The following is a 118,967-nucleotide window of genomic DNA, read 5'->3' on the forward strand; positions in this document are numbered from 1 at the left end:
TTTCATACATATGTGCAGCAAAAGACAAGTGTCAGAACCTTCAGAGAAGCATCGTTAATAATAACCCCAAACTGGAAACAACCCAAATGGCCGTCAATAGTAGAATGGATACATAAATTGTGGCATATTCATAACATAGAGTTTTATAAGACAGAAGAATTAATAAATTACAGCTACATGCAAAAACATAGATTTTTTAAATTAAAAAATATATGTTTATTTTTCATTAACTAATTTACTTATTTGGCTGCATTGGGTCTTAGTTGCAGCACGCGGGATCTTTTTTGCAGCACACGGGCTTCTCTCTAGTTGTGGTGCATGGGCTCCAGAGTGCGTGGGCTCAGGAGTTGTGGCACTCGGGCTCTCTAGTTGTGGCGTGCGGGCTCTAGAGTGCGCGGGTTTAGTTACCCCGCAGCATGTGAGATCTTAGTTCCCTGACCAGTGATCGAACCCGTGTCCCCTGCATTGGAAGGAGGATTCTTAACCACTGGACCACCAGGGAAGTCCCTGGATTATTTTTATTTTTATTTTTGAAAACTTTATTTTATTTTTTAAAAAAATATATATTTATTTTATTTATTTTTGGCTGCATTGGGTCTTCGTTGCTGCACATGGCCTTCCTCTAGTTGCAGTGAGTGGGGGCTACTCTCCATTGTGGTGCACGGGCTTCTCATTGCTGGGAAGCACGGGCTCTAGGCACGCAGGCTTCAGTAACTGTGGCTCACAGGCTCAGTAGTTGTGGCTCACGGGCTCTAGAGTGTAGGCTCAGTATTTGTGGTGCACGGGCTTAGCTGCTCTGCGGCATGTGGGATCTTCCTGGACCAGGGCTCGAACCCATGTCCCCTGCATTGGCAGGCGGATTCTTAGCCACTGCACCACCAGGGAAGTCCCTGGGTGAATTTTAGAAATGCAATGTTGAGAAGAAGTAAGACACGACAGAGTACATACTATATGATTCCATTTACAGGAAAACAAAAATAGGCAAAACCAGTCTATTTTAGTAGAAGTTAAGATAGCAAAGGGAAGTTGGGAAACATAGTGCCTAGGAGGTGGTTTAAGGAGGTTCTGGGGGTCCTGGTGATGTTACATTTCCTGATCTGGGTAGTGATTTCGTCAACACTCATAAGTCGTACAGTAGGGACTTCCCTGGTGGCGCAGTGGTTAAGAATCCGCCCGCCAATGCAGGGGACAGGGGTTCAAGCCCTGGTCCAGGAAGATCCCACATGCCGCAGGGCAACTAAACCTGTGCGCCACGACTACTGAGCCTGCGCTCTAGAGCCCGCGAGCCACAGCTACTGAAGCCCGCCTGCCTAGAGCCCGTGCTCTGCAACAAGAGACACCACTGCAGTGAGAAGCCCACGCACTGCCAACGAAGAGCAGCCCCCGCTCGCCACAGTTAAGAGAAAGCCCGCACGCAGCAACGAAGACCCAACACAGCCAAAAATAAATAAATAATAAATAAATTTATATAAAAATAAGTTGTACACTAATAACTTATGTACTTTCCGTATTACACGTATGTATATATTATACTTCAGTAAAAAGCTTACAAAATGAGGATAAAATTGAACAATTCGAGATAGAGAAAGTTAATTACTCACAGATCTTTGTTGAAAGACCTATTCAATGATGCCCTTCACTTATCACGAAATTGAATTCAGCACATAGGAGTGGAAAGTAAGACACGTTGCTCAGCTAGGAAACAGGAAAACATGTTGATAAACCTATTTGAAAAAAAATGAGGGGACTCAGAAGACCCAGTAGAACTAAAGTATGATGGAATAATAACATGGAAGATAGGAGAGGAGAAATTGGACAGAAGTCATCTAAATTTCTCATATTTCTAAGAAAGATAAAGACAATGATGAATTTTAAACTCTGTATAGTCAAGTTAAGAATTTAATTTCTAAACGAGCAGAAGTAGAATGTATAATTTCTAAACCAGTGAAGGGCGTAAGGGAGAATAAAGAAGTCTGCATTGATCCAGTAGAAAACTTCCCTGGTGGTCCAGTGGTTAAGAATCTGCCTTCCAATGCAGGGGACACAGGTTTGATCCCTGATCGGGGAACTAAGATCCCACATGAAGCAGGGCAACTAAGCCTGTGTGGCACCTACTGAGCCTGCGCGCCTCAATGAAAGATTCCACATGCCGCTACGAAGATCCTGCATGCTGCAACCAAGACCCAATGCAGCCAAATAAAAAATAAATAAATAAATATTTTTTTTAAAAAGGCAAGCTAATGAGACCTGGCAACCAAATGCTATGCCTGAGCCTTGATTCTAGATCCCGGACCCCCTTCCCTTAACTTTTTTTTTTTAATTCCTGGCTTTCTTTCTTTTTTTTTTTTTTAATTTTATTCATTTTTGGCTGCGTTGAGTCTTCGTTGCTGTGCGCGGGCCTCGTCTACTTGCAGCGAGCCCTCCACAACTAGAGAAAGCCCGGGCTGCTCATTGCAGTGGATTCTTGTTGTGAAGCATGGGCTCTAGGGCACGCGGGCTTCAGTAGTTGTGGTACATGGGCTCAGTAGTTGTGGCTCGCGGGCTCTAGAGCGCAGGCTCAGTAGTTGTGCCGCACGGGCTTAGTTGCCCCACAGCATGTGATATTTTCCCGGACCAGGGCTCGAACCCATGTCCCCTGCATTGGCAGGTGGATACTTAACCACTGCGCCACCATGGAAATCCCCCCTTCCCAAATTTAAAGGAATTATTGGGACATCTTGGGACAATTTAATACAGACTATACATTATATAGCATTATTGTATAAATGTTAGATTTCTTGTGTGGGATAATGTGGCCCCCATTTTTGTTGAGCTCCTAGTGCTTTCCTCTAGGATAATTCTCCAACTTTTTGGCTTTAGGACCACTCTACACTCTGAGAAGTTGTTGAGGACTCCAAAGAGCTCTTGTTTATATAGGTTATACAAAACCCTATTTACTGAATTAAAAGTTAAGACAGAAAATTTGAAACATGTTTATATATTAATTTAAAAATAACTACATTTTCCAAAATAAAAGAGTTAATGAGAAGAGTTGCTTTGTTTACAAGTTTGCAACTCTCTTCATATCTGACTTACCAGAAGTAGCTGGATTCTCACATCCACTTCAGCATTTAGTCTGCTGTTGTATATTGTTTTGGTTGAGGAATACAAAGAAAATCCAGCCTCAAATTGATGTGTAGCTGGAAAAAGAAAAATGAGGAATATTTTAATAGCTCTTTTAGATGTTAGAACTATTCTCTTTTCCCCCCCATTATCAAAGACCATTTAATTTTTAAAGATCAACAATACCAAAAGCATAAAGTGGAGTAGAAGAAAGTAGTTTTTTATAAGTACAATTTAATTAAAGCTGTTTACAGCTATTCTCTCCCACAGGACTTAAGCATGAATTTTAAAAGAATAAGAGATGAGGACTTCCCTGGTGGCGCAATGGTTGAGAATCCGCCTGCCAACACAGGGAACACGGGTTCGAGCCCAGGTCTGAGAAGAGCTCACATACCGCAGAGCAACGAAGCCCATGAACCACAACTGTTGAGCCTGCGCTCTAGAGCCCATGAGCCACAACTACTGAAGACCATGTGCCTAGAGCCCGTGCGCCACAACAAGAGAAGCCACCGCATTAAACCCTTGCACCGCAACGAAGAGTAGCCCCCTCTCGCTGCAACTAGAGAAAGTCCGCATGCAGCAACGAAGACCCAATGCAGCCAAAATAATAATAATAATAATAAGTAGATCATTTCATTAAAAAAAAAAGAATAAGAAATGAGAATATGTATAACTGATTAAATTTGTTATAAAGCAAAAAAATAAAATAAAATAAAATTTAAAAAAAAAAAAAAAAAGAAGAGGAAAAAAAAAAAAAAAAAAAAAAAAAAAAAGAAATGAGAATAACAAGTACAGAGTTAGATGAGCCAGCAGGAGTCTGTGGAACTTGAGATTTCATTGCAACAGGAAGGGGACCAGAGTGGCTTTTTTTTTTTAATTAAGGTGTTTATTATTATTATTATTATTATTATTTGGCTGCGCCGCAGCATGTGGGATCTTAGTTCCCCGACCAGGGATCAAACTCAGGCCCTCGGCAGTAAGAGCATGGAGTCCTAACCACTGGACCGCCAGGAAATTCCCAAGGCATTTACTTTAGTTTGAACGGAAAGTGGCAAGTGGCATAAGCAACCGAGAATGTGCCCCTAATAGACAGCTCTCCCCTCCCTGCACTCCTTAGTCCAAGGTATAATTTTGGGAGGAAAAAGCATCCTGTATCTAGTTAGTTATGTTATCTACAATTACACCTCTAGTCTGTTTTCCTACACCAACCGATTCAGCAGGACTGAATGTCCTACAGTTTAACTCAATTCTGACACTATCTACCTGGAGATAGTGTTAGATCTCACAGATTAAGGGCTTAGTCCCACAACACTGATGCCTATCACAAATCTGGGACAATTGTACTTCTGACTCAGTGGCTAAAAATTGGGGATTTACATGACCCCTTTCTCGGGTCCCATAATTTGCTAGAACAGCTCACAAAACTCAGGAAATGTTGGTTTACATTTACCAATTTACTATAAAAGATACATAAAGACCACAGATAAACAGCCAGATAAGGAGGTACATAGAGTGAGGTCCAGAAGGGTCCTGAGCACAGGCGCTCTGTCCCAGTGGAACTGAGATGCTCACAGAGGATTACCTATGAATAGCAGAAGGACACTCCTATCGCTCAGGAGATTCCAAGGGTTTTAGGAGCTCTATGCCAGAAACTGGGGACAAAGACCAAAATATACTTCTCTGCCACAACTTTCTTCTAAGGCAGGCGTGGCATTGACTGATATCTGGTTTAAAGTCTAAAAATCGTGTCCAGATAAAGCACACAGCCGATAAGACTCTCATTCCGGTTAAAATTGAACACGTGTCTGAACCACTGATCTTGACTGAGTTAGAGCAAATGACTGTGATTTGTCCACATTTCCCCAGTTGTTTCCACGTAAAAATCAGTTTTATAGCGACTTTTATTAAAAAATATTCTTTTTAAAAATAGCTATGACTTATTTTATCATAAGGCTTTTCTTTTTAAAAATTTTTATTTTATTTATTTTTATTTTTGGCTGCATTGGGTCTTCATTGCTGCGTGCGGGCTTTCTCTAGTGGTGAGCGGGGGCTACTCTTCATTGCGGTGTGAGGGCTTCTCCTTGCGGTGGCTTCTCTTGCTGCAGAGCACGGGCTCTAAGTGCACAGCTTCAGTAGTTGTGGCATGTGGCCTCAGTAGTTGTGGCTCACAGGATCTAGAGCGCAGGCTCAGTAGTTGTGGTGCAGGGGCTTCGTTGCTCCATGGCATGTGGGATCTTCCCAGAGCAGGGCTCGAACCCGTGTCCCCTGCACTGGCAGGCGAATTCTTAACCACTGCGCCACCAGGGAAGTCCACCATTAAAAAATATTCTGATCAAATAATCTTGCAAAGAAGATAAACTTCAAGCCTTTAAGCTTCAAGCCTATAATATAAAAGCAAAGAGTAAATGATTTTCTGCTCAGTTATCATGTTTAGGATCTTTACAAGGAGTGTGCTAGGCCCCAGGGAGCACCCCTTGCTGTTCATGCCCAAAATTTCACATCCTGTCCTTCAGCGTGGAAATGGTCAGCCGACTGGTTGTATGCAGTCCACACTGTTTCTCCCACAAGCATCCACACAGCTGTCACATCGTTCTTTTCATCCAGTGTGAAGCAGTGATAAACTCCTGCAGAATGAGTTATCATGTTTCCTTTCTCCATGAAAATCTGAAGTCCTCTTTATCTCTTTCATCAAAGTATCCACTGCCATCCAAGATGTAGCAAATTTTACATCCTAGTATGAATGCTCCCAGCAAAACATCTTAACCTTTTCTTCATAATTTGGAAATTTATTTTTGCATATGTTTATTATGCCCATCCAAGAGTAGTCTAATTCTGGATCATTCTCATACTTGTCAGCTTCCAGTAAAGGACTCCAAGCTGGTGCAGCTGCTCCAGGAGGAATGGGCAGCTGGGCTCCAGGCCAGGGGGCCACCTCAGGTCATCTTGGGACTCCTCCATGTACCAGACCTGCACCACGGTCTGGGCCTGGGATGGGGGCGGTGTGGTGCATCACCCGGGGCTCCCTGATCTGCATGGGCTGAGCTGGTCGAGGCCCCAGTGGCCTTTTTCTAGGGGGACATCCCAGCTTGGGCCACTGCCCAACCCCCGTTTCCCGGTCACTGAGACTGGGCGAGGCCTGACTCACGGTATTCACTTACGATAACAAAATGTACAAGTGATACTTTCTCAAAGGTTAATTGCAATATGGAATCTGAAACAACACCAATATGCCTCTCCTACTCTGTTACATTCAAACCCCTCACATTCAAATCCATTCTGGAATAGGTCTCTTACCCATGCATAACTTTTTAACACCATGCATTGGTCATTTAGAAAATACTGGCTGAGTTATGCAGATCTTCCAAAAGTTGACACATTTCATTACACAATATGAAAAAAAATCACATTTGGTAGACCATTAATCTCATTAGAAACATCATGAAGAACTGGGAAGCTGGGACTTGGTGGTCCAGTGGTTAAGACTCCATGCTCCCAATGCAGGGGGCCGGGGTTTGATCTGTCAGGGAACTAGATCCCACATGCATGCCGCAACTAAGAGTCCACATGCCGCAACTAAAGATGCCGCATACGCCAATGAAAATCCCGTGGTGCCACAACCCAGCACAGCCAAATAAATACATAAATAAATATTAAAAAAAAAAGAATTGAGAAGCTCTCAAACTCAGGGTATATACAAGGTTTCCAAAATTTTAGTTTTCCCTTGAAAGCTCCAATATAAAAAATCATTGGTAACAGATACTATAAGCTACTTCCTTGAAGTGACTGGCTCATTTCATTCATTTTTGAGAAAATATCTGCCAAATATTTGAGTCCGAATGGCTTCTGTATTGGTTGTTCTTTTCAGTTGAAATGTTGTTCTGTGAAGAAAGCAGCTGCTTCAACCCACAGCTCAAATAAAGCACTCCCGTTCTTTCTCAGTGCTTTTCCAGGAGACAACCATCTTACCAGGGTCAGCACAAGTGCTTTGTATGTACTTCCATTTTTATAATATAGGATATTAGAAAGATGTATACCCAAGAGTTACGATTTAATCAAATTATTAATTTTTACTGATTTAGTACATCGTATTAATAGACTTTAAAAAAAAAGAAAGTGCATGATGGTGAGCAATAAAATCACTACTAGTATAGTTTGGTGCCTCTGCCATGATTCAGGGTAAGGTATAAGCGGTTTTCCCCATCATTGCTTTTGCACCATTTGGGCAAATGTTAACACAGTGAGAAAGGCAAGTGACTTAGTATTACGAAAATTATTTAGATCTCGTGGTGCCCCTCCTCCCCCAGGGTCCGCGGACCAACTCTGATAACCGTCAGTTGCTCTAGGTCGCAGCATCTTGTCCTAACCTCCACCTAACTTTACATTCATTAAGTTCTGATCTTTCGTCCTTCTGAGTCCGCAGAACCAGGCCAGCGGCCTCCTCTCGAGCACCTGGGGCGGCTGCTTCCAGCCGGAGCCAGAGCTGCGGGGCGTGGCCAGCGCGGCACCGCAGCTGGTACCCGAGGGGCCCTCACCCCTCTTTCCCTTACCTCACTTCCTCTTCCCCTCCCCCAGCCCCTTTAACCCTTCGTTTTCCCCAAGGACAGAAAGAACGCGAGAGGAAAAGCCTCAATTTAAAAGCAGCCACCAGGGCTTCCCTGGTGGCGCAGTGGTTGAGAATCCGCCTGCCGTTGGAACGGACGCGGGTTCGTGCCCCGGCCCTGGGGGGCTCCCACATGCCGCGGAGCAGCTGGGCCCGTTGAACCAGGGCTGCTGGGCTGCTGGGCCTGGGCGTACGGAGCCTATGCTCCGCAGCGGGAGAGGCCGCAGCGGTGAGGGGCCCACATTCCGCAAGAAAAAAAAAATAAAAATAAAAGAAGCCACCAGAGTGAATGGTCCTGGGACAGGGGACACTCTGCACAGCATATAAACGACTGTGACAGTCTGTTTTAAAAAAAAAAAAAAATCTATCTATATATTGATTGTTTTCTGGTAACAAAAGTAATAGATGCTTTTGTTATATAATGTTCAACCCCCACAGAATTGCATAAAGTAGAAATTGAGAGTCTCCCACTATACCCCACTTCCATACCCTCTTAGGTTTCTGTGCCTTTAATTTTTCATATATATGTATGTATGTATGTTAAGATATTTCTCTGCAACTTTCTATTTTCACTTAATATATCACAATGCATTTTTCTTTTTCTTTTTTATTTGAGTCTTAACCATGCAGAGTCTTAACCACTGGACTGCCAGGGAAGTCCCCCAATGCATTTTTCTATATCAGCAAATATTTACCTCATTCTTAATGACAATGGACATTTAGGTCATTCCCAATTTTTCCCTATTACAAACAGTGCTGCAGTGAACACCTTGCACTTATGTGTCTGTACAATTTGGTAAGTATTTCTATGCTGTCAGTCTCTCAGAGTGGAATTTCCAGATGAAGAGTTATGTGCACTTTATAATAGGATGGATGCTACTAAATTGCCCTCCAAAGAGATTGTACTAACCAACACTCCATCCAGCCACAGCGACGATATTTTGAAATGATCTGTTCATATCTCTATCTTCCGGATACCCTCACTGGACTCTGGTCCTCTCACGAATAGAATGTGCCCTCTTGTCCATCTGTGGGTCACACCTGTCATGTCATAGGAGCTCAGTAAACTGGTGTGGAGTGGATGTGAATGAACAGATAATATTAACACTATGGGCAGGCTTCTCCTATGTGTGCCAGGCACCATTCAAAGCAACTTATCTGCATGAATTTATTTAATCCTAATAACTGCTAGGAGTAGGGATTTTTATTATCTCCATTTGCAATTGAAGAAACTGAGGCTCAGAGAAGTTAAGTGACTTGCCCAGGCATGAGACAATCATGACAAAAGACTTCCACATGACTTTCCTGGCGGCCCAGAGGTTAAGACTCCGCCCTTCCACTGTAGGGGGTGCGGGTTCCATCCCTGGTCCGGGAACTAAGATCCCTCATGCCAGTGCGGCCAAAAAACTTAAAAAAAAAAAAAAGACTTTCACAAACAGGGAGAAAGCTTTATACTCTGGGAATCTGTTACCAAGATGGTAATGTTGCCTCTAGTTCTTTTTAATCCCTTTCAATCATTTCCCCTTCCTCCAACTTTGGATCTCTAGTTTTATTAGGAATCTTGAGGATTAATTAACTTATACAACCTAAGAGAAAATTTCACAAAATTTAATAAAGTTTTATTTATTTATTTGGCCATGCATGTAGGATCTTGGTTCCCTGACCAGGGATCGAACCCGTGCCCCCTGCAGTGGAAGTGCGGAGTCCTAACCACTGGACCACCAGGGAATTCCCTAAATAGTATTTTAAAATCTTCCAAATTTGTTTCTGGACCCCACCTGTTACTGTCCACAGATTTATTTTAACAAAGTTAAAATCAGAGTAGTAGGACTTCCCTGGTGGCGCAGTGGTTAAGAATCTGCCTGCCAATGCAGGGGACACGGATTCGAGCCCTGGTCCATGAAAAACCCACATGCTGCAGAGCAACTAAATCCATGCACCACAACTACTAAGGCTGCTCTCTAGAGCCACAACTACTGAGCCCACGTGCCACAACTACTGAAGCCCACGCGCCTAGAGCCCGTGCTCCGCAACAAGAGAAGCCACCGCGATGAGAGGCCCGCGCACCGCAAAGATGAGTAGTCCCCGCTCGCCACAACTAGAGAAAGCCAGCGCACAGCAACGAAGACCCAAGGCAGCCAAAAATAAATAAATAAAATAAATAAATTTATAAAAAAAAAATCAGAGTAGTAGTTTGTATTCTTTTATTGGGGGGGTCTGTTTACCTTTCATGATGATTCAAGTGTAAATGAATGCTATACCCCCCCTTTATCCCCACCCCCACTGCAGGCTTGAGAAGGTGAACTTGTACTTGGCCTTCAAGGATGAGCTGGGTCTGGCAATGTGGAGTGGGAAGAACCCACTTGATGGAAGGAAAGGACAGTGCAACTGCTCAGAGTCAAGGACTACTCAGGGGAATGGCTAAATTTAAGGTTCTTGTGGAGAGGGAATAGTAACTGTGGGGGGTAGGTGAAGGCCATGAAATGTTATAAGCTATTCAGATTTTATTGTATCAGGCAGTGGAGAGCTACTTCACTATCTGAGCTGTGGAGTGACTGCTCAGGGCTGTGCTTCAGGGTGACAGCGCTGGAAGTGTCCGGGAGGGCTGATGGGAGGGGGAGGGAGCATAGACTGACTATTGGCAGGGAAATCAGTTTAGAGATGACCATAAATAGCTCTGCTATCAACGCCTCCCCCTCAACCTTCCTCCCTCCCATCTTCTGATTTCTAATAATGGCATCACCATTCTCCCAGCCCCAGGGATGGAAGTCTGAGTCACTGTGACTCCTCCCCCGTCCAGCTAGCTGCAGTTCCTGCAGATGCCATCTCTGCACCGCCTCTGCACTCTTGCACCTTCTTGAGGGTCCTGCCAGGACCCTGTGTCAAGTCTCTCTGGTTCAAGAACCCTGGTCTCCCTTCCCCAGGCCTGATTCTCTACTGTCTGACATCCCCTCACTGTTGTGCCAGATGTTACCAGATGTTACTCCCTGCCTACAAACATAGCACGAAACTAATGTCCTGGTGTGTCCACCTGGGTGAAGTGCAAGGCCCTCACTCTACTCGTGTCAACATGGTCAGCCTCCTTCCACATCTTAAAGATCTGTGAGAACACACTTGATGGATGTTCCTGCCCTGAGCTCATCAGGGTCTCCCCCATCAGAGGTGATTTTCTCTTTGCCAGATGCCTAATGTGTCATCTAAACTCCTCCTGGGACACTTTTCCCTTGTGCCTGGTTTGTGGTGATTTGTGGTTCCCAGAGGGTAGAGACTGAGTGATATGCATTTCTGTGCCTCCATGGGGAACTTGCACATGACCTAGACTCAATAACTAATTGAGGTTTGATTTAAAATATGTAAGGGGACTTCCCTGGCAGGCCAGTGGTTAAGACTCCGTGCTTCCAATGCAGGGGGCGTGGGTTCAATCCCTGGTCAGGGAACTAAGATCCCACATTCTGTGCGTGGCCAAAAATTATAAATAAATAAATAACTAAAATCTGTAAGGGTGAGAGTTTCCAAATCTGCTGACCCCAAAGGAGGATATAAGCACCTTTCCTTTAAATATCACCTTTCTCTGAGGTGGCTTACAGGGCCAGCAGTTATCATCACAAAAAATTCCAAAGAAGTACAATAAACAGGGGCTCTGGGTCCTATTCTTTCTCCTTAAAAGAATGATGGACTATTAGCCAGGTATATGAGTATGAACTAGAGTTCTGCTACTTCCTAGCTGTGTGACTTTGAGCAAGTGTCCTAACCTCTCTGAGCCAATGGAGCTGACACCAGCTGCCTCACCAAATAGATACTGCATGAGGAAGGCTGGCATGGAGCTGGAGCCCTGGGAGGTGGGCAGTGAGAGCAGTTTAATCGGAAGATTTTGCCTTGACTGTCCTGGGCTGCTGTTGTGCTTGCAAAGGACCCATGTGCTCTCACCCTGATCCCTCTGCAGGTGAAGGCCAGACTCTGGAACACACTGAGGCTCTAGTATTGCCTCTTGCCAGGCTTCTGACACCTTGGTCCACCATACAGAGAAACAAGTGAGCCCCTGGGGGTGGAGAGCAATTTCTTTATGACCATTTCAGAAGTGGCAGTATAGGTAGTTGTCATACATAACAGAATCTGATTGTTTGGGCCAAAAGGAGCCTGGGGGAGCAGTCATCCTCCCAGTTTATAGGTATAGACACTGAGGCCCTGGTACCTGATAACACTAGGATGGCATGAAAGCCAAATACCAGAGGCTTCCATGGTCTCTGCTTGTGTTTCGTTTTTTTTAATGTTTTGTTTTTTGGCTGTGTTAGGTCTTCGTTGCTGCATGCAGACTTTCTCTAGTTGCAGCAAGCGGGGACTACTCTTCTTTGTGGTGTGTGGGCTTCTCATTGTGGTGGCTTCTCTTGTTGTGGAGCATGGGCTCTAGGTGCACGAGCTTCAGTAGTTGTGGCGTGTGGGCTCAGTAGTTGTGGCTTGAAGGCTCTAGAGCACAGGCTTAGTAGTTGTGACACACGGGCTTAGTTGCTCCGCAGCATGTGGGATCTTCCCAGACCAGGGATCAAACCTGCGTCCCCTGCATTGGCAGGTGGATTCTTAACCACTGCGCCACCAGGGAAGTCCCTCTGCTTGTGTTTTGAGCAAGAGAATTGGAACAGAATGAAAGGGATAATGGGTCATTCTAGAACATGCTGGCTCAAGGTTAGGCCTTTGAATGAAGCCTCAGACTTTGGGGGTGGCCCCAGAACAATCTCCCCTTGGGCCCAGTCTACTAGATCTCTGGGCCAAAGTAGTAGCTTTGCCTGGCTGAGACAGGGAGAAGGAAGCTTTGAAGTCAGTAGTTCAAGGTCACTTTCCTGGCCCAGCTCCATCTGCAATGTTGACTCTGAGGCAATGAAGGGGAGAGCTGGGAACACAGGGCAGAAAGAGGTGGCTAGCATTCGAGTGGGTTGGTGTAGCTGGGAAAGTGGGGGGCTGGGGTCAGATTTTTCTAAATAAAACCCAGCCCCAACTGGTGTCTCATTTCAAGAAGATGAGTGAAGAGAGAGAGAGAGACTTTGGTTGTTTATGGCAGAACCAGTCAGTATTGTCTTTTGTATGAAAGCAGGCAAAAAATGGAACCGTTTGCCTGAGTACTGTCTGACAAGCATCGTTGGTTGTCGTTGAGCACAGGGTGTGTCCCAAGTCTTTAACATACGTTATTTCACCCAAGTCTCCTGGCAGCCCTGTTGCTGTTAACTAGTTCCCATCTCGGAAAGGAGGAAACAGACTCTGGCTACGCTTAATGACTTCGGGGACTAGCAGCTTGACCTTCTGGTGAGAAGCAGAGGGATATAACTCTTTTTTTTTTTTTTTTTTTTTTTTTGCGGTACGCGGGCCTCTCACTGTTGTGGCCTCTCCCGTTGCAGAGCACAGGCTCCGGACGCGCAGGCTCAGCGGCCATGGCTCACGGGCCTAGCCGCTCCGCGGTATGTGGGATCTTCCCGGACCGGGGCACGAACCCGTGTCCCCTGCATCGGCAGGAGGACTCTCAACCACTGCGCCACCAGGGAAGCCCGGGATTTCAACTCTTGACTCGGGTCAGTCTACCTAACGCGTGGAGGGGATACTCCTATATGAGAGCGAATGTGAGGAGACCCGAGGTGACCACGATCTTAGTTCAAGAACGCGGAACGCGCACTGCTTAATGCGCCTTGGAGTTTCAGCCCAGCCAACGCGAAGGACGCAGGAGTTTGTTCAGATTTGCCTTTTGGAGCTTGAGCTGATGTGTCACCAATTGACACTCTGGTTTAAATAGGGCATCCTGGAGAGAGGGTTTTTCCTCGCTAACGGCTCCCCTAATCCTCCAGTTCCCACCCCCAGCTCCCGGGTCCCGGTGGGTCTCACCCCTCTCTCGCTTCAGTAGCGCTGATCTTTCCGCCGTGCCCAGGGAAGCGCGCACCGGGCGCGGGGGCGGGGTCCGGGCTGCTGCAGGGCCCAAGGAGGAGTCCGGCCCCTCCCGGCCCCGCCTCCTCCCGGCGAGGCCCAATAGGGTGGCGGGCCCCGGCAGTCCCGCCCCGGCCCTGCCCGCTCAGCCCGCGCTTGGCAGGCCTCGTAGCCCGCCGCCAGGCAGCCGGGAGCAGTGGCCGGCGCTAGGATCTCGCCTATCCCGGTTCGTTCGCTCGCTCGCCAGCCAGTCCGACCCCCCACCCGCTCGGAATGGCTGGTTACCTGCGGGTTGTACGCTTGCTCTGTAGAGCCTCCGGTTCCGGGCCGGCCTGGGCGCCGGCAGCCGTGACAGCCCCCAGCTTGCAAGAGCAGCCGCGGCGCCACTGTGAGTGCCACGAGGAGGGTCCGGGCGGGGTGCGCGCCTGGCACCGCGACGTGGCGTCCTTCCGGGCGGGGACTAGCGAGCGCGACCCGGGACGCTCGCGAGCCGGGGACGGCGGGTTAGGGCACACAAAGAGCCGGCGGACGGGGACGTGCTCCCCTGACCCACCTTCCAGGCCGTGCCAGTCGCGGGGGGCGGGGGAAGGACTTGAAGGAAGGTGGCAACTGGTGGCCCGGGCGATGCCGGTCCTGCTGCCCCGCGCCCCCAGATTTTCCTGCAGGGGGTGCGGGGGGTATCCCGGGCTCGGAGGGTATTCTGCCCGCCCTGCGACCCTGGAGGGAGACAAAGCAACCGAGTGGGTGCTGGAGCGCCTGGCCCGCTCCACGCGAGTGAGGGAGGGTCCCGGCGCGGTCCCTGCTCAGACAAAGGAGGGGAAGGAGGAGGTATCCACTTCCCCTGCCTTCTCACCCGGGCGCGCAGTGATCCCTCCTCGCTGTCAGGCCCTCGTCAGCTATTTTTGGAGCCTTTTACGCGACAGATGGAGGAGTCTCCTTTTTATTTTCGCTTTGGACGCCCCCATTCTCCTTGTCGACGCATTTGAAGCTCCATCCTGGGGCCTCTCCTTGGCTTGACCTGCCTCTTCTCGCCAGCCCGCTCCTGAGCTGCTCCTTGGCCCTGCCCCGCTCACCCGACAGGGGAGACCCGGCAGCCGCGCCAAAATGTCACTTTCCCAAATTGTTCGTCACAGCTTCTGTGATACCCTTAGTTTCCTGCTTAGGAGAGAAGACAATAGTCTTAATAAGCAGGGCATAATAAGCAAGAGGTACCCTGAACTTCCATTACCAAGGCAGGCTGCCAGGTCTGGCATTGGTCGGCCCCCTGGCTCTCCATCGCCAGCTACAAGAGACAGGGAATGTATGTCCCTTGACTCTGTCGAATGCCTGTTGCCACGGAAACCCCTATCCTGACCTGGCCAGCAGCTCCCTGGAGTGAGGAGGAGGGGGTGGGGCCCAGGCAAGCTGGTCTTACTGCTAGAGTAGGTAATCTTTAACCTAGTGTGGAAGCAGCTGACCAGAGCTGAGAAGAGCCCCAGCACCCCACCTCCCCTTTCAAGGAGAAAGGGGCATTTCTGTTTTTCACATGGGATTTATCTCTAAGGAGTCGGCCCTGCAACTCGAGGTTCTAAGTGTCCCCAGGCCCCAAAAAAGTTTCCCATATAGTACCACCTTCAGCAAAATATGGTGGAAGTTAGATACATTCTCCAATTCTCCTTTTTTTTTTTTTTTTTTTCTGCACTGATGGTAAAAAAAGAAACAAAAAAACCCACACAAACAAGAAAAGCCCCTTTGAGGCCTGAATTTTGATAACACATGAAAAGAGCAATCAGTTTCAGGTCCTTCCAGAAGCCCCCAAGTGGGGTTGGTTATTAACGAGGAGAAGGCCTGGTGTTTGAGCTGGACATGAGACTGTACAATTGTGACCTCTGCTAACTTGTTACTTGGCAACACTGCTGGAGACAGAATACTTGGCATTCCCCTTGATGACAAGGAAAGAATATGCTTTGGCTAAAATAACTCTTGTGTTTTTGCTGCCAGGTAATTCCCACATGTGTCTCCTTCTAGTTTTGCAACTCATAGGCCTCCAGCGACTGCTGGTGGTGGTTCTGATTAAGTTAGTTTGGGGCAGTGAGGGAGACAGCTCCGTGGGAGAATTATCTATCCTTCCTTGGCTCAACTCCTAGTCTGGGAACTTCTTCATTTCCTCACCCTGTCCCTTAACTTTTCACATCTTGGTGATTTGCCTGCACTCTTAGATTCCAGAGGAAATTATTTAGTGATTGTTCAGTTTTGCAGACCCACCAGTAGAGTTGTGTGTTCTCCACTGAGCCTTGTTTCATCCACATCAGATAGGACCACAGCTATCCCATCAGAGCTATTTTTGGGTGGTCGTGTTTAGGCCCAGTAGGTTTTGAGGAAAAGCCTCTAGAAAGGCTTGGGGCCTGCCTCCAGATCCTTTATGTGAGGCTGAGGCCTCTTTCACTGATTCCAGGATGGGGTGCTGGACACTGCTGTCTGATTACTGGAAGCCAGCCTCTGTGGCCTGCCCTGGAGTTTACACTTCTGTAAATCATGTTTAAAATGCCAGCGGATTGCAAATATTTACACATGATAAACTGTGAGCTACTCCAGGACAGGGAGCCCATTGACTGGCAGAGATGCCACCCATGTACATTTGTGATGGTCTGGTGCAGTTTTGTGGTGAGGACTCACTGGCCTCTGTGTGGTAATGCATCCCAGGATGGGGGAGGGGAGGGAGTACTTTTCATCCAAAGAGGAGGTTATGGCAGAGCAGTCCTTACCACAGATTGAATTGACCATAACTTGACATTCATTCATGGATTCAACAAATATTGTGCTTCTACTCTGTGCCAGGCACTGTGCCAGGGACACTGGGGACAGAGCTGGGAATAAGAGACAAAGATTTCTGCTCTATGGAACTTAAATTCTAATGTGGGGATGGACAGTAGACAAGAGCTAAGGAGAACAAATAAGCAAGGAAGGTGTGGGTGAAAGTTTGGGTAGGGCTGCCAGAAAAAACCCCACTGAATGAAGTACTGAGGGAGTGAAGGAAGCAGGCCATTTAGTGTTTAGGGGAAGAGAGGACTGCGGGTGCCAAGGTCATGATGCAAGAGGGCACCTTTGCTTGTTGGAGAAGCAGAAAGTAAGGCTGGCTCAGAGTGCACGAAGGCGAGTGATGGGACATGAGGTCAGGCAGTGGAGGTCATGGGGGGCTTGTAGGCCATTTTTGAGAATTTTGGCCTTCTCTGAGTGAAAGAGGCGGCTTTGCAGGGTTTTGAGAGGAGTGTTGTGACCTGATTTACGTTTTAACAGGAGCATTCTGGCTTCAGGGACCTGGTAGGAGGCCGTAGTCAGAATCTGGCAAGAGAGTATGGTGGCTTTGACCTTGGTGGCGGTACTGGCGTGGGTGGATTCTGGATGAATTTTGACGGAAGAGCCAGTAGGGTTTTTTTGATGGTTTTGATGTGGGTGTAAGAGAAAGGCAGGAGTGAAGGATGACACCAAAGAAAATACTAGAGCCTCTTCCAGAACTGCTGCCCTGCCTTCTTGAGCCCTTTGGAATTGGGGGCTTCCCCCCACATTCTTCTGGGCCATGCTGGCTGAGCAGCCTCTCTTCTGCTGACAGCAGCATGGGTAGGAATGTGATGAAAGCAGTTCAGTTAAGTAGACAGCGGGTGGAGGGGTGGCTGTCTTGGGAGGGACCTCTAGCCTGGAGGCTAGGTCTACTTACTTGAGGAGCAAGTAGATACTGAAACCGGGCTGGTTTTGTTTTTGTTTTTTAATGTTTATATATTTGGTGGTGCCGGGTCTTAGTTGCGGCAGGCGGGCTCCTTAGTTCCGGTTCCAGGGCTCCTTAGTTGCGGCATGTAGGCTCCTTAGTTGTGGCATGCAAACTCTTAGTCACAGCATGCGTGTGGGATCTAGTTCCCTGACCAGGGATCAAACCTGGGTCCCCTGCATTGGGAGCGTGGAGTCTTATCCACTGCATCACCAGGGAAGTCCCTGGGGATGGGTTTTGAAATCCTTACTTGGTGTTTGGTACTAGGAGTTGGCCTAATGGACCTCTTGTGACTGATGTAATTTCATCCCACACCCTGGCCAAGAGGACAGTGTTTGTGCAGCCTGTCATCTGAAGAGATCATGGTGGCTGTCCCTAGGAGGCCTTCAGGGAGGCCCAGCCACTGTTCTTTGAATTTCAGGTTACCTGTCACCTCTTGTCTCCCAGAGAGGGGCAGACGGTGTGGATGTCTCCACCATAGTGGCTAAACAACAGACAAGGTCTCAAACTCCGATGCCTTGGGGCACTCTGGAGGGCACGTGGCAGGCCTGGAATGGAGCGAGGGGCTGCCCTCATACCAGCCCATCCTTCATCCTTGCCAGGAGTAAGCATGGGCTCAGTGGGACGAAGCGATTCATTCTTCAAGAGGGACTGGATTTTTATGTAAAATCTTCTCTGTTTTTTTTTTTTTTTTTCTTTTGGTGGGGGAACTGGTTTAAATTAAACATTAAAGAATTTTAAAATTTCTTATTTTTTATTGTGGTAAAAAATGCATAACAAAAATTTCCATCTTAATCATTTTTATGTGTGCAGTTCAGCAGTGTAAAATACATTCACATTGTTGTTCAACGATCTCCGCAGCTTTTTCATCTTGCGGAACTGAAACTCTGTACCCATTAAATAGCTACCCTTCCTCCTCTCCCCCCCAGCCCCTGGAAACCACCATTCTTCTTTCTGTTTCTATAATTTTGACCACTCTAGGTACCTCATATAAGTGGAATCAGACAGTATTTATTTTTTTGTGACTGGCTTGTTTCACTTAGCAGAATGCCCTCACGGTTCTTCCATGTTGTAGAGTGTGTCAGCATTCCTTCCTTTTTAAGGCTGAATAAGATCCCATTGTCTGTATATAGCACATTAAAAAAAAAAAATTCAAGTTAAAATCTATTGACCTTCTGAGTAAAGTATAGGAATTGTGAAAAGCTTAGGTGATATAGTTATTAAATCCTTACATATTTAATACTGTTTCTAATTTATCATGAGTTATTTCCCAAAAATGTTAATCACAGCTGGATTGAAAAAGTATTTGGGTAATACATAAAGTGTCCGTAGGAGCAAGCACCCTAAGGTTTTATCATATGCTGATAGAGAATTGTTTTAGATGTTACAGCTTATGAGGTCCACAGTTTGACTGAATGGGTTAAGTAAGTCTCTGTTGCTGTTTAACTGCATTGTAATTACCAAAAGTAATAATGCATGTAATTAAAAATAACAGAGAAGCTTTTTTAATTAAAAGATCTTCTGCTCCAAAAAACAAACAAACAAAGTATTTGGGAAAGGTGGTGATGTTGTTTATATAAGTATACCACATTATAAGTCTACTGGTGATCCAAAGGGAATTTGTCTTTGTGGAGTTTGAAACAAAAGAACAAGTGGCAAAAGCTATTGAGGTAGGTCCAGATCCATCACTTAAACATGGAAGCACTTCCTTTTTTAGTTTCAAAGCAAGTACATCCATGTTGAAGTGGTGGGCAGCCCAGTTTTGGAAAAAAAACTTGGAATCATGAATATAGTTTAACTTTTTGGAGGAAAGTTTTTCTTAAACTTCCTGGGTTAGTTCCCAGAGTCCTATTCTCCTCTTGAAGGTTCATATCACATTTTGTTTATCCATTCATCTGTTGGTGGACACTTGGGTTGCTTCCACCTCTTGGCTATTGTGAATAATTGTTATGAACATGGATATACAAATATATTTTTGAGACCCTGCTTTTAATTATTTTTTAATTTTTTTGAGGAACCATCATACTGTTTTCCATAGTGGCTGCACCATTTTACATTCTCACCAGCAATGCACAAGGGTTCCAGTTTCTTTACATCCTCACCAACATTTGTTACTTTATGTTTTTTGGTCTTTTGTTTTTGGGGTTTTTTTTTGTGTGTGTGTGTGTGGTACGCGGGCCTCTCACTGTTGTGGCCTCTCCCGTTGCGGAGCTCTGGACGCGCAGGCTCAGCGGCCATGGCTTACGGGCCCAGCCCCTCCGCGGCATGTGGGATCTTCCCGGACTGGGGCACGAACCTGCGTCCCCTGCATTGGCAGGCGGACTCTCAACCACTGCACAACCAGGGAAGCCCTTTGGGTTTTTTTGATAGTAGCTATCCTAATGGGTGTGAAGTGGTATCTCCTTGCGGTTTTGATTTGCATTTCCCTAATGATTAGTGACGTTGAACATCTTTTTATGAGCATATTGACCATTTTTGGAGAAATATCTATTTAAGTCCTTTGCCCATTTATTAATTAGGTTATTTGTTTTTTTGTTGTTATTGAAATTGCCTGATTTTTAAGCCTTGGTCACCAATCAACATTAAAAAAAAAACCTACGACCTGGGCCAAACAAAATGAGCCTCTGCTGCTATGACTCACATCACTGCCCCCAGTCCCCAGCTCCTCTGGGAAGTTGCTTTGAGGGAGGCTGCACACCTGACTTTGATAACAGCGCTCCTTGCTCTCTCCATTACTGATAGGTTTTCCCTTCCATACTCACTCTTTGAGGACAGGCATTGTTGTGTTTAGGTGTTTCAGGAAGGGGTGCTTACCCTTAGCACCTGGTTGTAAATAAGTGGGTCCTGTGGTCTCTGAGGGTTTGACACCTGCATACACAGCTGGGAAGGCTGCCTGCTATGATCTTGATATTGAGCTTCCCCATCGAGGAGTGTGGTTTCCAAAGACACCAGCTGCTGTGCCTGAAGCCTAAAGCTTGAGCAGAGCCCAGGCTGAGGCTGAACCCTTTAGGACTGGCCCCAAATGGATCTCTACTTAGGGAACTTGATTACTGCAGGCTTGGTACCTTAAACAAAAAAATTGATCGGCTCTCATCACATTAACTCATAGAAGATGCTCCTAAAAACTAAGCTAGCTCGCAACAGCCCAACAGACTTTCTGCAGGTCCTAAAGCTCTTTCCACTCAAGCTTTAGACCAGAAATGCTGAAGGAATTTAGTAGCTTGGGTCCAAAGTCCCCACTGCATCTTGGGAGGAGCTGAAGCAGTGTCAGCCATGTCCACCATGTTTTCTGGGGAATGAAATATTTTGAGTCTGTGTTTGCTTTCTGCTTCTCTACATATGGCCCACAAGGGCATCCAGAGGCTGCACTTGAGCCAGGGCCCTGGGACACAGGTGAGGCCTATCCTGACCCTGACACACGCCATGCTTCCTGGGTCTCATTTTTCTTCCCTTTTAGATCAAGAAAAAAAAAATCTGTTTGCACATCTTCAGAAAGTGAGTCATTCTGCTGCACATAATTCACCTTTTTCTTAGCGGGTCGGGATGTCATCATGAGTCATGGCAGTGGTGTGTTTCATAGGACAGTGATGTGTTTGGGGTCTTTTGGGCTTTGGTCCCTTTTGTTTTCATGAGCCTAGGTAGCCATGCTTCTTCATTTTTCTAGGCCTGCTTTTCACAGGCTTCTGTCCCTTGCTGTCAGCCTAGCAGATGTCACTTGGGGTTTTCATCCTGTCCCCTCTTCTGATTTGCTGTGTCTCATCTTCGGTGAGGTGAAAGACCCATAGCTACATCTGTAAGGATTGTGTGTAACATAAGACTAAATGGGCCCTAAGTAAGGGCTGAGGAGGGCCCCTTTGGGGACAGGGTCCTGCTTTTATCTGGGGTTCAGCAGACGGTGACACTTCCTGGGGTGACTGAGGCAGGGTTGTAGGTTTCACATAGATCTTGTTGCCGTGCTCTGCAGCTGCTGTTTCTTCCAAGGCTGTGGCCAGAGGCACATGCTGGTGCTTGGGTACCCCTGATGCAGGTTAAGGGTCAATAAGCCTCACCCACTGCAGCCTGCACTGATAAATTGGACGGGCCATTTTTTTTTTTTTTTCTTTGCGGTACGCGGGCCTCTCACTGTTGTGGCCTTTCCCGTTGCGGAGCACAGGCTCCGGATGCGCAGGCTCAGCGGCCATGGCTCACGGGCCCAGCCGCTCCGCGGCACGTGGGATCCTCCCAGACCGGGGCACGAACCCGCATCCCCTGCATCGGCAGGCGGACTCTCAACCCCTGTGCCACCAGGGAAGCCCAAGGACGGGCCATTTTCTTTCTTTTTTGGGGGGCCGTGCCCCACAGCATGTGGGATCTTAGTTCCCTGACCGGGGGTCGAGCACGCACCTCCTGCATTGGAAGCACGGAGTCATAACCACTGGACCTCCAGGGAAGTCCCGTGGACGATTTTCTTGAGTTTTGTTTGGAGTTCACTTCTCAGACTGTTGGTTTTTCTCATGAGTCAGACTTTGCTTGAAGAGCCTCCACCAGCTCCTGTTTCCTCCTCCACCATCTCCCTGGGCCTGGATCAGTCACTCGTCCAGTCCTTTGATGCATCTCTGGAAGGACTGGCGGACCTGAGCCTGCATGGATCAGGGCTTCTGCATTCCATTCCCAGGTGCCCATCAAGGAAGGTGTGGATCTTCCTGGATCTGCTGTTTTCAAGCTGTGTGAGCTTTGGCAGTGAGCTGACAACCTCTCTGAGCCTTAATTTCCTCACATTTAAAGTGGAGATAATGATACAGTAAGTCCCTTACATATGAATGAGTTCCGTTCAGAGAGCGCGTTCCTAAGTCCGATTTTTCATAAGTCCAACAGAGTTAGCCTAGGTACCCAACTAACAAAATCGGCTCTCTAGTTCTGTAATGTAATAGGTTTATAATACTTATCACACAAATAATACATAAAAAACAAACACACAAAAAATAAAGAAAACATTTTTAATCTTGCAGTACAGTACCTTGAAAAGTACGGTAGTACAGTACAACAGCTGACGTCCAGGGGCCGGCATCGAGTGAACAGGCAAGAAGAGTTACTGACTGGAGGAGGGAGAGGAGGTGGGAGATGGTAGAGCTGAAGGATCATCAGCGACAGGAGACGGAGGGCGAGCTGCAGTTTCACTCATTCACATCCTGGGCTTGAAATAAAGATACGGCACTACTGCACTCTATACAGTACCGTACAGTAAAGTACACAAAAGCACACCCACTTGTAGAGGGTGTGAGCATGTGACAATGTACACCAGACACATGAGCTAACTTACGTGATTGGACATGCAAATGCACGTTCGCATCTTTGTAAGTTCACAACTTGAAGGTTCGTATGTAGGGGACTTACTGTACTCCCCTTGGGAGTGGTTCAGAGGATTAAATGTGAAGGGTATTGTACACCCTCAGGCCCATGGGAGGTGATCTATACAGTTTCCCTGCTCGCTTCATGTTAGTCAGGCTCTCAGGCTGCAAGCAACAGTTAGAGGAAGTTTTTGGAAGGACACGGGGTAGCCCATAGAATTGCAGGGATTGGACAAGAGGGAATTCCGGGCTGCCCTGGGGAACTGGGTGGCAGCAGCCGAAGGCAACCTCTGCCCGGCTTGCTGCTTGACAAGGTGACCCCAGCTCGCTCTCATGCTCTGTGTTGGTCTCTTCTGCTGTCAGGTTCCAGGGGAAAGGATCTGACTGGCCAGGCTGGCATCTGGCTAGTCCCAGCTGGCCAGACTCAGTGGGGGATCCAGCTCCCCTGGGTGGTCTCGGAGCTGCTCCTGCAGGAGGGGGAGTGAATGCTGGGCAGCTGGGCCCTGGCTGACACTCCTCCCTCCATAGTGAAGGGTGGGTCTGGCCGGAGAGGAGAGGGGCTCCCCCACCAGCCTCCCCAGGGGTGTGATGTGCTATGTGTGTCTGGTCCTAGATGCCGACAAGAGGATCAAGGTGGCGAAGCCAGTGGTGGAGATGGACGGCGATGAGATGACCCGTATTATCTGGCAGTTCATCAAGGAGAAGGTAGTTCCCTCCCGAAGCGGGCGGCCTTTCACATGGCCGGCCGGGCTCTAGTGTTCGGTCCCCACTTCGGGTCCCCAGGGTTCACCCGTCACCCTGGTGGGCAGGAGCAGTCCTGTTTTTCCCCTTCCGTCCACCCTGCTGTCATGTCCAAGCCACTCATGGCTCTTATGACGTCAGGCAGGGGACTGTCCTCAGCCATCTGTGTCACGTGCTTGTGCCAAAGCCAGCATGTTTTTAAAAATTTGTGCAGATTCAAGCCTGACCCTGTATCATGTCGTTTTTTTGTTTTTTCAAACAAACTCGTGTTTCAGCATGAGTTGACTATCCTTCGGGAGTTTCTTCTTTTCTTTTTTTCAATTTATTTTTTACTGGAGTATAGTTGAATGTGTCATCTTGATCTCCTACATTCCTATGTGCTTCCTTGAGGGAGTGAGAGAAGAACAGGGCCGGAATGTGGGGGGACCACATCATTAACCTTTCCTTAGCGGTTCAAGGATGTCATCGCGAGTCATGGCGTGGGGTCTGTTGGAGGACAGTGATATGTTTGAGCCACCATGGCAGACGGTTCCCAGGGTGGCTGCTTGGCTTCTCCGAGTTGCTGTGGGCTGGGTCTGCCTGGGAGAGCACATTGTCCATGTGCCTGTCCTCAAGAAGAAGGTTGAGAATCACCACTTCTGAGTGGGGAAGAAGAGGGAACCCGCTGTATAGAGAACCCTAGATGCACTTGGAGTTGGGGTTTGGCTGAATTGATGGGCTACTGCAGGGGGGGTGTGGTCCACGCTAGGGGATGAGCCCTCCGAGAGGCTGCAGCCTGGTCTGCCGGCCTCTCTCCAGAGCCCGGCCTCTTGCCAGCTTTGGCCAGCCCACCGCTGGCCTTTCCTCTTCCACGCCCTGATGGGGTGTCCCCTGCCACCGTCCCCACATGCCCCTGAGTCACAGTCATCTGGGCTGATGCCAGGCCCCGGCCGTCTGTCTCTAGCTCATCCTGCCCCATGTGGACGTCCAGCTCAAGTATTTTGACCTGGGGCTCCCAAACCGTGACCAGACCAATGATCAGGTCACCATCGACTCCGCGCTGGCCACCCAGAAGTACAGTGTGGCTGTCAAGTGTGCCACCATCACCCCTGACGAGGCCCGTGTGGAAGGTGCGAGGGGCACGGGGGCGGGCGGCTGGGACAGTGGGGGCTGGGACATGACCCTGGTCTCCCTGCGAATGCCCAGCACACAGCGGAGCCTCCAAGGTCCCTGTGGAAGAGGCTGGGGAGGGGAGGTTGAGGGCTGGCCTAGGTTCCACAGTTGGGGGTGGCAAAGCTGGGGCCAGGGTCTGTGTCCCCTGCTCCCAGGCTGGCGGTGTTTCTGCTGTGCCGTGTGGCTCTGGCCAGTGTGGGTGTCACCGGTCACAGAGAGGAGAAGGAGGAAGCTGATGCTGACACTGTCACAGTGAGGACAGCCTCTTTGGGCAGCCTGCCCCCTCTGGCCTCCTGGACTGCTTTGCAGGCAGGTTTACAGAGAGACTCTGGGGCCACCTCTGTCCAGGGTAGTGCTGGGTGTCAGGCCTGTGTCCTTCAGAGCCTCGGAATGTCCCTCGTGTTCCGCCACCGTCTTGGCACTGCAGGTCTGCCCTCTGCCTCTGTGGCCGTGGAGCGGTCTCAGAGAAGTGCCCCATCAGGCTTGGACTGGCTGCTGGTCCTCGGTTCTGGGGCTTGTTCTCGAGGGTTCCATGAAATGGCACCAGTGTGTGGGTAAAGGATCCGGGTTTGGGAAATTCAAGAAAGGGTGGTTTCAGAACTTGCAGAGTTCTGTCTCCCCATTTCCTGCAGTATGAGGGGCCTGAAGGAAACCTTCAAGACACATCTCCAGACTCTGCAGGCCTCCTCCTGTCATGCAGGTTGTTCCCGACTTTAGGGTATGGAATCATTTTAGTGCTAAGCTCTTTCAGCTGGTTTTCTTTTATTTCTCCTGAACCCTGGGATTCATACATCCCCACTTTATGGACAAGGAAGTAGAGGGTCACAGTCTTAGTAATTTAGGCTGAACCCGGCGGTGAGTGGCAGCGCTGGGGCTAGAACTAGAGCATCTGGAGTGAGGCCATACACTGCCAGGTTCATCAGACAGCTACGTCCAAGTGTGATGTGGGAATAATAATAACTGACAGAGGGGACTTCCCTGGTTGTCCAGTGGCTAAGACTCCATGCTCCCAATGCAGGGGGCCCAGGTTCAATCCCTGGTCAGGGAACTAGATCCCACATGCATGCCACAACTAAAGATCCTGCATGCTGCAACTGAAGATCCTGCATGTGGCAATGAAGATCCCACGTGCCACAACTAAGACCCGGTGCAGCCAAAGAAAAAAAAAGTATATATATATATATATATATATATATATATATATATATATATATAAAATAACTGACAGAGGCCTTACCATGTGCCAGCCACTGTTCTAGGTACTTTACACATGCATGCATTTAATCCTCACAACAACCCAAAAGGCCAGGTGTTTTATCAACAATTTCATTTTATGGCTTAAGTTCAGCCACTTGCCTAAGGCTGACAGTCAGAGGTAGTGCCACAGCTGGACCTTGAAGCCAGGAAATCTGATTTGGGAGCCCATGTGCACACTCTAGACTCTGCTGCTGCTTCCCCCCAGATGATTTTTAGGACCCCCATCTGGATGTGTTCTTGCTTGGGGTTCAAATTCTGGTTGGAAGGTGGGGGCTGCAGTGGGGCCACTTCATCTTTGTCCTCATAGAGTTCAAGCTGAAGAAGATGTGGAAGAGTCCCAATGGAACCATCCGGAACATCCTCGGGGGGACTGTCTTCCGGGAGCCCATCATCTGCAAAAACATCCCACGCCTTGTCCCTGGCTGGACCAAGCCCATCACCATTGGCAGGCACGCCCACGGCGACCAGGTCGGCCACAGAGGGAGTGGGGCTCCAAGGGCCTGGGTCCTGCATCTGGAGCACTTGGTCTGAGCCATCCTCTCACCTCTGCAGTACAAGGCCACAGACTTTGTGACTGACCGGGCCGGCACATTCAAGATCGTCTTCACCCCAAAGGACGGCAGTGGAGCTAAGGAGTGGGAGGTGTACAGCTTCCCCGCCGGTGGCGTGGGCATGGGCATGTACAACACGGATGAGGTGAGCAGCGGCTCCCCGGCTCCCTCCCCCACACCTGTCTTTCTGTCTCCAGCCACATCTGGTTGGTGGTTCTGACTAGTCCTGCATCGGTGGCCTGAAGGTCTGAGGCCTGAGAGCAAATGCATCTTAGGTGTGTTCCGAGGCCCCTGCGGTGGGCCCGGTGTGGAGGGCTGTCCCACTCCTGCCCAGCCAGGCGCTCGTGCTCCCCACCATTCCTGCACTCCCTCTCGGGTGCGTCCTTGGGGGCATATTTGTTGTCAACTCTGGGCTTACAGCGAACTGGGTAAGCACTTCTTCCCCTCCCTACCCCCATCTCTTGGCTTTCCTTTCCTCTGTGGTTGGGCTCATTCTCAGACTGTGAAGAAATGGCCACCAGTAGCTCCAGGCTTATCGCTGCCAGCCTGGCTACCCTATCAGAAAAGAGCCCTGCTTTTTTTTTTGGCTGCTCTGTGGCATTCAGGATCTTAGTTCCCGGACCAGGGATCGAACCCGTGCCCCCTGCAGTGGAAGTGTGGAGTCTTAACCACTGGACCACCAGGGAAGTCCCGGAAAAGTGCCTTTTTGCTCATGATTCCAGCAAAAGTACAGGCCTGGGTCACATGGCCATCTCTGAGACAATCATGGAGGCCCAGGGGAGGAAGGGCTCTGATTGGATAAGCCCAGGACACACTATCAAGTCTAGAGATGGGCAGGTGGGCTGAGGGCATTAGCCCCACCCCAGCCATATGGTCTAAGAAGTGGGGCGGGTGGTAGCTTTCCAAAGCAGTTGGTGGGGCTACTCCCAGAAATTGGGAGGGGGATGCTGGGCCAGTAGAAACAACAGATGCTCACTCCAGGGATGCTGGGTTAACCCCAGCTGCCTGCGAGGGTCCCGTGGAGGGAAGGGATGCTGTTCCCAGGGCCTGGGCCTGCCCTGGGGGACCACACCAGGGACCTCTCTCTGACCTCTCTCTCCCTGCAGTCCATCTCGGGTTTTGCGCACAGCTGCTTCCAGTATGCCATCCAGAAGAAGTGGCCACTCTACATGAGCACCAAGAACACCATTCTGAAAGCCTATGACGGGCGCTTCAAGGACATCTTCCAGGAGATCTTTGAGAAGTAATGGCCTTTCCCTTTAATACTTCTCAGGGACGCCATGGCCCTTCTTCCCTGTCCCCTCAGCCGCCCTTACCCACCCAGGGAGATGGCTGTCCCAGTGCACCTGTCTCAGCTCTGAGGCTCAGGGAGGGATCCCCAACCTGTCAGCCTCCCGCTCTCTCCCCACAACAGGCCCTTTTGCTCCCAGGCACTACAAGACCGAGTTCGACAAGAATAAGATCTGGTACGAGCACCGCCTCATTGACGACATGGTGGCTCAGGTCCTCAAGTCTTCGGGCGGCTTTGTGTGGGCCTGCAAGAACTACGACGGAGACGTGCAGTCAGACATCCTGGCCCAAGGTACGCTGGCAGCACCTGCTCCGTGCGGGGATGGACTGTTGTTTTTCCCCAGCTGGGGGGATTTTCTCCTTTGGGGAGAACACTTTTCTAGCGGAGCAGCAGGACTGGGGCTCGCCTGCTCATTCCAGGGTCTCCTGTGGACAGCAGGGACCAGGGGCTCCCTGGAGTTTGAGTGAGGAAGGATCCTAAGTTAGCTTTGGACCGGGGTATTACTAAGGCTGCCATTCCAGAGGAAGGAGGACCTAGGAATTCAGGTCCTAAAGGGCTAGATGTGTCAGCCCCGAGGTGGTTCCTGTCCATGAAAGGGCCAAGTGACTCTGCTTGGCTCCAGGTTTGGACTAGGTTTGGCTCTAGTAGAAAAAGGGGAGTAAGCACAACCGGATGCTCTTTAAATTACAGAGAATTTGTTTTGCACAGTAAACCTTTTGGATGTAGGAGAATACTGGGGATGATGGCAAACCCCCAGGCCCCAGAGCATCCTGAAACACAAGTTGGGGTGCAGCAGAAAGCCTGCGTGAAGCCGTTAGAGAAGAACAGAAAGAAATAGCCCAGTTGTATTGGGAATGAGAGCAGGAAGGATAGTGGGAGGAGGCAACATGTATCCATAGCGAGTGGAAGAGAAACCAGGCTCTGTGAGGCGGGGCGAGGTCTAGCTCCTGATAAGGAGAAACGTGAAGCCCACGCCAGGTTGTGATGAAAAGGCAGAGGGTCTCAGTGCTTTATAAAAACTTTTGACTTTATTTTGAAAAGTTTAGTGTGATCCTCTCACTAGAACAATTCCCATCTAGGATGGGAGCATGAAAAGCCCTAGCAGACAAGAGAAAGGCATGAAAGTTACCCTTAAGTGTATGAAGATTAGTGAGTGTGAAGGTCCCAGGTGCAAATGGAGAAGGGATTCCCCCTTCCTCTGCCCCAGCAGCAAAAAGTCTTACACAAATAATTTTCCTCTAGAAGTTGCCCACTTTTTCTTTCTTGGGCATTCAGAATTCTTATTTTGGTGCTGTGGGGTGCTTTTGAAAACTAGGAGACCTTGGCCACAGAAAAGCTTGACATCTGGAATTTGGGAAAACTTGTAAATAAATCACAAAGCTTTAAAGTGGCCTGAAAGAGCAGATAAAGTGATCACTGTGAAACAGCTGGCTGCAGGCTTTATTCTTTCTGCTTGAATGAGCCTCCTGGTCACCAGCCAGGGTGGGTGGGCAGAATTTGGGGGGATCTTATGCCCTGGGGGGGCCATAGACTCTGGGGCACCTGGAGGTAGGGGATGCAGAATTATGCTAACAGGCTGATGACAGCCACCTCTGAGTGCCCCTCTGCCCTGTACTGGGCCCTGGAGACCTAGGACAAGGGTAGACAAGCCTGAAACAGTCTCTGTTCTCCCAGTTATAGGTGGGGGTGGGTGGAGACATAGCAAGGAAGCAGCTACAACAGCAGGAGGGCAGGTGGGCTCAACCCCAGTGGCCCGAGGAAAGGTGCCGGCACCGAGAGGTCTTCCTACTCTGCAGGCTTTGGCTCCCTTGGCCTGATGACGTCCGTGCTGATCTGCCCGGATGGGAAGACCGTTGAGGCTGAGGCTGCTCATGGGACGGTCACCCGCCACTATCGGGAGCACCAGAAGGTGAGCGCGAGGACCGTGGCCGCGTGTCCATCTGCCCCCGGGGCCCGAGCCCACTGGCCCTGAGGGCTGGGAGCACGGGCCTGGTCCTGTCAGTCTAGAGGTGGGCAGCTGTGTCCAGGTGGCCCTCTTGTTGGCTGGTTGGCTCTTCATCCCCCTGCGACCTCTTCCCCCAGGGCCGGCCTACCAGCACCAACCCTATCGCTAGCATCTTTGCCTGGACGCGTGGCCTGGAGCACCGGGGGAAGTTGGACGGAAACCAGGACCTGATCAGGTGCGTGCAGAGGGAGGGCCTGAGCTGGATCTGGGCAGCTGGATCTGGGCCCTGGCTCCACACAGCTGGGGTCTCCCTCCGCCCTGTTCCCTGCAGGTTTGCCCAGACCCTGGAGAAGGTGTGCGTCGAGACAGTGGAGAGTGGAGCCATGACCAAGGACCTGGCGGGCTGTATCCATGGCCTCAGCAAGTGGGTGGCCTGGGGTAGAGGGCAGGGCTGGCCTTCTGGGACCTCGGGGTCAGGTGGAAAGAAGCCCAGGGTCCTTCTTAGAGGCCTCCTCCTGAGTTAACTTAGCTGCTGGGGGCAGGACAGGTCCATGGCCTGGGGGATGGCTCGGGCCAGCCTCCGCACACCAGGCATAGCGAGTGGGTCCCCATCCCTGAGGCTAGTTGCTCAGAATGTTTCCATCCCCTGCTGCACCCGTCTCCCAGCTTCTCCCCAGAGAGCTTGTACCTAGTTGCCCACTCACCTGGAAAAGCAAAGACAGGCCTTACTGGGTTCCTGCCGAGTTTCCTGTGGCCTTTTGACCATTGGCTCCAGGTGCCTCTGGCCTGTAGACCTCCCCATGACTGCACGAGGGGGCTGCCGTCCGGATGCCTGAGCTCAGACTCTGCCCTGGGAGGGCCCGGCCGGAGCGGCCCTCACGTGCAGGTGCTCTCTTGGCAGTGTGAAGCTGAACGAGCACTTCCTGAACACCTCGGACTTCCTGGACACCATCAAGAGCAACCTGGACAAAGCTCTGGGCCAGCAGTAGCGGGGTGGGAGCGCTGCTGGCTGCCGTGGCGGCCGGGCTGGGGCCGAGCGGGTGGCCACAGGTCCCCCTCAACCCCGACACGCCCCGCAGCGGAGGGTGAGCCTCACAACCCCTCTTTGGAGGCCTTTCTAGGGGACACTCTTTTTTATAAGCAAGATGTTTTTAAAAGTATCTGTGTGTTTCCCCTCATGGTGACATGAGGCAGGAACAGTGTGTTTTACCTCAGCCAGTGGTATGTTTTGCATACTGTAATTTATATTGCCCTCGAACACATGGTGCCATATTTAGCTACTAAAAAGCTCTTCACAAAACAGTCTGCTGTGTTTGTCCCTGAGGGGGAGGAGGCAGCTGGGGCCTAGAGGCAGAAGCCCTCAAAGGGCTGGCGGATTCCCCCAGGGGCTGACCGGGGTGCCTCGGGCCACAGCAGGCCTCTGTGCAGTCAGGGGGCCGCTGGGGGGAGGGGACCGGGCAGAAGGCCTGTGGGTTCCCTGGAATTTCCTAGCACGATCTGGCTTCTGTATCCTCTTTTCCATTTTGAGATTGTCACTTCCGATAGAGTACGGTGATATTTTTATTTGTCTTTGATAGTTTTAACTTTCTAAATGTGCCCAGACCTCTTTATTTGCCTGTTTCTCAGTCCTCAAACAGGTCCCACACAGTGGCCGCCTCAGTTCTCTTCCCCACGGCTGCCTGGGACTCGGGCCTGGGCCTGTGAGTGGAGCCCCCATGTGGTCCAGGCTAGTGAGTCCCAGACTTGGGTTCTTCTTCACCATTCTGTGGCAAAAGAATGGAAAAGTAAGTTTATAAAGTTGCTATAAAGCTAAACAGATCCAACTTAAAGGGCTATCCTTTATTCAGGGATTATGTTCTACTTTTGGTGTTAAAATGTCCTAGGGAAGAGTTGTCTTTTTTTTTTTTTTTTTTTGGGGGGGGCCGCATGGCTTGCCGGGTCTTAGTTGCCTGACCAGGATCTGCAGTGAAAGCGCGGAGTCCTAACCATTGGACCGCCAGGGAATTCCCGACTTGTGTCATCTTGACTTGAGAAAATAAATATTTGGCAACCCAAAGTCCATTTCCCAAATTTGGGTGGGCTCTCATGTATTCTGAAACCCAATAGCTGGGAGCCTTGGTAGCTCTGAGATGGGCTCCAGCTGCCCACCTCCACTGACAGCCGCCTTCTGTGCTAAGACCACTCTTCCTCAGTAATCACCGGACTCCCGGCGCTCTAGGAGGAAAAGCTGGCGTGCTGACTCTGGCTGGCCCAACTCCTGGGGGGAAGCTCAAGGTTTCCGGCCCCTTCCTCCCCATCAGTAACGAAGGGCTGGCAGCTCCCCAGAAGGCACAGCCTCTGAAGCCCAGTCTGGCATCGGGAGCTGGCTTCTGTCCTGGTGGCCTGTTGGTGTTGGGAAGCGGGCTTTTTCTCTTCGAGTGGTGGGAATTCTGGGGCCTTGACCTGCGCCCCTTTCTCACGGGCTTGGAGCTCTGCAGGTGGCCATTCTAGTGCAAAGGATGGGCTGGGGCTCCTCTGGGCCCCCAGAGAGGGAAGCCTTGTAGGGAGCTCCTTCTGAGGGAGGGGTGAGGACCAGGTCCCCAAGAACCATGGAAAGAAGCACTCGCAGTCACCTCACTAAAGAATATTCATTTATTTATAATTATTGCTAAGTAAACTTCTCTTTTAAACAGGAACATAAAAACACAGTAGGGCTTTGCACAAGTGGAATTTCTAAACAGTTGGTTTGTATACACGTCAAAATAAGTTAGAATGGAATTTGTCCAGGAGTTTCCAAGTCACCCGCGAGGCTGCACGCCTCTTTTGAAAAGGTTGGGGTGGGGTGGGGGGTGAGGACCGGAGCCTTGCCAAGACCACCGCCCACCCAGTTGTGCTGCTTCCTTCTCTCAGCCTTGCCCAGGTCCAAGGCACAGGGCAGGGGGGGCGTTCAAGTATCGAACCTCGCAGAGGGCTGGTGCTGATGGCGGGGCTGCGGGCAGAGAGGAGAGCCCCACCCTGGGGGCCAGACCTTCTCTCATGGGTTTCCAAGACCAAGGCCACTGCACTGGCAGGGAAGAGGAGGAAGAGGAGGTACAGGGTTCTTTTTGGTACCAGGGGAGAAAGAAGTTGTGGGAAGAGGTAGTTTGCGGGGGATGATGCTTCTGCTCAGCAGGAGAAAATGTCTTCTACAGTGACGGGGTCACTGCCACCTGAGGGTCATCATGGCGGGCACCTGGGAGGCTGGGGGGCCTCGGGGTCTGGAGAGCCACAGTCGGGGCGAGGCTCCCGTGAGCCCCAGCCCTCTTATTTGCTGCTTAGCATGAACTCTAGCAGAGAAGGAAGGGGCACCTGGCTGCCTGATCCCGAGGCTACCTCGTCCTCCCCTCCGTCCTGATCTCAGCCACCCTGAGGCCTGGCTTGGTCCTTCACTAAGGATACAGCCTTGGGGGCACCTCCCTCCCCAGCCGCTCCCCGCTTCCTGGTTTCTGGGCTGAAGCTGGTGGCTTCACCTCCTGTGCCTCTGGGAATGGCCTTGCCTGCTCCCCTCCACGGAGGCCGCGGGGGGCGAGTGGGTGGGCGTCTGGGTGCCCCAGCATTCCTGAATGTGCTCTTTCACAGCCCTGGGCCTGCAGTCTTCAGTTCCGGGGCAGGAGCTGGCGCGGGGACCGAGGAGATGAGAGCGGGCTGGCGAGGGAGCGAACCGTGAGCTGAGCAGGGGCGGCAGCCCGGGCCGCTGCTCTGGGTGGTGCAGAGCAAGTCACTAGCCGGAGGGGCTGGGAGAGGGTGGACGGCCTGCCGGGCTCTGCCGCCTCCTGCCTCTCGCCTTGGCCTCCGGAGGCTTCCTGCCAGCAGCTGAAGCCCCAGGGCCAGACCGACAGTGCCCTCCGAGCCCGAGTCCCGCCAGGGCAGGCCACGCTGCTCTTGGTTGGGGAGGCACAAAGCACGCACAGCACACAAGAAAGCTTCCGCTGGCAAAAAGAGAATGATCTCCATCAGAAAAGATAACAGGTGACACAGTTGGAAAGGAGAAAAATAAATTACCTTCAAAATACCCCCCTTTGCTCAAAAAACCATTTTTTTTTTCCCTCTATGGTCTTCATTTTCCTTTTTAAATACGTTGCTCTTCCTGGGACCCTGCTGACTCTTGGCTGTCCGCATCCTCAAAATGGATACTTATTAGACCTTAAATAAGAGGAAAACTCCAGGCCCCCACCCCTACATAGGCCCTCCTTGGCCTCCTTGAGGACAGCCCCTCTTGGTCCCCAACGACCTCGTCACCGGTCCCCTCGCTCAAGGGGCCTCCATCTGTCTTTGTTAGTGTGTGTCTGATGCAAGGCATGTCCTGGCTTTGTCGGGGGACCCTGGGGTGGTGCCCCACTTCGAGACAGAACTGGATAAGTTTGCTGAAATCCACTTTAGGGACGCCCACTTCCAAACAGGGCTGTAAGATGGGAGCCTTCTGGGGGTCGGCTGGAGAGGACGGTAGCTGGGGGTTGGGCTACACCCCGCTTTCCTAAGGCCAGGACCAGGCCGCATGCACACCTGGCTGGAGGAGAGAGCGGGAGTCACCAGGAGGTAGAAGGCAGAGGGCCCTGCCTGGCTGTCCATGGACAGGGTGGGGGAATGGGCTCTGGGCCTGAGCTTTTCACAGCCCAGGGGCCGGTGGGGGGTAAGGGTGGGGGGCAAGGCTGACCAGGACAGGAGCTCAAACATCCCTAGAGGCAGGAGAGGGTCCAGAGGAGAAACAAGACATGGCTCAAGAGATCTCCCTCCAGTGACAGGACCCCCAAGGAGCCATCAGGATGGCCCTGCCCACACGGGCCGCCCCAGCTCTGCTGGGCCTGGAGAGACTTGAGAACCTATGCCCTTGTGACCTGTCCCCAGACGGCCCCCATCTGCATTTCTCCCACAGCAGCAGGCCAAGGAGACCCAGACCTGGGCCTCCCGTGTTACCCTTCTTTCCCTAGGATGCCTGGGGCCTGTGCCTGGTTCACAGCTGAGGCCAGTAGTACAGTCTCCATTTGGTCTACAAGTCCCTAGTGGTGCAAACGACTGAGTGGGAGGGAGGGCTCAGGACAGTGGGGCAGTAGCTTGTTTTTCAGCTGCAGGAGGTGCAGCCTGCAGCACATGGGTCTCCCCCCACGCCCCACGCCCTCCTTGCCCCGTCCTGGGTGGCCCGGCCTGTGCTATAGCACGTTGTAGTAGGCCATCTCTTTCATGGCCTGTTCGGTGAGGACGCTGGCCTCGGCGCTGCTGTCCACACTGGCGTAGGCGTAGGCGTTCTCCTCGAAGTCCTCGATCTCCTGCTGGCTGTCAAGCTCGGAGGGGTCGGTGCCCGTCAGCTCCATCATGGGGTCTGCAAGAGAGGGCACAGTTAGGCCTGGATGCTGCCTGTGGGAAGAGCCAGTCACTCCCACATGGGAAGCAGAACTAAAGAAGTCATTACCAGTCACTGCTTCCAAAAGACTCTCAGCTGCCTCCTCTGCCCTCCTGCTCTGGGAGGCCCCCGACTCCCATGGCTTCTCAAATGTGTGCCGAGTGGGTACAGGCCTGGACTTGAACTCTTGGGGTCATGCCTCTCTTGCACCTCCTAAGTCACTAAGCCCTTATTTATTCTTTGCAACATTACTCATTAGTCCCCTTTGCCATATGAAAGCCTCCTGTACTATATCATGTCTGCAACACCACTTGTTTGGCACCTACTGTATGCCAGGCACTTCACATATATCATCTCATGAATGCTCACAGCAACCCTGTTTAGGAGATCAAAAGGAAGTTCAGAGAGGTTAATCAACTTGCCAAAGGGCACCCAGCAAGTGCTGTTGTTTTGATCCACTGTGCAACTCTACCTCACTTGGCTGGAGGGAGCTGTTTCTCCTCTGACCTGGTGCCAGTTCTACCCAGTGGTATCCTCAGGCCTAGCTCTCCAAGGCCAAGCACTCAAGGTAGGTTAACAAAGACGATGAGATAAAAACTCTAAGAGGCCTCTTGTAATTTTATCACATTGAAATCTTTTATAAAGCTCTTACTGTTGGAACAAAAGCCAGATAGAAAACTCCACAAAGGAGCTTGGGTGGGGCTGCCTTCCAATGAGTTATGGAGGGAGGGAGGCCCAGGGTGTGACCTGGGGACCTGGGAGTCTTGCTGGCAGGGACTGTGGCTGAGCCCCAGTGTACATTCTGCCCCTGTCCACCTAGGATATGTGATGTGTTTGGGGAGAAATGGACCCCAGCCCAGGGGTAGCCCTGATGAGTCTAAGGCAGGGTTCTCCAACCTTGGCATTACTAACATCTTGGGCCATAATTCTTTGTTGTGGGGGACTGTCCTGTGCATTGTAGGATACTTCCCAGCATCCCTGGCCTCTACCAGCGAGATGCCAGTAGCATTGCCCCCGTTGTGACAAGCAAATGTCTCTAGACATGGCCAAATGTCCCTGGGGGGCAAACTCACCCCCAGTTGAGAACCACTGGTTGAAGGGTAATCCCACTCATTGCCAATGAGTGGCTCAGGATTAGGGATGGGACCCAATTCTGGCTAGTGAATCATGAGGAAAGGCCTGCTAGTGAGTTCTTAGAATGTTCTTATTAGTTTCACAGAACAGAGGAGAGCAGGCTCTTACTCTTCCAATGGAGGTGAACAAGGAAGCATACTGCCCTAAAGGCCACTGGCAGCTATTTTGCGACCATGAGGAAAAGCACAGCTAATAATGTGGACAGAGAGAGGGAGGGAGCCTCACCCTGTCATTGTTGAGGGGCTGAATCAGCCAACTTTGAAGATAGCCTGGACTGCAAGTCGTTTCTTAATTTATTTCCTTATTGTTTAAACCAGTCTGAATGGGGTGTCTCTTACTTGTGCCCATAGCATCTGACTTTATAAAATGAGGCCAGCTGTACCAATTTTTTTTTTTTTTTTTTTTTTTTTGTGGCTGCACGCACCACACTGCACCACACGGCTTGCGGGACCTTAGTTCCCGACCAGGGATCAAACCCCGGCCCTGGGCAGTGAGAGCACGAGTCCTAACCACTTGACCTCCAGGGAGTTCCCTCAGCTGTACCAAATCTTATAGCCCCTGGGCACTTTCTTCCTCAAATCCTAGTGCCACACCTTCATACCATATAGTTGATTAAAAACAAGCTAAATAAAGACCCTGGGAAAATTTCTACCTCTGGGTCTCTGTTATCCTCCCAACCTTCCTTTATTAACTCTATTTGCCTGTCCAGTTGGCCCCAGGGAATACTCTGTACCATTTTTTTACAAAGACGTTGATCTACTTCCTGAATTACAGTCCTATAGTTTATTGGGTGGTTCCATCTAGACTGTATGCTGCCTTCCTCCTGCACAAGTGTCAAGCCTGAGCTTCTCAGACCAAGGTTATACGTGAGTGGTGGGTGGACTTGGGCCCCAGCCATTCCTGTGCCAATCCCTGCTTTACTTTCTGTCATCTGGTACAATCAGGAACAAAGCAACCCTAGGCATCCCTGGTCACTGACCTCAGGTGGAAACAGCTTAGGCCTTAACCACCCCCTGGGAGCAAGGTGTGCAGGGACAACTACTTCCAAAAGGACCAGTCCTGCTCTGGTCCCTCCTGGTGGATTAGCTACCTGGCATGTCCACTAGAGTATTGGCTCTCAAACTCTACTGCACATAGAATGAACTAGGGTGCTTAAAAAAAAAGTCCGGATCCTGGGCCACACGCCAGATCAGTTACATTCGAATCTCTGTGGTTGAGACTCAGGCATCAGCATTTAAAAAATTCTCAAAGTGATTCCAATGTGCAGCCAAGTTTTAGAACAGTTCTCTGGAGTCTAGGTCAGAGGTTCTCGAAGTGAGGTTCCTGACCAGCAGCTTCGGTTTGACCTGGGGAACTTGTTGGAAACGCAAATGATCCGACCCTACCCCAGACCTACAGAATCAGAAGCTCTGAAGGTGGGACCCAGCAATTTGTTTTAACAAGCCTGGAGTGATTCTCATGCTCCCTTGCTCAGGTTTGAAAACCATCACTTTATTCAATGCTTCTCAAACTTTCCGGTGCAAACAAATCACCTGGGGATCTTTTGGAACTGCAGAGCCTGATTCAGCAGGTCTGGGGTGGGGTGGAGCCTGCAGTTCTAGCAAGATCCCAGGTGATGCCAATACTGCTGGTCCTAGAACCACATTTTGGGTAAGAAGGGGCTACAGAGCATCTATATGCAGCCAACAGCGTTTCATCCTCACCCAGAATGGAAAACTGATGACACCTGTTTCTGCCAGAACACCGCCCCCCACCCCGGCCATTCACTGCTCCAAAACTAAATCAGGGTTATTGCACCATCCCCCAGCATCTGACTGACTCCTAGAGAGTAATCTTACATGGCAAGTCAACTCACCTGGTGATTGTTGGGGCACATTCCCAGCTAATTTGTCTCAGAAGGAGCACCAGAAAGTCAAATAGCTCCAGACTATACAAGGAACCTTCCTGAAGTGTGGTTGGCTTCTCCTTCCTGTAGGATCTCTAAACTGCCTCCTCCCCATGAGAGGCCAGAGCGACTACAGTTCTTCCACTACTGGCCAGTGTTGAGGGGAGAGGCTATCACTAACATGTAGGGATGTTATAACCAACAGCCAATGAAACCTCCACCAACTGCAGAGGTAAGGACACTTCTCCTGAGTATGTGGGCTGCATTCTTTTTGGCAGGCACTATGAAGAATGTGACTGATTGTATATCCCTTTTTGCATTGGTGACTAGGAAGCTCAGGGCTCCCCTCTGCATGCCCATAGGACCTCCCATGGTGTACTTGGGGTTGTGACCTCACCTGGCTCTCCCTTATCTTTACAGTTGCCAATTTTCCTTTTGTTACTTTCTTTCCCATTCATTTTTTGTAAAATGTCATCTCTCAGTAATGGTTTTGCATGAGTTACCTAACTGCTCTGTCCTTCAGTGTCTGCGTCTGTAAAATGGCGATAATAACAGGGCCAACCTCACTGTGAGGGTTACATGAGTTAATAAAGGCCTGGCACACAGCACTCAACAAATTATTTTTATTATTGTTTATGTGAGCCCTCGTAAGTCCTCTGAAGAATACACAAATATCCCATCATTATCACCATGGTGGCCCTCCAGGGTGCTCCCTCTCCAGACCTGAGCCCACCCCAATGAGGTCTCAGGCCTGGCCAGCCTCCCCACTCCCCTCACTGGACAGGAGCCTCCTGAGTGTGCCATGACAGTACCGCTCCTGCTCTGTCCACTGCGTGTGGCCCACCCACCTTGGCTGTCCAGGCCGATGTCCATGACGCCGTGCTTGACCTTCATGTGCCGGCTCAGGTTGCCCTTGAGGTTAAACTTGCTGGAGCAGTAGGGGCACTTGAAGGGCTTGCTGCCCGCGTGCAGGTGCATGTGGCCCAGCAGGTTGTACATGCGGTTGAAGGACTTCCCACACACCTGGAACACACCCCCCACCCGGCCTCATCAGCCTGGGAACCCGCGCTCTCCGGACCCCCAGCCACTCCTACCTCCACGGCTGGGCCGGAATCCCATCGGCTGTGGACAGCACTCGCTTCGTCCTTTCCTATGTGACCTCAGAGGCCGAGGACTGAGCCACTCCCTGCTGGTCACCGTTCCTGTGTGTCTGCCCCACAGTCCCTGAGCTGAAGCTGTCAGAAACCCAGGGCTCGGATCTCCGGGTGCACTGAGTCTCGGGCCGGGGCTCTTTCCCTGCGGCTGTACCGTGATCTTCACCCCCTCCTCCAATTCTCAAAAAACAACCTCAGTAGCTTGTAGGACCTGAACCCTCACCGCCCACCCCAACCCCCAGAGCCCAGGCAGTTTCACCCAACCATGGCTCCCTTGCCCACACCGGGTCCCGGCTGCTGCCGTCATGCTGAGGCTGCTCGTGGGGAAGTCCCACCTCGGGGCCCGAAGGCCTGGTACCTTGCATTTGAATGGCTTCACGGGCGAGTGTACAATCATGTGGGTCTTGAGGGTCTGCTTCTGCACAAAGGTCTTGAAGCAGATGTGGCACTGGTAGGGCCGAACGCTGGTATGGATCAGCATGTGCCGCTTCATGTTTGCCTGCAGGGTGAACTCCCGGCCACACACCTCGCACTTGAACTCCTTCACACCCTGTGGGGGGTGGGAGCGATGGTCAGGGTCACACAATGGACACAGGCTCTGGAAGTGCGTGCGTGCGTGCGTGTGTGTGTGTGTGTGTGTGTGTGTGTGTGCGTACCACAGGGTCATAGTTTCTGGGAAATGACTTCCTGGGGATGTTCCAAACAGGGGCCACCTGTTTGAAATGCCCGGGAGGATGTTGGGGAAGAACCATTTACTCTGGAAAGCATTCCAGTGATAGGGAGAGATTGGCTGAGTCTTATTGTTCTGACCCATACACCTGCTGTCTCCTGCCCAAGAGGGCAGGTGGATTTGGAGGTCTGTACCAGGGCACTGAGGCAAGCGTGTTCGTTTGCATGTTAATTCATTCATTCATTCATTCATCAACCATTTACCAGGCACCTGCTATAAGTCAGCATCACATCAGGCACCAGGGGCCTGTGGCCAAGAAGACACAGCCTTAGCCTGGGGGCCTGGATGGCTTCCTGAGATCCAGATTTATGTATATATTTTTCACCTCAGTGCTGTCTCTCAGTGGTCTTTTTGGTTCACAGACCCCTTTGAGAGTATGATTAAAGGTATGAGCACCCCAGGAAAAATGACAAAACACTCAGGTCTGTGTAGAATTTAAAGAGTTCTCAAACCTCGGAGCCCGTCCACAACCCCTGAGAGTGTATTCTAAGCTTCTCTTGTGATAAGAACAACCTGTAGCTCTTGTGGAACATAAAGCCTCTCAGGCCCCTCCCTGGAGATTCAAATTCCCACGAATTTTTTTTTTTTTTTTTGCGGTACGCGGGCCCCTCACTGTTGGGGCCCCTCCCGCTGCAGAGCACAGGCTCCTGACGCGCAGGCTCAGCGGCCATGGCTCACGGGTCCAGCTGCCCCGCAGCATGTGGGATCTTCCCGGACCGGGGCACGAACCCGTGTCCCCTGCATCGGCAGGCGGACTCTCAACCACTGCGCCACCAGGGGAGCCCCCCACGAACGTTTAATCCCAACAGGTTCAGCAGGTGATTCTTATCACTGATGGACTTTGGGACACAGCCCCAGGAGACAAAGATTCCAAGGGAAAACCCTCTGGTTTGGATGGTCAACATGTTTTCCATGGTCTGGAGGTGACCCCCAGAGCAGGACAGGGTGCTGTGTGCACAGGAAGCACAATGTATTGTCTGGGGAGGAAAGTGAGGACAAAAGTTCCTAGAACCCCAGTAATTTAGTAGAACTCCAGTGGCACAGACACATTTCTGCGGTCACAGCTGCTGTCCCAACTGCTTGTTTGGTACAAAGTTTCATGTTATAATTTAACAGTTCCCGTGTCTATTTCTCTCAGCAGACAGGCTGTGTCTCCTGTCTTGTATGCTTGCTTGACAGAGTGAAGATGATGTGTATGACCACGAGGGGGCCCTGCCCTTTGGGATGGTGTGCGCATGTGTAAACTGAGGCTGATAATGGGAATGTTTTCAATTTTATCAGCCTTTGATTTTTGCTTTCGCCTTTTCTTCACAGTATTATTTCTCTTTTAACACTTTGTGGACTTGTGGGGATTTTTAAGTCTCCTAGTAGAGGAGAAAGATGGCAAATATATAGCACGTGTACTTATCACTTTGCACTCTCCCCACCCTCACCCCCCTGCAACCCCCAACTCCCCGCAGGCAGAAAGAATCAATCATCTGGTTTTACAGCTGAGCCCAGATTCAGCTTCAGAATCCTTCTTAGCATTACACTCTAGGTAGCTACACCAATTGAATGAGGAGCACCTGCACTGAAACCTAAGAATCACCTCTGCTCCAGCAGAAAGAGTTCCCAGGGCTGGGAAAGGCTGGATTCTCAGCCTGGCAGGCTGTTTCTTCCCTACTCACTGTAGTGTCCACTGTGAGAGATAAGGACATGAGTTCGGCCAGTAGTGTCTCTAAGGCCACAATTACGGAGAGTGGCAGCTCTAGGCATGTTCAGCTTCAAAGAGTGAAGTTGGTTGGATTTGGGGTGGAAACCATGGGTCAGGACAAGTGCCAGAGTGGGACTGTGGGACCTGAGAGGCCTCATTCCCCGTCTGGACGTAAGAGCCTCTCAAAGGAGGTGACGTTGGCTGAAAGGCAGGGTGGCCAGTGGCCTGAAGGAAGAGGAAGGTAGGGGAGAACTGGTCAAGTTTATGTCTAGGGACACAGTGGAAAAGGACAGTGTTGTTCCACCTTCTGTCCCCACAAGCCACTTTGCTTCGTTTTGTCATATTCTAGAACCAATTGTACTTTTCCATAGCAAATATTTTTCCTTATATCTATTCCCTTTTAAAATGAAATATATTTAGCATTTTCCTAAAGGGAAGGCACACAGCTTTTGATAGACTCGTGTAATTACAAGGAGCAAAGGAAGCCCTCTGAGCTTCTGACCATCTATCTCATCCACCTCCCCGTGGCACCCTGGCCTCTCTCCGGCCCCGGTCCTCCCAGCCATGAGATAGAGAATCAGCGATTCTCCAACTGTGCTCCTTGGGTCCTGCAGGGATATCCTCAAACATTTCAATTAAAAAGTTTTAAAACGAGTCAAGTTTTACTATTTAAAAAACTAATTTCAATTACATTCTTTTCTAACACTCATCAAAAATATATAACTATAAAAATGAGAGATGTCCACCACCTAAAAGATCTCAGGCAGCGCTTCGGGAAGCACTGGATGAAAGCATGGCAAGAGGAGAGGGCAGAGCCTCAGGCCTGGGGCCAAGCCCCCGGGGGGAGGCGGGGGGAGACCCCAGGGGCCGGGGCCTTGCTGGGGGAGGCCTGTGGCGTCCTTACCTTGTGGGTGAGCGAGTGTTGCTTGAGGTGGTGGATCTGGCTGAACTCCATGCCGCACTCGGTGCACACGAAGGGCCGCACGTTCTGGTGCTTGAGCATGTGGTTCTGCAGCTGGCTGCGGTAGTGGAAGGACTTGTCACACTCGAGGCACTGGTAGAGGGTGGGGCCCTGATGCGAGGCCAGGTGGCGCTTGAGCTGGGTCAGGGTGGAGAAGTCCAGGCCGCACTCGACGCAGACGTGGCAGCGGCCGCTCTCGTGCTTCACCTCGTGGGCCTTGAGCTCGCTGGGGTAGGCGAAGCCGCGGCCGCAGAAGTGGCAGCTATAGGGCTTGACCTCCGAGTGCAGCAGCATGTGGCGCTTGAGGTGGCTGGTCTGCGTGAAGGCCTTCTGGCACACCTGGCACTTGTGCGGCCGGGTGCCCTGGTGCGTCAGCAGGTGTGTCTGCAAGTGGCTGGGCTGCTTGAAGAGCTTGCTGCAGTGCGGGCACGAGTGTGGCTTGATGCCGTTGTGGCCCAGGATGTGCGTCACCAGGTTGTACTTGGATGTGTAGGACTTCTCGCACATGCGGCACTGCCAGCGCTTCTGACGGTCGCCCGCCTCCACCAGGTACGAGTCGTCGATCTGCACGTTGATGTCCAGCCGGTCCAGCTGGGCCTTCTTGTGGCGTTCCACCGTCGAGCCGGCTGCGTCGGCCTCAAACTCGCCTGCCTCCTGCCACACGAAGCCCTGTTCCGGCTTCACGGGCTCCGGGGACTCCATGGTGGGGGCCTCAGGGTCGCTCAGGGGGGCCAGGTGCGGCGGCTCGAAGCCACACTCCGTGGGCAGGGCCTCCGGCCCGGGCAGCGCCATGCTGGGCTCGGGGAAGCCGTCCCGGGCCGGGTCGGGGAAGTGGGGGTCGAAGGGGACTACGTCCAGCTCTGGCCGCGGGGCTCGGGGCAGGTGCCGCAGTGTCCGGGGCTTGCGGCTGAAGACGCTGAGGTCGATCATCTTGACGGCGCTGCTCTGCACCAGGGCCTCGCAGCCGCCACTGGCCACCTCGGTGGGGGCCTCTGCTGGGCCCGCATCCTTGTTGTCGCCGGGCACGGACACCTCGTAGACCTCCTGATCCTCTTCCTCCTCCACCTTCTCAAACTTGACCTTGGGCACCAGCCGCACGGGCGGCCGCGTCTTCCGCCGGGTGTGCTTCTCGAAGGCTGCCTCTACCTCCAGCACCTCCTCCTCTGCCGGCTCCTCCAGGGCCCGCCCGTTGCAGGCCAGCTGGTAGACATCGGGGCCCGGGGCCCGGGGCTCCCCCATGGCCGCTCCGGACAGCTCCGGCCCCAGGTCCGGGTAGAAGGCTTCGGCGCTTATGGTGGCTCCAAAGAGCTCATTTTCTGAGACCAGGCCCAGCACGGCGGCCTGAGCCAAGGACAGCACCACCACGGCATCCGTCTGTGTCCCTGAGTCCATGAAGCCCTCCATCCCGTGGCGGCTGGCTAGGAGGGCATCGCTGCAGGAGGAGAAGGGAACATTAGCACTGCCGCTCAATGTTGCGCAGACAGACAACGGACAGACACACTCAGCAAGGGCTCAGCCAGTTTTGGGCGTATCTGTCCCTGACGCCTTTCTATTCCTGCCTTGGGAACAGGGCACACTTGTAATTACGGGGAGCAGTGATAACCCTCTGTGTATCTGATCATCTCCATGTCCTCCATCTCCCGGTGGGATCCTGGGTAAGCCCTGCCCCCTTGCTGACCTCAGTCTTCCCATCTGTGAAACAGGGTGGTTGGATTTCCCAGTGGTTCTCAAACTATGTTCTGCATGTCTTTCAGGAGTTCAAAAAAAAAAAAAAATCAGATCCAAAATTGCAAAAAATAAAGATTCTGCTATTTTAAAAACCCATCTACTCAAATGTAATATATACCTCACTCTTACACATTCAGTAGGCCCACTGGCTTTGTTGCCAAGGTATAATTAATTTTGCACAGACTTTGAGACTGTACAGTGAGGTGTTAAACAACTGTCACCATTTGTAGCGGCTTGGCCATGTGAATGTGGTCTTTTGGTTTTTTAAAAAATATATTGGGCAAAAACAAGGCAACACACAAAAATCAATTAGGTGCCGAGGCCAATCTCAGACAGCAGCTACCTCCTGTCCGCCCTGATGCTAAATGACTGTGCCCATCACAACAGGTCACTGTTCTTGATTAGCTAAATGTTAGACATTTAAATACCTAAATTTATACCAAGTAAAATATAGCTTGTGGGGACTTCCCTGGTGGCGCAGTGGTTAAGAATCCGCCTACCAATGCAGGGAATACGGGTTTGAGCCCTGGTCCGGGAAGATCCCACATGCCATGGAGCAACTAAACCTGTGCGCCACAACTACTGAGCCTGTGCTCTAGAGCCCGCGCGCCACAACTACTGAAGCCCGCGCACCTGGAGCCCGTGCTCCGCAACAAGAAAAACCACCACAATGAGAAGCCCGCGCACCACAACGAAGAGTAGCCCCCGCTCACCGCAACTAGAGAAAGCCTGCGCGCAGCAACGAAGACCCAACGCAGCCAAAAAAAAAAAAGATATTAGTGGGCTAAAAAAAAAACATGTATAGCTTGTGTCTGATTTGTACACTGGAATTCCATGTGAGATCTGATTTGAAAGAAGGGCTCCATGATGGCTACCAAGTTTGAGAAAACTGGCTGAAATGAATGCTGAAACTGGCTCCCAGGTTCACAGCTATGCTCTCTGATCCAACAGGTGTTTCTAAAAAAGCCAATGAGTCCACCTATCAGGGTCCAACCCCCGGTGCATCAGCTTCCTGCCTTCCTAGAGGCTCCAGGAGCACCAGTGCCCTCTGTGAAGCCCGGCCTTTGCACAGGGATTCTCCCACCCGGGTGCCCTTTCCCCAACCCCGGTGAGCTGCCGGCTCCGCTCACCCGCGCCCCAGGCTTCCCTCAAATTCCCCCTGTTCCTGGGGCTTCCCAGCCCTCCCCACCAGCCTGGATGTGGAAAGGCCTCCTCCCTGGCCTGGGATACTCATCAGATTGTACCCCGCCTCCGGCTCAGTGCCCGGCACAGCACATCAGAGGCACCCCATAAGGAAGGGGAAAGGAAGACAGGACAGGGGTGGCTCCTGCCTGCCTTGCCGGCTCTTCTCCCAGGGCCAGGGTCAGGTGCATGGCCGGCAGCGGCCCTTCCTCAGGAAACCAGCTCCCGGCCTGGTGTCTCCCTCCCCCCACAGGCCAGAGGAGCTTCCCCTTCCTGAAGCGGCTAAAAATAAAATACCCCAGGGAGGAATTTAGCCTCCTTGAAACAGACACTAAAGATTAAACTATTAAGCTTAAACCAGGGCTCTTGTGGAAGGGGTCAGATGGAAGGAAACCTCTGGGTCCACCTGGAACAGGCTGGGGGGCTAGCCCACCTCCCACCTCCCTGCTGGAAAGAGCACCCACTTGAGCTTGGCCTCAAGTCCCAGCTCTGTCGCGTACAAGTGACTAAGCAAAGTCACTTCAAAGTCACTTCTGCGTCTCAGTTTCCCCGTCCAAAAATGGGGATGGAAACACCTACCCATGGGAGGGTTGTGAGAGCCCAGAGGTCAGAACGTAGATGAAGGGGGTTAGTTAATTATAAAGCCCTCACAAAATGTAAAGAGTCACTATTATTTATCTGCCCAGATCTCTGGAAGCAGCCTTTTCTGATGAAAACCACAGAGCTAAGAGACTTCTCCATTCTGGGACCCGAAATTCGAGCAAAGGTTTGGGTGATTCTGCGACAGCCTCTAGAGACTAAGAACTCATTCATTGATTAGTGCAGCAAATATTTGCTAAATCCCTGCTATGGGTCAGGCCCTGTGCTTGGAGATGTAAGCGAGATGAGGACACCCCTGTGGTGTCCAGAGATGACCGCTGTGCCCACCGCAGACCCTGTGGGGGAGCATCACTGCCTTGGATGGCAGTGGCCCATCTGACACAGCGCCCAGCAGCACCCAGCAGCAGCCCTCGTGTCTGCTGGGGGTTTGAGAAAACAGGCGGCTCAGCACTTTGTCTAGACTTCCTCAAAGGCAGGGCCAGCAGAGGGGAGGGACTGACCCTCAACAGCGGAGCCTGTGCTAGGACTTGGCCCTGGATTCTAAGTTCGAATCTGGACAATATCCTTTTCTAGCTTAGGTATATCCTGTCACATCCTGAGCCTCAGTTTCCTCATCTCTGCGGAGGGGGATATGGTGCCTGAGTCCTGGGGTGCTGAGGAGATGAGATGAGGATGCCAGTGGAAATGTTAGTTCCCTCACCTGTGCTTTTCTTCTGGCCCCAGTCCCTGGCACCACCCCTCTTCTGGCAGCTGAAGGGAACGGGAGCAAAGAAACCCATAACATCACTCTACTGGCAGATGAGTCGGCGAAAAAGTCAGCCAGTGTCAGCCTGTGGGAGCTGGAGCACAGGTCTGCTGTGGTCCCCTACACGGAGGGTGATCAGGTAACATTCCATCCCTGTTAGGAGGGGCCTTCTAAGAGTGAAAGGGGCCGCTGCTAAGGCTCACACCAGGATCCCAGGTGCAAGCCGAACCTGCCCTTGGCCACCACGTGTCCCCCTTCTGCAGGGACAGGTGGCAGGTTTCACTTTGGGGCTGAGGACTGGAGCCTGTGCCTGGGTGTAAACGGGGACCTGCCCACAGTCCTTGCTCTCAAGGGGTTCGAGCCCACGTGTGGGGACGCAGAGGTGCCAACAACTAACCACAAAGGTGGTGACAGTGCTCACCAGGTCCCAGGAAAGCCATTTCATCCTAAGAACAACCCCATGGGGGCGGCGTGGGGGTGGAGGTAGTCAGCACCACACTCCACAGCCCAGGAATCTGGGGCATAAGTATCAACAGCAAGCTCAAGAGTGCCCTGGCAGTGAGGGCAGAGCTGGGTCAGCACGCGGGCCCCGCCGCCCAGCCCCATCCAGGCTCCGCTGCATCGTCTGTGCAACCTGGGAGGTCACGTCATGGCTCTGAGCCCAGCCTCCTCAGCAACCGGGTGCTGCCCTGCCCCCCTCAGGCTCCCAGGAGCCAGCAGCAAAGCACGGGCAGGCCCTGGGCAAACCGCAGCGTGAAGCCTCAGACCTGTCCCTGCCTGGCTGGTCCAAGGCTCCGGCCGGACTGGGGAACTGGGGTCCCCCTCGAGGGCAGCCACAGCCTTTCCTTGGGTCTCCACTCAGAAAGCACTTTTTCCTGGGAGCCTCCATCAACCCATCTGCCCATCTGGCCCGGCAGGCCCCTGCTTTCTTTTACTGGATGGATACTTGCCTGACCAGACACATATCACCCTGTAAATACATGTTTAAGGGGCTTATGGGGCTCAGTGTTCACTGGGGCAGCCAGGCAGGCTGTGTGTGTGTGTGCTCATGTGTGTAGGAGGGGCTCTGTTTGTTGCGACAGAAGGAAGAACGAAAACAGAGGGAATCTAATTCACCTGCGTTTTGCATATGTGTCAGTCCGCCTATCACACACAGGGCCGGGGAGTGGGAAACTGGTGGCTCTGCAACCCTGGTGCCATTATTCCCCCTCCTCCTGGGCCATCTTTTTGGTCCCCCCGTTCTCAGAGGCCACAACTCTCCAGTTTTATGTCCTGGCACAGGCTGCCCAGGGCAGGACGAGAGCCCGCCAGGTGTGCCCCACCTGTGTGCCAGGGTGGGCCCCACACCTCAAGGATGCTTTTGTCATCTGCCTGGGCCCCCCGTGGCACCTCCTTTCTCAGGGCAAGGCCTCTCTCCCACCTCTTGTGCCGCGGGTTCAGAACAAAAGCTCTCTACGATGTCCAAGAGAAAGGGGAGCTCAGACCACCCCGGGCTCTGCACAGCCTGGACTATGAGATGAGGGGCCATCAGAGCTGATGCAGCTCGGCCTCCTACCAGGACACCCTCAGTCCCCAGGGTGGAGAGAAAGGAAATGGCAAAGGCAGCGAAATAGAGGAAATGGAATCACTGCCTGATTGTAGTTTAAAGACTTGCACTGGGAATAGGGGGAAGGGAGGCCATAGCAGAAAGAGAGAGAGACAGAGAGAGAGAAGGAGAGAGAAGGGCTGTGGAGGCCAAGAAACCAAAGGTGGGGGGAGCGGAAGGAGTAGAGTGGAGAGAGAGGAGGGGACTGTGTCGGTGACACCAGAAGCCCAGGGCCGCCCTACTTCCCAGGGCTTAGCATCACCCCCTCCCAGGCCTGAGCGCCAGGCCAGCCCTGGGGAGTAACCCAAGGCTCATTCCCTGAGGCCCAGCAGGAGGTCCCCCCAACCCAGGCAGGGACCCAGGTCCTCCAGACCTCTCACTGTTGCTTCATCTATTGCTGTACTATGGTTCCTGTAAACACTGACACAAGCTTGTCAAATGAATTAACGAGTGACTTGCTGTGTGACCCTGGACAAGTCACCTGACCCTTCAGGGTCTCGGTTTCTTCATCTGTAAGATGGGCACAAGAGGCTTCTTGGAACCTTGAGGGCAGGTTAATCCATTGGCTTACCTGCCTGTCTTCCAGGGTTCCCTCCCTAAGATGAGACCTTTTTCTCATCCACACTGCTTTAAAAGATCCTTTCGGGCCTCCCTGGTGGCGCAGTGGTTGAGAGTCCGCCTGCCGATGCAGGGGATACGGGTTCGTGCCCCGGTCTGGGAGGATCCCATATGCCGCGGAGCGGCTGGGCCCGTGAGCCATGGCCGCTGGGCCTGCGCATCCGGAGCCTGTGCTCCGCAACGGGAGAGGCCACAACAGTGAGAGGCCCGCATACCGCAAAAAGAAAAAAAAAAAAAAAAAAATAAATAAATAAATAAATAAATAAATAAATAAAAGATCCTTTCCACTCACCGAGAACCCCCCTTCAAGCACCAGGGGAGGGTCGGGAGCTCAGAGGAGCTCTGGAACACAGAGAGTGGGGCGGAGCACTTGAGGCCTGGCTGGCCTGGGGCTGGCAGGACAGGAGCCATTTGGAAGGAAGAACCAGTAGGACCTGGTGACCAGCTGGCTCTTCTTTGCCCCATGCTCACCACCAGGACATCTCAAACTTAAGACATAGGAATGCTCTGGGGCTTCTGTGAGCCCAGACTTGGGATGTCACCAAGCACCCTGATGACTATTTTTGAGGGCCTAGCAAGTGCCAGGGCCTGCTCCCTGACACAGGCCCCACAGTGCCCCGGGCTTCTGCTGGGGGGAAAGGTTCGCCCCTTGGCTTTGAATCACCAGGCAACTCTGAGGCTGTGGTCTCCAGTCCTGCCACTGAATCACTGACTCAACACACCTGCCAGGTGCTGGGTGCCATTCTTGGTTGTGGGGATACAGTAGGAAGCACGATAAGCTCCCATCCTCAGGGAGCTGCTCTGAGCGAGCTCAGTCTAAAACCTGAAGCGCCAGGATCTTTGGGAGGTAGAAAGTGCAGCGCCAGGGTCGGGTGGGGACAGGGCCCAGTGGAGCAGCCCCTGGGTCCTGAAAAACTGAACCCGGAATGGGGCAGAACAGGTAGCTGGGCCCGGGGAGGGGAGAAGGAGGTCCAGGTATGCACACAGCTGTAAAAAAATACACAAAACGAAACAAAACAAAAAACCCCCAAAAAACAAACAAAAAAACCACTCACGGGACTTCAACTTATAGCAAAACCACCCTCTTTGTTTCCTCTCATGTCCCCCTGATGGTAGACTTAAGGGTAAACTCTGCTCACATCCCATGAAAGGAAGAGGAAGCGAAAGCAAAAGCTGGAGGTTTGTGCAAACCTCAGAGCTCCTCGCACAGCCTCACTTCTGTCCAGCCCACGAGGCCGCACTCCACTCAGCAGCTCCGGGCCTAGGGCTGACAAGGCAGCTGGGCTGGGGGTGGGGTGGCCAAGGGGGAAGTGTATGAGTCTCCTCCTTATAGGGGCCTCTCTCTGCCTCAGCTTCCCCTTTTCTCTGTGGACAGATTTGCTAAGCCCTGCCTCCAGAGGCCAGAGTGGCTGGGCCACCAACCCACAAACCACAGGAGGACCTGACGTTCACCATGTATGTCTACTTCCTTTTCCAGATAAGGAAACAGAGGCTAAGGGAGGGGAAGGGACTGGTCCAAGGTCGTACAGTGAAATGCTCGTGAAGCAGGTCTCTGGCCCGGAAGCCCACCCTCAGCCACATGGCCTATAGGATGAAGTTCCCGTGCCTTAGCTGACTGCCCAAGGCTGTCCCCAGCCAAGCTCTACCTGACCCTCCTTTAAGCCTTCCTGTCCCTCTGCATCACACACACACACACAAACACAGACATACATGGAGCTGTTTCCTACCTCAGGGCCTTTGCACAGCCTGACTCCCCTGCCAGGACTTGCCCTTCCCTTGCACTGGGTGAATATCCCTTCATCTTTTTGGAGTCAGTGCAGGCACTGCCTCCCGGGAGATATTCCTTAGCCAGGGGCAGGGCGAGGGCCTCTTCCACAGCCTGAGAACATCAGGTTAATTTTACATGTGGCTAGGCTGGGTGCCCAGTTGTTTGGCCAAACGCTAATCTCTTGATAGATGTTGCTGTGAGCCACACAGCAGCACATCTACAATCTGTTGACTTTAGCAGATTACCCTCCTTAATGTGGGCAGGTCTTATCTAATCAGTTGAAATTTTCAGAGAAAAACGGAAGTTTCCCAGAGAAGAAGGAATTCTGCTTTGAGACTGTTATCACAGAAATCCTGCCTGGGTCTCCAGCCTGCCAGCCTGCCCTGCAGATTTTGGACTTGCCAGCCTCCACAATCGTGTGAGCCAATTCCTTAAAATAAATCTCTCTGTGTGTGTATATATCCTGCTGGTTCTGTTTCTCTAGAGAACGCTGATAAAATCATGTTGATTCATAGTTGTATCTGTTTATGGGCCATCTCCCCCACCAGACATCCACCCCAGAGGATGGTGACTGCAGGGAGGTGGGCAGAGAGGGCCCAGCAGGGGAGTGTCCAAAGAGAAAGATGCCAGGGCAGGGAAAGGGGAAGGGAGGAAGCCTAGTCGTCGAGGACCCAGAACGAGTGAATGAATGAATGAATGAGACTGAGGGGAAATCCCTGCCTCCTTGTGGTGCTGAGCTCTTCCCCACACCCTGACCCATCTCACCTCCAGGACAGTCCCGCCTCCTCCCTGGGGTGGCCTCCAGGCTGCACAGAGAAGGCCCAGGAGCACTGAGGTCCCTCCAGCCCTATGACGGCGAGGACTGTTCTGAAAGCGCTTCCCCTCCTGCTCTCTCAGGCCCCGGGCACCGAGACCCATCCTGGGAGCCACACCTCTGTCTCTACAAGCTGAGGTGAGCTGGGCTGAGGCAGTCCTGGCTGCCACAGAGTGGCCACTGTGTGAGGGCCCCTCCTCCAGGGAGGTCACAGGGACCCCTAAACCCTAGGAAAGGAGGGATGGAGTCCCCATGGCGAGAGGCACAATCTTGGGCCCACTGTATTCATGAGACCTCTCAATTCAAACTCCTCCAAGGGCAGAGACACTGGCTCCACAGGGTCCGACTGGCATTGTTTGATGAGAGCACCAGTGCCCGGGCCTCACCCCAGGCCAGTTAAACCAGAATCTCTGGGTCTGGAGCCTGGACATCGTATTTCCCCCAAACTCCCCAATTTATTCTGATTCTCGAAATTAATTGGTAAGAGCTGACAAGCACTCTCACGTGACCTAGCCTTGAAGGAGAAGGAAGAGTGCCCTCCCCCTGAAGTTGTGACACCTACACCTGAAGGGCCCTCTCCTCCCTCTCCCCGTAGGGGTCCCAGGCCCAGCCCAGGGCCCCCATGCAGCAGACCCACTCCCACCCCCTACACACACCCCCACCAACCACAAGCGGTTCATACAGGAGCTGAGACCAACAGCCAGACCGCTGGCCTGCTGCTCCTCCTCACGCCCCAGACGGATGTAGGCCAAGCAGGTTCCTCTCTTGGAAATGCGGCTACGCACCAAGCCTTACACTCTCAACCAAAGACTACGTGAAGGCATGCCGTGAGGTGGAGTCGGGACCAGGGGGCAGAGACCTTAAGCAAGCCGGGCCGAGGAGGAGGGAGTAAGTGCATCCAGAGAAGCAAGCCTGTGGGCTCCTGGAGAGCCCTGGTCCCTGGATGGGGCCAGCCCCTGCTGCCGGCCTAGGGAACCCTCGCTGACCCCTGTGTCCTGAGGAAAACTGAGTGGGTCCCTGACCCTTGCAGAAATGAGCCCAAAGTAGCAGGGCGTCTGCCACACTAACTGCTGGGGGCAAACGCTGAGCTGCCCGCAGAGCCGCACACGGAGCACATGTCTGCTTCCCGTGGATGCGGGTAAAGGAGTGATGTGATGCCTCTGACTTGAAGTCACCAGGTACCCAGAAGCCGTGGGCCCTGGGTCCTTCTGCCTGACCCCTCACTTGCCACAAAGGAGGAAAGCTGGGCTCTCCCACAGCAGGACAGTGGCCTCACTGAAGGTCCTTTGCCCAGGCCACTTTGGCTGTGTACCCTCAAGGCTGGTCTTAGAATCTTCATCAGCAGTGTTGGAAGGAACTTTGGGGACCCTCCTGTCCAATGCTGTCATTTCACAGATGTGGAAACTGAGGCCCCCAAGGCTCCCACCCCACAATGGGGACCAAACTGAGAGCTCTTGATTCCCGGTGCATTTCCATGCATCCATCCATCCACATCAAACATGGCAGCCACCCCACACACTTGGGCTCTCCTACCAGGCTGTTGGCCTGCATCAAGTCCAGACACGTTACCAAAGACCTGTAAGAACTTGCTTGATTGGCCCTTGCTTATGTGGCAACTTCACAGCACTTTGCTTGTCCCCTTACTCATCACCCTCCAGCCACATGGGCTTTCCTCATTTTCTATAACAGACTTTCCTGCATGAGGCCTTTTCACATGCTGTTCCTTGTTCCTCATCCTTCAGCTTTCAATCAGGCATCACTTGCTCAGGAACCTTCCCTGACGCCCCTCTCCCCAACCAGTTCTGGTCCCCCAAGTTCTAAGCAGTTATAAGGTTAATACTTTTCCTTCCTGGGCTTTATCACAATTTTTAATGACAGATTTGATTGTGTAAGTACTCGCTCAATGTCTGGTGTCCCCATTAGATCACAGACTCTACAAGAGGGCAGAGAGCTCGTCCGTGTGCTCACAGTGCATTCCTAGCAGACTGCACGTACAGAATGGATTGTTGCCCTTTTGAGAATATCCATATTCAAGTGCAAAGAAAAAAGAGGCCCCTTGCCGAGCCCCAGGTGGAAACCCCCAAGTCTGTACTTCCTTTCCCTGAACTTCAGGACTAGTCCCTGTTCCCAGGGGAACATGTTTCTGGAAGGCTCTGTGTCTTTCCTCCAATTCCAGAAGCAAAAAGCACATCTATCCTCCAAACAAGTACACTCCGCTGGACCCAAAGATCACCAGCTTAATGTAACAGGGAAAAACAAATAAAACTTGGGCTCACAAGTTCACGGACAAAGATAAGAACCACAAATGAAGGAACGACGGGAGCATTTATTGGGCTTGAACTTGTGTCAGGCCCACGTGCAATTTCTAGGCTTCTAGGCAGCCCTCTGGGGTTGGGAGTACCATTTCCATTTTACGGTTGTGGAAACTGAGGCTTAAAGAGTGGCAGTCCCTGAGAGGTAGGGTAGAGAAGACCCCAGCTGGGTCAGCCCCGGGGGCCCAGGCCCAGCTCTCTCCACCCTACCACCTTTGGGCGAGGATGAGTTTTCTGGGTCGGGTCTTATTCCCTTGCCAATCTCAGTTTCTCCACACCGGGGCCTGATTCAGACCTGGGAGCCCCTCATGGCTTCCCTTCCTCCTCCCCGAGCCTTGTCTCAGGCCCCGCCGGCACTGAGCTCTCAGCCCTCTCCATCCTGTCTTCCTCTCCCTCCTTCTGTTTCCGTGGCAACCCCATCCTCCGCTCTGCCACTCGGTCCTGCATTCCCATCTCTTTCTTTCCTCTTTCATCTCTCCCCTCATCGCAGTGTATAGTCCAAATCCCTCCCTGTCCTTTGCTTCTGGTCTCTAGTCCCTTTTACTCGCCTTTTATCTCTTTCAATGTTCTCTTGTCATCTCAGGGCGACATTTATTTATCTCTTTGCTTAAAAAAAAAAAGAAAGAAAGAAAGGAGAAAAAAAGAAACCCCATTTCATCAGCCCCAGCCTTCTTTCTCTTGGGTTCTCTCCAAGGGCTAGACTCAGACAGATCCCAGAATGGACCCCCTGCCTTGCCACCATGCAGGCCCTCTACTGACCTCACTTACTGCAGGGAGGAAGGAAACACAGATGGGAGGTGTCCAGGGGGCAAGGGCTCACTGGGGGAAGGCACCCTAAGGGGTTTGGCCCTGCTTCTCTGAGGCCAGGCTAGGGGAGGTGCCTGAGGCCCCCTCAGGAGAGAACAAGGCCGTACCTAGATCCAGGGCTAAGTGGGGGCCCAGCATCCCTCTGCAGGAATTCCTGCAGTTCAGAGAAAGTCCATGCGTACACTGCCCCATGCCCCATACCTCCTCCAGGCTCCACCCTGCCTTGTGTGAATGCATAAATGGGACACAGGGCCTGGCCCAAGGCTGAGGCACACAGCAATGGTCAAGGTACCCAGCTCCCCTCACTCCAAACAGGATAGTGAGGTTCACACCCATTCTTCAAAATTCACTCTTTCGCTGTGATCCTAAACGGCCCCTGAGAAAAGGAAGCACCCACTTGTGGGCTGTCCGACCCATGTCTCTGTCTCCACTGTTTAAGGCAGGAGGAAGGGCTGTCAGTTTTTTCTAACTTCTTTTTAGCCATCGTTAACTGAGCTTATACTACCAAACAGGCACACGATCCAGGCCATCCCAGGGAGATGAGCATTTTAATTTTCATTTTACAGATGAGCAAACTGGGGCTTGGAAAAGCTGTTACTTGTCCAAGTCACAGAGCCAATAGGAGGTAAAGGTGGGATCTGAGCAGGTTAAAATCATGCTCTTCCCCTTTTTCTTTCCTTCCTCCTGTGTTCCCCGGAGGGGAGGGTCACGCCACTCCAGAGCCCAGCCTCCCCAGCCCCTGCCTTCTACATTTCTGTGTTTAATCTGGAGTGATCAGAAGTGACAAGAGAAACAGATTTACCACAGAAAACAAAGCAAGCCGATCGTGGCTGGGGCCCCAGTGTCTCAAAGCAACAGAGAGAACACAGGGGCTTGTGGAAAATGGTATCAAGTCCCCTGGGAAACCAAAACCACATGGAGAAGAAAGGGGCCCTGGACCTTCAGGAGCCCCACAGGCAGTGTGAGTGTCTGTTGGAGCTGTGATGTGTTGTTGACCAGGGGGGAAGTATCCGTGGCCGCTAAGTCCTGGGACCCAAAGGCGCCCCTGGAGTAGCCCCGGCCAGCCCCGTCAGGGGCGGCTGGCAAGGCCCGGCCCCAGGACGCAGCAAAGCCCAGGAACCCAAGCCTGCCGAGCCCAGGGAGGTGTCAATGACACGACAGCTCTGCTTCTCCCCTAAAAGGCTGGCTTAGCGCCTCAGGAACTCTGGGAGCAGGGTCCGAGGAGGAAGAGATGGGAAGCAACAGAGGGGGAAGGGGAACAGGGAAGGACAGCCCCTCACTCCACAAACAAACAGAGCGGAAAGGAACCTGGCTCTTGGTCTGGCAGGCCTGGCCGGCCTCCCCATCTCTGCCACATATGAGCTGGGCAGCCTTGGGCAAGTTCCTCAACCTCCCTGGGACTTGATTTCCTTGCTGTAAGATGGGGACAGTGATATGAAAAGAATCCATCACATACTGAGCCCTTCCTTCTTGGCCAGGCTTGTGCCTGATGAAATCATGTACAGGAAGCATGACATCTTGATAACAAACCCACTTTACAGAGGAGGAAACCAAGGCATAGAGGAGTTGAGTGACTCATCCAAGGTCACCAGATACACGAGAGGAGTAAGCGGAGTTCGGGTTTCATTCTTGGGTCAACTTAAGTGCTCTTTAAGGTAAAGGAAATAGGGAAATACAGGTATCCATGGGGAATAGGTTCCAGGACCCCGGTGGATACCAAAATCTGCAAATGTTCAAGTCCCTTATATAAACTGGTACAGTACAGTCAGCCCGACTGCGACGAGTTTGATAACAAGGCTGGTGCATAGTAAGGACTCAATTACTGGGAGCTGTTGCTATTGTTATCATTCCATTCATCATCCACTCCCCGGGCCAGGCTGGTGCTGGCTGCTGGCGGGCCACAAAGATCCCTGCTCTCAGGGACCTCACATGTTGGTTAGAGAGACAAGACTAAGAACCACGAAACAGGACAGCAAGATATCAGAGAAGAAATAAGCACAAAATGCATGGGGTACCTCAAAAGGACAGAGTAACTGCTTTTTTTTTTTTTTTTTTTTAATTTAAGGGGTCAGGGACATTCTTGCACGTAAACCAGCACTTTGGGAGTCAACAGAGACTCAGAGCATGGGCGGCGGGGGTCCAGCCCCACCCCCTTACACACTGGTTTGGGTGAGCCTCGATCCCCTCATCTGTAACACAGGATGATGGTCCCACTTCCCAGAGCTGAGCCCGTTAGCCCAACGAGCACGTTCTGTGGTATGCAGTACACAAAGGTTGTGCGGAGGGGATGGGGAAGCCTAGAGACGGGAGAACCTGGCTGGGAAGCCCCCTCCCCCATCTGATGCAGCCAGAGATGAAGGAAAGGTAAAAATGCAGAAGAGCAGTGGGCTGAGAACAGCCGAGAAGTGTGGCCTGGCCTCTCCTCTCTCACAGCAGCCAGCGTGATTCATCCCCGGCCTCCATCCCAGCAGCGTCCCTGGCAGCGTCTGCCTCCTGAGGCTGATGCTGTAATCAACATTTATTTTGCAGTCACCCACACACCCAAGTCGAGTACGGATTTATGCCAGGAGAGGAGTAAAGAATGTCTCTCTCATTCACGTAATGCCTCCATGTATCTCCTGAGGGGAGGGACAGCTGGGGAAACATTTAGGCTGAGTGTACACACGCAGACATCTGACGCATACAGCTGTCCATGCAAGCTATCAACAGCGGCAAGCAGAAACACCGTGCAGCCCATTCTTTCCTTAGTCACCTAATGAACCACACTTTCACACAGTGAGATGTGGGTCAGGACCCACATGATGGGTGGATGCCCGTGGTCTTGAGTACTTTGCAGTCCAGCCAGGAGGATGCATGTGGGGGCATGGGGCAGCCCATGATGCAGACATGAGATAAAAGGTTCAGGGGAGACTGCGGAGAGAAGGCAGGGGGAAGAGGACGGGGGCACCGCAGACAGGCCCTGCTGGGGTCTGTACACTACCAGGAGCTAACAGGGAGGGGGAATCTCATCCGCAGGCTGGATGAGAGGTGGGAGGAGAACCGGAGGGCAGTGGGGCCCGGGAGGGCCTTGAGGGCAGGTCCCTGGAGGAGGGTGGGTCCACAGACATCAGAGGAGAAGGTGCTCAGGGTGGTCAGCTCAGCCCAGAGTGGGAACTGGTTTCCTCTTTGATCTGGATCATAAAGGATGACACTGAGGTCCATTAGAAGACCTCACCTTGGGACTTCCCTGGTGGTCCAGTGGTTAAGACTCCACGCTCCCAATGCAGGGGGCTGGGGTTCGATCCCTGGTCAGGGATCCATGCCGCAACTAAGAGCCTGCACGCTGCAACTAAGACCCGGCACACTGAAGCCAAATATATATATGGAGAGAGAGAGAGAGAGAGAGAGAGAAGAAATCACCTGCAGAAGGCTGAGCTCTGGGCCATGTGTCCCCAGCCACTAAAATTCAAATGCATGTGGTGTGTGACCCAAAGGCCAAAATGATTTAAATGGAGGTGACCATTATAAAATAAGCAAATTGTCTGGCCATCGCTAGAGATGTTTGCGGTGGACTTGGAAGGTTTCCTCACCACTCTCCCTGTGGTGGGGACAGCCTGTGGGGTTGAGGGTCCTCAGGGCAGGCCGTGGAATGCAGGGTGGGGCCCCTTGGCTGAGGGCAGCAGGAAGGTCTGGAGTGAGCTAGGCCACTTCCTGGCTGTAAGTCCTTAAGCAAGCTGCTTCATCTCTCAGAGCCTCAGATTCCTCAACTATAAAATGGGAATGACAGCTGCCTTTCCCACAGGATGGCCAAGATGATGTGAGTGAAAGGACCTGGCACAGGTGCTGCCATTTGATAAATGGTAATTTCTCGCTTTTACCATTGCAACATATGTAAACACACAATGTGAATCACCTACGGCCCCGAAATATTTGATATTTTCTTACTGTCACTAAAAATATCTGTCATAAATCCCACAAAGGAGTGATAAGTGCATGAACATTTGGAAAAAGCAGCTATTTTGAGGGAGAAAAAGTAACCAAATCAGGTGCAAGGGGAGAGATGCTGGAATTGAACCCCGTCTCGAAGGAAGGTTCTAGCTCAAGTTTTTGGACCACACAAGAACCCCTGGGTTGCCTGAGAGGGCCGTGAGGGTCCCTTAGGCCCCAGGACCCAGAGTGGAGCTGTGGAGAGGTGGGAAGACCTTTCCTGGCACACGTGGAGAAGCCTTCATCACAGATGCCAGATGTTTTCTCTTTCGTGAAATTTTGCAACTCAACGGGGTAGCTCAAAAAACCAAATTTCTAAGAGAATTACAAAACCCAACTCTCCTCACCAGAATGTAGTCTCTTTCTGGGATCACTGGGCACCTTCTCAGTCTCACCACTAATAGCTGGGATGACCCACCCTTAGCAAACAGAGCCCCGATAGGTCACAGGGTGAAGGGGAGATTCTGAGAATAAGACTCCTGTGCTAGCCTCAATTCCTTGAAACTAAAATGCCCAGGAAGCTTCTTGTGTGAAGACCATGCACACTTATATGTGCGCCGGCCAGGAGGTCAGGAACACTCAGGACCTCCTCCGAGAGGCTCAGTGGATTCCCTCCTCTGAACACCCCCAGACCTGAGTGTAAAAGTGCACAATGAAACAAGTTCTTCTGGGACCCAGAAACACAGGCTGCGCAGGGGAACAAGCACACCCACTTCCACGGGCAGAGCCCTCAACGGCTTACAAAGTCCTTTCCAGGCATGATGCCACTGGGTCCTCCCCACCCGGTCTGAGCAGCCAGCCGTATGGGCAGCACCTGTGTGGGCAGTGCTCTTATTCCCATTCGACAGGTGGCAAAATCCTGATGTTAGTGGACTGGCCGACGGTCCTGCGAGCTACAGTGCCAGCCTGTGCGCACTCTTAGCGCATTATCTAATAGCGACCATAGTCTGTGTGGTTGGTACTGGTACCACCTCCCTCATTCTACGTATAAGGAAACTGAGACACGGAAAGGTTAGGAACGCCTTTAGAGCAGTGGGCTCCTTGTGGCCGCTTCCACAGGGATAAGCGGCAGCATTCAGAAACTTTTACAGCAACTTGACGTTGCTATGATATCTAGGCAAGGTTGATAAGTTATGAGTCTGCAAGGATTAGAAATAATAATAATAGGGCTTCCCTGGTGGCACAGTGGTTGAGAGTCCGCCTGCCGATGCAGGGGACACGGGTTCGTGCCCCCGGTCCAGGAAGATCCCACATGCCGCGGAGCAGCTGGGCCCGTGAGCCATGGCCGCTGAGCCTGCGCGTCCGGAGCCTGTGCTCCGCAACGGGAGAGGCCACGGCAGTGAAAGGCCCGCGTACCGCAAAAAAAAAAAAAAAAAAGAAATAATAATAATAGTTTAAAAACAGGTTGAGAAGTACTGGTTTAGTGTCCAGACTCTGGAATCTGAAGGCCTGAGTTTGAATCCCACCTCTGCTACCCCCCATCATTGTGACTATTTCTCCTGACTAAGGGGGGGAGTGGTGCTGACAGCACCTGCCTCACGAATGAAAATATTCAAAGAGCTTATAGCAGAACCTGGCAGCCTGTTTGCTACTATTATTAGCATTCGGTAACCTGCCTGGGGCCACAAAGAGACTTACTAGAGGAGCCAGCTCCTTGCGGCCAGGTCTTAAAGGGGGGATTGACCATCAGGCCCTCTGCCACCCTGGAATCGGGGGACCCAGGAAACATGTCTGTCTCCGAAGCCTGTTCACAAATACAGACCCTCTTGCTCCTGCCAGGAGAGAGCTGCCTTCCCAGGCTCCCCTTTCATCTCCAGGCCAGGGTGCTGTGGTTGCCGTAATGGGGTGTAAGGAGATGTTCTTGCCCAAACTGGAAAAACCTGATGAGCAGCCAGGCCTGCCCTGGCAGGCTTGGGTTTGGCAGCAAGGTGTCTTAAGAGGCTGGCAGGGCCAGGGGGACAGTGGTAGCCCCCAGGGAGATGCTGCAAGGGATGGTGTCTGCTTGCTGGGTATCTCCATCCCTTCTCTGGAGTACAAATCCCTACCATCCGTGGAGGCAGGATTTGCTACCTCCACCCACAGCTCACCTGTCTCGGTCACCCAGACTCAGAGGGAGGACACAGCCTCTTCCCAGCCCTTTGGAGCCCCAGGCTGTCCTCCCCCGAGGGGTATGTCATCCACTGAACTTGCACACAGTAGGTGCTCCACCCGTGTCTCCTGAATAAACCACCCTTCGGGGGGTTCAGATCCACCTCCCTGACGTTCTTCCTCCAATGAGCCTGCTCATTGTCCCCACCTGTCCTGCCGTCCCTCCCTGCTCATGCCACCCTCTGTGCCTGGTGCTGACTTGTCCTTCTACCTTCCTCCATGGATGTGGCTGGGACCCTGCCCCAGTTTTGCCTGGGGAGGGTCCTGTGCCCTGAGCGGGTAGGGGATGGGGCCCTCCTTTGTTTGGGGCTCTCCAATTACACAGCACTTGGCTATGCGCTGTGCTGTATCCATTTCACAACTGCTAAGGACAAGTTCAATTGACACTTCAACAAACATTTATGAGGGACTTCCCTGGCAGTCCAGTGGTTAAGACTCCGCGCTTCCAATGCAGGGGGCATGAGTTTGATCCCTGGTTGGGGAACTAAGATCTCACATGCCGCGTGGTGCGGCCAAAAAAAAAAAAGGAAAACATAAAACAAACATTTATGAAGCGCCTACTATGGGCCAGCTGTTCGGGTGGGATGGAGATACAGGGCTTACCTTTGGGAGGTTCCCTTCAACCCAGACCTCAAGGCCTGGCAGCTTGTGCCAGGACACTCGGGCCTGGAGCCCAAGCTCCACCTCACCCAGGCCACACACCCCAGGGCTCCTTCCCAGAGATCCCTGTGTCTCTCCAGGAGCCCTGGCCCCGTCCTGGGGTCCCTGGGCAATTGTGAGCTGGACTGAGGTCCCTATGTCCCGGAGACCCAGAGCTGCAGACTTGGCCCTCTATCTTGTGTTCTGAAAGGGTGCAAAGGGACTTCCAGACCTGCAGGCTGAGGTCCTCCCTCCACAGGGAAGAAATAGGCCCCCAGACCTCGCCCCTCTCTCCTCCAGGTCTGCCCCGGCCTCTCAGGCAGCCCTGCTCCTCTCACGTGGCTTTCCATGTCTAGGTGCAGCCCCTGACACTCCCCAATCTCTTGCCTTCTCTCCACCTCCTGAACGGGGGACGGGTCCCCGTCCTCCATCACCTCCTCCACCCCTGCTCTCTGTCTCCTCTACTGAAGCTAAACTGTCCTCTGGAAGGTAACAGGTGAGCCCTGCAAACAGAGGCTCTGATTTGGGTCTTCTCCCCGACCAGGCAACAGCTGCCTCCCCACCTCGGCTCCGGCTGGTCGCGCTGCCCTCTATCTCTGCCTCTCCTTTGCCTCCTTCATCCCAGTGGTGCCAGGCTCAGGCCTTGGCCTCTGCTTTCTCGTCCTACAGGGGTTCCCTCGGAGAAAGCCTCTCCCCTGTGTTTCAACTCTCACCTCTGTGCTGATGCCACCAGACCCACGCCTCTACCCGGGCCCTGCAACGTTCCCTAGACGTCAGACCTTCAATCAGTCAGCACCTGTCTAAACCCCAAGGATCACTCGGCTCCTTGGAGCCAGCCACTGCTGCCAGCTCTCTCCTTTCTGCTGTCCCAGTTTTCCAGCCTCCTCTCCAGGACTCCAGGGCTAGCCAAGGCAGGCCCGCTGTCTCCACGGCCGGGGCCATGCCAGACAACCATGATGCCGCGTGTGAACCTGGCCTTCCTCCCCGTGCTCAGCCCTGCCCCAGGTTCCCACGGTCTCCCTGAGCCCTCCCCCGGCCAGAAGGCCAGGCTCCCACAGAAGAGGGAGGTCTGGGGGCTCTTCATCCACCTCCGGTCCTCACCGTCACATCAAGGCCCACCCTGGGGCCAGGCAGAAAGGGAGCCCATCCCCAGGGCTGTGTCTGCATCCTGCAGGTGGTGCCACCAGGTCTGTAGCCAACTGTCCTGGTGACCGATTCAGGAACTGCCTGACCTGTGATGAACAGCTTCCTCTGGTCTGATGGAGACCCTTCCCGAACAGCCTTCCCTCTCAAAGGAGGAGCCCAGAGTAAGCCGGTGTCCTGCATGGTGGTTCTTTTTTACACATTTAGAGCGTGGGGGAAAATGAAAACATCCACATTCTCCCTTCCTCAAATAAACCGACTTCTCTACTCATCCCGTCCCTTGGAAACAGAAGCACCATTCAAAAAGAAAAAGGAAAAAAGAATTTAAAAAAAAAAAGAGAGAAAAAAAGAGGCAAAAAGAAAAAAAAAAAAAGCAACTGAATAGAAGAAGAAGAAAAGAGACAAAAAAAGAGAAGGAGAAGAGAGCGGTCCCCGAGGGAGCTGGTGAGCGCTGAGAATGAAAGGCAGAAAAGTGAAGGGAAGGAAAGCAGAGATACAAAGGGGGAGAGAAAGACAGAAGCTTTGAAAGAAAGAATGTTCCAGCGTGAATACAGCATGCAGGGGAGAAGGGAGCGCTTGAAAAGGAGCAGCCAGACGCAGTGACCCCTCATTCACAGAAGGTGCCAATCACCGGGACAATGCAGACCCTTTTTTCTTTTCTCCTTCTCTCCTTTCTGGGGAGAGAGGGAGGGAGGGAGAGGCTGGGAACTGCAAGTTAATTCCTAAAAGTACAGAAAATAAATGCAGTTCCCCTGGAGAAGCATCAAAGGGCTGCTTTAAAGGCTTCCCCCGAAACTCACTACACCCACAAGAGAAGTGCTCCCTCTCGGGGAGTGGGGGGCACAGGCCGGCAGCCATCAGCTTTATTTCAGGGTCAGCCGCCCCTGCACTGGCCTGGCTGCCCAGCTGTGGCTCCTTCCACTGGGTCCCGGGTGAGCCAAGGCCGGGAGAGCCCCAGGCCGCGACACTGTGGGTGAAGCCTGGCCTCCGTGGGCAGCTTGGCCCTCTTGGTTCTCCTGCTCTAGCCTGAGAGTTTGAGAGCCCAGGTAGGAGGGCAAAGGAGGAGGGTCTGAGCAAGGCAGCTGTTCTGGCTGGAGGCCAGCCTGGGCCGTGTCCACTCAGGAGGCACTGGATACCAGTGGAGGGAATGACATTTTGAATCGGCCCTGGGACGGGGTGTCCCCTCCTGGGACTGCTTCAAGGAAGCCCAGTGCCTGCTCAGGCCAGGCCGTGGTTCCAGGAGAGTGAGAGGGTGGTGTGTTCATCCGTTTCACTGGCTGCCAACTGTTGGATCAGTGTCCTTACAAGGGAGGGGCCTCTGTGGGCACTGTGGTCACATCACAGATCAGCACTCTCCTGAGTTGGCCAAGACCCAAAGACTAAAACACACGTAGGTGCACCGAACTATCTCAAGTCCCTCTTTCGAAACAGGCCTGGATCTGGACTCTGTCCTTCCCTCTTTTCTGCAGGCAGACATCGGTTATGACGGGGTGTCTACCATGTGTGGGGCCTGTGCTATGCTCTGGGGTGAGCAGTGCACAGGATGGTCCCTGCCCGCCTACGACCCTCAGTCTAGTGACCAAATGTCTCCCCAAATGTCCCTCTGAGATCGCAGGTGAGCGTCCCTGGCCCCTCTCTTTGTCTTCCCTTCTCTTGCTCTTCCTGTCTCTCAATACTCAGTGAGTCATGACGAAACCTGAAATGGGGTCACCTTTATGCAGAGGTTTCTTTTTCCTTCTGATCATCCAGACGCTGGATAATGAGAAATGCCTGGGAGCAGAGAGGCTGAGTGGAGGAAGACTGATTGGCTTATTGATTGATTGAGCGAGCCTCAACCTCACTCATCTATTGAGCAATCAGTCTGTGCGGAGCTCTGCGGCGTGGGCTGCGATTATAAAGCTGACGAGGGCCAATCCGAGGCCCTGAGATGCTTGAGGCCAACCTAGTGGGTGATGGGGGTGGGGTGCAGCACAGATCCGGGAATGAAAACCCTGCCTTTGCTAGCTTCACCTGGGAAAGGCTGTTGTTAAGTTGGAACAGGCCCAGAAGGGCCTCCAAACCCAAGAAAGGAAGCCAGGAGGAGGGGGCACACAGAAAATGCAAGGGAACTCAGGGCCAGAAAAGTCACTGAACCACCAGGAGCATATCATCACGCTTGCACTTCAATCCAACAAATGCGAATTCCACAAATATTTACTGAGCACCTGCTATGTGCCCACCAGCTCCTCGGCATTCCTAGGAAGACAGCAGTGAACAGGACCCAGCGGTGGTGGTGGGGGCAGGCAAGAAAACGGGCGATTGTATTTAGTGCACTAAGGTCTGTGTGACGGTGACAGCAGGGGGCTATGGGGGCCCAGAGGAGGAGCAGCCTAGGGGAGGTGGCAGGCAGGGCAGCAGAGGGGGTGGGTGTGTCAGGGAAGCCTTTTCAGAGGAAGCGGCATGGAGTCTTTTTAATATATCAAAATGAACTAAATTTTCCTTTGTTTTGAAGAAGCTTGAAAGAATTTCACTGGTGAGGTACCTCAGTGTCCAGAAAACAAAAAAGAACCGATGAATGAACTAATAGGTAAAATATCTGACAGATGTTTTCTCGATCTTTTGGTGTACTGGAAAGAATCAGATAGAGAAAACCAAGCAGGTGAGGACAATAATGAATTCTTTTTAAAAAAGTAATAGCTCAGGGACTTCCCTGGTGGCGCAGTGGTTAGGAGTCCGCCTGCCAATGCAGGGGGCATGGGTTCGAGCCCTGGTCCGGGAAGATCCCACATGCCACAGAGCAACTAAGCCTGTGTGCCACAGCTACTGAGCCCACGTGCCACAACTACTGAAGCCTGCATGCCTAGAGCCCGTGCTCCACAACAGAGAAGCCACCGCAATGAGAAGCCTGCGCACTGCAACAGAGTAGCCCCCGTTCACCACAGCTAGAGAAAGCCCACGCACAGCAATGAAGACCCAATGCAACCAAAAATAAATTAAAAAAAAAAAAGTAATAGCTCAGTGCTAGGCTCAGCAGTGAACAATATTTATATTGTGAATTTACCCCCAAATCATGATAGAATTATATTAGCAGGAAAGGCAGTAATATGGAGACAATCGGTAACATCCAAAATTGGTAAATTGAGAAGCAGTAGAATAAACATTTGTTCAGAGTATAGAGGTGAATAACAGAAAGGAGAAACTAAAAGGAATTGAGAACAGTGAACCGGTCTGGAGGGCTGGAGTGCGGGGAGTGAGGTGGGCAGGGGGCCTGCTGCTTTATCCGTGTAAGCCCTTCAGTACTGTTTGACATAAAAAAAGATGCATATGCATTACTTTGATAAAAGACAAAATTAAATGCAAGCAAACAAGCAAAAGAGGCTTGGCAAAGGAGTCACTGTTAAGTCAAATTGGGATCACTCTGAACTCCTTGGAGGACTCAGCCAAGAAACAGAAAGGGCACCGTGCTTATACGCTTATGAGAATAGAAACTGCTTTGAGAAAGAACAGAATTCAGTGGGCTCCTGCCCAAGATAACACAATTAGGGGGAACAGGATGGAGGGAAAAAATCTTGAGGAAAGAACCTGCAGAATACTGGCATGTGGTTTTAACAAGGAGACCCATAGCACGAGGAACCCTTCCCTGGGGAACCAGGAGATCCAGAGACCAGGGTGCGGCTACCTAGTGCTCTCTTGCAAGGGCCCAGATCCTCAGGGGGTGTATTCATGCAGCCGAGTTGGGTGAAGGCAGCATGGTCTACATACAGGGAGGGTGGTGGTCGAGCGCGCCAGCCTGAGCCCGGGGGCCCTTCACTTCACCCCACCCCAGCCCGAGCTTACACTCAGCGTCGTGGCCGCCGCACCGGAAGGGCCCTCGTGCTCTGGCACTCACACACGTGTGCTCCTTGTTCTCACCAGCCACTCCTGCTGTATGTTATAATCTTTTCCAAACCTTTTAAACTTGAAACATGTAACAGCCAACACCCCACTTGTCCAGGGGTCTCCTCTCTCTCAACCTAAAATTCCTCCAAGAATAGAGAATGCAGGGTATTATCCCCAAAAGCACAGAAAGCCTACAAGTAAATCTGAAGCGAGTGCCTCCAAGAGGGGCCTTTGGTGTCACAGTCACTCTTCCCTCCATGGGACAGAGCCCCTCACTCACAGCCTTTGGACTCAGTTCTCACAAGCCTGTTTATCTGGCTTCCCAGACCACAGCAGATGCAAGTTGCAAATTAGAAGCAGTAGGGCAGTGGGAGGCATGCCACTGCTGCAGGGTGTAAGAACTGACAGCGAGGGTGCAGGATAAAAAATTCACCAAACGGCAGCCTGGGACCATTTGGGGCGGGGTTAGCAACACCTCAGAACACAGTTCAGTAACTAGACTCACATCCATGACTCAGAGTCATCAGGACAGGTGACAGGTATTGAGCATATTCAATAGTATCAGTCTAGCACTCCGGGATGCACGTGTTGGGTCCAGGGCTGAGGTTCGGTGACACCACCTTGTAACTTACCCAGTCCTGGGGCAAACACAACAAAGGCATCAACTCTGCCCAATCTCCCAGATGCCACTGCAGTGGTGGGTCAGCAGGGCTGGGCTCTGGTCCAGTTCTGCCAAAGCCATGCACCTGGGCACAAACTCAACCTCTCAGAATCCCATCTACTAAATGAAGAAAACGCCTTTTGCCCAATCAAGCTAGGCTTGCTGTGGATCAAGTGAAATGCTCTTTATAGTCAACTGAAGCATTTTATGAATATAATGTCAAGTTACTAAAGCCCCCTCTTTTTCTGGGGAGCTGGACAGGACATCCCAGACTCACACAGGGGTAGGGGACAAAGGAGTTACCCTCCACTGTACCTTCTGCCTTAGGACTTTTTTTAGACACAACGAAGCAATTATCAGGCGAGTTTCAAAACCATGCAGACTTATACTTGAATGTACTCAGACAAAGCCAGAATCCGTTCTACAAGGCCTGCCTGGACTCTTCAAAGCCAATGTCACACACGCACACACAAAACAGGGGGACTGTTCTAGATTAAAAGAAGCTAAGAAAGCATAACCAAATGCAACACGTGAGCCTTCTTGGACCAGGAAAAGAACCTAAAAAAGACATTTTTGGAGGACAACTGGGAAAATTTGCATAGGACTGTTTATTAGGTGATATTATTATTATTTTTTATTTTATTATTATTTTTTTTTGCGGTACGCGGGCCTCTCACTGTTGTGGCCTCTCCCGTTTCAGAGCACAGGCTCTGGACACGCAGGCTCAGCGGCCATGGCTCACGGGCCCAGCCGCTCCGCGGCATGTGGGATCTTCCCGGACCAGGGCACGAACCCGTGTCCCCTGCATCGGCAGGCGGACTCTCAACCACTGCGCCACCAGGGATGCCCCGATATTATTATTTTATTTATTTATTTATTTATTTATTTTTGGCTGCATTGGGTCTTCGTAGCTGCATGCGGGCTTTTCTCTAGTTGTGGTGAGCAGGGGCTACTCTTGTGTTGCGCGGGTTTCTCATTGTGGTGGCTTCTCTTGTTGTGGAGCATGGGCTCTGGGCACGTGGGCTTCAGTAGTTGTGGCTCGCGGGCTCTAGAGCACAGGCTCAGTAGTTGTGGCGCAGGGGCTTGGTTGCTCCGCGGCACGTGGGATCTTTCCAGACCAGAGCTTGAACCCGTGTCCCCTGCATTGGCAGGTGGATTCTTAACCACTGCGCCACCAGGGAAGCCCTAGGCGATATTATTGAATAAGGGTAATTTTTCTTTCGCTCCTAAAAGATACCTGCTGAAGTATCTTTTCAGGGGTGAACCATCATGCTACCTATAACTCACTTTCATATGATTCAGCAAACCCATTTGAAAGAGAGTGAGATAAAAGATAAAACAAACGTGGCAAAATGGTAACAATTGTGACCCTAGATGAAGGTTCTTAGCTTTTCTGTTAGGCTTGACATTTTAAAATAAAAAGTGATGAGGAAACAGACCATGCAGGCGAATTGTGACTGTTCTCTGCATTTGTTGGGCCGATCTTGGTTTGTTACCCAACCTGCCCGATGCAGAAAGTGATGTGCTAATGAGGAAGAGATGAGCCACTGCAGTGCTTCCCAATCTGCACAGTTCATGCAGGAAAATATAATGGGGAAATATACTGGGACTGTACACTGGGGTACACAGCCCTGCCCCGCCCAGGTGCCTGAGGGCTGAGGGGAAATCAATACCTGGGCACGGCTTAGTGGCTCCAGCACTCAGCTCAGCATGTTGGCAGGCAAGCCAGGCCTGTGGGTCAAGGAGGGTAGACACTGTCAGGTCCTCACTTGCTTCTCTGCTTCCTCATCGAGTCTTCCCCTGGGGGAAGGGGGGGAACCTTCTCCCTCAAACCTATCTCCCTACAGGTCTGGAAACACAACATCCAGATTGTAGTACTTTATGCCTGGGCCCATCACTCCCCAGATCCCGAGTTCTTTGCGGGCAGAAGACAAGGATGCAGACTGTGGGGATTATGAATGCCAAAGATGCTCTATCAGTTAGAACCACAGCACACCTGTTGGAGATCATTCTGACTGTAACGTTCTAGTTAGCCCTCACCTAGCCAGGTGGTGGCCTGAAACTCCTGGCTCTGCTGCCCAGGGGCGGTACTCACTGGTGATCAGGCCTCAGTTTCCCCTTCTGAAGAAGGTCCCTTCCAGCTGACTCTCTTGGGGTCCTCTGCTTAGTGCTCCCTTAGTTCATCCTGATCAGGGCTCAGAGCTGGGTGAGCAAGACAGCCTTCCCATCAACGGAGAAAAATCCTAGAGCATTCCCGTGCTGGGCAAGTCTGGCAACTGCCTCCTGCCACCTTCCCAAAGCGTTCATAAGGGATTCCTGGACTTGTGGCCCTGGGGGAGCAAATGCAAACACCCAGGATGGTCCACCTCCAGAGACTTTGGTAATTTTTAAAAGCCCCTCTGATGATCTAAATGTGACCAGGGTGGAGTCCATCTCCCAGGGGACCAGGTCCTCAGAACTGAGCCAGACTTTTAATGCAGTCCCGCTGCCCCTCCCCACCCCCAGCTGTTCCTGATGCCCACCTTCGGAAGCCTGCCATCCCTCTCCTTCTCCCCACCTTCCAAGACCTCTTGCATTCTTCAAGACACTTGTAGCTCAAGTGTCCCTTTAGAACCCCAGGCTGCCTGCCTCTCCAGAGGGCAAGGCCGTGAAGGCCACACATAGGATCTGGTGCCTTTCACAGGCATGGGGGAACCAGAGGGGCTTTTAGGAGAGGATATATCATGATCCGATGGCTGTTTTGAAAATCCTTCTGGTTACTGTGTGGAGAGGGTGAGGGAAGGCCAGGACAGTGTCCCACTGGGCTTATCTACTTAACCCCTTGTAGCACCCTGCCCCCCAGGCTCCAGGCCTGCATGGAAGCATGGAAGCTGCTGCCTTGGGAGCCATGCCAGGTCTGTCCCCAGGGCTCACGCGTGTCACAGGGAAGAACGGAGCAGGCTTTCTTTCCACTGTGGCCAGTAGTGCTGACAGCTGACTGTGGGGTGGAGGCAGTGAGTGACACATGCTAACAGTGAGAATTCATCCCAGGCTCCCAGTGGGCAAAGACCATCTGGACAGAACCAGAGGCCACTGAAGGGACATCCCTCGTCCCTCGGTGGGGGAAGGTGCTTGCTTGGACCACTCCAGAGAGAGGCTTCGGAAATCCAAGGAGCACCCTCCCTTTGCCCTTCAAAGGGACACTGAACTCAAACGGCACCAAATGAATGGGTGGAAAATGTTATACAGCAAACACGGGAAGGGTTTTCCCCCAGATAAAAGCAATGGAAGGAGGAAGAGAGAAATAGAGGTGGAGGGAGGGGGGAGGGCAGCAAGGATGGAGGGGAGGCGAGAAAGAAGAAGGAGGGAGGGTCTCAGAGCTTTCTCAGGTTGCAGAGAAAGGGGGAAGCAGGGGCAGGAGGAACAGAAAAGAGAAGTTGAAGTGGGAGTCACTCCAGCCCTTGAGAAGAGCTGCCCATGGGGCAGAGTGGGGACAGCGTGTCTCAGAACTCGCAGCTGGTTTGGATGTAAAGTCCCTCCTCTACCCAAGAGAAGCCTCACACAGAAGTTCACAAGGCTGGGCAACGCTGACCTCGGGGTGCCGTCCCATGGGGCCCCAGGCCTCATGCTCTGCTGTGGCCGTCCAGGGATTCGTACTAATTCTCAAACAAGGGGCCCTCATTTCCATTTTGCAACAGGCCCCGCGCAAATTATGTAGCCAGTCCTGGCTGACCTTTCCAAAGGACGTTTTGCTACAAAGGCAGAAGCAGGAAGGCCGGGGGCCGGCTCTGGCTGCTCTCCCTGTTTGCTAACCAAATACTCGCCCGGCGTTGTTGACTCAGCCACCAGGTAATAGTAAGCACAGGGCTCCCCACCCCAGCTGAAGAGCCTGACTCCGATGAAATGTGCGCGGAGCTGTGCCTGTGCATGTGCTTTAAGTGTAAGCGTTCAAGAGGCTGAGAGGGGGACTTCCCTGGTGGTCCAGCAGTTAAGACTCCACGCTCCCAATGCAGGGAGCCCGGGTTCGATCCCTGGTCAGGGAACTAGATCCTGCATGCGTGCCGCAACGAAGGTCCCACGTGCCACAACTAAGACCCGGCACAGCCAAATAAATAAATAAATATTTTTTTTAAAAAAAGAGATTGTGAGGGTCTGCCACACACCAGGCACCAAGGGGTCCTGATCTCGGCGCTGCGTGCAGAAAGCATGGCCCTGCTGAGGCTGAGAGCCAGCCTGAAAAAAACCCGCCCAGTCCCGGGAGACCCGCCTTCCAGTTGGCTGGCGGCTGAGGAGGCATCAGGACCTCCTTGCCTCCGGATCCTCCACCATGGGGGATGCCAGCTGCGGTGTTTGGGACCACGACTATGCCTTGTGCTGTGGCTCCCACATTATTCGAAAGACCACTGTCACCAGTGGGTCACCAGGTCTCCAAGTGAAGTGCTGAGGCAGGCCCAGCTCAACACCACGGCCAAGCCCAGGTCCCTCCCCTACTAGTGCTCCCCTTCTCTGCTGCTCCTTCACTCAAGGGCCAAGATGCAGGCCAGGCACCCCCAAATCCCAACACTATACTGGCCTCTCTCCCTGCCAGCACCTCCTTTCTGAAGACCAAAGGCAGAGTCCCTGCAGGCTCCCCTCGCACCAGCAGGGAAACCTTGGGGTCTGCTGCCCCAGCCTGGGGTTCTTCCCGAGGCCCCTGCCATCAGGCCTCCTCTCCTGAAGCGGCAGAGGACCCTATAGCAGCGTCATTTCCAAGGGCTTGTAGTTCACATCATCAAAACCTCTCAAGCCCAATCTGGAGGGTAACTTGGAAGGGGCTTAAGTCCCCGCAGGTGCCAGGTGTGCAAAGGAAACACACCTGCAGGCAAAACCAGAGGCAGCTGGACCCTGGTACCCCGCCCACGGCCAGGACAAAGCCAGGCTCAGCAGGCCTGCAGAGTGTCCGGGCCAAGGGCAGGCAGGCCTCTCAGAAGGGGCCAGGAGAGTAAGCCGAGGAAGCAGGAGGCCAGGCCTGCGAGGGAGGGCCCGCCAGGAACCGAATTAATCAGCAGGAAACTGACAGTTATTTCCTGACAACTCCACCACCACCACCACCACCACGAGCACAGAAAACACACACACAGGAATTCAGAAGCAGGGAGGGCAGCCGGCAACTTCCTGGAGACCCACAATGCAGCCACTTTTTCAAATACCCTAGACAAAACAACTCAGAGCACCCTCCCTTTCCCAAGTGCAGACGGTGTGCGGAGCCCCTCGTGTGTGTTATCTCATTTCTATCTTGCACGAAAACCTTTCCAGGAGGGAATGCCATTCCCCGTTTTCTGAACTCTGAGGTGCAGAGCAAAGGGAGAGGACCAAGGTCACAGCTAGTGGTGCCCGAGTTTCCAAGGCCAGGCTTGGCAGGACTCCGACGACCATCCCTTAAATCACCTTGCTCCACCCTGGACCAACCAATCTCTCCCCCAGGCTCCGTGACCAGGGTTTACAGGAATCCTATGGCACGAGAGGAACGGCTCGAAATAGAGGAGTCAGCTGGTGTGGCAGTGGACTCCCTTCTGCATGAACTGGCCTCTTGGGCTTTGGAGGGTGGGGGTGAGAAGTCTTCCGCCTCTCCCCCAACTCTTCTTCTGCTTTCCACTCCTTCAACTTAAGAGCACATCTTTTAACATAGCCAGTGCTTCTCAAACTCTCTGCATTGGAAGATCTGTTTTATTTTATTTACTTATTTTTTTATTTATTATTTTGGGCTGCGCTGAGTCTTTGTTGCTGCACGCGGGCTTTCTCTAGTTGCAGCGAGCGGGGGCTACTCTTCGTTGCGGTGCACAGGCTTCGCATTGTGGTGGCTTCTCTTGTTGCGGAGTGCGGGCTCTAGAGTGAGGGGGCTTCAGTAGATGTGGCGCATAGGCTCAGTAGTTATGGCTTGTGGGCTCTAGAGCACAGGTTCAGTAGTTGTGGCGCACGGGCTTAGTTGTTCCGCGGCATGTGGGATCCTCCCGGACCAGGGATCAAACCCGTGTCCCCTGCATTGGCAGGCGGATTCTTAACCACTGCGCCACCAGGGAAGCCTTGGAAGATCGGTTTTATTTGAATCCCTGGAAGGACTAACAGGCAGCTCCTGGTCCCTCGACCTGTCACGTGAAGTCAGTGATGCCCAGCCTGGTCCACACCCTGATCAAGATGGAGCTGCTGATCACCCACCTGGATGTCGTCATGGCAACGTTAAACTATGGCTGGCTAGCATCGGTCCATGGCCCATCCTTCTGTGTGGCGCTAGCCTAAGAACTTATGACTGTTTATAAATTCAAAAAATTTTTTTTTTTTTTTTTTTTTTTTTGCGGTACGCGGGCCTCTCACTGTTGTGGCCTCTCCTGTTGCGGAGCACAGGCTCCGGACGTGCAGGCTCAGCGGCCATGGCTCACGGGCCTAGCCGCTCCGCGGCATGTGGGATCTTCCCGGACCGGGGCACGAACCCCTGTCCCCTGCATCGGCAGGAGGACTCTCAACCACTGCGCCACCAGGGAGGCCCAAATTCAAAAATTTTTAATTCAGAGGTGTATCTTTCCTCTTAGATGAAAATTCTACCCACGGGTAAGAGAGCCTCAAATTTGCCCTTTCTTAATATTTCAAACATGCGTTCTTAATCTCCACTGTTTTGGGGTGTTTGATTTTCCACCATCATCTCTCCTGCCTCTCCTCTCTCTTAAAAACGGAAAATAATACACTTAAGTTCCTTAAGTGTTCTTGGAATTTACATTCAACGACATGTGACCTGCTAAGTTCCATGAAGCTGATGTGTGAAGAAAATGTTCTGTCAATGAGAAATTCACAAGTGCTCAGAACAGAGCACAAAATTTGCAGTCCTTAACTATGGTCATAGCTCCAATGGGTTCCTACAGATGAAAACGGGCTTTGGTTTATACCAGCTGAAGCATTTATAGGTTAAATCTCAAAAGATAAAGGCCGCTTCAACAGTTCATAGTTGATCCATGTTGGCCGTAACAAGACTGGCAGCTGGGAACCACCTGAAGGCATTACGACATGCAGATGCTTGGGTCCCGCCCAGATCCTGGGGACTTGGGGCTGGACACAGGGAACTGCATTTTAACCAGCTCCCCAGCAGGGAATAACAAACGGTGTGGCCACTGAAGGTGCCCTCCTGCGTAAGAACCAGGAGTGAAGGGGTGTGACCAGTGGCCCAAAGATTTGGTCTTGGGAAAGTAAAACAAGCCCAAACAAAACCAACTGGGTTTATTCCACTGAGGCAAGTGCTACATCAAGCCCCGGCATAGAGAGACCCACGGAATAAATTCAGTTTGTTTGTTTGTTGAAGGTGGTCTCATATTCTCCACTTAGCTGGGCCTGGCACATAGCACACTCTCAACTAGTGTCAGCTGTTGTTCACAGACCAGGTTATTAAAGCCCAGAAGGCTTGTGATTTTGCTGAAAGTCAAGTTCTTGGTGAAACCAAGACTTGCCCTGGGACTCATGCCTCTGTCCTCTGTGCCTCAGCTTCCTCATCCATAAAATGGAGATAATACCTGCTTATTCTCATGGCTGTTGTGAAAATTAAATGAGGGAATGGCTTTGTAAGCATATTTAGCCTGGTCTCTAGTAAGCACTTAATAAATAATAACTGTTCAGATAATCATTATCAATTTTGAAAGTCCGAGATGACATAAAATCTGTTTCCATGTGAGCTGGAATTTGTTTATTCCAGATTGTTCTTACTAGCACTAAATGCCCTGGACATGCTGAATAGCCAGAATAGTCTCTGAGCCTTGGTGGAGACTTTTGTTATGGGCCGGGAGAGCTAACCACCCTTCAAATATCCCACCCCATGACACACACCTGGCCTGCGCTTGTTCTTGGGGAGACCAGCTGGCTGGCGGAAGTTCTCTGCAAACATGTCCCTGGGCTGAGCCCCTCTGAGAGGTTTCGCAGTGGGCACTCATCCAGAACATTTATTATGTCCATAATATGCAGGGCATGGCGCTGGGCACTGCACAAAAGAACAGCAATAAAGAGAGCAGAGCCTTCCCTTGCCATGAGCTTACAAAACTATAAAGTGGGTATAAATTGTTTTTGATTAAAATTTCTATTATAAAGTTAATAAAACCACCCACTGCAAAGAGTTTGACAAAGACAGAAGTGAAAAAAAATTAATACTCCTTCTCATCCTAACTCAACCGCTTCTTGTGTATTTCTTCCTCATCCTCTTCAAGCGTATGGTTTTCGCGGTTTTTTTGTTTTGTTTTGTTTAATTTATTTTTGGCTGCGTTGGGTCTTTGTTGCTGCATGCGGGCTTTCTCTAGTCGCGGCAAGCAGGGGTTACCCTCTGTTGCGGTGCACAGGCTTCTGATTGCAGTGGCTTCTCTTGTTGTGGAGCATGGGCTCTAGGCGCGCTGGCTTCAGTAGTTGTGGCGCACAGGCTTTGTTACTCTGCGGCATGTGGGATCTTCCCGGACCAGGGCTCGAACGCGCGTCCCCTGCATTGGCAGGCAGATTCTTGACCACTGAGCCACCAGGGAAGCCCTTTTCACATGGTTTTGATCATGGTGTGTACAATCTGGTGTCCTTATTTTCCCTGGATGACACTGGCAAGTTTCCATGTTGCATGTTCATAATCAATAATCCATGTTCATAAACACAGAACATTCGGAAGAGTGCACAGATCACCGTTCGCCTGCCCATTCTTGCAGTGAAGGACATTCAGGTTGCTTCCAATTTGTCCACACTGCCCACAAAATGCCTTCATGCATTCATGCAGAAAGATAGAGGGAAGAGGCAAATGCTGTGTAATTTGAAGGTGTCAGATGGGCCTGGTTGAATAATGCCACTGCGTGAACTTGAGTAAGTTACTTAACCTCTTTGAACTTCAATTTCCTCCCAAATGGGCATAACACCTCCATCATACAGTTGTGGAGAGGATTTAAGAGGAGACCATCAGTAAAACACCAAGCAAGGGGCCTGATACTCAATAGATGTGTGACTTCTTTTCTCTCATATATCACAAGGTCATGACTATGACTCCTGAGTGCCTTCTCAAGGACTAGGGCAATCTGCAGAGACACCCTCAGAGCATGGTGTGCCAGCTCCCCAAACCCTCCATACAGATTGCTAAATTCTAGGAGACTTAGCATTTGCAAGCTGAAGTATTCAGGGGAGAAGTGATATGTGCTCTGCAATTTACTTAAAAATGGTTCAGGACAAAAACATACACATGTACAGATGAAGCAAATATGGCAAATGTTCACTTCTGTTATATCTAGTCGGGTGTACGAGTATTTACTGTACTATTCTTTCAACTTTTCTATATATTTGAAATTTTTCATAATAAAACCTTGGGGAAAAACCTCTTGCTAATTTAAAAGGTAAAAAATGGTATCATGCTTTAAAAATTTGCATTGCATCCATTTATTTGTTCAACAGATAATAATTCAACACAGTCAACAAATATTACTTCAATACAGTATCTGTCATGCAGTGAGTTGACCTGGTCCCTGACCTCATGGAGCATACCATCTGGCATTTCTTTGGGTTGGGTGTTTATTTGCTAATTATTAATATAGTTTGTTCACTTTGTCTTCAAGTTTAAATCTTGATTTTTAAAACTAATATGTATAGGTTCTTGGTAGAATTAAAATATTAACCCTTCAAGTGTCTCATGAGAAGCTCTTTTCCCCACAGCTCTCAATTGTTTTGTAGAATTTACATAGCAGTTACAATTTTTTAAAGGTAGTCAAATCTGTTGAATTTTTTGATGACTTTTTTTATTTCTCAACTTTGGAAATCAACCTCCAGCCCAAAATTTGTTATAGAGTAAATTGTACATACTGTTATGTTTACTCCTTTATATTTCTGTTTCAGTATTATCCTGGTGACTAGCATTTTAAAAGCCATGTTAAACAGTGATGGTGATAGCAGCCCTCCTTATTTTGTTACTGGTTTCAACAGGAATGCTTCTAGTGTTTCTCAGTTAATTAACATTGGCTATTGGTTTGAAATTGATATCCTTAAGCTGAGAATGCAGCCTTCTATTCCTTTTTTGGTGTATTGATTAGTTAGAAATGGATGTTCGATTTTAATCAATTATCCCCCGCATATGTTGGAATCAATCTGATTTTACTTCTTTAACCCATTAGCATGACACAGTTACTATATTAAGCTTTCCTAATATTGACAATTCCCCCCCACTTGCCCCACTGCGTTATGGTGGATGATTTGTTTAACATATTATTGAATTCTATTTCCGACATAGCATTTTCATTCTTTAATATGGTCTCTTTGCCATGTTTAATATCAGGCTGATTTTGCTTTGAAGAATGAATTGGAGAGCTCTCCATCTTTTGCTAAGCCATGGAATAGCTTAACATTATCAGTATTATCAAATCTAAAACAATTACCTAGCAAAAACACTTGGCACTGGTGTCTTCTTTAGGTAGAGGGGGCAGTAGTTGATGATGATTGCAAATTTTTTCTCAATTAACAACATATATACATTTTCAGAAAAGCATTCGTTTAAATGAGATTTTCAAATTTAAGCCTAGTGTGCACATATTTTTATTTTTTAAAACCTCTCTACCTATTGCAATGTCCCCTTTCTCATTCCTATTATTTTTTTCTTTTCTCTCTACCTATTGCAATGTCCCCTTTCTCATTCCTATTATTTTTTTCTTTTCTCTCTTTTATTTTTCAAATAGATCTGCCAAAGGTTAGGCCACTTTACTGTTTGTTTAAAAACAGAATCAGCTCTTGGATATACTTGCTAATTTCACTGTATTTCTATTTTCTAATTCATTTATTTCTGCCTTTATCTTTACTTTTTATCTTTCCCATTTTCCTTAGGGGCTGTTTTTTATTCTTTTTTTCCCCCTAAGATCTCAGGCTGAATGCTTGGTTTATTTACTCTCTTTTTCTCTCTCCCCTTTTAATAATAAAAACATTTAAGGCAATGAGAATAGTGCCAGATGTCTCCCATAGGTTTGGTTATGGGGCACTCTGGTTTTCAATGCTTTCTAATATTTGTCACTATGTTCTTTATCTCTTCCTTGACCCAACAGCAATCTAGGAGAGTTTTAATTTATTTCAAGTGGTTAGGCTTTAGTTCTAGAATGTTTAAATTTATAATATTTTGGCAAGGTTTACTGCATGGTGATCACAGGACTCTCTGACTGGCACAACTTCTGTTTTGGGTAGACCGTGAGTTCTTACAGTTGGTTACTGGTGGCTGACAGAAATATTTGCAGAGCATATGCTCGCTTGCAAAGCCCAAGTGCTTTTGAAAAGTTTTTGCTTGCCATAATGTTATGTCAAATGAAAAAGGATATAAAGTTCAGGGTGTTTGTAACCAGTTTAAAATACAATATATTTACCTATGTGCATGGAAGAAGACTGTGAAGAAATATATAAAGCTACTAAACAGGGTTGGTAATTTCTAAGGGGTGAGATTATGGGCAATTTTTATTTTCTTTACAATTTTCTGGATTCTCAACTTTTCTATATAGGCATAAGATTTACTATTTTCATAATAAGATTTCTTTAAACGTTTGGTAACAGAAATGCTTGCTCTGATCTTTGTCTTTGCAAAGCTCCCCCTGGCCAGAGAGTTAAGAAGTCACCAGGCAGAACTTGAGGGATAACTGGATTTGGACCCCAAACAGTGTCCACACCTGAAGATGGTGGCCCTGAGAGGAGCCCACAGTCACTCAGGCTGTGGAGGTCCCCCCTGTGGGAGGGGATTCACTCCCCAGGGGCCCCCAGGTGCACCACCCTCGTCCCTCCATGCTCCTCATGCTAATGACCATCCCCCCATTACTGTCACGGAGGAGTTTTCCCTCAGAGGGAAACAGTGAAATCCAACTACTGCAACTGATGCGTGCAGGCTTTTATTTCCTTTCTACCTCAACACGCTCAGGCCCGCTTCCAAAACGGCATTTTCAACCCAAGGTCAACTGCAGAGCCCGTGTGAATCCAGAGGAGCTCTGGCCCCTGGAAATGGACAAGGTGGCTGTGCCCCCAGCTCCTGCCACTCAGCCCAACACCAGCAGCTCTGGAGAGGGGGCAGCCATGCTCCCACGAGCTGCGCGCTCCGTGTGTGGGACCATAAACTCCAGAGACGTCCAGAAGCCTGCTCTGGGACGGAGGAGAAAACAGGGAGGGAAGCTAAGGGAGAGGCTGGGAGACCCACCCTTTCAGAAGCATTTCACAAGCATGCGACTGGCAAAGGTACCACACAGGCGCCCTGGCCCTGCGTTTATTACCTTCACTAGGAGTCATCTCACACTGGGGTCTTTCTGCTCTGTTTCTCTGTCCTCCATCCTCGCTCACCCAAGTCCTCTGCTAGAGGACAGATGCCTCAGCTGGCTTCCACTGAGCCCCGGGGAGTCTGGGGACACTCTTAGAAAGTCACGGAAGAGAATCCTGACCCACAGGGAATGTATTTAGATGGCCAAGCAAAGATGGCAAGGGCCAGGGGAAGTGCAGCGACAGGCAAAAAGATGCTGGCATGTGCCGAGCGCCCCAGGAGTGGCTTGTCCCTTGGGAATATCTCTTGTCTCTTTCTCGATAAACTTTCGCCCCCCACCCCTGTGGCTTCCTATATCCAGGCAGCTCTGCCCACCACCCTGGCTGTTCTGAGCAGTGACCTTCAAGTATGTCTATGTTTCATCCTGCTGCCACTTACAGGTACCAACGTCCTGCCCTCTGCTCCATGCAGTGTCTACACAGTGGAATGAATCGCCCAAATCAGAATGTGGCCATTGCCCTCTGGAAGAATGCTCTTCAGCGGAGGGGTGCTACCAGTGCATCAGCCCCCAGAACTTGCTGGGGGAGAATGGGAGTGGGCAAGTGTTTCAGCTCTAATGTTTGCCTAGAAATCAATAGGCTCTCCAGCGGCTCATCTGACCCACCTCTGCATCTCCTGCTTTACTCTTCTGGTGTGTCTTGGGAGTTAGGTGGCAGAGACGTTCAGTGAATGGAGTGTGAACTCTGGATTCAATCATACCTGGTTCAAATCCTGCTACCATCCCTTATAGGTGCAAGGCCTTGGGAAAGGGGCTGCCTTCATGAACCTCAGTTTCTCTGCCTCTAAAATGGGTCAGGGGGACTTCCTGGTGGCACAGTGGTTAAGAATCTGCCTGGCAAAGCAGGGGACCTGGGTTCGATCTCTGGTCCAGGAAGATCCCACATGCCGTGGAGCAACTAAGCCCGTGCGTCACAACTACTGAAGCCCACATGCCTAGAGACCATGCTCCGCAACGAGAGAAGCCACCGCAATAAGAAGCACGTGCACCGCAACAGAGAGTAGCCCCCGCTCGCTGCAACTAGAGAAAGCCCACATGCAGCAACGAAGACCCAACGCAGCCAAAAATAATTTTTTTTAAAAAATGTTAAAACGGGTCAGGAATGCTGTTTCTTACAGAGTCATTGAATTAGAAGAGTCTGGCCCAGTGTCTGGCCCGGAGCAGGTGGTCAACAAACATTGGTCCTCTTTCTCCTTCCCTTGCTGGGATTGAGGAAAACCATCCTGAAGATCTCATGCACTCATGCAACATTTCAGAAGACCTTCTTACATTTTCAATTCAGTAACTATGTGTTAAGAATACACCTCAGTGGAAAATTTTTACTTGGGGTTATTTCTTTTTTTTTTTTTTTTTTTTTTTTTGCGGTACGCGGGCTTCTCACCGCTGTGGCCTCTCCCGTTGCGGAGCACAGGCTCCAGACGCGCAGGCCCAGCGGCCATGGCCCACGGGCCCAGCCGCTCCGCGGCACGTGGGAACCTCCCAGACCGGGGCACGAACCCGCGTCCCCTGCATCAGCAGGCGGACTCTCAACCACTGCGCCACCAGGGAAGCCCTGGGGTTATTTCTTGGTGAGTTTTAAGAAACACGGTCAAGCACAGAAAACGTACTTTTATACATTATCTGTAAACAGCTGGTACAGAGCAGAAATTTTAGGTGAAATGAGAAGGAATTCAAGCAAAAGTGCTATACTTATTCCTCTGAGGGATTTCTCAACCCTCAGATCAATTTTTCCAAGGGGATTTCCCCACATGGAGTAACAGCAAAAACCCCGGGTGCCCTGGCTTATGCCAGAGTGATCTGTCACGTTGTTTCTTTGCTCAGAACCCACTGGTGGCTCCCCCAGGCCTCTGGATGAAGTTCACGTCTTTGGACACATTCCCAGATCGGCCCCTCCAGCTCCATCTTCTACCATCCCACCTCTACACCCTACCTCGCATCCACACCAAACCACCACTGACTCTTTGAATGCGCCTGTACTTTCTGCCTTCGTGTATTCTAGTCCCCCAATGGAATGCCCCTGCTTCCCTTGTCTGCTGAGACTCAGCGAAACACCACCTCCACCAGTCTTCCCTGCACTCCTCTGCACCTTCACCACGTCTGAAAAGCGAATTTCCTGTGCTCTTGTCTGCATATCCCATATCCCTTCTGGCTGAGGGCCTGCTGGGGACAAAGACCATGCCATTCCCCTTTATATCAGAGTTTAGTAGGTGCTTGGGAAATGTTTGCTGATTGACTGAAGAAATAAAGAAATGACAGAGGGAGGTTTGTAACAGAAAAGAGTTTTCAGGATGGTGCGGGGTTCTCCCAGACTTCACAGGCCTGTGGTCCACAGGTAACAATGATTACCACGTATCACACAACACAGAGCACACCTATGAAAAGTAGGCACATGAACCCATTTCGCAGGTCACGAAATCAAGGCTTGTCTGGGGAGGCTGGGGCTCATCAGGGCTAGGAGGTGGTGAGCCAGGATGGAAGGCCATGGCTCCTCTGATCCTGAGTCCCACGGCTTGCAGTAAGGTCCTCCCCTTGCCTGTGAGCCCACTTCCGTGGCAGGCGACCTTTTAGATCCATCCCTGCCTGTGGGGAGAAGAGCAGCTCTGTGTTTCTGTGATTAATGTAGTTTTCGTCCTGCGGAGCCTCCTAAGGCCAAGAAAGGGCCAGGTCAGAAGTTATAGCACACAGGGGAGCAAACAATCGACTATGTCTCAGGCCACCCAGAGCCAAGACCCTCACCCTTGGACCCAACTCTCCCACACTGCTAAGGGTGGGGGCCACACCATCTCTCATAGGACACCAAAGCTGCCCATTTCTTGTGCCTTTGGTGGGTCCAACATCATTAAAAGTGGACCCTGGTTTTCTCCAAATCAATTAGTTAAGAAGCAAGGTGACGACTTTCATTGGAATCTAAGGTTACAGAATGAGGTCTGTAACATTGTGTCTCAAATGGGGGAAGGGGGTAGAGACTGAGGAATGGGGATGGGCCATTCAGGGAAGAGAGGCAGGACCCGGCAGATAAGAGATCTCATCCACCAGACAGATAACAGGGCTAAAATGACAAAGGAGCTAGAAGCCGTGCTGGCCTGTTGAGAGAAAGAAAGAGCATATTAAATTTTAAACAAAGCCCACCCCAGGGGAAACTCCAGCCTCCCTCTCCCAACCCATGCCTCCCATTTCCAGCACACTAGTCATCAAGTTCATAGAAACCGAAATGTCCCTCATCTCTAGGGGCTGGGTTTTGTGTTTTTGTTTTTCTGTAATCCAACGGGCAGCAGCTGGCACACTGTGTCTCTGGGGGATGGTGGGGAGGGAGTTTGGGACTCCCTGAGCCCCTGTGGCCTTCCCACCAGGCCTGAGAAAGGAGGGCAGGCTGGAACCAGCTTCAGTGGGACAGCACCACCTGGACAGGGGATCGATGGGGGGATGGGAACCAGAGCAGAGTGGGTGCAGGGAAAGAGCAGGAAGTGAAAGGTCCAGATGGTAGGCAGCAGCCTAGGTGTCACCAGGAGCTAAGAGGAAAGAAGGAACTAAGAAGTAGGGAAGGTCCTCAGAGGCCTCATCAACCAGCGTAAAGAATGTGCTGGGGGACTTCCCTGGTGGCACAGTGGTTAAGTACCCGCCTGCCAATGCAGGGGACACGGGTTCGAGCCCTGGTCCAGGAAGATCCCACATGCCACGGAGCAACTAAGCCCATGCGCCACAACTACTGAGGCTGCGCTCTAGAGCCCGCAAGCCACGACTACTGAAGCCTGCGCGCCTAGAGCCGGTGCTCCGCAGCAAGAGGAGCCACCGCAATGAGAAGCCTGCGCACCGCAACAAATAGTAGCCCCCGCTCGCCGCAACTAGAGAAAGACCACACGCAGCAACGAAGACCCAACACGGCCAAAAGAATATAAATAAATTCATTAATAAAAAAAAAAGAATGTGCTGGTATGGAGGAGGAAGAGAGCAGAAAAGGAGGAAGAGGGAGCTAGGAGCTGGAAAGGAAGGCCCAATTTAGCCCAAGCAAATGTTACTTCCTCAGTAATTCCGTCAAACCCCCCTCCCCCGCCAGCCCCCCACCCCCGCAAAGTGATGGCTGGGGAATCTGGCTGCAAGGGCTGAAGGTCTGGACAGAGACACTCCCCTGGGCAGGACCCACGGGACAGGGTCTGAAGCCTGCACAGGAAATCTCCATGCCACCCCGACAAACACCAACCAACCTCAGTCTATGGAGTTAGGGCAGGATGTTTGTTTTATGAGCATCTTCTTCAAAGAAAGACCAGCCTAAGCTCCTTGAGAGAGTCTGGAATCCTCAAAGTCAGCACTGCCCCAGGCACCCTAAGGATGGGCCCCTTGAGGTTTCCCTGGGGAGCCACAGGCCTGCCCAGGTGCCTGCAGAGGAGACAAGAAAGGCCTCCAGCCTCAGTGCTAGAGGCCCACTGCAAACAAAGGGACAAGAATGGGAGGTTCTCTTACATAGGTCAGCTGTGCCCCGGGTCTCTCAGGCCTTTGCCAGGCCGGTGCCTCTTAACCAACATGCGTGAAACAGTTGAAAAGCGGTGTCTTAAAAACGCATAATCAGCTTTTAAAAGAATAAGACTTAGTATTCACCTAAAAGGAATCAAAAATACTACACGACATTTCTGGAGGTCAATTTAACCATCTATATCCAGAGCATTTAGAATGTGTCCTTGGCCTAGTGGATTCCCTGCTAGAAATATATCCCAAGGATATAATCAAAAAATACCCAAGGATGTTCACCACAGCATTCTCTATAAGAGAGAAGAGGAAAACACCTAAATTTAGGGGATTGCTTAAATATGTGGAAGGGTATATCATATACTGAAATATTAATAATTATAGGTGGTTTTAATTTTCTTCTTTTTGCTTGTTTCTATTTCCTAAATTTTCTGCAACAATCATAAATCTCTCTGTAACAAGAAAAAAAATCAATAAAAGCTATTTTCTAAAAAACAAAAGGAACAGATCCAAGATCCAAGAGACTGTGCATTCGTTGGACATTCAAATCTGAACTGGATTTGAACTAAACAAAACAAAACTGGACAGAGACACTTAAAACCACCTAAGAATATTTTCAAGGACTAAGAGGTGGTTTCCAGTGAAGGGAAATTAAAATCCTCCAGAAGGCCTGAGTGAGTGCAGGATGGGTGAGTCAGGACCAGGGAGCCAAATCCCCAGAAGAGTCAGGACCCAACATTTCTGTCCTTAGGGTAACTGCCGTGGTGGGGGAGGGGCTGGGGTAGAGGGCGGGGATGAGAACAGGCAGAGGGGCCAAGGTGTGAAAAAACAATTGTTACTTTTGTCCCTGATCAAGGAAAGGACAATGGCTATCTCTTTAGACAGTGAATTCAAGCTGAGTGAGATTTGTTCATCTACCTGGCAACAGGGAATGAATTTTTACAACCAAGGTATAGAAGCCCCCAAACAGAGGTGTGGAAGAGAAATTCTGACAAGCTCTGTAATTGAAGCAAAAGAACTTAGCTGATGTTACACAGAAATTTTTCCAGATAATGAGCTAGAACACAAGAAGATAACGGAGTGGAACGCTCGGGAGGGCGTTAAGAGTACCAGGTGTAGCATTAACGGAAGGTGGCCTTTGCGTAAGATGACCTAGAGCCCAAGGTAGGAAAAATCCCACAGGACGTGGACTTAATTATTCAAGCATCAGGAAAACCTGAGGAGCAACGGGAGATGTCTAAATTAATCCAGTCCTCTTTCTGATCAAAAGCTTTAAAATCTACCTCAGATATCAAAATTCATCCATTTGGGAAACGTTTATGGGCTGCCTCCTATCCATGCACGCATTCAGCAAACAGCCAGGTGCAAACTTGCTGTGGGTGCCACTCTGTGATGTTCAAAGCACTTCCACTTCCACTGGCCTAACAAACAAAAACGGACAGCATGGGTCACTAGCATGCATCCCTCATAAAGATACCAAGTAGCACAGTGACAGGGTGCTGGACATGCCAGCTCAGGCCCATGGATCCTGAAGACTTCCCGCCCCCATGAGCATTCCTCAGCCCCGGTGGACCCTGACTCTCTCTTAAGAAATGATGATTCCAACTTGGAAAATAAATATGACACCACACATGAGGACAGCTGGTGCTGGATGATTCTGTGTCTCTTAAAGACATCAAATTCTTCCCCCAGGTGAAGCTGTATCCTATAAATTACAGCCTCGCATTATATATGGCCAACACCTTTAGCTTTGTTCTCCGTGGAGAATTTCTCTTCAGCAAAGAGGAAGCAGTCAATACCCTACTTTGAAAACAGCACAGGTGTTTCTGTGAGACAAAAACAAAAACAAAAATCAAAAAACCACCTCTTCCTCCCTTTAATTAAAGGGATTGCACCTGTGTATAGAAAAATAGAAAAAGTTGTTCTTCCAGAATCTTCCATGTACTAAGTACTTTCAGCCCTGAAAACGTCCCCACCGTAAAACAAAGTGAAGGCACCAGCTTACGGTACCAGGAAGTGCTCCCTTGGCACCTGGCAGCAGCTGGTACCTACCTGAGGCCAGTTCATAACGACAGTCATAAAAGTTCCCTTGAAATAGTGTTAAGGTTCAGACACTCTGATAAAAGCTGGGAACTTCAAAGATAGGACTGCAAAGCCCATCCCTAATCCTCCTCATTGTGTCTGATGTGGAGGGCTGGGTTCTGGGCTGGCTCCACCACCTACTGCCTGAGCTTTGCCCAGTAGGACTTGTGAGCCAGCCAGCCAGCTGGAGGAGGCGGGATGGAACTTTGCACTCACTCCCACAGTGGGGCGGGGTGGGGTGGGGGGGTTGTCCAGGCCATGGTGCACAGCCATTGGTCCTTGACCTATGAGAAGTCGGTTAAAAATAAAGGAAGGAAACAAGAAAATTCTGATCTACAGACATGAGCCCAATGATTCTGGAGTGAGAACTGGATTCAGTGCCAGGTTCCAAGGCTCTCTCCATGAACTTGGGCAAGTCATTGCAGACTTCCGAGCTTCAGTTTCTTGGTCAATAAAAATGGTAACCTCCCTAGGGGCTGCTGAGGGGAGTAACTAAAATACCCTATATGAAAATGCAGAACAAAGGTGTGATCCCTCTTCCATTCCTCCCTCCTTCCAACCCTCCCTTCTTTCCACCCTAACCTCCTTTAAAAAAAATTTTTTTTTAAATTAGGTAATATAGGGAATTTCCTGGCAGTCCAGTGATTAGGACTTTGTGCTTCCACTGCAGGGAGCATGGGTTCTATCGCTGGTCAGGGAACTAAGATCCCGCAAGACACGCGGTATGGCCAAAAATAAATAAATAAGTAAGGTAGTATATGCACAAAGTACAAAATTCAAAATGTAGAAAAAGGAACACAGTGAAAAGTCAGCATCTGCTGCGGGAAACCACTATTACCAGTCTCCTAGGTATCCTTGCAGAATGCTGCATAGCCAGGCATTCTGTCTCTTACTTTCTTGCTTAAGAAAATATCTCAGCAACCACATCAATACACAGGGAGCTTTTACATTCTTTCGTACAGCTGCACAGAGTTGCACTGCATGGTTATAGGATAATTTATTTACCAGTTCTCTAGTGATGGACATTAAGGTTGTTCCCCCCACCCCTTTTTTGCTTTTACAAGCAATGACGCAATGAACTATCTTGAAAAATGCATCATTTCACATGTATGCTCATATCTGTGAGAGGAATTCCCAGAAGTGGAGTTGCTTGTGCACTTTTAATAAATATTGCCGGGCTTCCCTGGTGGCGCAGTGGTTAAAAATCCACCTGCCAATGCAGGGGGCACGGGTTTGAGCCCTGGTCTGGGAAGATCCCACATGCCGCGGAGCAACTAAGCCCGTGTGCCCCAACTACTGAGCCCGCGCTCTAGAGCCCGCGAGCCACAACTATGGAGCCTGTGTGCCACAACTACTGAAGCCTGCACGCCTAGAGCCTGTGCTCTGCAACAAGAGAAGCCACCGCAATGAGAAGCCCGCGCACCACAACGAACAGTAGCCCCCCGCTCACCGCAACTATAGAAAGTCCGTGTACAGCAACAAAGACCCAATGAAGCCAAAAATAAATAAATAAAATAAATAAATTGATTAAATAAATAAATAAATATTGTCAAAACCCTCTTTATACAGGTTGTACCAACTTACACTCTTTCAACAGTTACGAGAGCATCTATTCCCACTGTCACTTCTCCATAGCAGAGTTAACACTTCTCTTATTACTAGTGGGGCTGAACACCTTATATGGTTAAGAACCACTTGTATTTCCTTTTCTGTGACTGGTTCATAGCCCATTTTAAAAATTGGGTTGATAGTCTTTTTCTGATTGATTTTCTCTTTTTAGATATTAAGGAAATTAGCCCCATCTCTGATATATGTTGCAAAAATGTTTTCCCAGTTTTGAGAAGTAGGAGACTCTTTTGACTGTTTATGATGATTTTGCCTCACAGAAATTTTTTACTTGTGTAGGGTCAGATATATTAATCTTTTCTTCTATGGATTCTGGGTTTTAAGTCAAAGTTAAAAAGTATTTTCCCTGAGGTCATTTTTTATATTTAACATTTTTAATCCATCTGAAATTTATTGTTATAAAGTGTTCTTTTTTTAGACAGCCATCAGGTGGTCTCAAGTCACAAATTTTAAAATGCCACCTTTCTAAAATGTCACCTTTCATATTAATTTATCTTTGAGTCCCTTTTCTTTCTTCTCTTCCAAATCATGCCCCTTTATCTCAGAATCACGCTCTTTCTCTCCAAGGCCCTCTCATCCCTTCATTCCATTTGTGAGCCAAGAGTTGATCCATGTTATCATGACTGACAGTCATAAAAATTATGTTGAATCTCAGTATCTTAGAGCAAGTAGAGATTTCAGAAGTGTCCCTTCATTTTATAGCTAAGGACACTCAGATCCAAAGAGGTAAACCGGACCTGTCCAAGATCACAGGGTAGCTTAGTGCTTGTGATTTTTTTTATTACTATTCAAGAAGAACAGAAATATTGATTTTGCCATAAATTCCATTCAATCAATAGATATCTATTAAGCAACTACTCTGCCCAACAGTGAACAGGCACTGGGGCTCCAGAAATAAATGACACAGCTCTGACCTTTTAAGAAGTTCTGAGTCCAGTGTGGGGTCTGAACACACACATCCACAGACTAATAGGTAAGATGACAATGGCCAATGAATGTAGAAGGACTGGTTAATTTTGCAAGGGATGGCATGGAGAAGGCTCAGAAGATACATAGTTTTCATTTGGGCCTGACATGACTAGGACTTTGTCCAAATATGGAGAGAAGGCATTTGGCAATAAGGGAACAATGGGACAAAGTGGGGGGTCTGGTGGTATATCGTCAGGAAGGAAGTACTCTGGCTTAGTGTTAGCTGTGGGCAGAGTTTTAAATGAAAAGGCTCCTCTGAGAATCTGTGGTCATTAGCCAGCCCTCAAGTGGGTTTGGGCTCTGGTCCTCAAAACTGCAAGCTAAGAATTATAAATAAATGACCCATCTGTAGGGTCTTAAGGGGTCTGGCAGAAGGCAACACATATTCTCCCTGGAAGAATGTACTCTCATCCCACACCTTAAAGAATTCTCACAGATAGAATTCTAACAAATATAAGCTCACAATAGAAAATCACAAAAAGAAATAAGCCCTCATGAGTGGGATGGAGCAGAATCATCAAACAACAGAACTAAACCTGTAAATACTTCAGATACTAGCATTACTGGATACAAAAAAAAAAAAAAAAAAAAGCATGTTTAATATGATTAAGGAAATGAGGGGTTAAAAACCCAGGTAAAGAGTAAGAGATTATTGGGCTTCCCTGGTGGCACAGTGGTTAAGAATCCGCCTGCCAAGGCAGGGGACACGGGTTCAAGCCCTGGTCCGGGAAGATCCCACATGCCATGGAGCAACTAAGCCCGTGTGCCACAACTACTGAGCCTGCACTCTAGAGCCCGTGAGCCACAGCTACTAAGCCCACGTGGCACAACTACTGAAGCCCACGTGCCTAGAGCCCGTGCTCTGCAGCAAGAGAAGCCATCACAATGAGAAGCCCACGCACTGCAACGAAGAGTAGTCCCCACTCACCGCGACTACAGAAAGCCTGCATGCAGGAACAAAGACCCAATGCAGCCAAAAATTAAATAAATAAATAAATAAATTTTTTTAAAAAGAGTAAGAGATTATTTTTAAAAAGTCACACATATTTGAAAAATGATAAAATAGAAACATGATGCTCATCCAGATTAAAAACTTAAAGAATGAACATCAAAGAAAATAACTACAATGGATCAAAACATATAAAGTATATTAAAATCTCTGAGTTGGACTTCCCTGGTTGCACAGTGCTTAAGAATCTGCCTGCCAATGCAGGGGACATGGGTTTGATCGCTGGTCCGGGAAGATCCCACATGCCACGGAGCAATTAAGCCCATGCACCACAACTACTGAGCCTGTGCTCTAGAGCCCACGAGCCACAACTACTGAGCCTGCGTGCCACAACTACTGAAGCCCGTGCACCCAGAGCCTGTGCTCTGCAACAAGAGAAGCCACCGCAATTAGAAGCCTGCACACGGCAATGAAGAGCAGCCCCTACTCATCACAACTAGAGAAGGCCTGCAGGCAGCAATGAAGACTCAGTGCAGCCAAATAAATAAATAAATAAAATTATTATTTTTTTAATCTCTGAGTTAATAGTGATATTAAAAATACCTCAGTGGAAGGGCTGAACAGAAAATTAGAGATAACTGAAGAGAGAATTAACGAGCTGGAAGACAAATAAGAAATTACCCAGAAAACACTAAAAAAACCCAAAAGATTGAAAATGAAAAAGAAGTTAAGAGAGGGGGGTGTGGGGTGAATTGGGAGATTGGGACTGACATATATACACTACCATATATAAAATAGATAACTAATGAGAACCTACTGTATAGCACAGGGAACTCTACTCAGTGCTCTGTGGTGACCTAAATGGGAAGGAAATCTAAAAAAGAGTGGATATATGTATATGTATAACTGATTCACTTTGCTGTACAGCAGAAACTAACATTATAGAGCAACTATACTCCAATAAAAATTAAAAAAACAAAAAAGAAGTTAAGATGTCAAGGAGATGTAAAGGATAGAATAAGATCTAACATATATCTATTTGAGTTCCCAAGGAGAAACCAGAGAGAGAATGATAGAGAGATAAAAGTCAAAGAGATAAAGGATGAAAATTTTCTAAAACTGATCAAAGTCACTAATCTTTGGTTTCAGGAAGTCTAATGAATCCTTAGACAAATAAAATAAAATCCACTCCTAAATGCATTAAACTGCAAAACACACACACACGTGCACATGTGCGTGAACACACACCACCACCACCACCACAACAACAAAACAACAACCAGAGAGAAGAAATTACCTAAGACCAATAACTGGGCTACTACCTTCTCAATATCAATAAGGAAAGCTGGAAGATAGTAGAATACCATCTTGCAACACTAAGAGACAATAACTGTCGAGCTAATGTTTTATACCCAGTAAAACAATCTCTTAACAATAAATATGAAATAAAATTTTAGCCAAACAGGGACTGAAAGTTTATGATTAAAACACCTCCACCACATGATGTTCTGATTCCAGAGGGAAAGCCTGAGATGCAGGGATAAATATGGGTAAACAAAATGGTAACTATGTGGAAAATCAAAAGTTAACCAACCTTTCATTGCACTGCATTACTTGAAGAAAGATATGGATACCAACTAACTTTAAACCTTATGCAGTCTGCATGCATCAAAAGGACAGAAATAGAGTATGTAAGTTCCAAAGCAGTAAAGAGAAAAAAAGAGTAGAGAAAAAAAACAAAACAAAACAAAAAAAAACAGAGAGGAAAGAATCAGAAAAAGAAGAAACAGAAAACACAAACTAAGATGGTAGGAAGATATCCATATATGCCCAAAACTATAACTAATGTAATCCCAGCACTAGGTTGTTCACAGGAGACATGAGGGCAGGGATACAGGCCAGAGAGTCCTCACTGTGCAGGGTGAAGCCATAGACATGGACGGGAAGCAAGTAGCAAAGAACCGTGGCTGAGGCACCAAAGCATAGCCAGGAGAGGAAGGAGTGGCAGAAAAAGCAGGAATAGAGAGGCAGGAGCAGGACCCAGAGTGATGAGCCAGAACCCACGACAGGCAAGAGTATCACGACAGTACAGCTACAGAGAAGCCAGGTAAGTAGAGGCCACCAGATGTGATCAGGAGGTGGCTGGGGACCTCTGGGAGTGGGGTGGGGGTGAACCTGCTGCTTCAGAGCTGGAGAGGAGAGGGGGAGAGAGGAAGTAGGGATGGAAATTGTGGCCTCTTCTTTGTGAAGTCCTAGGGTGAAGAGAAGTGAAATGGGAGGGGTGCAGGGGAGAGGCAGGGCCAAAGGAGAGGGAGACAGGTGTGTCAGTAGCTGTAGCGGGGAACTGGGGCACAGGAGGATGCCCAGTGCTCAGTCGTAGGGAGGCAGCCTGGGCAGGACATGGGAACGAGGGTTGATGGTGGGCATGAGGCCCAGGTGAGCAGGCAGAGGTATCCCAGCTTGGGGCAGGGGTGGGCGGGGTTGCTTCAAGTAGGGCTGTGCAGTGGGGGGCCTGGAAGGATTCAGAATTTCAGAGGTGACCTGCTTCCAGGTGATGGCAAGTCCACAGTGGTCCTGTGGCTAGCAAATGGATGGGAGGTTGAGACTGTGGGCCTAGGGACCCCAGGATTGGACATCACAGGGTGGGGTTAACCAACCAGCACCGCCAGCCTCCAAAGGGTCCCTAATGCTTACTGAGAGGCCCGCTCAGGTGTGGTCCTTGTGAGGACATTCTGACGTGGTGCATAAAGCAACCATTAAAGTTTGTACAATTTTTTTTTTTTTACCAAAACCATGCAGGACAACCTTCCCGATCCAGAAGACAAACCACACATAACCAAGAGTCATCACAGAAGTTCTAGTCTCCCATGTAAATCTGCAGGGTGGACATTCCTGCTTTCTGTAGTGATCATTCTTACCTGATTTTGATTCCCTGTTTATTATACCCTGGGGGGCAGGGAAGGAAGAAAAGGAAGGCAGTTGGGCCACAATGTGATCCCTTATTCTCAACTTCCAACTGCACTGAAAATCCTCACATTTCCAACAGTTCTCTCGGTATTCCCAAAATATACACATGATAGAGCATATGTATTTAACATCAGAAACTCCTTTCTGGTGATGGTTGTAGAAGACAGAACCAAAACCTCTCTAGAGATCAACCCACTTTTAATAGTCCCTTTACTCCATTTACAAATATATAGATTATAAAGATAATACATACTGGTAAATATTCAAATGAGTAAGAGAGATGACAAAAGGCCTCTGTACTTGGGGTAAAGCACTAGGGGTGGCAGAAGGGTCAGGTCTGTGAGCTACATACATTAATTAGTAGGTAATAAAAGCCAGTTATTTTACCTTTTTTTTTTTTTTGCGGTACACGGGCCTTTCACTGTTGTGGCCTCTCCCGTTGCGGAGCACAGGCTCCGGACGCGCAGGCTCAGCGACCATGGCTCACAGGCCCAGCCGCTCCGCGGCATGTGGGATCTTCCCGGACCGGGGCACGAACCCACGGCCCCTGCATCGGCAGGCGGACTCTCAACCACTGCGCCACCAGGGAAGCCCTATCTTACCTTTTGAAGCTGCTCATTCGACATACATTTGGCTCTGCTTTGGCCTCTAACGTCCTTTAATCCCCCCCTTTCAGAATCTACCCCAATTTCCTGCGACCACCTCACCCCCCCTTATTTGACTGTGTTCAAGCACCTTCTATCTGATTCTAGAATTCTTAATTTACCTTGCAGTACTGCAGCAGTCTTGTTTTCTAAATTTTTTTTTTTTTTTTTTTGCAAACAATCATGAGTTGGGCCCAACAGCAACACAGGCTCTCACGGGCTAGCCTGGCAACCCTGTGCTATTTGTAACACATTTCCCTTGGGAAAATCCTTTCAGTTTTACACACGAACTATTGGGAGATGCTTACTTGTAAAGTGGGGGCCTCTATAATCTCAATTTTTGTTCTACCAAAAAGAGCTCTCCCTTAGCCCCACCTGCCCTGTTACTAAGGTAGGCTTTGCTAACAGGGACTCTGGGGCCTGAATGCCTGGGTGCCAATCCTGGTTCTGAAACTTACTAGGTGTGTGAACTCCGGAAAAGTATTCAACCTAAATAAGCTAATATATGGAAAGTGCCTGGCATAGCAGTAAGCACTGCATAATAAAAGAGCTGGGAGAGATTAGTCAAGAAAGCCCTTTGCCCCTAGTTCTGGGAGGCCACAGACCCCTTTGAGGCTGGTGAAAGCTACAGGTCCTCTCCCTAGAAAAGTGCACACACATGTAACCCTCTGCACAGTTGCAGGTGTAGCTGAAGCCCATCCACAGCGGCAAGGGTCAAGGAGCCCTGGTTCCAGCGCTCTGGTTCTCTCTACAGTGATGTGAGGATCTCAGGGGCAGAATACCATGGTAATTCCTGAAGTATTATGTTCATATGCATGGAACTGTCAAGCAGGTTCCTCCTGCCCTCAGTTTAGGCTCCACTTTTGGCCAGAAATGTTACACCTTTCTTCCTCAAAGCCCTTTGACCCTTACCAATTTTTCTCTCGCTTCAGGTCAACTCATCTCTGGGTCACCTTAAGACAATCTCTCTGTGCCACAAAGCTCCACATGCTTTTTGCAAATTATTCTCATCTTTCCCCAAAGGATGGTCTGGCCCCCCTTTAGTGCTTACTGAAGTCAGACCAGAGCATGGACTAGTAGCATATGCTGGCCCCCACCAAAGGCACCGTAGAGGTGGATGCTGTGTAATCCCAGGTCCTTTCCCTCAGTAAGCTTGGAGACAGCACACACCAGCAAAAGCCAAAGATCTGAGAAGCCAGAAGGAACTTGTGGGATGATCTAATTCCCTCGTTATTACTCCTCCAAGTCATTCCAAGTTGGGTGACTTGCCTGAGTCACCCAACTCATTCGCAGCAAAGCTGTGAACCTCCCAGTTCGGTACTTTGATTCCATCAGTATTTCTTAGACTTTACCGCGCACGGGAATCTTGTTAAGATGCAGATTCAGCAGGCCTGGGGTAGGCCCGAGATCCTGCATTTCTAACAAGCTCTCAGGTGATGCTGATGCTGCTGGTGCATGGACCACATACAGAGTAGCAAGGCTAATGGACTATCCCGCCTAGTGAAAGCCTCTTCACCCACCCTTTGCATGGCTGTTTAAATGCCCTTTCTTCAGGAAAGCCTCCCTTCCCCCGTCCTCCCTGATTATCAGCTCCCATGGTCTCTGTGCTTTTTCCTTTGAAGCATTTATAACAACTGTAATTAAAGAGTATTTGTTTAATTATTAGTTTAATGCCTGTCTCCCAGGGAGACTGCAAGCTCCACAAGGACCGGACCAGCATACTGTCGATAAAAGGGCAGCTGTTGTGGGCTGGAGCAGCCTGGACCAGCATCCTTGGAGGAGGAAGGGAAGGCTTGCACTGGTGGGAAACACCTTCTAGAGGCCTCATGGCCAAGGGTGACACTTCTGCCTTTAAAATTCCCACCAGTTTCAAATACATGCCAACTAAAATGTAACTTGAAAAGCAACCTTACAAAAAAAAAAGTCTCCTAAACCTTTATCAAAGGTGTACTAAACAAATATATGTGGTAAATAAAAATAAATTTGAATAGTGGGATACATTTTTTAAAAAGTCTTTATCAACTGCAAAACAGTCCCAATCTGGTACTAGCCACTCTGCCTGGGGAATAATTAGGTCCCCAGTAAATATTCCCTTACAGTCCTCAGACACTGTGAGGGCCTTGGCAAAAGAAGCAGAGGGTCTGCTCCCTGACCAGCCTCATTCTGTTGCAGACCAACAATTTCTTTTCCAATTTTTCTGCTGCCATCCTTTCTAGCAACCCCAAAGCTCCGAATGCCCAGCTCCTTGGAGTGGGCAGAGATACCTGCACTCATCATCATTCTAGGGTGGCCAAGTTTGAAGTCAGTCCGCCTGGGTTCAGACACCACCAGTTCTGTGCCCTTGTATGTAACTAATTTCTCTGTGCTCCAGTTTCCCAATCTGCCAGATGGGAATAACAATGCAGTAACTAGCACCTGTGAGGACTAAGGGAGATGATACACATAAATCACTTACACAAGCCTGGCCCAAGATCTACGATTATTATTATCCTCCCCATATCCGGTCCAATTCAAGATCTCTCTATTGTTTCACACAAGTCTCCACCCAGTGGCTCCACCTCATTCAAAATTTACTCTTCCCAGCCCCTCCTGCCTTACCTGTCTGGAGCTTGTTCTAAGCAATGACTCACTGCAAAACTCTGCAGTTCCCATCAATCACCTCCCTGTCTCTGCCTCTGTGTGTCATTTGTGGGTCCCTGCTGGGAGGGAAATCTTTTTCCTCATGTCCAGTACCTTTATTCAACAAGTATTTATCGAGGGCCCGCTATGTGCCAGGCCCTGTTCTAGGCACAAGGGCTTAGCAATGAACAAAGAAAGACCTCTATCCTCGTCAACTGAAAGTAGTAAGAGATCTAACCCACGAACAGAGATCAGTTCGGGTCTCCGGCCCTTCCTTACGTCCCCATTCTTTTCCCTGACCAAGCCTAAATAAATCACACACAAGTACAAAGCATGAAGAAAACATTCCAGATCAAAAAATGCTCAGTGTGACTTGGGCACATCCTGATGACTAAACTGCTGCCCCGCTAAACTGGTTGACGTTGAAGAAGTACGCATTATAACAGCCAGAAACACCCGGTTTCCCCAAGTAGTCACACCAGCCGTCAAATCCTCCAGAACAGTATGTGTAACACAACTAGAAAATAAGGTCCTTCATTTACTTATCTCATGAGGGTAGGATAAGCCCATGTTTTCATGTTCTCACAGTCACATTCTTTGGATGAAGCCTGATTTGGGTTCCCCAGCAGGAATACAGGCAGCAGCCTTGTGTTAACAGCACTGGAAATGGACTCTGAAAGCCCAGGTTTGAGTGCTGGCTCTGTCACTTACTGTGTGATTTCAGGCATGGAGCTTTTCTCATGCCTCACTTTCTTCAGATAACCTCTAAGGTCCTCTTCCAGCTTTGCAGTCTAAGGGCTGGGATCAACCACCATTAACATGAGACACAGGAGATTCACAGATTCCTTAATTCAAAAAATGAGCCCCTGCCCTCAGATCCGGGGGGTGAGCAAGCCGATGAAGAGCCTGTGGACAGCATCCTGAGATGCACCCGACTACTCCTTTACTTATTTACTCCCTTCTAACTTCAAACTTGAGCTTTCCAAGCACAACTCTGATAGAAATATCCCTGGGCCACAAGGCAAACCTAAAATAGAAGGCATGCAAAATCTCCGGTGGGCCCATTAGTCTCCCTTCCTCCAACTCAAAAAACCATTCCAGACCTTGTCCATCTCCTTGTCTCTAGACAGGGAGCCTAAAATAAGTCTCCCTGGTAGAAAATGCCTGGTTGGAACGGAAGTGACCCAAGTGCAGAACAAATGGCCCGCTGGCCACACACCACAGGACAAGGACTCACCCGGGAATCCGCTCTGAGGAGAAGAGTGAACCTCTGCTCCCACTGCAATTCACTGCACCTGCCTCCATGGGCATACAGGCAACCAGGTGAGCCTGGAGGAAAGAAAAATGTGACCCAAATGGCCAACTCCCCCTACCCTAAAGAAAGCAGCCCTACCCCCACTGCCCTCATGCAAGAAAGCCAGGTCCTGCAGGTTACTGGAGCACTAGTGCGGCTAGAACTACAGGTGACCAATTAGAGGTCCTGTTCCCAGACTGGCAGGTGCCTGGCACAGAGCGATGCAAGGTTCGAGGGCCAGCTGACAAAACCACCATGAGAGCTCTAGAAAATAACATTCGCTTTAAAACAAACGAGAAAGGGACAGCCATACTAAGTCTCAAAAATCAAAACCAGACAGGCCCATGGCTTTGATCACAAACACTAAGAATGCATTTTCTAAAGTCTAAAGACAATTAGGGGTGGTTTACTTCCCCTCCCCCACCTGGCCCGGCGGGTCCTTTGAAGGCCCCTGGTGAGGGCAAAACAGGGATGCAGGCTCCAGGCCCTCTACTTGGCAGAAATGAACTTTGACTGTTTTTACTTACACGTGTACAAAGGCAGGGCTGAAAGAGCAGCTTCAAAGTTGCCTGGGTGAGCCCCAAGGTTCAAAGTCCCTCTCCGCACACCTATGGAGGAATCTTGTGAGTTTCCCAGGCGCCCACCGGAACTGGTCATGTCCCCTCCAGGTCTACACTGGCTGGGAGTTTCCATTTTGCACAGAAATAAAGGCGCTCTGGGTGCCCTTAGCAGTTAGGGCGCTCGGTCTGCTGCTCTAGGGTGGGCCACGAGGACAGTCCCTCATTGGACCGCTCAGACCGGGAAGGACCAGCACCTCGTAGTGACCCTGTGAAGACGCACCGGGCTGCGGCTACGCCTTGCCCGAACCATCGCAGAGCTTAGAGATACATTAATGATCGTTTCGGGTTAGTTAAAACCCACGCAAGCACCTCCCTGGCCTCTTAAATCTTCCCAAACTACTGCTCAGACTGGAGGGAAGCAGTTGCAGCCACCATAAAAGTCATCTTAAAAGGCAAGTTGGAAAAAAACCCGATACGCACTAGTTAGCAAGTCCGCGGTTAGGGGGGCGGTGGCACGAGGGCCGGATCTGTGGGCTCTGCACGCTGGCGGGGGCTGTCCCGTTGGTCCCCGAGTCCCCGCGCCCACCTGGCAGCCTCGGGGCCACTAATCTGACGCCGGCGATCACACCCCACAGCTCTGTCCAATTAGGAAAATGACCGCGAGGAGACGGAGAGAGTGGGCGACAAGGAAGGGGAACTGAGACTGAGGAGGCTAAGGACAGGCCGTGGAGACCCAGCCGGCCGGCGAGCGCCTTCAACAGGTCCCCGCCCCGGGGAGCGGGGCGTGCGGCGGCCTGCTGCCCCGGGGGCGCCCCCGACACCCCGGCGGCGCGCCCAGCCCTCCCCCACCCAGGACGGCGGGGACGCGCAGCAACCCCACCCGCCGGGAGAATAAAGTTTGTGGGCAGCGGCTGGGCGGGGCGGCGCGGCGAGGGGGTGAAACTTTGAGTCCCGGGCGGGCGGCGGGGGGAGCGTACTGGGCGCCGGGACACCCACGTGCGGGCCCGCGAGCCGCCGCCGCCGCCTCCGGGCCTCCCGTCCCGCCGCCGCCGCCGCGCTTTCCTTTCATTTTTGCCTCTCTCTCTCTCTCTCTCTCCCCTCCCTTTCTCTCTATCTCATTCGCGCGCTCTCCTCGCTCTCGCCCTCTTTCGCTCGCTCGCTCCCTCCTTCCCTTCCCCCTCCACACCCCCCCCCCGCCAGACGCCATCTCTCCCTCTTTCCCCAGCTCTCCATGTCTCCCTCCAGCTCTCCGGCATGAGGGAATGTGGAAGTGAAAGGAAAAGACGACATGTTTGCGGCGCGGGCCTGCGCGCGGCCGTCCCCGGGGAGAGGCGGGGGGCGGGTCGGCCGCGGCCGCAGTGACCCACCCCCGCGCCCCCCGCGTCCCCGCCGGCGCGCCGCCCGGGGCTGCGGGGTCGGGGGCCCGGGCCCGCGCGGGACACTCACCCTGGGTCCGGGCGCGGCTCCTACGCTGGGGCCCGTGGCGGGCCGGGGCCGGGGGCTCCTGGCTGCCCACCGCCCGGGCTGCTGCTGCGCGCCCGCCGCCCGCCTCCACGCGCGCCCGCCGCCTGCTCCTGCCGCCCTCCCTCCGGCTCCTCTCTTTCTCTCTCTCTCTCTCTCTCTCTCTCTCTCTCTCTCTCTCTCTCTCTCTCTCTCTCTCTCTCTCTCCACCACCCCCCTCTCTCTCTCGCTCGCTCGCTCGCTCTCTCTCCCTCCCTGGAAGAAGGGAATGAGGCAGGGCTGACGTGAAGGGATGCAAAACAGCTCCTCCTAACCCAGCTCGCGGAGGAAGAGAGACAGAAAAGCAGCCCTTTTATCTCTCTTTTGTTTTCTCACTTCCTTCCACCCCCCAACACCCCCCTCTTGTCAGCCCAAGTTTTCTTTTCTCTTTCTACTGCAGAGAGGATTTTTCTTCCTTTCTTTCTCTTTCTTTCGGTTCAACTCTCCCACTCAAATTGAAAGCCTGGAGGGTTTTCTCGCTCTCTTTTTTTTCTTCCCTCTTTTCTTCCTTCTTCCTCCTTTCTTATTTCTCTAAAAGGGTTTTGTTTGCTGTGGGAGTTTCGTTTGAAAATCAAGTCACGCCTTTTTTCCTCCTTTTCTTTCTCTCTCTTTTTTTCTCCTCAGCAGAAAAGGGGAACAAAGATTAACTGAAGCGGGAGAGAGGGGGAGCATCAGAACCTCGCATGGAAATGGGGGGCCCGGTCCTGCCCGCCACAAAGGGGGTCAGCTTCCCCCACCGTGGGAAGCTTGGGGCGTCCTCCCGAGAGGAGAGTCGGCGGGGCTGGGGGTGGGGGACACGGGTTCTGGGTGCGGGTTCCTTCTGAAGTGCGGGCGGGGGCCGCGGAGCCCACCCCTCCCCAGGCAGAGGTGGAAGGCTGGGTGTGTTCTTCACGTATGTATTTTTAAAGTAGGCAGATGGGCGTGGAACAAACATCCCCGCGGAGCACTAAACTGTTAGAAGCCTTTAAGCAGCTGTTTGCAGAGCCCTGGACGTCCAGACTCGAGGGAGCGGTGCGGACTGCGAGCGCCAGGGCCCGGATGGGGAAGGGGCTCCGAGGAGCCGCTGGGATCGGCCCCTCGTGGGCTCGCCAATCCCACGGCCCGGGCCTTCGCCCCCGGGCGCACTGCTGGGGGGCGCCGAGGCGTGGCCGTTGGCAGCGCGGGGGTCAAGCCCCTGGCGCCTTCCTGCAGGGCCTCGGGGCTTGGCACAGCCTTGCCTCTCCCCGGCTTCCGACCCGACCCTCGGCCTCTAACCTCCAGCCGCTTCTCCACTCCGAGCCCTCGGACAGGACGCGCGGTGGAGCCTCCCCGAAGGGTCAGTTATTCATGGGGCGCCTGGGCGTGTTCCCAAGACCTGCTCTGCCTTCTGCTTCTCCAGAGAGGTGGGGAGAAAACAGGGGGAAAGTTCCCAGAGCAAAGTTGGCCACATTTCTCTTTTGCCCAAGGAAGTATTGAGCACCTGCTGGATGCCCGGCACTTGGACTGGGGCTACTGCCAGGGGCTGGGGAGAAACGTGAGTCTTCATGGGCCCTGAGAGTTTCCACAGGAAACAATGCCAGAGGAGACTGCAGCTCAGGACCAGGTCATCGAGAGGAAGGAAAGCCTGGATCCTCTCCCCTCCCTCCTCTCTTCCTTCCCCTTCTCTTCCTTCCTCCCGGCTGCGTCTCCTTGGCTCCACCCCTTCTCCTCATCAATTCCTCCCACACTTCCCTGCTCTCCCTGGCTTTTCACTGGAGGGTCCCTTCTCCCAGCTAGGAGCAGATGCTGAGCCTCATTGTCTCTCCCCCTCAGTGACTGCAGCCTCCCGGGGACAGGACCTGCCACTCTTCACCCCTCCCCCCAGCCCGCAGGCCTGGGCCTTTACAGACTGGAGCCCCAAGGCCACTGACCCTCACCCCACCCTATACCAGCTCCTGGTGTGAGCAATGACTCCAGTCACTCAGAACATGATTTGTTTCTGACTGGGAGTGAGAAAACAGTAGCCTGGTACTTGCTTTAGCAAGGAGGACACCATGATTTTAATGTCAGTGCACTGAGCCCTGGATGACCCCAGAGCATCCCCCCGACTTTGCCCTCTTAGTGGGGTGTACAGGGAGCTACATTTCTGTCATCTTAGGTCCTGTTTAGTGCACCTAAGCTATACCCTCCAAATAAAGCAAAACAGCTCTGATAGTCCAGCATTCACGTAACAAATGCTTACCGAGTGTCTACTCTGTGCCCGCTCCTATGCTTGGGTGATAAGGACCTAACAACCAATGGTACACGCGGTCCTCACTTAGGCTTTGCAGACTGGCAGGGGAAGAAGCAAGAAGACAGGCAACCACAATGCCACATGTTACATGTTAAGGATGAACCAAGGAAGCACCTAAAAAAAGGGTGCTTGGACTAGGGTGGTCAGGGATGGCTTCTCCTGGAGGAGGTTACATCTAGATGCGTAGGCCTGTGCCAGGTAAACGAGTAGGAAGGCACAGCCTGTCCAAAGGCCCCAAGGGAAGAGAGCACATTCTTGCAGATTCTGGGAACCTCCACAAGTATTTGCTGCAGTGGAGAGTACAGTGGGGGAGTGGGGACACTTTGGTGTCAGGGCACAAGGCGGGGTAGGGGAGAGTGGGGAGTGGGTCAGGCAATAAGTAAGGGAGGGGGCCGGATATCAGGGGCCTCTTCAGATTTTAGCCTCTCCCACTTGCTAACTTCATGAACTTGGGTGATTATAGTTTCCTTCCTTATAAGATGGGGGTAAGAAGACCGGTGGGCTGCAGAGACAGTGTCTTATGTTTAAGCGCCCAGGCTTATTTGCTGTATAACCCTGGGCCAGTTGACCTCTCTGAATATAAGTTTTCTCATCTGTGAAATGGGGTGAAAACACTTGACTCACAGGGTTTCTGCAAGGCTTAAAAGGCTTAAGACATGCCTAGCTCAGTGTCTGGCACATAAGCTCCAATACATGGTAGCTTTTATTCACTGTTATTATAGATCAAGGAGTGACAGGGAGGTGCCCTTACAACCCAGAAACGAGATTTATGTTCTGGGTTGAAACTAGAGTGAGTCACCATGCTCGAAATGCAATGAGCGGACTGTGGAGGAAGCATTCCTTCAGAGGATACCCTGTGTCCCCACAAGTGGCTGGGATTGGGGAATACCTACGTCTGGCCAAGATGGCCAGTGTGTCGTCTCAGGAACAGGACTGGAATGTGAAGACTGTGGTTACCAAGGCCTGGCCTGATCAGTGGAGGTAGCCTGCCTGAAGAACAAATAGGAATCAGAAGAGAGTGGGCCTCGTAAAATCCTGGAGGGCCCCTTGGAGCAGGCGCCTGGCTGTGTTTGCTCAGTGGAGAGAAGTAGACACAGAAGTTCACACCGGGGAGGGGGAGAAAGAGACTTTGGACTCTTCCAGAGCCTGAATTAAATCTCTCAAAACCTCTTAGTCCTTTGCTTGGGTTCCTCATTCTCCAAGCAACCTGGAGATGAACTTGGCACCAACTAAATGCCCCCTGGATCCAGACAGACACCAGGGTTCCAGTTCCTGCGTTGTAAACCTTCTACGCTTCTATTATTTCTTTATGACACAAGTTCATTGTGAGGATAACCAGCTAAGCAAAACAAAGAGAACTCCAGTAGAGACATTATATTTTTGTATGTGTCCTTGGACGTTTTATATCCACATATCTACATGTAAAATGCACATAGTAATAAAACTATGCAAAGTGAATATTGTTAAATGAATGACTATACATGTAAATATATTAACAAAATTTACAAAAATGACATAACGCTATTCCTACTGAATGGCAACCACTTTTACCCCATAATATGTCACAAATAGCTTTCCCTGTCTGTAAACATCCACATTATCATTCCTAACAAATGATATTATTCCATGGTATGCATTTATCTTACCTGTTTAAACAAATTGCTGGACTTGTGGGATATTTCCAGTTTTTCACTTTTATGGACCCACTATGATAGACACTGTACAGTCACCTTTGTGCCAGGTAGATATATTCTTCCCCCCCGGCCGTGCTGCGTGGTGTGCAGGGTTTTAGTTCCCCAACCAGGGATCAAACCCGTGCCCCTTGCAGTGGAAGGGCGGAATCTTAACCACTGGATTGCCAGTGAATTCCCAATGTCATATTCTGATCATCATTTTACAGCTGAGGAGACTGAGGCACAGCAAAGTTTAAAAGTTTTCCAAGATCATAGCTATTGAGTGACTGAGCCAGAATTTGCAGCCAGAGTTTCCAGTTGGGAGTTCCTTTCAGCATCTCTGTTTTCTCCTTTTCTTTAGCGTATCCCTTCCTCATACCTCCCCGTTTTCTCTCCCAGATCACCTCCCTGTGAGAACCAGTCTAGGTAGGTGACCCACTTCCTTCTCTGACACCTGAGTAACTTCAGTAATGTCCATCTCCTGGGGTTGTTGGGAGGAATGAAAGCAGGTGATAAATGACATGTAATGCATGATACTGTATTTGGGAAATTGTGAAGCCTGTGCGAATGAATGTTAGGAGGTACTAACAAGGGCCTAAGCTCACAGTCAGATGCCACCACCTTTAGCCAAATCCCCTGACCTCCTCAAACCTAGGAAGTAAGCCTCCAGATTCACACTAGAGAGAAAGAAATCAACTGTTCCGATGCAGAAGCAATAAAGGAGGCATCCCCCGAGCATTTCAGGAGCCCCACAGTTGCTCCCCACCCCCACCCCAGCCCCACAGCTGGAACGGGAGGGAAGATTTGTTCATCTAAGGTTTATTCATGCTCATGATTTCCCTGAGGGAGGATGCATTCATGTCACAGACCTTCCAGAATGTTTGTATCCATCTCTGAAAATCTGAGGAATCGAGTAAGCCGAGTAAAGGGATGAAACACAGCTCTTCCGTGTTTCAGTTGACGTGTTCATCAGAGTAACTGCTGGGAGATTAGCAGATGATTATTAAAATCTGTTTCTTTCATTGGCAGAACCAAACAAACATTAAAAATATACATCAGTGACTTTGCAATGTCTATTATTTGATTTTGAGTATCAAACCTCCCCACTGGATTCCAGCCAATGGAAGATGCAGGACCCCACGGCAGAACTAAATGGGGCTGCAGAGAGCAGAGGTGGACCTAGGGCTTCTGAAAGGATGGGCTTGTGGCAGGGGGACCCAGAACTGGAGAGTCACCGAGAACTAAGTCAATGACCGGAGTCCCACAGAAGTTGTGTTGGGCAGCAGCTCAGAATTCTCATAAGTGTAGTAGCAATTTAGGAAGACTAAATTGCAGGGAAAACCCAAAGAAAGCAAAAGTCTGTGTGGATAGATGGGGTGAACATCTGACATTTGTGCATTATTTTTCAAGGAATAATGACAAGGTACACCTCCTCTGATCCCCCTTATGACCAAGGGTGCATAGTTGCATGGCTTTATTCCCATCATGGTTTGGACCAATAAGTTAACTGGCCTTATTTGCATAAATATAGGAATAAAAATAAGCTAAAAGAACATGGGACACCTACCATAAACAGGAAACTGCTAGCTTCACTAAACAGTTAAAAAAAAATTAAAAACATAAAAGCCACAATGATGGGACTTCCCTGGTGGCACAGTGGTTAAGAATCCGCCTGCCAATGCAGGAGACAGGTTCGAGCCCTGGTCCAGGAAGATCCCACATGCCGCGGAGCAACTAAGCCTGGGAGCCACAGCTACTGAGCCTGTGCTCTAGAGCTTGCGAGCCACAACTACTGAAGCCTGCATGACACAACTACTGAAGCCCACACTCCTAGAGCCCATGCTCCGCAACAAGGGAAGCCACCGCAATGAGAAGCCTGCTGACCACAACGAAGAGTAGCCCCGCTCGCTGCAACTAAAGAAAGCCCGTGCATAGCAACGAAGACCCAACGCAGCCAATAAAAAAAAACAAAAAAAAAAGTTTATGTCTTTTGATGAGTAACTTAAGTTCTAGAAATCTATTGGAGGGAGAGTCATCAGTGTGAACAAAGATTTGAGTTAAGGGACTTCCCTGGGGGTCCAGTGGTAAAGAATCTGCCTTACAATGCAGGGGACTCAGGTTCCATCCCTGGTCAGGGAACTAAGATCCCACATGCCGTGGAGCAACCTAACCCGCACGCCACAACTACTGAAATTGCGCACCTCAGCTAGAGCCCTTGTGCCGCAAACTACAGAGCCAACGTGCCCTGGAGCCTGTGCACCACAACTAGAGAAGAGAAAACCCACAAGCCACAACTAGAGAGCCCATGCGCCTCAACTAAGATCCAATGCAGCCAAAACTAAATAAAATAAATAAATAGTATATTTTTTAAAAAGATGTGAGTTAAGGGTGTTTATCAAAGTGTTATTTATGTTGGCAAAAATTACACCCCCCCCCAAAAAAAAGGAAAATGACAGAAGGAAAAAGCAATAACCCAAGTATTCAACAGCAAGGAAATGTTTAAAGAAGTTATGGCATGCACGTTTGATATAATACTGCATAGCTATTAAAAACCATGTTTTTGAAGAATATTTAATGACCTGGAAAATGTTTGTGATATAGTGAGTGAGATACAAAATTGCATGTGCAATTATATTTTTGTCCAGTTTTGTATATACATATATATTTATCCCAAAAAATACATATAAAATACTTGAGAGGAAATACAAACAAATTTAAAAGTTATTTGTGTTTGTTGGAATTATAGGTGATTTTTATTTTCTTCTTTGTCTTAGTGTATTTGATAAATTTCTATAATGATTATATTATTTTAAACAATAACCTATATATTTAGAGAACAAGACCTGGGTTTCTCATTCACTCCACAGTCAAGGGTGAAAAGACCCAGGCCAGGCCTTCAAGGATCTTCCAGTTCACAGGAGAAACAGCCAAGCAAACAGGAAGTTACACTACAGAATGCAATTGTTTCTCCTCCCCTGGAAATGTTTGAAGACCTAGGAGGAAAGAGGAACCAGCATTTTGGTTGCTGATGATTTGGACTCTGGGTTGAATAGACTATCTATTGTGAAAGTGTATTGTGCAAAAAGTGAATGGGGCTTTTTGTGAAGGGAGATAAAGAGGGTGTGGTTTGGGAACTGGGAGGGTGGGGGAGGAGGAGGCAGGCCTGGAAGCGGTGGGCAGAGCCGCCCTGAAGTTCCCCCCAAGTTGTACTTCTCAGCCTGCACCTGGGTCACAGTGTCCAGGGTCAGCAGAGTACCTGGCTCTGCATCCGTTAACAGGAGCTCAGTAAATGTTTAGTCAGTGTTTATTATCCATAAGAACAGATGAATGAATGAGAATGTAACATCAGGGATCACTCTCATGAATTTCCTTAAAGGCATTAATTAAACATGTTGTCTGAAGAAGAAAGACTCCATTGTGAAACCATGATGATGAGCAAGACAGGAGGGGAATTTAAAGCCTTCTCCACCAAGGCAGCAAGGGATGTGTGTGTGTGTGCACGCGCAGGAGTGTGTCTGAATGTCTGCTTTAGCGTCAGGAGGGACCTGGGTTCAAGTTTGAATGTGGCATTGAGTGAAGTCTGAGGAGCTCTTGGCTATGGCGACTTGCAAGCTGTTTGCTCTTGGCCAGACTCAGTTTCTAAATGCTTTACTACCTAGAAAATGGGGCTTAAGGTGACTTATGTTCTTGGAGACCAAATGAGATAATGGAGGTAGGATAATGCTGCGTAGACAGCAAACACTCTGCATATAGAACAAGCTATTAATGTCAATATTATTACTTGTAAACCCCGAGGCATCACCTGCTTGGCAGGGGAGGGGGAGGAGTACCATAGGGTGATGGTGTTGCTATGTTCACTCTTCATACAGGAACTCTCTTTTTGTCCTTTATTTTGGTCTTTTTACCTTTATTCTTCACTTCATCAACAAATATTTATTGAGAACCCACAATGTGCTGTCCATCCTTAAGGGTCTCCCAGGTAACCAAGGGTGACAGATATGACTAGGGATGACTTTCACAGGAGTAGAAGAGGGGTGCCCAACTCTTCTCTTTGGGAAATCTTAGAAGAGGTGATGTTTAAAGTGAGTCTTGAAAGAAAAGTGGGAACGTGCTCAGCAAAGCAAGGGAGACAGGGCTGTGAGCAGGCAACAGACTTTAGGAAGTTACTTAACCTCCCTGGGGGGCCATTTCCTGCTCTGAAGAATCCTGCCTCACCTTGAAATAAGACAATACATGCAAAGTGCCTAGCATAGTGCCTGGCCTTTAGTCGGTACTGAAAAACCAGTTCTTTGTCCCCTCTGTATCAAAATCACTTCCTCTTTGAAGCTTACTTCCTGTTCACATTTTGTTCTTTTCCCCAGTTCCTGAAGACATACTGACTTTTGGCTTAGGCTGTAAATTACTCAGCCTGTTTTCCAGGACGCAGAAAATAATTTTAAAAATGGATCACAGTTTCCTCCACAAAGAAAATCGCAATAAATTCGAAGTACAAATGTCATATGGATCACATCCTTTGTTCACAATATGCTAAAACTAGAAATTAATGTTAGAAATTGACTATTTAAATTTTCCAAAATAGCTTTTGGATAAAGGAGGAAGTCAGGAATTAAGTGGGGTTTGTGTGTGTGTGTGTGTGTCTGTGTGTGTGAGCTTCACTGCCTTTATTTTATTTTTTGCGTGAACACAGTTTTCTTTGTGTCTAACTTTTTAAATTTTTATTTATTTATTTATTTTGGTTGCGCCGGGTCTTAGTTGAGGCACATGGGATCTTTAGTTGCAGCATGTGGGATCCTTTTTTTTTAGTTGCAGCATGCGGACTTCTTAGTTGCAGTATGCGAACTCTTAGTTGTGGCATGTGGGATCTAGCTCCCCGACCAGGGATCCAACCCTGGCCCCCTGCATTGGGAGTGTGGAGACTTACCCACTGGACTACCAGGGAAGTCCCACGTCTAACTGTTTTTTAATTGAAGTATAGTTGACTTACAATATCGTGTTAGTTTCAGGTGTGTAGCACAGTGATTCAGTTAATTATATATATATATCTATAGATCTATAGATATATAGATCTATATATATATAAGGAGTGTGATAATTTAGAAAAAAACACAAAGAAGAACCACACCTAGGAAAACCAACAGTATGCGTGCAAAGCTTTACTCAAAATTTTGTTTAGTTTTTTAAATGATTTTATTATTAAACCCAGAAAAATTTAAACAAACAAAATATTCATTAAATAATTTAGCAATGTGCAAAAACAAAAACCCCAAATAAAGTTGAGGAAGGAAGAGATCAGGAAAAGAAACAGAAAAATATAAATTAGAAAATAGAACAACTGTTGAATTATTACATACGTCCTTGAGTTAGTTCTTTTTGTAAAAAGAAGATCTAAATAACACAATGGACAAGTGTAACTAAGGAAAAAAAGCAGAAACAAACACAACTTAAGGTGAAATGGTGGAAATGACAAAAATAGACTTAAAAATATAAAAGAGTATGATGTGAAATTGTTGACAAATGTGAAAACTTCAGAGATAATTCTTTGGAAAAGAAAAATAGAGAAGTTTCTCTGACAGAATCAGAAGTAGAAAATCTAAACCACCTCCTTCAGCTTCTGCTTAGAAGCAGTGGACAGAGTGCCTGCCCCTGACCAGCTTTCCAAAGCTGCACTTTTTCTCGGCAGCATTTCACACCATCTGATGTGACATATGCCTAATTGCTTACTTGTTTCCCTTTTTCTCTCCCCACTAGCATACGAGCTTCCTGAGAAGAGAGAGAACTTTGTTTTGTTTTTTTAATTAAACTTTTTATTTTGAGATAATTGTGTGTGTGTTTGTGTGTGTTTAATTAAACATTATATTTTGAGATAATTGTAAGAAAACTATTTTGGGAATTCCCTGGCAGTCCAGTGGTTAGGACTCGGCTCTTTCACTGCTGTGGCCCAGGTTCAGCCCCTGGTCGGGGAATTAAGATCCTGTAAGCTGCGAGGAGCAGCAAAAAAAAAAAAGAAAGAGATCTGTTTTGCTTGCTGCTGTATCCCTACTGCACAGAACTGGGTCTCGGGCATAGCAGGCACTTGAAATAAATACTAGTTTAATGAATAAATGAATTGAGTAAGAATTTAAGAGAGATATCAAGAATGCTGTTCCCCAAAATTGTGAGTTCAGGTGGTTTTACTGGGGAAGAGGGTGTGTCTTCTAAAGTTTTGAGGCATGGGTTATATAAACTAATCCAGAATATAGCATTTTCTATATGAAGAAAACTACATTTTTTTTTTCCTAAGGCATAAAAGCAAAGACTTTTTTTTGGTGTTTTTGTTTTTCTTTGGCCTCACAGTGCATGAGATCTTAGTTCCCCGACCAGGGATCAAACCCGAGTCCCTTGCATTGGAAGCACAGAGCCTCAACCACTGGACGGTCAGGGAAGTCCCAAAGGAAAAGACTTGACTATGGAGAGATATACTTTATGCCTGATGCAAAAGCTAAATGATGTAAAGATGGAAAGGTCAAATTAATTTGCAGGCTTAATGCAAATCCAAATGTGATTTTCGTTCAAACTTTTACAAAAAAGATTATAAAATTCATTTAGCAGAATAAATAGGTAGAATTTCAAAGGAAGTTTTGTAAAATAAGAGTAAGGATAGAAGGAATAGACCATCTAGCCACAAAACGTATTAGAAAATTGTGATATTTAAAATTCTGTGGTATTAGGACAAAAATATATAGTTGTTTTAGTAGCTTAAAATAGGGTACTTGGAATGAGATGATGATACATATATTAATTTAATGTGTAATAAAGTACCATCATCGGGAAAAGAAAAGGTTATTATTATAATTTTTTAAATAAATTTATTTATTTTTATTTTTGGCTGCGTTGGGTCTTCGTTGCTGCACGCAGGCGTTCTCTAGTTGCGCTGAGTGGGGGCTACTCTTCGTTGTGGTGCGCGGGCTTCTCATAGCAGTGGCTTCTCTTGTTGCAGAGCATGGGCTCTAGGCACACGGGGTTCAGTAGATGTGGCACATGGGCTCAGTAGTTGTAGCTCACAGGCTCTAGAGCGCAGGCTCAGAAGTCGTGGCACACGGGCTTAGTTGCTCCACGGCATGTGGGATCCTCCCAGACCAGGGCTCGAACCCGTGTCTCCTGCATTGGCAGGCGGATTCTTAACCACTGCGCCACCAGGGAAACCCAGAAAAGGTTATTTTAAAAATTATTTTGGGCTACTGGCTGGCAGTTTAGGGAAAAACAAAATTATATCCTCACCTCACATAATACAACAAATAAATTCTATCTGGACTTAATAACAATCATAATAAAGATCAAATGTAAAAATGTTGTAAGGAAGAGAAAATAGATACTTTCAAACACCTGGAGAAGAAATGACTTCCTAAGCTTAGAACGAATGGAAGAAGTCAAGGGAAAAGAGAATATTTTTGGTTGTATAAATAAGTCCAACTTTACCATGGTAAGAAAAAAAAATTATCTCTAAGAGATATTAAGTGAAGAAGGCAAGTTGCAGTTAGTTCACATAAAGTTCACATAAAGAAGAAAAATGTACACAAAAGAAAGCTATATATTTTTGTGAATATATTAGGTGTGTAAATACCTAGGAAGTGGTGAGGAGGAATATACACAAACTGATAGCATTTGGAGTGGGCTAAGGGGATATTTGCTTTATTTGAACTGTATGAATTTTAATTTCATACAAGAATATACTCATGTATCACTTGTGTAATTTTTAAAGAAAAAGTGATGACAAAACTAAAAAAGATTGTGTTAAATACATTTAAAGCCTTTTTAAAAATTATATAAAGAACTTGTATAAATGATTTTTTAAACTGTAAAATCCAAATAGATAAATAGTTAAAAGGTACCATGAGTCAGGTCACTGAAAAGAAAATACCAGAAACAAAACTAGCAGAAAATGTTCGCACTCACAGTCATTTAAATAAATCCAGAGTGAAAGCTGTCACTGAAGATCAGAATTCCAACTTCTCTTCTAGGCCCCAGGACCAGCTCAATCTTGGGAAATGGGCAACTTGCGGGAACCTGCAGCAGAGAGGAGGATGGGGGGCCCTGCCCGGATCCTCCCAACTGGAGATTTTGCCGGTGTTGGCTGCCCATCCCTTCCTATGGGGTAGATGGTCCTGTCTTGCCCCTACTTTGCCTCCCTGCCTTCTCTGCAACAGAGTGCAGTGCGGGGAGAAAGAAAGAGATCTGCAGAGAGCTGGTGGGGTGGCCCAGTCTTCAGAGAAAATTGAGGCTATTTTGTCTAGTGCCCCCACACAAGTGTCCTTTCTTAGGGACTGAGCACCAGAGCAGGGGGGGAAGGTTGGCTTTAGGGCTTCCTTGAGCTTGTAGGAAACCATGGGAAGAGGTGGGCAGGAATGATGAATACAAAGGGATTATGAAGCACTTGGAGTAGAGTGGACATCCTTGGGGATAGGGACCTTCTCTTTTGCTGTCTAGATTCCCCAGCATTTGTTTACACTTGAGCTGCACAAGTCTACACTGTGTGGGCTGGCACAGTGGAGCTGCTGTGTGCCTGCAGATGATTCATGTCTCTTTTTCTGGATCTGGACAACCTGGGTTGAAACTCAGCTCTACCTACTACCTACTTGACACTAGGAAAGTAATCGAACCTTCCTGAACTCATTTTTTACTTTTCTAAATGGAGGACAAGAACAGAGCTCCCCTCCAAGGGCTGTGGAGAGGATTTAATGAGAGAGTGAAGCGTGAGCATCGGGTCAGGCACAGTAAAGGGTTAGCAAATGGTAGCTGGTACATTATTCTCTAAAGACCTGGCCTCTTACAGCGCAGCACAGGTAGGTCATGAATTTGAACTTGTGCATCTTGTGGCTGCTGGCCATCTCCACTTGCATGTTCTTTTTTAAAAAAAATATTTTATTTATTTATTTGGTTGCACCAGGTCTTAGTTGCAGCAGGCGGGCTCCTTCGTTGTGGCATGCAAACTCTAAGTTGTGGCATGCATGTGGGATCTTAGTTCCCTGACCAGAGATTGAACCCGGGCCCCCTGTGTTGGGAGCATGGAGTCTTAACCACTGCGCCACCAGGGAAGTCCCCACCTGCATGCTCTCTTTACATGTCACTTGTCCAAAACAGACAAGTCTCCACGCCAAACCTGTCCCCACACTGGGCTCCTGTCAATGGCACCGCTGTCCATCCAGGGCCAACGAGAAACCTGGCACTCCCTCTCTTTCACCCTCAGTGGCCATCAATGCCCAAGGTGTATGGATTCCACCATGGAAATACTTTTCAGGTATGCATCACCCAACTCCCACAGGCCTGGTCTAGCTGCCAGTGTTTCCCTCCCTTGTAACAGCCTTTTAGCTACTCTCTCTGCATCTAATCTGGACTCCTTAGACCCATTCTTTAAAAAAAAAAAAACCTCTTAATGACTTAAAGCTTTTAATGGCTTCCCACTGGCCTTAGGATAAATCAAAATAAATAGTAAAAATTATTGAGCAACCACAGTCCTTCCTCAGTATCTGTGGGGGGTTGGTTCTAGGATGCTCAAGTCCCTTATATAAAATGGCACAGTCTTTGCATATAACCTAAGCACATCCGCTTGTGTACTTTAAATCATCTCTAGATTACTTGTAGTACCTAATACAATGTATATGCTATGCAAATAGTTGTCAATATGATGTAAAAGCTATGTAAATAGTTGCTGGTTTGACAAATTCAAGTTTTGCTTTTCGGAATTTTCTGGAATATTTTTTCAAATATTTTCAATCCAAGGTTGGTTGAATCCGGGGATGTAGAACCTGGAGATAAGGAAGATCGACTGTATTGTGTGCCAGCCACCGTCTTAAGTGCTTTACCTGCTTTATCTCTTTCAACTCTGGAAACCCTATTAGATAGATACCATCACTTCCAGCTTGCCCGGTCACCTTCAACAAGTTAATTTAGTGACTCAGTTTCATTATCTGCTAAGTGGTGATAATACCTTATCTCTTAGGGTTATTGTGAGGATTAAATTAGTTATATCATGTAAAGTGCTTGGAAAAATGCCTGGCATGTAGTAAGCGCTTATTAAATTTAGTTAAGTGTTGGAGAAGACACCCCATCTTGCAGCTAGGGAAATGGAAACAGAGAGGTTAAGAAACTCCCCCCCCGCCCCACCAAGCCCCACAGAGGGGAAATGGCCCAGTCAGGATTCAACCCAAGCCTCTTGACACCAGTCACTGAGCTGAGTCTTCAAGGAGACTGTTACTCACCAGCCTGTTACTCACCAGCCTCTTCCAAAGCCACCCTCACCTGCTGTACTCACTGCAGCCCCTAAAGGCACCTCAGTCTGTCTTTTGCATGCTGTCCCATCTCTTATGGGCCTCTGTCTCTTCCAGGAAGCCCTCCCTGGACCCCCAGACCAGGTTAAGTGCTTGGTATGTCCCTCCCATAGGACCCTCCCCCCACTTCTTGGCAACACTTTGCACATTAGCAGTTTCTGAATTGATCATAACTCTGTGTTTCCTGCTTGTCTTCCCTGGCCTGTGGTGAAGGCGGGACAACGTCTGTCTTAAAACCTGCAGTCTATCTTAAAACCTGCAGTGCTTTATCAATATTTGTAGAATGAATGAACGAATGTACCTCAGGGGTTTCAGTCATCCTTGTCAACTACATGCTGCAAAGCTCTTTTCTAAGAGGGAAGTAGGTGGTGAGGGGAAATTTGATTGGAGACCCAAGCCAGGGAGAGGTCTAGGATAATGGAGCGGGGGCTCATCGGTACCAGGGGCTGTGGGGGCTGAGTGGAAAGGGGTATCAAAGCATAGAAGGCAACAAAGTCATTCTTAGCATCTTAGCATCTTAGCATTCTTCTCCAGCGCCGAAGCCAGGGACCTGAGTAGGGAAAGCTGACTGGAGGGAGCCTGGCACATAGTCAGTGCTCAAAAAGCATGGGTCATTCATATTAATAAAATAATAATCTGCATGGAGCTCCTGCGAAAATTTGTTTTATTTGGGAAAATGAAAAGGGAAGGAAAAGGGAATAATATGAACAAAAATACAGAGAAATGAAAGTGCAAAGCATTTGTGTGTGGTCAATGTGGTGGGAACTAGGGTGCATCCATGGAAGAACTCTAGGTGGTGAAGCTTGAAAGGCTCTAAAGCGGGGTCGTGGCCAGAGTGGAAGGGTCTTGGATGCCGTGTTAAGGTATCTGGGCTTTATCTTGTAGGCCAAAATGTGTTTGTTAAATGACATTGCATAAGAAGGGCTTCAATGTCAAATAAGGTTAAGACAAATACTGTATGATATCACTTACATGTGGAATCTAAAAAATACAACAGACTAGTGAATATAATTAAAAAAGAAGCAGACTCACAGATATAGAGAACAAACTAGTGGTTACCAATGGAGAGAGGGAAGGGGGAGGGCACTGTAAGGGTAGGGGATTAAGAGGTACAAACTATTATGTATAAAATAAGCTACAAGGATATATTGTACAGCACAGGGAATATAGCCAATATTTTACAATAACTATAAATGGAGTATAACCTTTAGAAATTGGGAATCACTCTACTGTACACCTGTAACATATAATACTGTACATCAACTATACTTCAATAGGGAATTCCCTAGTGGTTCAGTGTTTGGGACTCCACACTTTCACTGCTGTGGGCCCAGGTTCAATCCCTGGTCAGGTACTAGGATCCCACAGGCCATGCGAGGTGCTGCCAAAAAGACAAAACAGAACAACAACAACAACAAAAAACTATACTTCAATTAAAAAAAAAAAAAAGAATTGACAGAGTGAAAAAAATGAAAGAAGTCCTTTACTGAGAGACTGCTGCTTGGAGCCTTTAATTTGTCATTTTGTGTTTGGATTCTCTAACATGGGTATGCTATAGAGGATTTCCTAAACTTATGTGACCAAAGAATGAAGGTTCTAAGGAATGTACTTGGAGAAATGTTGCTGTAGGCACTGGGCAACCCTGAAAGGTTCTGAGGGGCACAAAGTGATAGGGTCAGATTTATGTTTCAGGCAAAGTAATTCTGTGGCCTGGTTGCCAGTGGTGGGAGAAGCACAGGGAAAAGGAGAGGAAAGCATCTCTACAATCCACCAGCTTCAGGGAAACAGAAGAAACTCACCGTGCCTGTCAGAGAATTGACTTCACCGACCAACAGGGGGTTGGTTGCTGTCCCTATGCTTCTAGATGGTCTGACAGGCGAAATACCGAGTGCTGGAGAAAGGTGGCTTTGAATGTATCTCGTGTCTGTGATAAATAAGAGGAGACTGGCACCTTTCTCCTTTACTCCCTCCCACAGACTCAGGTATATCCTCTGCAGTCCCAGCCTCTCTTTTCACTGTCCAGCCTCTCAAGCCCTCCCTTCCCCCCCCCCCCCTTGCCACTTCTTGCCCAGGTGCAGTGGGACCATCTCCTGTTCTCCTCTCCCTCCCTTGGATTCCATTTGTGAGTCCAAAATGACCTGAATCATGGTGGGGCTGCAGACTCACATCTTTCTCGGATGCCTATAAAAAGAAGATGTAAGAATGTTCTCCTTGACACACCTCTATCAAGAAAAAAGAAAACCATAATATGTGAAGGGAAATACAGCCTAACAGAAAGCCCTATAGTCAACCTCCTGAGCTCTTGGAAATGCTCAGAAGCCCCTTTCAGATCCCCACTGGAGTCTCCATCTGCTAGCTTATTCTCATTAATTAAACTTGCTTTTTCTCAAGCATCAGCATTCATAACAAATAAAGGTTGCAGATCCAAAATCATTTTATCATCCACAGTTGCAAGTTTTGCTTCTATTTTTCATTGCAAACATCCAAGCACTTCCTCAATATTACGGATTAAATAAAAATTTTTAGTTTAGCCTGGGAATTTTACAACTAACAATTCCCCCTCCCCTCTCCCCACATGGGTAAAAAATGTGCTGAGTGCGAAGCTGATTTACAAAACTGATTTACAAATGAACTTTTGGAGCATAACCTGTCTGGAAGCTCTTAGGTACATCTCTGTAACCACATAATTGTGTACCTGTTTGTGAGTTTGTTCACCCAAAGTAGATTTTTGTCTTTCTTTCTCTTTATCTTTCTGACATCTAACGCTCACCTAACCTGCTTCTTAATAACGCATCCCAATATGGCTTCTAGGGCACTACCCCTAGTCACTCTAAGTTCATGATATTGGGTGGGTGTTGGCCCCACCCCCGAGGGCCCAGCCAATCAACGCATCACATTTCCGTGCGTCAGTTGAGCCAAGTCAGGCCAGCGAGAGCCAGTGAAACTCAGTTAGTCGTCTGACTTACTGGATTACTTTTTCCCTTTTCCTGAGAGGCTGTAACGTTTGGCGCTATGGCTGTCATCTTGCGCTGACAGGAAACTAAAGCCAACATGGAGGAGAGCAGAGCTGAGAAGCGGGACTTGGAGTCAGTCATCCTTCGATCCTCTGATCAAGCTGCACCTGAAGCTCCACCTACACTGGGGTTTTAGCTCTATGCGTCAATAAATACACTTTGCTTAAATCAGTTTGGGTGGGTTTTTCTCTCACTTGGTAACCAGAAGAGCCCTCCCTCTAACACCAATCTACTTCTGCATTAATAAGCCTCATGGCAGACTGACGGATCCTGTGCTGTTGATTCAAATACCCGACTCTTCTCCCTGTCTTTGGAGGATAAGCACTGCACACACGTCTTGCTGAAAGGAAAGGAACTGTTTTTAAACAGTGTGAGCTCCAGTCTCCTCTGTACCTCCAAATAGGCAAGTCGCATATGTTCCTAGGGCTCCAGCAGACACTCTAGCTGATATCTGGCATCTGTCCAGAAACCCAGAGTGGTTCTCCTGCAAGGAAAGGCAGCCAGCCTCAGGCAGAAACAAGGTGATAGGGAACTCAGGGTGCTCTGAGTCTCCTGACGGCCAAATTGACCAGACTTACCTCTCCAGGCCCATCGGAGGCAGAGAGAATTCATGCCATGTTTGGAAAAACAGTAAACCTGGTAGGCAAGGTAGGGAGAGGTGATTAAAGGCGAAGGCTCAGGCATCAGCCAGATCTGGGTCCAAATCCTCATCTTACTACACACAAGCTGTGTGCTGGTGGCAAGTTACTGAGCCCCCTGAGCCTCAGTTATCTCATCTGTAAAATAGGGATAGCAGTATCCACCTCACAAAATATTTGTGGGGACTGAATGACATAATGGGGTAAAGTGCAATGCCTAAACTAAGCACTATATGGGAAAAAATAATTATTACTGTCATGAGATATGTCCAAGCCCGGTCTAACCTATAAGCATGCTAAAGCATTCTGTTAACTGAAAGAGTTCCAAAGACAGACAAGGTCAAAGCTTGCTACAGGTTGGTTACCCCTCAATAGGAACCAAGGGGTGAAGAACATGGACTTTAGCTTCAGGAAGACTTAGGTTCAAGTCTGGCTCTGTCACTTACAGTTGTGTGATCTTGAACAAGTCATGAGTGACCTTTCTGAGCCTCCACTGCCTCATCTGTAAAATGGGCAAATGGAAACCTACTTCAGAGACTTGTGGTGAGGATGCAATGAGTTATGCATGCACCTGCTTGGCACATTGTTCAAAGCTCAATAAGCGGTGGGTACACCTCAGGTGTGTCCACAGGCAGGCTATGCAAGTGACAGTTCTTAATTATGTGAACAGAGGAATGAGGCTGCTGTTATCTTTATTTACACAGCATTGAGTATTCCTTAGACAAGGGATGTAATTTATGGTGAGAGAAGAGGAAGAGAAGAAAAAAGAAGAGGAGAAAATGGCATGTGCTGGGGAGGAAGAGCGTGGAGAGATGTTGTCCTGAGATCTTTATGCAGACTCCTGCTTTCTGGAGCTGATGGCAGGAGCACTGGTCCAGGTGTTCCCAAGAGCTTGGTTCTAGCCAGTGCCTCTCCATCCAGGTACTCAGACCCCTTTAGTCCTGGCTGAGGCGCTTTCCTTAACTGTGTGACCTTGGAGAGAAGCTCAGACAGCTTCTCTGAGCCTCTTGTCCCATCTATATGAGCCTGTTGTCCTATCTATATGTCCTGTCTATATGGGACTATGAACACTGGTCTCTTTCACAGGATGGATGTGGGCATTAAATGAAATGCGGAATGTGGAAACACTTCAGAAACTCTCCAGAATCTTCTTATTGCCCCAGGTGGCCTTAGTATTCTATGGTTTGTGTCCTGCCATTTTCCAGTGTACATTACACATTTTATTTAATTTATTTTTTTGGGCTGTGCCAATTGGCAGGCGGGATGTCAGTTCCCCAACCAGAGATCGAACCTGTGCCCCCTGCAGTGGAAGCGCAGGGTCCTAACCACTGGAGCGCCAGGGAATTCCCACGTTACACATTTTAAACACACTTTTTCTGTGTCTATTTCATGGCCTGGAGGATGCGTGGTGGGAATGTGGGAGGGGCAGTGACAAAGAACTGGGCGTGGGCGGAACTCCCTGATGGAGGTGGTGGTTGGGCTGGGGCTAATGAATGGGGCAGGGGCTGAGCCAGTGGAAAGGAGGCAGGCTAATCCATTTAGGTGTCAGACAGACCTGAAGCTGAATCCTGGCCTCCAGCTGGGAGACCTTGGGCAGATCATCTGTGAACTTTCCAGCTTCCTTTTATTCATGGGGATGAGGGTGTTATTGTGAAGATTAAAAGAGAAACATATAAAGCAGAAACTAATAAAAAATAAATAAATAAATAAAATAAAAGAGAAACATGTTTAAAGCACCTAGTATGGTCCCTGGCTTGTTTTCAGTCGCCATACTTTTAAATTTTTTGTTTTATTACCAGAAGAAGGGAAATAAATCAGAAACTCAGGAACATCTGAATCCAGCCTGGGTTAATTCAGAAATGAACACTTAACCCTCTCAGGGTTGAAACCGCACACACAGATTGGGACTCGAACCCAGTCACACCTCAGATGGGTTTCGAGCCCAGCTAAAACTCAGATTGGGACTTGAACCCAGAGGCTGGGACTCCAACCACTCTTTTAATAAATCCGGCTTATTGAAGCTAGTTCTTTGGTCTCAG

General features: G+C 49.8%; 2 protein-coding genes across 4 annotated transcripts; one reads left to right on the forward strand and one right to left on the reverse strand.

Annotated features, from left to right (window-relative positions):
* Positions 1-13,745: 13,745 nt before the first annotated feature.
* IDH2 (isocitrate dehydrogenase (NADP(+)) 2) lies at positions 13,746-30,912 on the forward strand. Of its 3 annotated transcripts, none has more exons than XM_082619325.1 (11): positions 13,746-13,994; positions 23,289-23,380; positions 24,360-24,525; positions 26,133-26,293; positions 26,378-26,521; positions 27,483-27,619; positions 27,807-27,958; positions 29,464-29,576; positions 29,750-29,847; positions 29,944-30,036; positions 30,514-30,912. In XM_082619325.1, the coding sequence occupies exons 1-11, from the start codon at positions 13,880-13,882 to the stop codon at positions 30,599-30,601; spliced, it is 1,359 nt and encodes a 452-aa protein (XP_082475451.1). In that variant the 5' UTR covers positions 13,746-13,879; the 3' UTR covers positions 30,602-30,912. The 3 variants fall into 3 exon arrangements, with proteins under 3 accessions (XP_082475451.1, XP_082475452.1, XP_082475453.1); XM_082619326.1 differs by having other exon boundaries at positions 13,775-13,832; XM_082619327.1 differs by lacking the exons at positions 13,746-13,994; positions 23,289-23,380; positions 24,360-24,525 and adding an exon at positions 25,188-25,286.
* Positions 30,913-31,167: 255 nt separating this feature from the next.
* ZNF710 (zinc finger protein 710) lies at positions 31,168-98,425 on the reverse strand. The gene is made up of 5 exons (XM_082619318.1): positions 98,029-98,425; positions 42,469-43,957; positions 39,500-39,691; positions 38,836-39,010; positions 31,168-34,947 (listed from the first exon to the last, which is right to left on the reverse strand). The coding sequence occupies exons 2-5, from the start codon at positions 43,927-43,929 to the stop codon at positions 34,778-34,780; spliced, it is 1,998 nt and encodes a 665-aa protein (XP_082475444.1). The 5' UTR covers positions 43,930-43,957; positions 98,029-98,425; the 3' UTR covers positions 31,168-34,777.
* Positions 98,426-118,967: the final 20,542 nt, after the last annotated feature.

Source organism: Mesoplodon mirus (genome assembly GCF_964341445.2).
Source record: "Mesoplodon mirus genome assembly, chromosome: 4".
Lineage (NCBI taxonomy): Eukaryota > Metazoa > Chordata > Mammalia > Artiodactyla > Ziphiidae > Mesoplodon > Mesoplodon mirus.

Coding starts and splice junctions, on each gene's coding strand:
- ZNF710 (XM_082619318.1), bottom strand. CDS start 43,929: ATGGAGGGCTTCATGGACTCAGGGACACAGACGGATGCCGTGGTGGTG. Junction 39,011..39,499: donor TGAAGCCATTCAAATGCAAG/GTACCAGGCCTT, acceptor GGTGTGTTCCAG/GTGTGTGGGAAGTCCTTCAA. Junction 34,948..38,835: donor CATCGGCCTGGACAGCCAAG/GTGGGTGGGCCA, acceptor CCTCTCTTGCAG/ACCCCATGATGGAGCTGACG.
- IDH2 (XM_082619325.1), top strand. CDS start 13,880: ATGGCTGGTTACCTGCGGGTTGTACGCTTGCTCTGTAGAGCCTCCGGT. Junction 23,381..24,359: donor GGCAGTTCATCAAGGAGAAG/GTAGTTCCCTCC, acceptor GTCTGTCTCTAG/CTCATCCTGCCCCATGTGGA. Junction 30,037..30,513: donor TGTATCCATGGCCTCAGCAA/GTGGGTGGCCTG, acceptor CTCTCTTGGCAG/TGTGAAGCTGAACGAGCACT.